At 44.3% G+C, this 144,179-nt stretch overlaps 1 protein-coding gene across 6 annotated transcripts; it reads right to left on the bottom strand.

The window, feature by feature from the left end:
* Positions 1-29,000: 29,000 nt before the first annotated feature.
* FGFR3 (fibroblast growth factor receptor 3) lies at positions 29,001-98,606 on the bottom strand. Of its 6 annotated transcripts, none has more exons than XM_084845016.1 (19): positions 98,250-98,606; positions 97,080-97,336; positions 69,250-69,513; positions 58,853-58,909; positions 56,491-56,660; positions 55,552-55,675; positions 51,022-51,212; positions 47,914-48,058; positions 45,256-45,443; positions 43,891-44,036; positions 43,678-43,799; positions 41,312-41,422; positions 39,636-39,826; positions 37,941-38,063; positions 35,415-35,485; positions 34,883-35,020; positions 33,659-33,764; positions 31,663-31,859; positions 29,002-30,825 (listed from the first exon to the last, which is right to left on the bottom strand). In XM_084845016.1, the coding sequence occupies exons 2-18, from the start codon at positions 97,267-97,269 to the stop codon at positions 31,698-31,700; spliced, it is 2,499 nt and encodes an 832-aa protein (XP_084701142.1). In that variant the 5' UTR covers positions 97,270-97,336; positions 98,250-98,606; the 3' UTR covers positions 29,002-30,825; positions 31,663-31,697. The 6 variants fall into 6 exon arrangements, with proteins under 6 accessions (XP_084701139.1, XP_084701142.1, XP_084701143.1 ...); XM_084845017.1 differs by lacking the exons at positions 47,914-48,058; positions 98,250-98,606 and adding exons at positions 49,261-49,411; positions 93,301-93,410; positions 98,013-98,096 and having other exon boundaries at positions 29,002-31,859; positions 45,256-45,440; XM_084845013.1 differs by lacking the exons at positions 47,914-48,058; positions 98,250-98,606 and adding exons at positions 49,261-49,411; positions 98,013-98,092 and having other exon boundaries at positions 29,001-31,859.
* Between the last annotated feature and the right edge of the window lie 45,573 nt (positions 98,607-144,179).

Genomic DNA, 144,179 nt, shown 5'->3' with positions numbered 1-144,179 from the left:
TACTTTTTCTTTTGACACTTTATAACCCCCCCCCCCGCTAGATGGTTGAGGAGGGAAACCGTCCCACTCAGGCACGCATTCTTGGCCTTGGCTGAAATCAAGAGGTCGTCACAGTACTGGAGGAGATGCACCTCTGAGTGCTGCTGGACCCAGGGTTCGAGATCCTTTTGGAGCTGCTGGCCAAAGACCACCGGTGAGAGATTCAGCCCCTGAGGGATGACTGTCCATGCTAATTGAACTTTTGACCCCCCCCCGGGCTTTCCCATTCAAAGGCGAACAAAGGCCTTGAATCAGGGTGGAGGGGGATGCTGAAAAAGGCGTCTTTTAGGTCTATGACAGTGAACCAGGCGTGCTCTTCCGGAATTCCTACAAGGAGGGTGTGTGGGTTGGGGACCACAGGATGGGGGGCCTCAATTTGCTGATTAATGAGCCGGAGGTCTTGCACTAAGCGAAAGCCCTTGCCCCCCCCCTTTTGACACAGCCAGGATGGGCATGTTATAAGGGGACATTATCTCAATGAGCCGGCCTTCTTCTCGGAGCTTTGTTATTACTGGTTGTAGGCCCTCCTTTCCTTGATGGGAAAGGGGATACTGTTTCACATGAACAGGCCTTGCTCCCTCCTTGAGGGGAATTTTGTATGGTGCTGCCGACTTGGCACGAGAGGCCCCTCCAATCCCGGCCCAAGCTAGAGGGTTGACTCTGTTTTCTATTAGGCTCCAGTCCTCGGTGGCCTCTGGGGTGGATTCTTCTGAAACCTTCAAAAGGGCCATTTGATAGTTACTACTCTGCTGTTTAGGGAGCCGTATCTCCATCCTTCCGTCAGGAGTAAAAGCAATCTCAATTTGGAGTTTAGTCAATAAGTCCCTTCCTAGCAATGCCACCGGACAGGAGGGGGTACAGACAAATGCATGTTCTAGGTGTGTTTTCCCAACCTTGGTGAACAGGGGATGAGAGAGGGGCACTTGGGTTGCCCTTCCCTCGACCCCCATTATGGTGGTGAACCCCCCACCTCCCGTTGGGGGCTCACTGAGGGGGAGGACGGACAGGGCGGCCCCTGTGTCCACAAGGGCTTTGTAGGAGCGGCCCCCAACCTTTATTTTGACCATGGGGTCCCGTCTTGCCTCAGAGACAGCTAAGAGGGGGCCGGGCCCCGGTCTGTCCTAATCTCTTTCTTGTTCATACAGAACTCTCTCTGCTCCTCCCGTATTTTCCCCTCTCTCTTTCTGCTTCAAAGCCTCACAATCACGCTTCCAGTGCCCCATTTTCTTACAGAAGGCACAATGATCTTTCCCCAGGGGAGATCCCTTCCTTCCCCCTTTCCTCCCATTTCTAGCTCCCTCTTTGTCGGGTCTAAGAACCACAGCAAGGAGTTTGGCCTGCCTCTTGTCTTTTTCTTTTCCTTCTTCCTCTTCTCGCCTCTCATAAACCTTTTGAGCTACCTCAACTAAAACTCCTAGGTCAGCTGCCAACCCTCCTTCAACTTTTTGCAACTTCTTTCTGATGTCCTGGCAGCTATTTCCCACGAACTGAGTCGTGGGGATCCTTAAATTATTTGGATCATTCAAGTCAATGTCAGTATATTTAGCGAAGGCTTCCCTCAGCCTTTGGAGGAACACGGCAGGACGTTTGTTTTTGTCTTGCTTTAGAGTCAGGACTTTTTGCAAATTGGGGGCCCTTCTCGCGGCTTGCTTCATGCCTGCTAAAATGAGCCGAAAATAGTCAGCATGTAAGCGTCTATGTGCCGCTGTGGCCACCGCCCAATTGGGTCGCCCTGTGGGCAGAACCTCCGCCGTCTCCTCCTCAGTTGCCTGGGGATTTTCCTCCCTATACTTGGCTCGCGCCCCCGCAAGGATGGTTGGCTTTTGGCTGAGGAAACAGGTGTTCAATAGCATTTGTGTATCGTCCCATGTGGGGTTGTGAGTAAGCCTCACATTCTCCATCAGAGACAGGAGTGGCCCGGGATCCTCTTCAAAGGAGGGGTTAAATTGTTTCCAATTATACAAATCAGATGTCGTGAATGGGACATAAACAAACATCGTCCCTTGAGGATATTGGGCGGTAGGGTCGGGGACTTCTCTGATGGGGAAGGTGAACTTCACTGGTGGTTGGGGGTCCTTTCGCAGGTTATAGTTAGGTCCCCCTTTTGCTTCTCTTTGTAGGACCTCCAATCTTTCCTCTAGGGAATGTAGACGATCTTGGAGAGTGTCCCGGCATTCAACTAGAGGGGTGGGGTCCTCTGGTACTATTTTGTGAGAGGGGTCCTTCTCGGGGGCATCTAACCGCTGGGTGGGCCCCTCAGGAGAAGGTGGTGGTTGCAACGGGCGTGGTTGCCCTGCGACGGCTGTCCCGTAGGGAGGAGGAAGCAATAGGTCCTCCGGTGCCGTGGCCACGACCCTAGGTGGTCCTTCTTTTGGTGGTTTCCTTTTGACCACCATGGGAAGGGCAAGGGACATGCATTCAACAACCCATGGAGCGGGCCTGCCGCCAAGGGGCACACAAGTTGCCCATGAATCAATATAAGGGAACTGGTCCCAACTTCCCCTCTGTGCTACTGTTGTTCACACATCAGATACCAAAGTTGGGTCAAAAGACCCCTCGGGTGGCCATTTGGGTTCTAATATTGGCCATTCCCGGGTGCAAAAAAAGACAAGACGATCCTTTGTCATCTTAGTTCCATAATCCTGCTTAAAATGTGACCAATTGCGCAAACAACACTCCAAGGGCGTATGGGACTTCTTCGCAGACTTAGATTGGGACCCGCCCATGACGGTGGGAATTTCAATCAGCAATTCTTGCGCTTTGCCCTCCTCTGACCCAGCCCGTCTCCGGGGTAGGGAAATGCAGATCAGGGCTCCCCACTCGCTTCGCCCGTAGGCGTCTCACACAATCACAAACACACCACCGTCCCGCATTTATCCCCTAATGTAAGCTGTTTCACTTACCTCAAAAGCCTCTTCTGTCCCGCCCGCAGCTGCGTCCAGCTGCTTATTAATCCACTGCCGGTGCCTAAAAGGAGTGATCACGTCTCCCTCTTCCTCTGGCATTGGTCCCCAAGTGCCTCAGCCGCTGCTGTCGTGAGAAGGCAGTGTAAAACAACCGCCTGTGGCCACTTCTCCTCCGCGGCCCCTCGGGCAGCGCGAAGGGGATGCACCCCGAAGCAGGATCCGAGTCACGGCACCAAATTGTTAGATAAAAAGTTCTTGCTTTCAGTTTAGAAGAAAAGGATGCCAGGCAGGCAGCAGTGGATCCAACACTATTTTATTGAACGTTTTGCAAAACAGGTGCAGAGCAGTCTGGACCCCGAGACACGTGTGCAAAAGCCTTTTATACCATATCACTTCTATTGTTCTTGCCAGTAACCAATGAAACAGTCAGTATCAGCTTACCAAGTCAATAGCCAATAAACAGTTAGTATCAGCTTACCAAGCTGTTAGTCATGAGCGCGTCATTATGGTTCTCCTTTTGGCTTTGCCCACATTTTTCCCACCACTCGGGCTCCTACGTAACTGAGGCGCCAACGGTTATGGAGTCTCTTTTTTTCTAACACCCCCAAGGCAACCAGTTATCGTTTAAACAGTTTTATTCAGCTCTTTACTCTGTCAACCATGCTGCCCCCTCTGGAGGCTATCTCAAACATTTTTAGTAAAATACAACTTCCAGTTTTAGATAAGCAACAACAAAAGTTCCTTGCAGCTCCTCTAACAGACTCTTAGATTAAGATAATAATTAAGAATATGAAAAATGTGAAGGCCTCTGGCCTGATGGGTATCCAGTGGAGCGGTATAAAGCCCTCAGAAGTGAGTTAATGCCTTGCCTGGTCCAGATCGCCCAAACAACATGGGAATCTGGTGCTTTGCCAAGATCAACGTTCGGTTTGAAGCATCAATTTCAGTTCTCGCCAAGCCAGGAAAAGGTCCACTTATCTAGCAGCAGGCCAATATCACTAACATGTGTAAGATGAAAAAATATTGGCAGCAGCGCTCGGAACACATCTTGAACAAACAGTGCCCACGTTGCTTCATCCCAGTCCAGCAGGCTTTGTCTCCAGGGGACAGCCACCTATGGCTCCTGGTTGACAGAACTGCTGGCACTGAACAAAGGCACGCTCCCTCATTGGGCCTTGTCAACGGATGCAGAGAAGGCTTTTGAGAAGGTGGCGTTTTTATATGAAGTAATGCAGTCCTGTGGCAATCCTTCAAATTTTATTAATTGGAATAAAACCCTTTATAAAGAGCCCTGCTCCACAGTACTCACTAACTGGTATTGGTCAGGAAGTTTCCCACTTGCACATGGCACACACCAGGGTTGTCCTCTTTTTCCTCTCCTATTTGGTGTGGCTCTCGAACCCCTGGCGCATATCATTTGGCAAGCAGTGGCTATCAGGGGTGTTTCACTATGGGAGAATGAGTCTGGGTACTGCATTAATTGAGCTAAATCTCAAGTCCTTAACTTAGGAGGGCCTATATCACCTGAAATCTGAAGTCAATGGCCCTTTGATATTGCTGCTAACTCTATTAAATATCTTGGACTCACTATTCCAAGAGAAATCCATTCCTTAGTTCAAGTGACCATGAAATATATTTTAGAACAGCTTTCTCAGGATCTATATAGATGGGCCTCCTTAACTTTGGGTGTGTTTCCATGCTATCAGCTTCACTTAGTTTGCAACTTTGTTGTGATGTTTCCCCAACCACATCTTCTCCTTTTCCAGTTTCCACAGCCCTTAAGGTCCCTGCTTATCATCGCTGTAGCCTGAGGCTCTGTGCTGTTTCCACTGAGCTCTAATTGAATTATTTTCTTGATGGCTGGGTGGAGTCTGAGTGGAGCCTGGGTTGGGTCTGGTTCCCACCTCCTTGGCTGTGTTTCCAGGACAATGGAAGGAGAAGCTAATGGAGGAGTATGGGATTTTTAAAAAGGAATCAGCTTTGCTGTAAAGAGAGGCTCCCCCCCCCCTTTTCTCCTTTCCTCTGAAAGGCCAGATGCACCTGCATTTCAGGAGCAAGCCTCATTGAGTTACTTCCGAGTACACATACACATACTTGTGCTGGGAAAGGTGGGGGGAGAACACAAAGAGGGAAACTTGTTGTTGTTTATTCGTTCAGTCGCTTCTGCCTCTTCGTGACTTCATGGCCCAGCCCACGCCAGAGCTTCCTGTCGGCCGTCGCCACCCCCAGCTCCCCCAAGGTCCAGTCCGTCACCTCCAGAATATCATCCATCCATCTTGCCCTTGGTCAGCCCCTCTTCCTTTTGCCTTCCACTTTCCCTACCATCAGCATCTTCTCCAGGGTATCCTGTCTTCTCATTATGTGGCCAAAGTACTTCAGTTTTGCCTTTAATATCCTTCCCTCAAGTGAGCAGTCTAGCTTTATTTCCTGGAGTATGGACTGGTTTGATCTTCTTGCAGTCCAAGGCACTCTCAGAATTTTCCTCCAACACCAGAGTTCAAACGCATCTATCTTCTTTCACTCAGCCTTCCTTATGGTCCAGCTCTCGCAGCCATAGGTTACTAAGGGGAATACCATTGCTTTAACTATGCGGACCTTTGTTGCCAGTGTGATGTCTCTGCTCTTCACTATTTTATCAAGATTTGTCATTGCTCTCCTCCCAAGAAGTAAACGTCTTCTGATTTCCTGGCTGAGTCAGCGTCTGCAGTAATCTTTGCGCCTAGAAAGACAAAGTCTGTCACTGCCTCCATGTTTTCTCCCTCTACTTGCCAGTTATCAATCCAGCTGGTTGCAATAATCTTGGTTCTTTTGAGGTTTAACTGCAACCCAGCTTTTGCACTTTCTTCTTTCACCTTCGTCATGAGGTTCCTCAGCTCCTCCTCGCTTTCAGCCATCAAAGTGGTATCATCTGCATATCTGAGATTGTTAATGTTTCTTCCAGCGATTTTAACTCCAGCCTTGGCTTCATCAAGCCCAGCACGTCGCATGATGTGTTCTGCGTACAGGTTGAATAGGTAGGGTGCGAGTATACAACCCTGCCGTACTCCTTTCCCAATCTTAAACCAGTCCATTGTTCCGTGGTCTGCTCTTACCATTGCGACTTGGTCATTATACAGACTCCTCAGGAGGCAGACAAGATTATTTGGTATCCCCATACCACCAAGAACTTGCCACAATTTGTTATGATCCACACAGTCAAAGGCTTTAGAATAGTCAATAAAACAGAAATAGATGTTTTTCTGAAACTCCTTGGCTTTCTCCATTATCCAGCGGATATTGGCAATTTGGTCTCTAGTTCCTCTGCCTTTTCTAAACCCAGCTTGTACATCTGGCAATTCTCGTTCCATGAATTGCTGGAGTCAACCTTGCAAGATCTTGAGCATTACCTTACTGGCATGTGAAATGAGTGCCACTGTTTAATAATTTGAACATTCTTTGGTGCTTCCTTTTTTTGGTATGGGGATATAAGTTGTTTTTTTCCAATCTGGTGGCCATTCTTGTGTTTTCCAAATTTGCTGGCATATGGCATGCATCACCTTGACAGCACCATCTTGCAAGATTTTAAACAGTTCAGCTGGGATACCGTTGTCTCCTGCTGCCTTGTTATTAGCAATGCTTCTTAAGGCCCATTCAACCTCACTCTTCAGGATGGCTGGCTCTAACTCTCTGACTACACCATCAAATCTATCCCCGATATTATTATCCTTCCTATACAGATCTTCCATATATTCTTGCCACCTTTTCTTGATGTCTTCTGCTTCTGTTAGGTCCTTGCCATCTTTGTTTTTGATCATACCCATTTTTGCCTGGAATTTACCTCCGATGTTTCTAATTTTCTGAAAGAAGTCTCTTGTCCTTCCTATTCTATTATCTTCTTCCGCTTCCGCGCATTGCTTGTTTAAAAATAATTCCTTATCTCTTCTGGCTAACCTCTGGAATTTTGCATTTAATTGGGCATATCTCCCCCTTTCACTGTTGCCTTTTGCTTTCCTTCTTTCTTGGGCTGCTTTCAGTGTCTCAGCAGACAGCCATCTTGCCTTCTTGGTTTTCTTTTTCTTTGGGACGTTTTTTGTTGCCGCCTCCTGAACAATGTTGCGAACTTCTGTCCATAGTTCTTCCGGGACCCTATCTACTAAATCTAGTCCCTTAAATCTGTTCTTCACCTCCACTGCATATTCATTAGGAATAATAGTGAGCTCATATCTAACTGCTCTGTGGGTCTTCCCTCTTCTCTTTAGTCTGATTCTAAATTGTGCAATAAGAAGTTTGTGATCTGAACTACAGTCAGCTCCAGGTCTTTTTTTTACCGACTGTATAGATGTCCGCCACCTTTGGCTACAAAGGATGTAGTCAATCTGATTTTGGTGTTGACCATCTGGTGAAGTCCATGTATAAAGTCGTCTCTTAGGTTGTTGGAAAAGAGTGTTTGTTATGCACAGTGAGTTGTCTTGGCAAAATTCCATCAGCCTATGTCCCACTTCATTTTGTTCTCTCAGACCATGCTTGCCTGTAATTCCAGGTGTCGTTTGACTACCCACCTTAGCATTCCAGTCTCCTGTAATGAAAATAACATCTCTTTTTGGAGTACTATCCAGTAGGTGCTGCAGATCCTCATAGAACTGATCTACTTCTGCTTCTTCAGCATCTGTGGTTGGGGCGTATATTTGGATCACTGTGATGTTAAATAGCTTACCCTGAATTCAAATTGAGATAATTCGAATTCAGGGTAAGCTATTTAACATCACAGTGATCCAAATCAGAGATCATTCTGTCATTTTTTGGATTGTATCCAAGCACTGCTTTAGCCACTTTATTATTAATTATGAAGGCTACTCCATTTCTTCTGTGGTCCTCTTGTCCACAGTAGTAGATCTGGTGGTCATCTGATGTGAAGTGGCCCATTCCAGTCGATTTCAGTTCACTGACACCCAAAATGTCTATATTTAATCTTGACATCTCCCCAATAACCACATCCAATTTGCCCTGGCTCATAGATCTTACATTCCAGGTTCCTATGGTGTGTTGATCTTTAGAACATTGGATTCGTTGTGCCATTACCTTCCCCAGGGATCGTATTTAGTCTGACCTCTCTGCCATGACCTTCCTGTCTTGGGTGTCCCTTCACGGTTTAGCTCATGGTGTCATTGAGGTGCTCATCCTCCAGCACCACGACAAGGTAGCCATCTCCTTTGCTGGAGAGAGGGAAACTAGCCCCCATTTTAACCCAGAGGACCTCACTGACCAGAGTGGGAGTTATTTCTGACAAGACAGTGATGAGTTTGTTGTGGGAAAGAGAGAGAAACCAGCCCCCATTTTAACACACAGGATCTCTACTTGGAAGCTGTGAATGAGTTATGTCCTAAGGCAATGGACTGAAGCCTCGAGATTGCACTTAATCGCATTTAAGGAATTGGGCTTTGTTATGTGCCATGTCAATTGAGGGGATGCTCTGTTATTTCTGTGGTCATTGAGAGGGCAAGCCTCATTCAGCACAATGGGAGAACCACCACCACCCCAACTCGGGTCATGGGCTGTATTCTAGTGCTTATTTTCAATGATGTTTTAAAGATGGTCCCTTGTCATCCTGCTCCAAAATGGCACTGGAACTTCTGGAAAACAGGGAGGGAAATGGTTGGATCACTGAGGTCAGAGCGACACACCCACAAAGGCTGGGCTACACGCCCCATGGGCAGGACTATGATACTGGACCCAGTGTGATTGTGGAAATAGGTCAGTCATGGAGCCGTGGTAAGCTAGAAAAGTCGGACTATAAGCAGTCTCAGAAGAAGCGGTTGTTCAGTGATAAAATGCGGTGCTGGTGTTGAATGGCCACGATGTCATGGAAACACAGAGACCTCACCGAGCAGCCAGGTCGGAGTAAATTTCTGGAGGAAACTAAGGATATGCAAACTCACCCCCATCTGGGTTCTCTAGCCCCCCGCCCAGCCCGTATCCCCACTTGCTGGTCCCCGGACTGCACTCGAGTCCCTCCCATGCTCAGTGAGCAGCCTGCACTCACCCCAGCAGCCTTGTTGAGCTCCACAGTCACCATCTTAAAAAATAATAAAATGGTGACCGCAAAAATGCGCATGTTTTTGTATGCACAAAAATGTGCATTTTTGCACATGTGCATATTCTCATTTGTGAAATGTGCATTTTTGTGAAGGCACACATTAGTCTATGTGCAAAATATGCATTTTCTGGAGAATGCGTATTTTCACGCGCACACAAATATGTGCATTCAAAAATGCACATTTTGTGCATGCGCAAATTTGCGCATTTTTGCTATTGCCATTTTATTTCTCCAAAAATGGCGACCATGAAGCTTGACGAGGCCACCAGGGTGTGTGCAGGCCATTTGCCAAGTGCAGGCATGGGGTGAGCGGGGGCACGGGTTGGCGAGCAGGGCTTGGGGGTGCAAGCAGGGGCGGGTCTGCCAAATTCCCAGACTGAATCAGGCACCTGCACCATCCCTAGTGGAAACACAGCCACTGACTTTATGGGGTAAAATAACACTCTTAAGATTAATACTGTGTCATGCATCATCTATATTCAGAGAGGGCTCCCAGGGCATATTCCCTAAAGGTTCTTTGCCCAGATTGTCTTTTTGTTTAGAAGATTCATTTGGGGTCCCTCAAGTAGACCCATAATTGCACATAAAAATTTCAGCTATCAGTAGAGCAGGATGTTTTTAAACTTCCTAATCTGTGTCAATACCACCAAGCTTTATGGGAGTACATGCAATTGAAACACTGCTTGACCTCTGTTTTTGGTCCTGAAGCCTTTGCAGCTTCAGCAGTACTAGCACTTTTTTCACTTCTGCAGTCCTCTGAAACTCCCTCCAAATCTGGCATACATTTTTTTAAGAAGCCAAACCAAACTTGACCAAACCTGAGGCTTCTGATCATTCGATGCAGGGTGGGAGGAGCAGTGGAAATGATCCTCCCACCCTGCAAATTTCACTAGATGGGCTTTTTAGCCTGTCTAGCAATGGCACTTCAGAAAGGGAGGGAAGGAGGCTGGAGGAGCCTCAGGGTAAATCATACTGGGAAACCCCCCTTGTTCCCCCCTCTCCGAGGCTGCTTTCCCGACCTCAGAGGGCAGCAATCTCTTCTCCTTCTTCTCCCCTCCTCCTCCTCTCACTTTCCATTTCTCCTTCCCCTCTTTTTTTTCTTAAAAGAAAAACTGTGTGGACTGGTAGTGTTTTATTACTGATGTTGTTATTCTGCTTGGTGGTTGGATGGGTTGGGGAGAGGAGTGCTGTATGGACTTTTGTTTGCTTGTTTTTGTGGTTGTGATGTTTTGTGGTTTTGTTTGGAAAACAATACAAATCTTAATGATAAAAAACATTTCATACAATAGAAACTGAATATACCTATTATAAGCTTTATCTGTATACACCAAACACTAATTACAACAGAGATAAATAGCCTAAATATTCATTCAGCCCAAGTGGAAACAAACTCCTGAGTTGAAAAGCCTGTCGTTAGATGTATTTAGCTTTTTTTTTTATCACCCCAAAGGCAAAATCCTTAGCTGTTTGTGCACATTCCTAAAAATGACCCACTAAAAAATAGGAATGGGGAAGAAATTATTTCGGTTAGCGTTTTGAGTTTGAACCAATACATGAACCAAAACACAGTTATTCTTCAAAATTCACACTTCTCCAAATTTTGTAATTGTGTTCTCCAATAAAAACAAATATGCACACAAAAAGTTGAATATTAGAGAAAAGTAAATACAAAGATATGTATATTAGATGAAATAATGTTCAAAATGCATTATATTAGGAAAACTGCCTGCAAAAATTGTGTATATTAGGCAAAATTGCCTACCGGAATGCATGTATTAAAAGAAATGCGTAAAATTTTTTACGAATATTCATGAGAACTTTTTTTAAAGAAGTTCTCAAAGTTCAGGACAAACTAAACCAAAAACTGGGTAAAAAGAGAGATAAAGTGAAACCCACACTGACAGATTCATCCATCCCTACTAAAGAGGCACCTGTTCTATTATTTGTTTGTTACCAACTGGTAACACAAACTGTGAACATGCTTATGTGAATATTATGTCCGGTGTGAATATAGAGGCCACAATGTAAATCTGAGTAGAAATAAATAATTGTTGGTGGGGTATATATTTTTTTAATTACCCACTAACAAGGTGGAAGTAATGCAGGTTTCTGCTAGCTGCAATTTCTCTAGCCTTTGTTCTGATGTTATGCGCACCCAACCCCTGTGCACTGTATGCTACTTTTTAACTTTTTGAGAACCCCCAGGCAGTTTCATTCTTTAATTGGGCAAAGATTCAAAGGGTGAGGTTCTCTTTTAATGTGGCTGGTTCCACCTTCCCCAACTTATTTTTGATCCCTTAAAATGACTGGGTGTGGACTTTGATATTTCCACAGTGCATGTGTGGCAAGAAACAACATGCCTTTAACAATGTAATATTGATATTACCTGTTGCCAGAACTTCAGAAAGACGCTGACATGGCCACACCCTGCATATATATATACGTATATATATGGGTGAATAATTAAAAAGCAAAGATTCTGGTGATGTGATGTTCATACATGTTGGAATGTAAAAACAAAGTAAAAAATATCCAGGTTTCCATATCAGAGGAAGGGTGCTTTTTAGGCAGTATTTATAATGATTATTCTGGTGCAAATTAAAATAGTAGTAAATAAAATGGAATGCTTAGAATACTTTCCAAAGTATTCCATATTAAGGGACAGACAATACGCAAACACTAGCAGTGAATAAACTGGGGACTGTTACAAACTCTATGTGTAACTTTGCTAACTGGTGGGAAAACAAGGTACAGTTACAACTGGAAGATGATGTCTGGACCTCAACCCCCACCACGGCAAAATTCCGTGAATTACAACAATTACCATGGTATGTTAACCACAAACAACCCATAGTTCACAACCCAACAACAAACCATGGGCTGTCCTTATGGGTTGTTTGTGGTTAACAAACCACGGTTTGTTATTGTTAGAATGGCTGGGTTCAGACAACATGATAACCCACATTTCAACAACAACCCACAGTCAACCCATACTCATCTCCTGAGTGTAAGTTATCGTGTTGTCTGAACCCAGTCTATGTGTTCATCCTACTATGTTTCATCCATGTATCAGTGGGCACGACACAACTCTCTGGGTGGGGAAGGGGAATCAGAAGGTACCTGAGCTGGCATTAAAAAGAAAATAAAATTTAAAAAGTTAAATCAATTACTTAATTTATATTATAACACTTTGTGTGATTGCCCAATTTTTGTAATGACTTGTTTTTTAAAAATAAAAGTGTTCTAGGTGTGTTTTTAGATCAGTGTGTTTGGATACCACTGCTACGCATTGCTAAGATGCCAGTGACTGGAAATGCAGCAGTTTTTAAAAAACTATTTCTTTATCATTAGTGCTAGAATATTCATTTATTTAAGTGCTGTTATGGAAATGTCTTAATATTTTAAAAATATAGATGAAAGAGTGTTTTAGTTCTTATTAATAGATTGATTAACCAATAATTAATGGGGTGATAAAATAACTCCCACTGAAAAGGTAATAGTGAAGATGTACCAAGTGGTGATATATTACCCCACCAGTACATTACTGTGCATGTCAAAACTGCAATGGAAGAGTAGCAGTAAAAATCATCTACATGCAGAGATGGTGCTACTGTTCAATTTTTGAGAAATAACAGTGCAATCCTATGTAAGTCTACTCAGAAGTAAGTTCAATGGAATTTATGCCCTAGTAAGTAGATTTAGGATTGCAGCCACAGTCAGATTTTTTGTGGTTTGAGAAAAGAAGGAAGAAGCTTCAGAAGAACAGAGGCCAATAATTCGATGATGGCATCATGTGGATGCCCTGTAAAAAGTAAGTCAACAAGGCAAGGCAATTCTACACTAATGCCTCATGCAGAAACACCTTTAGATCTAAGTTATTTACAGTAGTGTAATTGCCAGCAACACTATTATGATTATGATTAAACTACTTTTGCAATATTTTCTCTTTCAGAATATGCGAAATATTCTAAAAGTTTTTTTTCTCTTAAACATCCCCAACTTTGTTTGTTGGAAGGGGAGCCCTTTAAACAGAAGCAAAAAATGGAAACCATCTCCAAGAGGATCTCACTCCCGTTCTTGCCATCCCCAACACGCACATCCACCCCCACAGCCTTCACTTCTGTAGCGACTGATAGGCTGTCAGCTATCATGCTAAGACTGATCCACTTTTGGAAAGTTGCAATCCCTCTCCATGGAATTTCAATACAAAATGAGTAAGCCACACTCGGTTTAAAGTTGAGATTTCTCCATGAAGTTGCTTCGTCTTTATGGCTGGAAAATTTCCTCCATCCACCTTCCTTGAAATGCGTAATTCAAGCTATTTTATGCCAAGACAAAGCAAAGCCAGGGTGAAACTGCCATTTTGCTCCCTGCCTTGTAACGTGAAATGCTGTCAGAGAGGATGTATCACACAGAAGAGAAATTTGTTGAAGAGCGCAACCTGTTAGCTGGGCTGGATTTGTGGACATTTCTAGAGTGACAGAAATATGTGTGCCCATTCTCAACATTTTCCTCATGTGTCTTCCAAAGAGTTTAAAACTGACAAACATGTTCATTTATTATAAGCAACCTCTCTCTCTCTCTCTCTCTCTCTCTCTCTCTCACACACACACACACACACACACCCCACCTGTTTATTGATGTGTAAAATTATGTTGAGCAGACCTCTGGTTTGGCTAACATGCTACTGCAAGCTAAAATAATTTCCTCTGAAATGTTTCATGTTCTAGAAGCCAGGCCTGTAAGAGTGCAGAGGAGTTACTTGCTTCTAATCCCCTGGAATTCCATGTTAAACCCGCTACAAGCTGATGTGCAAAGCTGTCTTTTTGTCTTTGCTGCTGTGAAGCCAGGGGGTTGGGGGTGGGGAGGGAGCGAAACTGCTGAGCCATAGTGTATTATTCTATGGATCTTGAAATACACTGGAGTTAGATTTACCTGCTAGACAGCTTTCCTCGTATTGTCACTTGCAAGAGGATTGCATAGCTTAAACCAATAGCTTCCTAAAGGCCTTTTCAGCACCCATTACTGGAATCCCAGAGATTACAGAGTAGAGATGCCCAGGTATTTCCTGCCAATGCAAAGGCTTACACCAAGAGTGGCCAACGGGCACCACTGTGTCCCTGCACAGCTTTCTTGGCCACCACCAAGACCCCTCCCCGCTTTAAAAAAAAAGAAAGATATACTTACCAGCAACTGGGATCACTTCAAAGCAAAGTGAGGGCCTGCCACCTTCATTTCCCACAAATGCCTCCGGGCCACACGTGCGGCTCAGAGGCACAGGAAATGAAGCGGGGGGGGGGGTGCAGGCAGACGCTTTCCTCGCCGGTGTAGCCAGCCACCAAGAAGGAGAAGAGAAAAAAGAAAAGGAAAATCCAGCCACTTCTACTACTTCTGGTGAACTGGGTGGGGCAGAGGCTAAAGAGATCAGCAGGGGGTAAGGGAGAGCAGTGGGGATGTCTAGGAAGAGCAGCAGTACGCCGGCTAGGGGCGGGTGGGGGAGCCAGGGAAGCCAGCAGGGATGTGGGAGGGAGAGTAGCAGGAGCCAGTGGTGGCTGGGAGCAACATGTGGGTTGCGGAGGGTTGTGTGCTTCGGGGGGGGGGGGATGCTGAAAATGAGTGAGTGTGGTTTTTTGTGTGCTTGCAGTGAGAAGAAGGGAGGGACAAATGTGCATGCCTGGATGCATGATGAATACATGGGAATGCTTGTGTGTGAATGGGTGGAGGCTGGCAGCTGGCTGGCTGGGGGCATGTGTGTGTATGAGGGACAGAAAGAACTGAGGGGGGCAGAGAGAGTGCGCACATGTTTGTGGATGATGAGCTGGGGTGAGAGTGTATGGGTGGCGATCCAGACTGTGAGAGAAAAATAGATGGGGGGGAATGAATTGGCTGTCGGGGGAGAGAAAAATAGTTTGCCTTTTGTAAAATACGCATCTTTTGGCACTGAAAACTATGTATTTAGTCTGTTGGGGCTCAGACTCCACCTCTGCCTTGTACTCTGTCTTTTGGGCAAGTGACTTGTCCTTTGTGACTAGCTGTGCCTCCCATGGTAACCATTTTGTTGTGGTGCCCAGGAGAGTTTCTCAAATGACCAAATGTGCCCACACGTCTAAAACGGTTGCCTACTCTTGAATTAAATTACACTGTTATGCTACATACCTGGGAACAATTAGCTGGGATGTTAGGACAATGTGTTCAGAAGGGCTGATGGGATTATGAAGGGCTGATGATGATGAAACAACAGAGGCCCCAATTCACATATGCAACCCATAGCATGGTAATTGGAAATGCAACCCCCCGGAGGCTGCTCTATGTAATACGCTTTTCATTAGTCTTAGGTTCTTATGCAGTTCAGCTTATTTTCCCCAATACCTTCATGAATTGTCTTTTCATTTAGTTGGTCATGATCATGTGATGAAACTCACCCGAACCGCATGGGGAGCGGCTTCAGACCATAGAGAGAAACCTCCAGTTGTATTTCCCGGTTGTTTGCCTGTCTACTGTTGCTTTCAAGATGCATATGCTTCATCCTGTTGTTCAAATGTAAACCAATTACTTTATAGATTTTTGCTTATTATTTCCAAGTGGCATCCCTTCCCCTTCCCAACCGCATGGGTGAATTAGGCTTGAGAATGTGTGCTGAAAAGTGTTGAGTGATGAGAGTGACGATGCTGTTGCAGCTTTTCAGAAAATCTGTTGGCTAATATGGGGTCTGTGAAGCCAACTGTTTCCTGCACTGGCATGCCTGCGGTGTCGATATGTGACTATGCTGATGTAGGATTTGCAGCCAGCAGTGTATACCAATGTCATCCATTAGAGTCCCTGTATAGGAAGACTACTTCGTATATATGTGAACTTATGTCCGACATAACTGAGTGTATACATCTAAATGAAAAGCTATTTTTCTCCAATTACTTTGGGTACGTACAGACATACCAGCAAATGGGAGTCACAGCACATCTCCCCCATCCCACCCGCATGCACACTTCTTCCATCTTCCCAGTGTAAATGACAGATATACTCAGGAGCATTTTAAATGCTAAGTATGTCTGATTTCTGTTAGGTCCCTGAGCCGGACATCCTAGAGAGTGAAGTCAAGTGGGCCTTAGGAAGCATTAGTAACAACAAAGCTAGCGGAGATGACAGTATTCCAGCTGAGCTATTTAAAATCCTAAAAGATGATGCTGTTAAAGTGCTGCATTCAATATGCCAACAAATTTGGAACACTCAACAATGGCCGCAAGACTGGAAAAGGTCAGTTTACATTCCAATTCCAAAGAAGGGCAACGCCAAAGAGTGTTCAAACTACCACACAATTGCACTCATTTCACATGCCAGCAAGGTGATGCTCAAAATCCTACAAGCTAGGCTTCAGCAGTACGCGAACCGAGAACTACCGGAAGTACAAGCTGGGTTTTGAAGAAGCAAAGGAACTAGAGATCAAATTGCCAATGTTCACTGGATCATGGAGAAAGCAAGAGAATTCCAGAAAAACGTCTATTTCTGCTTCATTGACTACGCTAAAGCCTTTGATTGTGTGGATCACAACAAACTGTGGCAAATTCTTAAAGTGATGGGAGTACCAGACCACCTTAGCTGTCTCCTGAGAAACCTGTACGAGGGTCAAGAAGCAACAGTAAGAACCAGACATGGAACAACCGAGTGGTTCAAAATTGGGAAAGGAGTACGACAAGGCTGCATATTGTCACCCTGCTTATTTAACTTATATGCAGAGTACATCATGAGAAACGCCGGGTTGGATGAATCACAGGTCGGAATTGAGATTGCCAGGAGAATTATCAACAACCTCCGATATGCAGATGATACCACCCTAATGGCAGAAAGCGAAAAGGATCTCAAGAGCCTCTTGTTGAGGGTGAAAGAGGAGAGTGCAAAAGCTGGTTTGAAACTCAACATTAAAAAAACAAAGATCATGGCATCTGGCCCCATCACTTCCTGGCATATAGAAGGGGAAGAAATGGAAGCAGTGACAGATTTTACTTTCTTGGGCTCCAAGATCACCGCAGATGGTGACTGTAGCCATGAAATTAAAAGACGCTTGCTCCTTGTGAGGAAAGCTATGGCAAACCTAGACAGCATAGTAAGAAGCAGAGACATCACCTTGCCGACAAAGGCCCGTCTAATCAAAGCTATGGTTTTCCCAGTAGTAATGTATGGCTGTGAGAGCTGGACTATAAGGAAGGCTGAGCGCCGAAAAATTGATGCTTTCGAACTGTGGTGCTGGAGAAGACTCTTACGAGTCCCCTGGACTGCAAGGAGGTCAAATCAGTCCATCCTAAAGGAAATCAACCCTGAGTGCTCATTGGAAGGACAGATACTGAAGCTGAAGCTCAAATATTTTGGCCACCTAATGCGACGAGAAAACTCTCTGGAAAAGACCCTGATGCTGGGAAAGACTGAAGGCAAAAGGAGAAGGAGACGACAGAGGATGAGATGGCTAGATAGCATCACCGATGCAATGAATATGAACTTGAGCACGCTCCGGGAGAGAGCGCAGGACAGGAAGGCCTGGTGTGCTATGGTCCATGGGGTCACGAAGAGTTGGACACAACTGAACGACTGAACAACAAATGTCTGTCTTCCCCCTCCCCTATGGTTCAGATGCCTTTTCTTGCCTCTGACAATTGCTTAAATGACTTGAAAGGTCATTTGGAGCAATAATTATATGAAACATGCATGCACGCACACACACTTTTAAAAAAAGTTAAAAACAGCACTCTGCATAGGCAGCACCTGCTGGAAATTGAAAATGGCTTTTCCTTGCATTCAATCTTGAAGAGAAAATTGTACACTTGTACAAAGCACAGTCAGCTTACTGCCCAAGTTATGGATGTACCCTTTAATGGATGCAGGACAACAGGTTGGGTGGGCAGGGTGCTGCCTCCTCCTGGATTGACTTCTCCAAACCTTTCCACCCGTTGTCTTGAACTTGTTCTCCCTCCCTTCTAAATCTAACAGCACTTACTTTGTTAGTGTTTAGAGAGGGTCACAGCACCATTTAGAGGGGAAGATGTGCTCTCCCAAACCTCAGAATGTCCAAAGAATGAATCAAGGTTGTTATTCTGTACTATTGGAGTGAGAGGTTCTATTGAAGAGCCCCAGCAAGAGCAGCCCCTCCACGGCTGCTTACCGCAAGGCTGCATCTACTCTTGGGTGGCCTATTTGAATTGAGGCCCACCGGTCTGCTGACCTTTGGCAAGATTGCCTGTGCTCTTCTTGGGGGCAGGATTGTGATGGCTGCTGATTGGGCCAGTGAAATCCAGCTGTTTGCCGGCTGACCTGCCACAAGAGTGCACCTTTTGCATGCAGCTTTCCCCCGCTACCTTTGGTGGTGGTTGGCTGCATCAGCAGATCTCCCTCAAGTGGCTTTTGAAGTGGCCCCCGTAAAAATGTTTTCAATATAATACAAACAATTAAAAGCAACCATCAAAAAATCAAAACCACAAAACATGATCTCAGCAGCATTAATCATTTTTGGACAGTTTCTCCAAGGGCAGGATGAAATAAAAATGCCTTGGCCAGTCTTCTGAAACCATGCAAGATCTCACCTAATAAGCCACCTTGCACAAATAATTATAGAATGACGTTGCCAACCCTGCGAAGACCCTGTTCCCTGTAGCTGCATTTTTTATTTCAGCAGGATGAGGATTTAGAGTTGGGCCTCCCCCAATGACTTAAGTCCACAAAAAGGTGTGTTTGCCGCAGTGGTCTCCTGTGTTTGTTTGTTTGTTTGTTTGTTTAAAAAACGTCATGCCTTTCTGTAATAAACACCCAAGGTGTGTTCAATATATGCATGAGACCACTGTGTGAGATCATTTGGAAACATGACATTTGATGCTACCAAGGGTAAAGCTGACACCCATCTTTATCCTTTTCTTCTGGCAAAAGTCCTACAATCATGGTTTTCTCCCAGCATCTGCATAAGGCTGGGGACTGGTTATGGGTGAGCTGACTGAAACTAAATACAGACAAGATGGAGATAATGCTGATGGCAGGCCTTGTTAGGTGGAGGGGATTGGAGTTGTGAAAAACAAGAGATGATTATTCTATTACTTATTATGTGTATTACTTCACTTATAAAGTACTTTAGTATAGGTACAGTACTAGAAAATGTAAAGAGGTGCACAATGCAATAGGCATGGTACAAAAGAAAAAAAGACTGTGGAAGGAAGATGAAAGCTCTGGCTTCGGAGCAGCTCTGCCTGATGGAGCCTCTTCTCTTGCCATGTTCTTCTTCCTGGGGAGCGAAAGGGGTGGAGCCCCCAGTGGGCCCCAGTCTCCTGGCTGGTGGCAGAAGCTAGCTGCAAGTGTGAGGCAGATGTATCCCAAGTCTTGACGAACAAACCGAAAGACATTTCCTGTTCAGAGTTTTCAAGTAGTTAGGAAGTGTGTGACTGTGTGTGTATCCATTTTCAGCTTTCGCTGTGGTGCAGAACCAGTGCCAGCTCCAGGTACCTTAACAATTGTTATACTGCCAATGAGCTAGTGAGACTAAATCATAACTATATAGATATTTAAATAAGGAAGGCCCTAGTCAAAGGGTGGTATCCAGTAGTGGCGTCTGGTGCCCACTGGAGCTGGTGGGGTGGAGAGCAGAATCCCCATAGGCTGGGCCAAGGGGTCACCAGAGGTGGATCAGTCTTTTGAATCCCAGCAGCCAACAACCCATACTAGAGAAAGGAGGAACTGAGGCATATGAAATTTAAGATCATGACTGCAAAACAGGGGGAATCCAAACAGCTGCTCAAAAGCACTTCTTTGGACCCATTTTCTCTATTTCCAGCAAGGTCCTGTTACACACAGAATCAAGTGACTTTAAGATCATGAGTGTGAAATGGGGGGGGGGGGAATCCATTTAGCCACACTAATCATCATCACCACCACCACCACCACCATCACCATCATCATGCTATCCTCAGAGCCAAGAAAAGCAGTCTTTGAAACCTAGCAGCAAGTTCTCAGATTAACAAAACCCACCTCTTTACCACCACCACCACTACTACTATAACCACTTCTACTAGTATAGTAATACAATATACAATAGCACTCCCTTTTAGACAATTTTTTTGTTCCAGCAACAATGTACATTGCTCAGGGAGGAAAGGAATCAAGTGACCTTAAGATTATGAATGCAAAGTGGACCGGGGGGGGGGGGGAGAATTTGCGCACCCACACAAAATTACTTATTTGGACCAACATTCCACCAACAACTCCCAATACACTGAGAATCAAGTGACTTTAAGCTCATGAGTGCAAAACAATGGTGGTAGACATGATGATGATGACATCCTCAGAGCCACATAGAAAAGCAGTCTTTGGAACCCAGCAGCAAGTTCTGAAAGCATCCAAAATCCTCCGCTTTGCATGTTGTGGTCATAATATATATATTTTAATAGTCAAAACAACAATACAGAAATTCAGTCTTTGGAACCGAACAGCAACCCATTGCAAAGGGGATGCTGAAAGAGCACAACAATGACCACAACTTCAGAGCCACACAGAAAAGCATATTTTCCTAAGCATTCCCTCAGCCACCCCTCTCCGTAATTCTGCAGAAATAATACTGGGAACCAGCACAGTACAAAAATTCATCTTACTCCTCTCTACTCACAAGTAAGAAGGACTGGATTATTCAGGAGGAAGCATGGACAGCAAATTATGAGTATCTAAAATCTACTTCCTTGCATAAGCAGGCCTGCAAAAACCAGCCCCTCCATTTCTCCCCCGAAAAGTGAAAAGCAGCACAGTACAAAACTCTACTTTACATATTGCTGCTCACAAATAAGAATGTCTGGTTTACTCAGGAGTAAGCATGGGCAGAAAGTTCTGGGCATTCAAAATCCTCATGAAGAGGTGGCAGCTGCTATCCACTATTAAGGTAAAGTCTATTCAGCTTCTGAGCACAGGCACAGGAAGAATAACAGAAAAATTGAGAGCACTCAACTGATGAGTTCAAAAAGAGGCTTGCAGACATGAGTAAGAAATGCTGGTTGGCTGGGGGTGTTCTCCTTCCTGCCCATTTAGCTGCTTTTCTCCTTGGTCTCCTCCTGACTGCCTAGGTGGGAGATGCCCATATAAGGCATCCAGGGCAGGTTGGTAGTCCCTGACACTTCGCCTGATAAGCATGCACAGTTTGGACCTGGGATGGGAGGAGAAAGAGCGCGACAGCGAGAGAGCAGCGTGGCTGTGAAAGAATAGGAACAGAGGAACAACAGTATTAACTCAGGAAACTATGGCGCTTCCAGTACTGGTATTGACCATCAGAAGAGGAGTGACCCGGCAAGCGTGGCAGTGGGTGAACCATGCTTGAAAAACATACCCAGAATGGAGGGTATTTAGGACAGCCTGAGAGAGATGCTGCCCCTACACCTTCTTTAGCACTGCATCTAGTATCCAATTACTTTCTCCCATGGATGGAACAGCTTCATCAGTTGAATGAGGATGGGTGATTTCCCTCAAAATCTTCCCCAGAATTGGGGGATCCTCAAGTGCAGATTTTCACAGGACTGCAGGAAGTCCCATCACACGTGATGAGACAAGGCTGTCAATGCAAAAGCCAATTGCCATGGGTCAGTCCCAACTTGCAGCAGTAATGCATGTATGAACCAACAACCCTATAGGTGTATGGACCGCACCCTTACTTACAATGCCAGCAGCCATGGGCCCGATGAGGGTACAGGGCTGACATGGAAAGTAACAAAATTATGTTCTCACTCCACCATGGAGGCCAATCAATGGGGAAAGTTTTTTGGGTGACAGCCACACCACATCAATAGAGGTATGACTTTGGGTGACTCTTTAAACTTGACGTACTTTGGGCAAGGAAACAAAATATGCCTGTAGTGAAGGATTAGCTCTTTGCTTTCTTTAGAGATTTGGGGAGAAGGTAATTTCTACCTCTCTGGAAGACAGTATGCTGGGTTGTGGTATATTCTCTAAGATTTGTTACTATGTGGCTAGTAAAAGATTCCAGCAGCAATATCTTGTTCAAGTAGCAATTGGATAAGGCCCCTTTTCTTTATAGGAGAGGCACGACCCCATTCTTTGGATTACTGCAATACGCTGAATGTGGGGCTGCCTTCAAAAATGGTCTGGAAACTTCAGCTGGTCCAAAATAGGGCAGCAAGATTATTAACAGGGACTAGCCAATATTATTATATTACCCCAGTGTTTTATGATCTACACTGGCTGCCCATCCATTTCCAGGCCAAAATCAAAATGCTGGTATTAATTTACAAAGCTCTAAACAGCTTGGGGCCAGGTTACCTACTGCCATATATACCTGCCCAGACCCTAAGATCATCCTCAGGGGCCCTTCTCCAGGTGCCCCTGCCAAATGAGGTGAGGCAGGTGGCTAAGGAGAGGGCCTTTTCAGTAGTGGCATCCAGGTTGTGGAATGACCTTCCCAGAGAGGCTTGCTTGATGCCTACATCGTGGTACCAAGTGAAGACCTTTTTATTTTCCCAGGCTTGCTCTGCTGCTGGCTTTTATCTTGACTGCTACTTTGGTTTTATTTCTTTTTAAACTTACATTTTACTGTTATTGTATTTTATGGTTGTAAGCTTTGTGTTGTAAACTGCCCAGACAGCTTCGGCTAATGGGCAGTATAGAAATGTAATAATAAATTTCTTGAGCACATAACTATATTCCTGTGTGTTATCTGATGGCCCAGTGAAAGTGGATTTTGAGCGCACTCATGGTAGCAAAAAGACTTACATTTCAAAACTGGAAGTCCAAGTCCACACCATCGATTCTTCAATGGACTGAGGACCTTACTGCCCTTACTGTATTTGAACATGCCACTTATTGCAGACAGCAGTCTCCAGACACATATTTGGATATTTGGTCAGCATACACTGAGTATTAATGAGAGCTTATACATGTTTTTGAATGTGTACTAACTTTGGTCCCAACCCTCTTTTATTTGAATTATGTAAAAGAAAAAAGAGAGAAGAACTAACTACAATATTGTTAGAAGTTTTTGAGAACAGAACAGCCAAGTTGCATGAAGTAGGCCATTATTACAGTGATGTAATGTAGTGGCTCCAAGTGTGAAATGTGGGCTAGGACGTTCTGCCATCTCCACACCAGCCTAAAATCCTTCATTTAAAACAGGGCTTTCTGCTCCCATTTTAAATGCAGGATCACAATGACTCTGTTTTTCACCAGCTTCCTTTCCCCCCTCCTTCTCCCCGTATCGGAGTCTTCCATTATCTTTCATTGATCTCGCTCCTCTTCTTCCTGCTTTAACTCTTTTGATGGAGTAAACTCAAGCAGAACACAATGGGGTAATTTGATAGCTCATTTATCTGCGATCTATTTAAAAACGGAACAAAGGGCATTTAGTGCAGGAGACGCCCGGGAGGGTCACGGCAGGGTCATGGTGTCATGTAAAGAGCCTGCGAACTTCTGTGAGGGTGCAATCTCAATCGCAGGATAAAAGCTCCTTGTGAAGAAAGCCCAAGTCTCCCCACACTTACAAATGCAGTGGTAGTCTTAGGCAAACCATTCCCACTCACCTCCAGCTCCCTCCCAATCTGCAATATGGGGTAACAGGACTGACTTAATTTCCTTAAATGGAGGGTGAAGGGATTACAAGACAATAACGAATGTATCCCAGTTTCTAAAGTGCTATACAAAAGCGAATCCGTATCATTATCCAAGAGGCTGTCCTCAGCTGCTATGTAACAGTTGAAAGAAGTAATGCCATGGCAGTGATCATCAACCTCACCTATACTTTTTCAACTATGCAAGCAACTGCAGAAACACAGGGTGGGGAGACTGTGCTTTAGGGAGCTAAGCATACCCGAAGGCTTTGCTACGCATGTAATTGTAAAGCACCATATACTTTAAAGCACTATTCACACTGATTGCGGGTGATACGTATTTCAGGCATAGCACTGCAATGGGAAGCAAAGAGGGTGTCCCAAAGCATGGGCTGAAGGTACATAATGCAACCACCTTGCTGAAGCGAACAGCTGGCTCTGGGTGCTGCCTGGGTGGGAGATTGCAGGGAACCCCATGCAGGCCGCCTTGATTTCTGTTATGGAAGAAGGGTGGGTTACAAATGTAATAAAATAAATCCAGTGGGGTCAGCCTGGGTTGTTGCAAAGCTGTATGATCATGTACAGCATCAAACAAACTCTGCTTTCTAAAACAGCATTAAGTTTTATTTAAGTAAAGTTTATACAGAGCTCTCAGTCTGTGTCCCCTCTCCACTCAGGCCAGAGGAAGCAAGCGTTACTCTCATTTGTTCATTCATAACACTTTTTATACTGCTTAATATATTGAAATCCTTAAGCAGTCCACATTAAAACACAACATAACAATATAGAAACAAGAAACATTGAAACATTAAGAATATTTAAAAACATTATATCATAACAATAAAAGAGGATGGCGACAGAACCCCTCACAAGTCAAGGGAAGCCTGTTTGAATAGGTGTTTTCAAGAGGTGTTTAAAACTTGTAGTTTCTGCCTCTTGAATAACATGTGGGAGAATATTCCAAAGGATGGGTGCCACCACCGAGAAGGCCTGCTTCCATACCAAAGGTGTCATAGGAACATAGGAAGCTGCCTTATACTGAGTCAAACCCTTGGTCCATCTAGCACATTATTGTCAACACTGACTGGCAGCAGCTTTTCAGGCTTTTCAGGCAGGATTCCTCCCTAGCCCTGCCTGGAGATGCCAGGGATTGAACGCGAGACCTTCTGTATGCAAAGCAGGTGCTCTACCACCAAGTTAGGAGCCCTCCACTGGCCGCAGAATGTCTAGTAAAGCCTCCTCAGAAGATCTCAGGGGTCAACTGGGTATCTATAAGGGTAGATAGTTGGCTTGGTATCGTGCTCCCGAGTGCTTTAGGGCTTTGTATGTCAACAACAAAACCTTGAACGTGGCAGCCAGTGCAGTTCTTTTACCACAGGTGTAATATGTGTATTTCTAGGTGCTCCACTGAGTATCCTTGAGGCAGCTTCCAAACTAGGTGCAACGGCAGCCCCACATAGTGTGTTCGTTAGTCTTAATTATGAGGTTACCAGTGCAGATCACAGTGGCTAGGCCGGGGTCCCCAACCTTTTTGGACCAAGGGGCACAGTTGGGATTTGAGAAACTACTGCGGGAACCACCACAAAATGCCTAATCAGTGGATTGCTGCTTTGGCATCTACATCTCGCGTCTATGGATCTTAGGCTGTGTCTTATTCAGCAAAAACATTTGTTTCATGTCTATTAGACACAGTAGTGTCTCTTTAATAAGGGATTGTCCAATTCAGCTAATTGTTGGCAGTGGAATACAGCCAATGCTTCTTTTAAACGTATGTTTTGGCAATGTCCAGTAGTTGCTTCTTTGGGGGAGGAAGTTATTACGCAGATGTGCTGGAACAGCCTTTAATATTCGCTGATGTGCACCGTTTTATTTACCTGCTTCATGGAAATTAATAAATGGACAGTGTAAATGGATTCTCTGCACCCTCTTAACAACTGAAAGGCTGATATTACAGCAACAGAAGGATAAACACTCACCTCCTATAATGCAATGGATTGAGGACCTTACAACTCCTTCAATATTTGAACGAGTGGCATATAGACGCCACCTCCAAATGGACATTTGGATATTTGACTGTGTTTGTTGAAGCCTATGTATAATTGCTAGAAAGTTGTATGCAATTTAATAGAAATCCATGTACGTATATTTAAAAATGGGGAAAAAATAAAATTTAAAAAATTCAGGTGCCCAAAGGCACCACACTGGGGACCCCTGGGCTAGGCTATCCCTAGCCAGGAATGTTAACTACTCTTTTTCCCAAGAAGCGCAATACGCCTAGGATGCAATGAGAAGTGCTTCCGTGTTATTTAGATATTTCTTCCTACGAACGTGGATGAGGGGAGTCATCCTCAGGGAGGAGGGGCTCCCATGGCCCTTACAGAGTATTATTTATTTATTTATTATTAAATTTATTAATCGCCCATCTGGCTGGTCACCCAGCCACTCTGGGCGATGTACAGCATACAATAAAACAGTTTAAAACAATAAAATTCTACAATAAAAACATTTTCTAAAATACCCTAGCTCACCCCAAATGCCTGCCTGAACAACCATTTTTAATGCACGACAGAAGCTCATTAAAGAGGGGGCATGGCGGAGTTCCCTAGGGAGGGAGTTCCACAGAGTGGGGGCCACCACAGAAAAGGCCCTCTCCCTCGTCCCCACCAGTCTAGCTGTCCTGGCTGATGGGACAGAGAGAAGGCCATCCAAGGCTGATCTTGTTAAGCGGCCTGTCTGGTGCTGCTGGAGGCGCTCCTTAAGATAGGCTGGGCCGGAACCATATAGGGTTTTAAAGGTCAAAACCAACACCTTAATTTGGCCCGGAAAACAACTGGAAACCAGTGCAACTCCTTCAGCACTGGAGTGATGTGATCTCGCCGGCGGCTGCCTTTAATCAGGCGAGCCGCCACGTTCTGAACCAGCTGCAGCTTCCGAACCGTCTTCAAGGGTAACCCCACGTAGAGCACATTACAGTAGTCTAAACGAGAGGAGACCAGGGCATGTACTACCGATGGGAGCAGATGGTCGGGAAGGAAGGGGCACAGCTGCCATATCAGATGGAGTTGAGACAGCGTTATCCGGTTCACAGCTGACACCTGAGCCTCCATGGACAGCTGGGAGTCCAAAATGTACCTGGGAGTACCTGCAACTCTCCAGGCTTTATCCTGTGTACTTAAAGGGAGCTGAAATGGTCCTAGTCAATGGGAATAAAGTGACTTCCTGGGTCCACCAATCATGTATTGGCCTAGAGAGAGTGGCAGATACTCCATTAATAGCTGTGCAGTTCTTCTTCTTCCCATGGTTGATGTTCATATGGCTGGATCAGGCCCTGTAACTTTTATTAGACCATCCCTTAACTGTTTTGTTTTCCCATTCTTTTTAGAACACTCAACAGAGAGGGGAAACCTGCTCCTGTATTTTCTAATTAGTCTAGGCAAAGAAAATACTAACTTTGAAATTTGAAAATACTTGGCAAACTCTCAGGAAACAATGTAATAATAGCAGACTAAACCCTTTTTCATCTCCAGTGACATCATCTGTGACTTTGTCAATCACCAGGTCATCATTGCCCACAATGGGCCTTCATCATTTCTGAGACTTGAAACCTCCTTCAGGAAGAGCCATGAAAGGTAGCAGTGGTGAGGGGCTGGGAGTTAGAAATCCATGTCTGAATGGTGCTGCAACTTTTAAAGCATTTAACTTTTAAGTGTTGCATTGGGGGTGGAGAAAGATTTGAGCTCCACTCACCTCTGCATTCCCAAGGGCCAACTCTTCTTTTAGTACACATTCTATGGAAGACAATGCAGTCAGTGTCTGTGGAGTGCTTTGAGAAAGCACACCATTTTAAATTTAGTAGTGGTTTAGACCATGGGTGGGCAGTAGGTAATCTCCAGATGTTTTACACTTTCGTTCCCAGAAGCCTTTGCCAGTAGTGGCCAATGGTGAGGAATGTTGGGAGTCCAAAACACCTGGAGATGTCCACCCCTAGTTTAGATGGCTCACCAGATTGGTAAGGTGTGCTATCCCCACTTTGAAGATCTGTATCTTCTTTACTCCTTTCACTTCATAATGTAGTGCAGCCTTCTCCAACTTGGTGCCCTCTTATGTTGTGGACTACAACTCCCAGCATCCATAACCATTAGCCTTGCTGGCTGGGGCTGATGTGTTATAGTCCAAAACACCTGGAGGGCACCAGATTGGCAACAGCTAACGTAGCTGTTCCAGTGCACCCTCTTAATGTTCCCCTTTTATTAAACAATCAATTTAGTACACAAATTGACTAATGCTGCAGGCAAAGTGTGATGATAAAAATGCAATGCTTATGGGAAAACTGCTGACACTACATCAGATGTTCCCAAGAAAGAACAGGAAAGGATTCTAGTGGCATGTCAGAGCAGGTAAAGTCCTGCCTGGAAGGCAGGTTGCAGGATTTGATGTCAAAGTGATGATAGGTCAACGGAGAAATTAAGGTTTTTAGTATGAATGTGGATGGGGAGCAGTGCCCCCTCCCCGTTAATATTGCAGGCTAGAGATAGGACTGGTTTAGATTTCCAGCCTGCATTTTCCCTCACCTGTTTCAGCTGTTCCACATGCAGGTGCTGCAATTGGGGGGAGGGCTTGGAGTTCGTGCCACAACATCTCCCTAATACTGCAGAGGGGAAGGAAGACTTCTCTGCATAGCCTCTCTTGCCATCATGGAAACAAGGTGGGCAATGTCCCAATTGGAGACCGGCCTACAGTGGGATCTTCTCTCACCGGGCTTCAAACAGACTTCACAGTTCTAAAATGCTGGGAATGCAGCCGATGGAGGAACTGCACCTCCACCAACCACGTGCTGTTCTCTCCCATGGGGAGATGCCAAGGTTCCCTTTTGCATCACCTGCAGACACATGGGGAAATGATGTGAATTACTCTTCTACTCTACCTATTACCACTTCCTTGTAATATGACAAATGCTCATGACTTTAAACACCCCTCTCCTAGGGAGCAATCCTATCTAGATAGGTGGCCGCCTCCAAACTGCTATCCAAAGCAGGGCAGAAGAAACACGGAGGGGATCATTCCCTCCACGCTTCTCCTGCCCTGCTTTTTCAGCTAGATAGCGATTGCGGCTGTCTAGCTGCGGGAGGATGGAGCGGGGGAGGAGGCTGCTATACGACACGTAGGATGTATCGTACAGGCAGTTACACAATCCCCGCCCCGGAACACCCCCGGCCACGCCCCTTTTCGGCCGCTCCGCGCTCCTCTTGCAAGCACGGAAGACGGGGCTGTTCTGCGCTGCCTTTGAGGCAGCACAGAAGTGGGGGGAGATCAGTTCTCCGGGAAAACAACGTATCCTATGGCCTTCTAGCCTCTGTCTAGTGGCCATAGGGTTGCTCCCCTAACGTATTAGTTTTAAATACATCTAGAGACACGAAGTACTATTTCAAAACCCAAGGTTTATTCTTAAAATGACTCTTAAAATTACAGGAGTGAGGTGAGAGGAGAAATTACATTCAACTTTCCTTTTCTGTTATTTTTAGGGCCAGGTAAACAAAAGTAGAAAAGATTTATTTTGTTTCACAACTTTCATCAGCTGCAGCTGCCAAACCAACAAAATACAGAAACTAGAACAACGGGACCAAGAAGCTGCTCATCAAAATCCCAAGGTATGCAAACGTGTAGCTTGCATCAGCGGAAAAAAAAAAGATTTAAAGACATGTGTGAGCTTTGAAAGTTCTGGCTATAAAATTATGTAAGAGCTGAATAAGAAATGTTAAAGAATAAATCATTTTACAACAAATACATCTTTGTAAAAATGCAATAAATTACATATATGCATATATATTTATATAGCTGATGAACTCAGGCACACATTTGTACATTGTTCTGGATTTGACTAGCAACTTTTCAGTTTCTTGGAATGTACAAATCTAGCATACATGGTAAGAAAATATCATAATTCTTTATTTCAATACGTAGTTATCTATATAAATCTATTTTTAAAAAAACTCTTTGAAACTTTAAATCTATAAATTAACTATTTTAATAAAATCCTTGTGTTCACAAAATGAATTCTAACCTGGGATGGTGGCCATCCTGTTACCGTAGTGAAATTACTGATCTACAGAGAGAAGACCTAAGGATTACTATAGGCATCTCTTTGTGGTAGTAAAAGGTCCTTGCAAATGTCTTACTCCATTCTTTATTTTTCTTAGTCAAAGAAAACTTTGACTTTGACAAAGTCTGTCAAAGGACTCTAGATATCTAGCACATACTGCTTTTCAGTCTATAAACTTGGCATTTTCCCAAACAACATGTTAGGCTCAAAGACTATACAATAATCAAAACTTTCCCTACATATAATTTAAATTATCACTTTATTTTGTGCTCATTTCTCTAACATGAAAATGCAAATAGGACTGGTAAGAGAAATTCAGAACACACAACTGTTTGCAGTCAACATTCAGCTCTGCTGCATACTTGTTATTAAATCAACCACAAAGAATACCTTCATTCAAAAAAATAGGGGGGGATGCACTCACACCCCCATAATGTACAGTGGTAAAAGTGATGCCAGATTTCTTGGCTCTTACACAGAAGTAAAAATAATCTCTGTCACCATCTGTTTGGATTTAATACGAATGTATTACAGAGTAATTGTATTTATATGCACTACAATCCAGGAGAAACTTATTGTTTTTTTTTAAAGGAAGAAAATATAGTATTAAAAGCAATTTGTTAAATGACTGTACAGCTATACATTCTTTTTAATATTTCCCATAAAATTAGAAGAAAAATCTTAATTTATTTTCACGTACTTTCAATAAGTTAAAACTTCAAATCTGGTGAAAACTAAATGTATACATTAATGCTAAACTGAACAGATATGTTAATATCTATAAATAATTTTACAAATATACACGATGTTATGATATAATTTTTAAAACAAAAAAGCAGACAAGATAAAGAAAATCTCTCTTGGCCTAGATCAGTATATCCTAGACAGGAAAGCTTCTTATTTGGAGAAGGTCTTTTTCAGTCTTGCTTTCAGTTGCATTAATATTTTAGACTCATATACACACAAATATATATAGATATATACACAATTCTAAGTGAATAGAACTTTTTGATACGTTAAAAGGCGCTTGCCTACAGGTACCCGTAATTATTTTCTCCAAGTATTTGTTGGGAGGAGGAAAACGCTGCTAGATTTCTGGCAGAAGGTTGTAGCAATTCATTGTGAGGACTTTTAGGCTCCAATCTGTAATTTTTACACAGCAGAAAATAAGTAAATAAATACAGAAAATAGCAAGACTTTGGGTTTATGATTTTAAGGTTCTTAAGCAAAGCCCAGGAAGAATTTAGAACAAATTAACCACAGCATGCTCGTACATGAAAAATGACCCCCCTACACACTCAACTTACTACAGCTTGCAATGCCTCTGGTCCTTCGTGTTCTTTCCTGCCTGCCTGCATACATTCATTTATTCCATTCTTGCTACTAGTGCAAGAGGCATTTACTCTCCACTGTGGCAAAACCAAGATAACCTTTTAGAGAACTAATTCTTTTTAAGAGTGACTAACACTTCAGAATGGCTTTAAAATTCCCCTGAAGCCGATGACAAATATATATATTTTAAAAAGGTATTTACATATGTGTATGAATCCCTGCAGGCAATGTGGCTTTTGAGCTCCACCAAAAAGATACATGTACTGATTGTTTTCTGAAAGGAATCTCTACATTCTGTACAGACTTCTCTTATAAAAAGACAGGTAACATTCTCTCTCTTTCTCTCCTCTCCTCTCCCTGCCCCTTCCCCCCCTCCAACCCACCCCAGTATTGCAGGCACAGAAAGGTGACTGTGGCATTTTGACTTAAGGCTGAAGGTTCAGCACCTTCTAGATACAATACTGACTGTTTTGGGTGCTGCTATCTTGCAACAGATTGATTCCTTCAGACCAAACAGTGCTTCTTAACTGTTTGGATTCTTTTTACAAAATGGGGGAATTATGCCATGCGCCCTGGCTTCGCACCGATACTTCTGTGCTACGGAGCCAAACGCCTGTGAGTTTTGTTCTTAACCTCTCCTAAACATACATTCATGAGTCTCTTTTTCGCAGTTCTGTCTCTCATCATGTCCTGATGGTGCCATTTGTTTGCTGCTTTGGAAGACAGGGCTCATCTGAGAGAAGATCATGTGCAAATACAGAGTCATCTCCTGACGAGCAGGCACTCTGGGTATCCTGGCCTGCAGGGGAATATTGCTCAAAAGGCACCAACAGATCAAGATACTCCTGCAAGAAGAACAATTGCATGGGTAATAGAGAAGATATTAGAATTGCATTCTAACAGAGAAGACAACTCATTAATACTTTCATAGCAGTATCTCATTCCTCTTTCTTCTCAGGTCAGATCTGGAAATTCCACATCTAGGTTGTACATCTGTACATGAAGATCTGTGGGGAGGGTCACTGTGTCCCAGAACCAAAGCATCACGACTGAAAAGGCCCTGTCTCCTGTGGACACATACCTCACATCCATAGGTGGAGGCTATGCACCCAAGCATCAGGGTGATGTGGTTTAATCACAGCATGCCAGGACTCAAATAGACCAAAGATCAAAAGTAGGAGTCTCCATGCATTGTGGGGCAGGCTCCACAGCCAGCTGTGGTTAACCTTCACTCATTTATACTCCATTACAAGCACAATGTGTCTCCTATGTCAGGGGTCCCCAACCCCCGAGCCGTGGACCGGTCCCGGTCCGTGGCCTGTTAGGGACCGGGGTGCAGTAGGGGTGTGGGAACCCCCCTTACCATGGATCCACAGGGGAGGAGGTGATCCGTCCCCCCCCCCCACCCTGGAATCCTTGCCAACCCTGGCCGGCTCCGCAGCAAGTCCGCAGAGCTGCCGGCCGGCTCCGGCCCTGTTCTTTGCAGTAATAGTCTATTACTGCAAAGAACAGGGATGCAAATGGCGTCTGCTATGCCGATGCCATTTGCGTCCCAGCGGCCGGACGTCTGCCCCTGGCTGGAGCCGGCTGGCAGCTCCGCCGCAAGTCCAGGGCCGATAAAGATTGGGGGGCGGGGCGGAGGGACGGATCGCCCCCCCCCCATGGACCCAAGGTAAGGGGGGGTTCTCACACCCCTACTGCGGCCCAGTCCCATCCCTCCCCCGGTCCGTGGAAAAACTGTCTTCCACGGACCGGTCCCTGGTCCCAAAAAGGTTGGGGACCATTGTCCTACGTGAACCTGCCCAGTCATTCAGTTCTTCCTCAGAGGCTCTGCTCGGAGAGCCTCTACCTACAGATGTGAGGTGTGGGGCAACAGGAGACAGTGCCTTTTCAGTTGTGATGCCCTGATTCTGGAACACCCTCCCTCTGGCCGTTGGCTCAGCACCTTCTCAAATCGCTTTTAAATAGCAGTTAGACTGCTATTGGGCTAGCTCTTCATCACGCTTACGAACCTTATAGTATATTTTACTGGTGTTAGACATTTTCTTCTTTTCTGATTGTTTTCTTTGCTTGTACTATTTTGTTTTGTGCTTATTGTCTTTATGGTGCTCTCTCTTATTTACTTTAGTTGTCTTTTCCTGGTTGTTGTTTTTTAATTGCATTGACTTTAATTATATTGTAAACTGCCTCAGGAATTAAGGTTGCATAAAAATGTTTCTAACTAACTAACTAACTAACTAACTAACTGCACAAATTATGTTCAGTTTAAATGCTACATTACAACCATGAAAATGTGTTCATTTTCATCCCCACAATCTGTTGTGGGGATGACTGAAGCATGCCTGTTATTCATACTCGGCGCAATGTACCCTCACACAGTCTAGAATACTGCGAAACTCAAGCATCTTAGAACTACTTAGTTTCTAAAATTTTAGATCAAAGGTAGGGATCCTGCGGCCCTCCAAATATTGCTGGAGTACAACTCCCATCATGCCTAACCACTGGTAATGCTGGTTGGGGCTAATGGGAGTTGCAGTCCAACAATAACTGGGGGCCCACAAGTTCCCCACCCCTGTTTTAGGTGTGGGTGTAAATTTCAACTCAACAGAATCAGGGCCCTAGTAAGAAAGGAGAAGACACTCACATCAGTTGAAGTCACTGTTAGGACTCGATCCAGGTCTTCAACGAGCTGCTTAAAAGTTGGTCTCTGTGAAGGTACTGCATGCCAGCATTCTCTCATAATCATGTACCTGGGAGAATGGGGATGAGAAGATATGGAGCTCAGTATTAAATTAAATGTTTTGGAAAGTGCACGGCTATTCACCAGTATATATGAGAAGTGGCTGGGGTTGTGTTTAAAACTGAGAGTTTCTGCATACTTGCACTCAAAAAGAAATGCAAGACTACTGAAGCTGAAGTTAAGTCAGAGAAAAACTAACTTGCTGTGAGTGATAGAAAAATGGGCAGAAGGATTGGAACTGTGGAACTGTGCATGCACACATGTGCACACATACAGCCACAGGTAGGACTATCAAACTATTTGTCAAGGAGTTTGAAATTAAGGGGTAAGAGCTTCAATCCATTATTACTACTCAGCTGCAGAACTGAAGAGGCACACTCTGACTTCTGCCACCAGCCAGGAGACCAAGGGCCGCTGGGAGACTGCATTCCCTGCCTTTCACGAAGACCATAATGGCATGGGGGAGACCAACCTGGCCCCATCCATCAGCCAGTGAGAGGGCAGCTGCTCCAATGCTTGCTTTCCCCTTCCCTCCTTTTTCCTTATGTATAGGTGTCTATTAGACTGAGGGCTTGTGAGCAGGGACTGTCTTATATTTTAATATCTGCACCATGCTTAGAATATGTAAGGTGCTTTATTAAGTGTTCAACAACAACAAGAACACACAAATTACCTTCTAAAAATTGCCTTAATGAAATACTGTAAGCTGAAGAAAATAGGCTATGGAGGGTGTTCTCTTTATTAATTATAAACACTAGTAATGTGAAATGCAAACAATCATTTATTGCACAAGGCATCATTCAGAAACCAACTGACCCCAGGGAGAAATAAGCTCAGATTGGTCACTATGCCATAATTGGTAGTTGGGCTGGACTCCAAGTAGAGTCAAGTCAACCAGGCATGGTATCTGTATGCAATTTTGTCATCATCAGGGTGAATAAGACCATCGAAAGTGGCTAACAGGCACCTCCATTCTGTGTGTGTGCGAGGCAGGGTGTGTATGTGCTTCACAGCAGAAACTGCTGAACAATATTTAACAGAGGCTAAACAAAGAGATGTTTACAGTCACAGAATGTGGAACTGGAGAAAATGAATAAAGAACAATCTTTCCCCACATTGACAACTTACAAATCATGGGTACAGTTTGCTGGCTTGTCCATGCGATGGCCTTCCTTTAGGAGTTTGAAGAGTTCCTCAACTGGAATTCCTGGGTATGGAGACCCTCCCAAAGTAAAGGTCTCCCATAGCAGCACTCCAAAGGACCATCTGGGAACCCAAAGTTTTAAAATTCAATGACATTTGGGGAAAGGAAATGAAGAGGTTTTCTGCTTTTGTTACTGTGCAGCCATATATAGCTAACACATCATCAACAGCATGACTAATGTCCTGGGCCATTTTTCTACTAAGCACTTGCACAACTCTGCTGATCCAGCTCAAAAGAAATCCGAAGCACCAAGTCTGAAATTAGGATGAGCCCATCAATTACTCTCTGCTCTCTGTGAAGTCTTCCACTAGTGCCAGTGAATGGAACAAGTCAAATTATTCATGCACAGATTCACTGGATTGCAGGATCCCTTTTCTGCTGGGCATTACAATTGTTCCTATGACTCTGTGTTTTGCTTTTTCACTTTCATTGTTTAAAACGGGGGGCAATGCTTACACATCACTTTGATGAGTGTAGACCCGGTCAAACAATGCTTCTGGAGCCATCCATTTCACAGGCAGCCGACCCTGTAATTATGGAGATAAAAAGGAAATATCCATCAGCAATTTCACCCAGCCAACTTGGCATCACTTGAACCTTCTACTGAAACATTTCTATTAGTGTCCAGACCAAGCAGATGGGATCACTATGCAGTGAAATAATGATCCTGCATACACCACACTGGCTTTCTTCACACAGAGCTTTTATCCTGCAATTGAGATTGCTCCTTCACAGAAGTTTGCGGGCTCTTTACATGACGCTGTGATCTTCCAGGGCACCTCCTGCACTAAATGCCCTTTGTTCCATTTTTAAATAGATCACAGGTAATGAACTATCAAATTACTCCATTGTGTTCCGCTTCAGTTCCCTCTGTGAAAAGAGGAAAAGCAGCAAGAAGAGGAGCGAGATCAATGAAAGATAATGAAAGACTCAGATACAGGGAGAAGGAGGGGGAAAGGGGAGGGGGGAAAGGAAGAACGTGAAAAGGGGAGTCATCGTGATCTTGCATTTAAAATGGAAGCAGAAAGCTTCATTTTAAATGCAGGATTTTAGGCTGGTGTAGAGATGCTCACTATTAGGTTCCCCAATCCACCATTAATATCTCTGGTGTAAATACCTTCAGTGTAAGGCAACAAGAAACCAACAGTCACAGTTTGGGCAAATACTTATATAACATCCCCCCAATCAGTGAACTATGAGACAACATCCTCCCTCCTTGCTGTCCCTGCTACCCATCTCTCTCTTCTCCACACAATCCTAACCCAATCCCCACACCCCAACTCTTTCCTCCCTCCCTCACACACACACATACATACACTGCAGTGGCAAAAGCTTCACGGCTACAAATGCAGTACAACATGGAAATGCTTGTAGTTTGCAAACTGCATGAGCTTGCCTAGGGTGAAATCACAGACAGATTCAGCAGAATTCAAAACTTGTCCAGCAGGAAATATTTGGCTGCTTGATCCCTCCAAACTCCAAGACAGCACTTCTAACTACAGCTCAAGATAAAAGAAGACAAGCTGTTGATTCTGGTGGGAAGTTTAACAACGACAACAATTCCTTTTCTTAAAATAGACAGCTGTCTTTTAGTATCATTTTAAGGACTTTCTGATTTATGCATAAATTATTTACACATCAAAGTGTGCCGGGTCTGTGAGAAGTAAGCAACATTGGGACAACAAGAAATGATGCTAAGATAAATGCAGAAATGGGGGGAAATTAGTTTCTTACAACTATGGCCATTTTATGCTTCACTAATTGCTTGGAACTCTTTCAATGAACTGGCTAGGGAGCAAGGAAGAGGCGACAAAAGGTGAGCCAGAGCTCCAATTCTGCTGGGGGCACAGCATGAGTGGCACTCGGTCCTTTCCAGCTCCTTTCTTTTCCCATACGGTATAGTCTTACTCAGGAGTAAGCCAACCCCAAATGCATCAAAGCCCTGGACACTGTCACACTTGCTGGGAGTAAGTCCACAGATCCCAGTTGGCCTTGGGATGGAGGGACAAGATCACATCTTCCATCACTCAGCTGAAGACAGCATCACATCATTGACACTCCCACCCCTGTATGATTCAAAGTTATCTGCGTATTTTAACACCAGCCCATTCTCCTATGAAATACTTGCATGCAGATGATTCCCTCCATCTACTTCATGCCTCACAGCCTTCCTGCTAGCAACTTATAAAGCTCATAAGCAAACACCCCCTGATACATATCATAGACTATCACAGCAGAAGCCTGCCTGAGGAGGTGTGGATACCACACAGTGTAAGTTGCCTGTGTGCCCTACTTACTTAAACGCTGCTCTTCTTAGGGGACACTCTCCATCCATTCTTCAAGATATTGTGCAACTAAAACATGAGAACTACAAATTCTCTGTCTGAGGGAGACCTATAGACTGCACAGCCCACACGTCATCTCTGACAAGGAGACACAAAAATGTGAACTGTTTGCACAGTACACCTATACCTACCTTCAGATACAGGTGGGCTTTGCAAGATTCTGCAAACATCTCTAAGTGAGCTGCAGCCCAGGCTGAGAATCCTTCCCAATTACAATGAGTAAATCATGTGGCTTAAGAAGCCTCACTTCAGAATATGTATTTGGATCCCTGTTTGTGATATATTTTAATTTTCAGCTTTTGTTCAGAAATGTTTTTCTGAAAGTTGGAAAGCTAAAGTTATAACAAGACATGTGTCATTTCTTGCCTGTCCCCCTCAAAATGGCTGACTATGAGCTTGAAATGTAGAAGATGCCCTGAATATGTATACCAGGTTTTATTGCACTCTCCCCCTTTCTCCAAGAGTAGCGAAATGAGATCTTGAATTACAAACAGAAAATAACATGCAAGCAAAACCATTACCTCACTTTCACTTGGCACAATATTTAAAAAGAATACAAGAACAAGTGATTTGCTCATGAGATGTCCAACACCTTAAATGGCCAAAATTGCCTCATCTTTGGGAGCTTCTCACTCACATTGGTTGTTTTCTTGTAATAATCAATGTTGTGAACATCTCTGGCAAGGCCAAAATCAGCGATCTTCATCATATTGTCTTCAGTGACCAAGACATTTCTAGCTGCCAAGTCCCGATGGATGCACTGCAAAGGGATGGGAAAATCAAGAAATATGGGTTAATTTAAGATGTTTACGGAGAGTAGTAGTGGCCATTTATAGGTCATGAGCTTCCATATCATTCAAGACCAAAGGCAATGAGGATGTCATTTCATTCCTTGCCCTGTGAGAGATACAGACTGCTTCGCAGCAACACACAACACTGGGGCTCTTGCATCAAGTGCAGATCTTCATTTGCCCTTCATGGTTCCCCATAGGTATGCAAGTCTAGTTGTTGCCACAAATCAATAGGTACTAGAGAGCAAATGTAAGATCACACTCTTACGCTGGATTAATGATACTTGTCATCAAAGTACATATCTAGCATTATCATCCACATATAAACAGGTGCTGAAAAAATCCATCTGTTTAAGCGGGAATTAATCCACATCAAGGAACCTTGAATACACAAATTAGATTTTATTTCCAGCTCTGTTTTAATATGGTTATATGGACCTTAAGCTTCCCTGTAGTGTAATCTATTGGTGAAAGTAGAAAAAAATAGAGAAGATGGTGGCTTTGTTAACTGCGGATTGCTCCACCATGTGGAAGTATTCCTTGATTTGCAGGGAGCAGAAATAAGTCTCCGGATCTCTGTAGAACTGTGCCCTATTTCTAGATGTTATTGGGCAGAAGGAGAGCCCTCCAAGGCATAATACAGTCTTCTGCGAAATTCAGTGTGGGATTGGATAGATTCACAACACTGCTGAGAAGTGACATGTACTTTCTAAAATGTTTCCCAAATAAGCTCTTGGTCCAAGCCAAGTGCTGATTATCTAACTCACTCTCTTCTATTCTTTACCAAAGTGGCATACTAATCAATCTTGTAATATTTTGCAATAAAGCATGTGTCTTTTTATCTAAACCTTGGTTTGGGTCTATTGCCGATTTCCCCTTGGTAACCTCCCCATGGTGCACCATGACTCTAGGTTCAAGATCTTTAAAAGAGTGTTAGCTGAGTCCACATCTGTGTTTACGTGCAGGGCTACATGGTAACCGTGCTAAAACTTACTCTCAAGACTCCCATCCACATTTTCCAACAAACTTGCTTTATGTGCATGAAATGCTCTGAAGTGTAAGAATCTAAAATGTGGTAAGCCACTCAAAGTGATTCTCAATTTTGGCTTCTGCTAATATTAGCTACATGTAGCATATTACTTGTGAATTTAAAAACCTGTCTGTGGCTGCCCTGGGACTGTGTGGCCCAGCCATAGAAAGGAAATTAGTCCTTTTTTGGTCCTCTCAATGCTGCTGGAGCACGGATGCTGCTAACAATAATGTGAAAGATAGATGTTGCTTTCATTCAAGGTCCATTATAGACCATGCTTTTCTAAATTGCATTCAAAGACTGAAAAGTCAGCCTGCAGATGATGTCAGAAGCAACTCACTAGTGGATGTTCTTCCTGACTCCTTAAAACTATCTGCAGATACGACTAAAAGAATTCTAAAGTACTTGTATAATTCTTGCTTCACTTTATCAATATGAAATAGATTTTCTCAGATATCAATACATGGTAACTGTTGGGAGTATATTTCTTGCAAAGTTGTTTGCTACTCACTTTCTGAGATGCCAGGTACTCCATCCCACGAGCCACCTGGTAGGCACAGGAAACTAAGTCCTTAAATGTTAACTGTTCCTCAGGCAGCTTGCAGGTATCAAAGGAGTAATCCATGCCAGGTGGCCGACGAGCTCGAAGGTATTCCCGTAAGTTCCCCTTTGATGCATATTCCACCAGAACATAGAGAGGGCCTGGAATAAGATTATCATTATCCACAATGGACTCTTTCTGATTTGCAAGCTCCCATTCTGATGGCAAGATGACATTTTGTACTCTGGCATGCCCCTCCCCTCAGAATCTAGAAGTTCCAGGATGGATATACCTAAAATACTTATATCATACTGCAAAGAGGAACAAACACCATACCAATGTTATATCATACACCTGACAATGGAGTGAGTTACTTTGCTTATCTCTATGGGAAGAATAGCCCATCTGATAGAAAGAGGGGATTGTTTCCTAGTGACACATGTCAGTATCCAATGGTAGTCCTATCCAGGCTAGGCCCATTCACTTCAATAGGTCTGCTCTGTGTAGGAGTATCATCAGATACTGCCCACATGGACCCTGCATTGTGGCCTGTTAAAATAGGGCATCCTATAGCAATAACCACTCTCTTGCCATTATAGCAAGGTTAACAACTCCAAAGTCCTTCACATACACGCTTTGGAAATCAAGGGAGAAGACGAGGGGGATCACATGTATCCAGTAACATCAGCTTGTTCTTTGAGTGCTGAGAGAATAGAGTGTTTCCTGACAACAAGGTGCAAACTAGAAAAAAAAACACACATTTTGATGCTCCTGAAATGGTTCTACTAGTATTTCACCCGGGCTTCACCCAGCATGTCCCACAGGGAAGGAAACCTTCACCTGGAATGGCCAACAAGCACACTGTTTCTCAAAGCCTTGTCTGCTCAAGGTTTTTAACCAGCCTAATACATCCACCTTCATAAGTATGGCTGCCTTATGCATTACAACCACATGGAAGTTCACTCCATTTTATATTCCCACCTCTGGTTAGCACATTAACTGTCTTTCACATACAAACAAGTCTAGAAGGACAACAAAAGGACACCCCTGCACATAAACCTGGCCTTAGTTTTGCCTGCACAGTTCAAGAAGTTAATCTTGGCCTGTCATAGAAAGAGCAAGAAAATACTACTTTTGCATGCCAACTGTAAACACAGAAAATAGACCAAACTGAAGTTTATATGCAGGGATTTAAGAGAAATCTGCAACAGAATCCAATCAGTTCAGATTTCTATGCATCCGACCTGTGGATTCTGCAGCGGACCAGATTTTCCCAAATTGCATGGATTCTGCAGACTGGTTGTTGTTTTTCTGGAATTTTATGCAAATTTAGTCATAGAAAAATATGTAAAATTAAAACACTCCTGATGAAAATGCACATTTTCCCCACAGGCTAAATCATAAAAATGCATGTTCTGGGGGGTTTGTGCATTTGGGGGAGGATTTGCACATTTGCACAAGTGCAAATTTGCACAAATAAAAATTTGCACAAATTCAGGAAATTGTGAAAATCCAATTTCGTCAATGGAATGAAAGGCACCTGCCAATCCATGAAATGCAGACAGAACAGATTTATACATTCCATATATCCCTATATATGTGACTGATTTCATCAATTTCCACAACCTTGTGTTCTAAGTACATACCGTCCTGTGTGCAGGCACCCAAGAGATTAATGATATTTTTGTGCTTCCCAATCATTTTCATCATTTCCATTTCTGACACTAAATCAGAAAGATCTTTGTCTGTGGCATCATCTATAGAATATACAGAAAAGAATTGGAAAAGCAGCAATCAGGAACAAAAATACTTTTATCATGTGCCATACATGGAATTCATTCAGTACCATAATTCATTTAGTACCATATACACTCTTTTGAACTACCGTACAATTGCGCTCATTTCAGATGCCAGCAAGGTTATGCTCAAAATCCTACAAGCTAGGCTTCAGCAGTATGTGAACCGAGAACTACCGGAAGTACAAGCTGGGTTTCGAAGAGGCAGAGGAACTAGAGATCAAATTGCCAACTTTCGTTGGATCATGGAGAAAGCAAGAGAATTCCAGAAAAATGTCTATTACTGCTTCATTGACTATGCTAAAGCCTTTGATTGTGTGGATCATAACAAACTGTGGTGAATTCTGAAAGAGATGGGGGTACCAGACCACCTTACCTGTCTCCTGAGAAACCTGTACGAGGGTCAAGAAGCAACAGTAAGAACCAGACATGGAACAACCGATTGGTTCCAAATTGGGAAAGGAGTACGACAAGGCTGCATATTGTCGCCCTGCTTATTTAACTTATATGCAGAGTACATCATGAGAAACGCCAGGTTGGATGAATCACAGGTCGGACTTAAGATTGCCGGGAGAATTATCAACAACCTCAGATATGCCGATGATACCACCCTAATGGCAGAAAGCGAAGAGGATCTAAAGAGCCTCTTGTTGAGGGTGAAAGAGGAGAGTGCAAAAGCTGGTTTGAAACTCAACTTTAAAAAAAAGAAGATCATGGCATCTGGCCCCATCACTTCCTGGCATATGGAAGGGGAAGAAATGGAAGCAGTGACAGATTTTATTTTCTTGGGCTCCAAGATCACCGCAGACGGTGACTGTAGCCATGAAATTAAAAGATGCTTGCTCCTTGGGAGGAAAGCTATGGCAAACCTAGACAGCATAGTAAGAAGCAGAGACATCACCTTGCCGACAAAGGCCCGTCTAATCAAAGCTATGGTTTTCCCAGTAGTAACTTATGGCTGTGGGAGCTGGATTATAAGGAAGGCTGAGTGCCGAAGAATTGATGCTTTCGAACTGTGGTGCTGGAGAAGACTCTTACGAGTCCCCTGGACTGCAAGGAGGTCAAATCAGTCAATCCTAAAGGAAATCAACCCTGAGTGCTCATTGGAAGGACAGATACTGAAGCTGAAGCTCAAATATTTTGGCCACCTAATGCGAAGAGAAAACTCTCTGGAAAAGACCCTGATGCTGGGAAAGACTGAAGGCAAAAGGAGAAGGGGATGGCAGAGGATGAGATGGCTAGATAGCATCACTGATGCAATGAATATGGACTTGAGCATGCTCCAGGAGAGAACGCAGGGCAGGAAGGCCTGGCGTGCTATGGTCCATGGGGTCACGAAGAGTCGGACACGACTGAACAACAACAACACTCTTGTGGTCTAGTAGCCTGACTATGCATACTTTGGAGCACATACTTCTAGAGCGTTCCACATGATCTGCTTGCTACTCTGTTGCTCTGCATGGTTACTGGCTGTACATATAATTAGCAGTTCCCTCCCCTCCCCATGATGTGTCTCCTATCCAAGCCAGGAACTCTAAGTTGGTGTAACAAAGGATGCTTCCTGATCTCACAGTCTGCAAGTGATTGGCATTCTAAACCACAGCACTGATTACTAGTCTAACCACACGTTCAGGAAGGGGAAGGGGAGCAATTCACATGGAGAAGCAAAATTATCAGAGCAGGTAGGGCTATTGTTAGTCTTAAACAATTACAAGAATTCAAAGCCCTCACAGCAGGAAGTGCCCCTATAAATGGTACTTTCTGCTTCAAGGATTGGGGGTGGGGGTGGGGGTAGGGGTGGGAGAACTACCTTCTCTTATCACTCCTGTAGTGGCATTTGCAAACAACATGCTTGAACTTGTTCCCTCGGCCCCCCCTCCTTACTGTCTCCTCTCTTTCTATTCAGCAATTTAAAAACAAATACATAATTTGAAGAACATTTGAGAGGTCAAACTGGTGGAAATGTCAACAGTGAAATACAGTGCATACCCCAGTAACCTGGCCTAGGAATATAAAGAACTGGGACAGCTTAGTAAAGGGATGGATAAGCTAAGCAGGACCCAGAAAGCCTGAGAGACAGCACAGCAGGAGGAAGGCCAAAGAGAGGAAACCTGGGAGAAGCCAATGCAGAGGGAACCAGTGCAGGACTGAAATAATAACTACTGACAGCCAAGGCATATGGGAGCCCATCTTCTGCCATTCTGTATTCTCAGTACCTTTCAACATCTTGACAGCTACAGTGATAGGCTTGTTTGGTTTTTCTTTATTGATCCCCATCGCTTCTGCCATCACTACTTGACCAAAACAGCCTTCACCCAACGGTTTTCCTAGAGTCAGGCTGAAATGACAGACACAAGCAAAGACATTAGCACGTGAAGAACTAACAGGCGAACCAGTTCGAAACTACATCCGCAGCATATTTTACTCACCGAGACCTTGCCAATTCCCACTTGGGATCAGCAGGCAGCTCAAGCTCTGAGACATTTGCCAGCATTGGTCCATCACTGGAGGAAAGGCGGGTGATCCTGACCAGTGGAGTATTGGAATTCATGGAAGAGTTAGACTCCAAAGACACCTGCTTGAATAGAGCAAATGAGGTGTTATTGCCAACAGCTTCCCTAACAAGCACACAAAGTCACACCAAGGAACTGTCTAAAGGGCATGAGTTGAAGATTTGGAACTGAATCTTCGTTTCATTCAGTAAGCAGCATTACAGAAACTAGATACATGATTCTTGTTCTCTTACGGTGCAAGTCTCTAGGTCATCTTTTAGTTTAAATCAGCACAGCTCTCAAAGTCAGTGCTGCTATTTAGCCAGCTGAGAGGAAAATGCAAAATTTATCTTTCACTGTAACCTGTCTTAGCTAACTGAAGGTTCTGAACCAAAAACAATGTGCCTGCTAATTCTGCTCAAAGCCTACCAGAACCTATGTCTGCTCCTGCAGGGTTTACCTCTGATGAGGGAGTTTCCACTACTTCCCATCAAGGCCAGTCCCCCCTCCACCCACCGCTGCTCCTGAAATAATGCAAATAATTACATTGCACAGGAAGACCCCCCAGCTCAGCTTTCCTAAGACTCACTTCACTGTTAAAGAGGTCACCACTTTGGACTAAACTAATGCAATGAGTAGACCCCAACAGAGAAGCAGCAGCACATGAGCATTTTAAGACCTTTCATCTCCTTCACCAGGTGAGCCTTGTGCCACTGATACGTGGCCACTGGATCTCCTTGTGCTGCTACACATCATTCTGCTACTACACATGAGAATCCCCATCATGTGGAGTCAGGCCAAGAAACTGGGTTTGTTGCACAACAGCATCAATCTGTTGCCCCCATGCTAACCCTTTCTTCCAGGAGAAAGAAGTCTTAACATGGCATTCAAGTTACATCAGTAGGAGCAGGATCATGTCCACTCATCTCTTCTCCTTATGCCTTACCAGTATAAAACCATGCCATGACCTCTCAGAAGTCTGTTTTCCAACAGTCAGCAGGACTTTTTGACACTTTGTAAATGTCAGGTCTTAGAAGAATCAGATAAAGAAAAGCAGGATCTATAAACTAGAACATTTTAATCCACCAGAAGATTTTAAGGTCATACTTTACACAATTTTTTTTTCCAGGAAAGCAAAGACTAAAAAAGACAAATCCATCTTCTGCACACAGTGCCCAAATATCTTGCTTAGCACTTCTATAGACATAAATAATTAGGACAAGTTTCTGATCTAGAAAGAAGACAACAAAGGGAAGGTAGGGATATAGGGGGAATAGTAATCTTGTATCTACTTTCTGTTACCTGTCTCTTGAGTGGGAACTTGGAAACTTTCTGGACAGTGGTGGTGTTCATAGGTTTTTTGGGTGGTCTTTTAATTCTATAAATCACCACCACCACTGCCACCAATATGAAAAGAACAAAGCCAGTCCCAAAGCTGAGGATGCCCGTATAAAGAGAGTTGGAGTCATCCACGGCAACTCGCTTTTCTGCTGAGGAGTGAGAGAGTCATATGTTAGGAGTTGGACTGGGTGACAGTAGTATCAGACTAGTTTAAATTCAGGTAATTCCTACGAAATCTATACGACACCCCAAAACACTTGGCAAAGTACTAGATATCTTTTCTCCACACATTGCATAAGCATTGCATAGTCGGCAATGTGTGAAATAATGCATATCTCAGAGGCAAAGTGCAAACATCTGGTGTTCCACAGCATATCTGTGACATCCCAAAAGAATCACCATTTTGATCCACTGCTGCACAACAATCCACTGGAATGGGCAAGCGTTTGTGAAGTGTTTCTTGCAAGACTAAGTGACAAAGTCAAAGGTGTTGTGTTAAAATAATGTACTTTGTCAATCTAAGTGTCATTCAGGTTTGTCGTGTTGTAACACATAACTAATGTTAAAATAAACCAGATTGTAAATCTGAAGAATTCCAACTAGATTGTGGATTATAAAAGCACTATAAGTCTTGCATTAGTATTTGGTTCAGTTGTAAGTACCTGTAAGTTATGTCATTTATAATAAAAATGACACTGAATATATAATCACACATAATGTAAAGTTTCTTTCATTTTTATTGTCTTATTTTTAGTGATCATTGCTGATTCCTGCTCACAGAACAGCATCTAATACTTCTTCATGTGTTCCCACATTTCCTAAGACTTACATACAATGCTGGGGCTGATCATGTAATGAAATTTTCATTTGGCCTTGTCTGGTGCTTTGCCTAACTCCAGTCGCCAATGAACAGAATTCTTACGTTTTCCACAAAATACCAGATTGTTGTACTCTGCCTGCAACATACGCAGCTGGGCCTATTATATACAGACTGTATATAAACCACACACACGAGAAAAAGCCTCTACTACTTATACACTTAAAACTCCCGAACACTTTGGGCATAGGAATATTCGAGCTTGCTTAAACAGAAATGCAGGATTGTGCCCCTGGGATACTGCTCTTCCCTATGTGGGACTGAGTTCATATTACTATACAGATGTTGTTATTACTCAGTAACAAAAGAGCAATATAATGAGCCGGATTCTATGAGGTCATCATCACCACTATCTGTAAAACCTAGTAAGATTTTCTAGAAAAGGTGGCTAAAGAATGTTTTTTAACTTAAGAGATAACAAGTATGATCTTCTAGGAGCTTAGCAGCCACTTTCCACCAAGTGTATTGAAGAACTACTAACTACTGAAATAAAATGCAGCGTTAAGAAGTGTATTCAGATTCAGCTGAAGTTTATGGTGATGCCAATTGAAACACAGGTATTAAAAGAAAAATACTGAAATGCAAAATTGGATTTTTGAAACTGAACTGCCTTACGTGCTACAGCTATGCTTGAGAAACCATTTATTGCTGCTGGAATGAAATGGCGCCCAAGAGATTCTACAGAGGTGGAACAGATGAGATTATTTAAGAGAGAATGAATTCACAGATCACACATTCCCAATAGTTGCCGTGATGCCATTCATTTGCATAGAGCATCAACATTCACACCCAACCCTGGGGCATTAGAGGACTTGGTGCTAGGTGGGGTCAGGAAGAAGTGTTTTGCTCCGCCACAAACGGGCTCCAGCAGGCACAGCCTATGGAGAACTGGGTGTCAAAAGTAAAAGCCATGCTACGGCTTCACATCCAAGGCCTTGATGTTTTCCAAAATGGAGTATGGGCACAATCCAGCCAAAGAAGCACTTTTAACTGAGTTCAATGACATAAAAAGCCACCCCGTTCATTCAATCAAGGTTTAGAAATGCCAAATGTTCAAGCAGTACGTGGTTTGAGACTAACACCTCAGAGCATGCCTACTCTGGCACACCTCCTACCACATAAAAAATTGTATTACATCTTAATAGTTAAGTGGCTGCCATTTTGAAATTGTTTTGGCATTACACCCACCCACTTGATTGTGGACCCGGTTCTAGAGCGAGAAACAAATTATTTACTGCCACTTGGACAAGTATCCAATTGTGCCACAGCGCTAGCATTAATGATGTAGCACTAGCATAAGCCAGTGCTTGCACAACGTAACCAGCGCTTCCTAGGACAATGGGAAAAGCGGCGACCTCCTGCCAAATTTTGACAGCGCTGCCAAAATTTGCTTGCTAGGGCAATGATATAAAGTGGCAATCTGCCATCAAATTTCAGCAGCAAATTGCTGCTTTCCTGCATTGTCCTGGCAAGCACTAGTTACATTGTGACAGCATTGCTTTTTGCTAGCTCTATGTTATTAGTGCTAGCACTGGGGCACAGTTGGATCAAATCTTTGGATATTAAGTCGTATATCTCAGAAACCATGAAATGCACTTTTGATGCATGAATACAATCACCTTTGCCTGAACACACACTGGCTGGAAATTAACATTCACCTACTGCTCAAGAATTTGGCATTTCGGAAGTGGGTGCCAAGGCCCCTTTGAAAGGGAAAGGAAAAAGTGACAGAGCAGAAGTACCTGGTAATACTGTCAGCCAAGCAGTATGATGTGTAAACCCAATAGAGTTCCCAGCAAGACAAGTATATTCCCCAGCGTCCTCAAAAGTAACATTGTGCAAGTACAAAATTTCTAGCTCCTTATCCGTTTTGTTAACACCTGCTGTCTAAAGAGGGGGAAAAACACACAGAGATAGAGTAGGAAGGGGAAAAACACACAGGATAAGCCAAATTCCCAGAGAAGGCAACACAGGCATTCAGGCAAATTTCCATAGCAGATTGCAATTTTTGACGTGCCAGTGGCTTATCCTAATTCCCTACCACAACATGTAAAAAGCAGAGCTCCCTTCACCAGGCTCTTACTCTGTCCCACTAATGACGCATGCAAGCAAAAGCATCAGAATGAAAAATTGCCTCCACAATATGACTGTCTCTTGGTTAGTACAGCAGGGGTGGAGATAGTTGGGGGGTGGGGGAAGAAAAGAAAGGAGAATAAGCCAAGGGAAGAGAAGACAAGCAGCAAGGATTAAAGTGCAGCTGATGTAAGTGGTGAGTTAAACGCAGCAAAAAAAGAGGGTTTAATTTTTTAAAGTCTAAAATGCATCAGGAACTAAATTTTTTCTGAAGTGCCACTTTGAATCCAGCAACTTGCTGTTAACTTATGCCACTTCAGTGTATTTACTTGCCAGTTACTGAGAACCAGTGCGGTGTAGTGGCTAGAGTGCTGGACTGGGAGGTGGGAGATCAGGGTTCTAGTCCCCACTCAGCCATGGAAGCTCAGTGGGTGACTTCGGGCCAGTCACAGACTCTCAGCCCAACCTTCCTCACAGGGCTTTTGTTGTGAGGATAAAATGGAGAGGAAGAGGATTATGTATGCCACCTTGGGTTCCTTATGGAGGAACAAAGGCAGGATATAAAGATAATAAAAGAAAATTTAAAAATTATTGAAACATCCTTGATGGAAACTGGGAAAGAGACTCCAGGAGGTTTGACTTTTGTGACTGAGTAAAAGATTTCTCCTCTTTCCCAGATATGAAGAGTGTATCCAATGAATAACGAAATGGGAAAATTGAAAAGAAGTAATTATGAAGGGTCAGGTCAGTATCATGCAACCAAAAGGGGAAAGGGATGGAGTGAGCGAAATTTAACTGACAGTCATCAATGTGGGAATTTTTCATTGCAACTGATTTTTAAAGCATTTAATTAATCTAAAAGTAGTAAAAGAAATAAAAGTAGTAACATCAAGACATACAGTATCAGTCAACAGAACAGAATACAAAATGAATATTAATTTTAATGACTAGCACCTTGAAGTGTTACTGCTCATTCTTGCAGTTGCTAAGCCTCTGGGACAGAGTCAAGGGTTTACCTGGTTTTGATTTGTGAATATGGAGCCAAAATGATTGTTCGGCTCTGCCTACGAAATTGTTGGCTCTACATAGATATTCGCCTTCATCTTGTTCTGTCACATTGAACAGATTTAGGTTAGCATCGGCTTCAGCGTTTTTACTGATCCAAGACTGCAGAATAGACAGAAACCTGAACTTCAGTAAACCAAACAACGTCTCTCCATCACATTTAGACAGACAGCACTGATTATCTGTTACTACACCTTGCCATTTGTAAAAAATTCAGAGGTTACTTCATTCTAGACTGATCGAGCAAAAACCGTAACAGTATGAGCAAAAGGATTTTACTGAAGAATTGCGCGTCCCATCCTTTTCTCATCTCTTTTTAAAAAAGCAGCCTCTGGTACAGATTGTTTGAAAAGCTGTCCTTAGTTAATTTGAAGGTTCTCGTGCGTTTTAAAATTGGGACCCTGACTCCTCTTCAAATTGTTGCATTTTTCTGAAGTTACTTGCACCTGATCAGACAGCAAGTGTTGCTACCGAAACCTCCTTTCAAGTTTAGTTGGGGGATCAGACTTATGGTGGGCAAGCAGGCCTTCCTAGAAAGCTCTGAAGGGTAATCTTCATTCTAATATGACTCATCATCTAAACCAGGCTTTCCCAACCTACCCCCCCATTGTTTTGGATTTCAGCCCCCATCACAACCAGCCAGCATGTCCAATGGTCAGTAATCCTGGGAGTTGTCGTCCAAAACATCTGGAGAGCACCAGGTTGGGGCAGGCTGACCTACATGTTTCCTTCCTTCCCAGTTTGCATCAACCAATTTGGTCAGGAGCTTGGTTGTGTCACACAGACTACAGAGAAGACTTAAAATGAATCATTCCAGGGGTCTATGGCTTTGGTCTGTGTCTTGAAGATTCAGCAATTTCCTGGGATTCACTGGGGACATGCCTGGGGCTTGGCCCCATTTGTCCACTCCCATATAGCCAAGGCCAGGCTGCTAACTAATCTGCCCAGGTGCTGGTGTTGGGCTTGCATAAAGGTCATGAGGTATTTAGATTTTGTCATACTTAGTGCAAGAGGATGATGTGTGCTAGGATGTCCCAGCAACATGTCAGAACCACAGTTTGATAACAGCTGGACACAAACATCAAAGAAAGCTGAGGCAAGTTCCCAACTGTATGCGGATGGAGCCATGAATACTTGTAAAAATTAAACCAGCTCCTGCATATTTTTGGGAGCACCATCTCCCAGTCTTTTTGGTGGTCTTAGTCTGGTGCTGGCAGACTGTTGCCTCACCCTCTGGATACTTGCTTAAGGGGCACTGCAAGAATCCTTACAACAACCCCGTAAAGCAAGTGAGCACTATAAGCCCACATATTGTAGCTGAAGGAAACTGCAGCGTGAGGGGTTGACTTGCCTAAGGTTGCCTAGTGAGTTCATGGCAAAGGTGACATTCAAACTGGGGATTTCCCAGTTTGTAGCTCTGTGTCTTAGCCACTATGCAAGCACCAGCTCATCACAGGTTAGGTAGGACTAGAGATCAGATTTCCCAGCACGCCTCTCTTCAAATATATCTGCCAACTAGGCAGGTGGAATGTTATATAATATGACTTCCTGTAGATATTGCCTGGTTTTAAGGTACACACCTTTAGTGTCAATAATGCCCATATCAAGAAGCTTCAGAAATATCCATAGCTGTCAAGTAGTGCCTCAACAGTACAACGGTCCCAGTTCTAGTGTGTAAGAGATTTAGCTGAGATGTATAGCTATGTACAAACCTTTAGGACAGTGACATAGGGAGTCCCATCTGGTCCATATTTGCTTCCATTGACTTCCACATGTTTCAGCCACTGGATGTGAGGCTGGGCATCACTGTACACTTTACAGTAGAATCTGACATCACTCCCAACTACTACAGTCTGGTTAGCAGGCAGTCCTGCCTGGAGGATCGGACGGTGGGGTGATCTTTCTGTATAAGAGAAGGGAGAGTTTATTCTTCTCTGGTAATTAATTAGGAAGGTGCTTTACACAGAGTTTTCTCAGCATACTAACTGGTGCAGAACCAGCCTTCATCGCCCTTCTTCAGGAGAGGGACTTGGAATGCGACCTTGTTGCTCTTACTCCCATCTCTCAGCGGTTTTTGATACCATTGACCATGATATCCTCCTGGATCATCTTTGCATGCTGGGTGTTGGAGGCACCGTTCTATGGTGGTTCCACTCATACTTGCAGGGCCGGTAACAGAGTATAGTATTGGGTGACTCTGTGTTGGCAAGCTGGCAGTTATGCTGTCGGCACAGGATACTATTTTGTCACCGATGTTATCTAGCATCTATATGAAGCCAGTGGGAGTGGGCATTAGGAGATTTGGGGCACCAGCATGCTGATGACACTCGACTCTATGTCACTGTTATGTCTGAGTCAGGGGAGGCCATGCTCGTGCTGAACCAGGTCTGGATGCACTGGTGGGCTAAATAAGGTCTAATAACCTGAAACAGAATCCTAAGAAGCCAGAGACCTTGCAGGTGAGTGGTTCTCAGACCTGGGATGTGGAGAGTTTACCTGCCCTGGATGTGGTTGCACTCTCTCTGAAGAAACAGGTACACAGTCTGTGGGTGCTCCTAGATCCATCATTATCTATGGAGTCTCAAGTAACCTCTGAGGCAAGGAGCACCTAATACCAGCTTTGGTTGGTATACCAACTGCACTCTTTCCTGGACAAGGATACCTTGTCTACTACGACTCATATGCTGGTAACCTCTCGATTGGGCTACTATTTTTTGGGTGCCCCTGCATCTGGTATGGAAGCTGCAGCTGGTGCAGAATGCTGAGGCCCAGATGGTAATTGGGATGCCTTATTGGGTGAATATTGTGCCTGTACTGTGTGAACTGCACTGGCTGCATATTAGATATGGAATACATTGTAAAATAGGGAAAGTGTGTTAGTATTGGCTTATTTATCCCCTGCCTCCTAGTCAAGATATTGGAAAATCTGGAAGGTGGATTTTATTTTTTGGCAAGGGGATGTATGAAAGCAAATATATATGTATTGGGGATTACAGCAGTTGGCTACAGGAGCAAGAATTATGATACAGCCACCAGTGGGGAAGGGTAAGAAACTAACTGTATTTGGTATAGAACCACCACCCTCCAATCTGCTTTTGGGATCTGACCAGGCATTGCCCATACTCATTCAGGCTGTTCTCTATATTCATAACAAGAAGGGATTCTCTCTCTCTCTCTCTCTTATACACACATAAATGGGATGTACTTCTGCCTGTCCATCTATTCGCCAGTGCCATAGTGCCAAAACAATGAAAACTAGACACCTGAAACTTGGCATGCATACTAAAGGGACCCTAGGGGTGTGCATCTCAGGGCTGTTTTTAAAATGCATTAATTAATGTAATTAAATGTTTCCATGTAGTTGAAGCCTTCAGCCACTAGGGGCAGACTGCCCTAACCAGCACATAGCTTCGCAGTAGGGTTGGCGGAGAATTTCTCCCCGAAACTTCGGGGGGGCCGAGCGCCAACGTGTTCGGCCCCCCGAACAAGTTTCGGGGAGAAATCCTCCGACCCCCCCCCCCGGGACGGGACTTACCTTTGCCAAATGTCCCTCCCGGTGGCTGGTCCGGCCGGCGGTTCGGCGGGTGTTCGAGCGGGGCGGGAGTGGCAGCCGGTCTTTCCACCGGCTGCCGCCGCCGCCATTGCAATGAAAGAAAAAAAAAAAACGCCCCCTGATAGGCTACGTGACGATTCACGTAGCCTATCACGGCTAGATTTGCAAAGTCAGCCGTGATAGGCTACGTCAATCGTCATGTAGCCTATCACGGGTGACTTAAAAAAAAAAAAAGCGCGTACGGATAATGGCGGCCCCCATAGGGAGCCGCCATTCCCGTTCCTTATTTGGTCGCTGTAGTCTACGTAAACATTTACGTAGACTACAGCGACTAAATAAGGAATGCGAATGGCGGCTCCCTATGGGGGCCGCCATTCGCGTACGCGCTTTTTTTTTTTAAAGTCACCCGTGATAGGCTACGTGACGATTGACGTAGCCTATCACGGCTGACTTTGCAGATCTAGCCATGATAGGCTACGTGAATCGTCACGTAGCCTATCAGGGGGCGTCTTTTTTTTTAAAAAAAAAACTTTCGCGTTCGTGTCCGGGCGAGGCGGGAAGCCTCCCCCCGGACGGGGTGAGGCGGGAAGCCTCCCCCCCGGCCTGAATTTTGGCCGGGCCGAGGCGGGAAGCCTCCCCCCCCGGACGGAACTTCGCAGGGGGACCAGCGAAGCGCCTCCCCCCCACCGCGAACGTCCTTCGAGGAAAGGTAAGGGACTTTCGTCCACCCCTACTTCGCAGTCAATACAGTTTGAAGTCAGGGGAGAATAGTAGCCCTCCATCTCCCTTGCCATGGGGCAGCCCCCCTTAAGGGGAATGGAGTGGACAGACCCCTCCCTCAAGGGGCTATGGGGTACACCATGGCAGAGGCCATGCCTAGGGGTTCCAGTGGACATGGCTTCACTCAGACCGGGTGGGCACAATGCATCCAACTCTCACAGCTCAGTAAGTTTGCTTGCAGGCTTCACTTTATCGAACTAAGGGCTATTCCAACCTGTGAGAAACTGGGTACGTTCGTGTGTGTGTGTGTGTGTGTGTGCGCGCGCACAGAGAGAGAGAGAGAGAGATGAAAAGCAGCACAACAGCAAAGCAACAAGGAGGGTCTGGATGCAGTCAGTCTTAAGGTAAATGTATAAGGAAGATTAACAACAGAAGAATTACAAAATGTATGTAGTGCTAATCATTTTCGCTTCCACCCTCATCAGTAGCTGTGATTTTATTTATTTATTGCATTTATACCCCGCCTTTTTTCCTCTTGCAAGGAACCCAAGGCGGCTTACATTATCCTCCTCCTCTCCATTTTATCTTCACAACAACAACCCTGTGAGGTGGGTTGGGCTGAGAGTCTGTGACTGGCCCAAAGTCACCCAGTGAGCTTCCATGGCTGAGTGGGGACTAGAACCATGAATACCAACAGTCACAGTTTGGAAAGCTGGAAGACGAAAACTCCTAAGAAAAGAAAAGCCAAGATGAGAGTGGTTGAAAGCTTATGAACTTTCCTCCAGGTTACTGCCATATGGACTAAGAGTTCTGAGTCTGTAGATCCAGAAGTTTTCATTCATTCATTCATTCATTCATTCATTCATTCATTCACACACACACATGTGTGTGTGTGTGTGTGTGTGTGCGTGTATGTGTGTATATTATACATACCCTATCCCATTAAAAAGCCAAGTTCATTCCAGGTACCACACATAATACTTACATGGTAAACCTGAAGAGCTTGGGTGTCAGGGTTCCCTTGCCCCCCTGCCTTTCCTCCAGCACTCACAACACACAGAGACGCTTCAGTCTCCCGCCTTTAATTCATTATTCTCAGGTTCATTACAGATGCAAATACTCAAAAGACTCTCTGGCTACAAAGGAATGCCTCCAGGGGATTCAAATGGGAATAAACGAGAGTTCCCCCAGTTTGAAAGGGCGGCTGTCTGACTAGGCGAACTTAGAGAGGGATGTTCCGCCCCTTGCCTGCTGCTCCCCTGCGCAGCCTCTCATGCATTGCTAACCAATTTGAACATCTAAGCTCCGCCCCTGATGTTTTCCTCTTAGCTCTGCGTCTCCGCCTGGCATCCCCTAGGTCACAGACCGCAAGCTCCTCCTCCTCCTGCTCGCTGTTTCTCACAGAGGGGGGTGAGGATGAGGTTTCATGCCCGGCCATCTGGGAGCTGGTAATCTGAGAAGCACGCCTAACCATATCTGAACTGGCCTGTGAAAACACCTCCCCCAGTTCTGGCTGCTCCTCTTCTGAATCTGAGCTCCTAACTATCCCCCTGCGCTCAGAATCAATCCTGACACTGGGTAAAGATGCTGTGGGTTTTTCAAAAGGGAACTTTATGATATGCTGGTTAGATTCAAATATTTGCAGATGGGTTGGTAATGTTATTTCCACTAAGACACATATTTTATGAGCATTTTTCTCTAATATTCAAATTTTTGTATGTTTTTTTTTTAATTGGAAACCTGCCCTGCAAAATTCGGAGACGTATCAATGCTGAAGGAGAACAGTGAAGTTTTGGTTTCTATATTGGTTTGAAAGTGCAACATTAGGTACATCCGCATTAAAATACAAACTGAACAAATTTCTCCCCCGTCCCTAGAATAAAGGTCCAGTGGAAGGATCTGAATCAGCCCTACCTCACACCAGCAAGCCACCTTATGAATACTACAATCAGGCTGAAAGGACACTTACCAAGAACATCGAGCTGGTAAGTATGCCAAATTACCCCATACTTGTTCCGTACAACACAGGTGTAGTTGCCTCTGTCTGATGGAACCACACTCTCCATGACAAGGCTCCACTGCTGATGCCGTAGCTGCAGAGGGAAATAAAGAGTTGGGAACCCCGTGTTTTCCTCCTAAAGCCATAAACCACTGACAGACTACTCTTCACTAGGCCTTTGAAAAACTTTATTTAATATTAATATTTTCTGAAATTTGCTGCTTAAAAGCTCCAGCAAGATTCTCTACTACCTTGTATTACATGGGGCAAACAAACATTTTACTCCTTGAGGAATGGTTAATCAATTTACATCACAAAAATATGAATCATGGCAAATATACTAATGAAAAGCCAACAGCATTCTGCGGGAAGCATGCTATGTCTTTTTGAAGTGGCAGGCATGCTTTCTTGAAAATTACAACCACCTGGATGCAAATAAATACTAGAATTTAGCTGGATTTATGCTGGGATATGCCATGCAACAGTAAACTTGGTATGTTTTTGATACGCATTAGAAATTGTCACAATGATCAGTAGAAATTTGGGAAAGGGAAGCAACTTGTTAATATATATAAGAATTTACCAACTTTATTGAAAAAATATGCTTATTTATTCTATTGCTCTTGTACATCAACATACATCAACAATATAATAATTGTATGTCATTTATGAAGTCATTCAAATCACGTTTTTCATTTAAAAAATAATGCCCAAGTAGATAGTCAGTATATCAGTTTGAATTTTAAAAGGTATAAACTGGAAGGGAAAGTCACATGAAAATAGTGGATCACATACCCAATTATCACTTCAAGACAGTTCAGTGAGCAAAAGCTCAGATGTGCCAGTCTTGGAGATTAACAAAGCTGGAGATTAATGAGCAGACCAAAGATTATCCCACTGATGCCTTACTTTGATGCCCCCAATACGGTGCTCTCCTTTAAATTCTTTCCCATTTTTCAGCCAGTGTATGGAAGGAGAGGGATTGCCAGCAGCTGGGCAGCGAAAGCGAACGGTGTTTGCAGCAGGCACAGCCAGAAGCTTCCTTTCCATTCTCTCACGACGGGTCCAGTAAGGAGCAACTGTAGAAATGAAACAGAGCAATTTTAGAAATACACCATGTCAGCGAGCAAGCGTGAGATGTGATCCAACATGTGGAATTTCAGCTGAACAGCGAAGGTGAGTTTCAGCAAAACCATTATCAGATCAAATGATTTCCACAGGTAAAACAAGTTAGTTGCATGCGATTCTTAGCAGAGACCGTGAATGAGACCCAATTCTTAACAGAACTGATATGACTCCAAAGTAACCTCAGGGAAATTAGATAGAATGGTTACTCCAGGTTGGCATCAGACTGTCTGATTGCTCCTGCCCTACCTCCATTTTCAGCATGAAGCTGAGCTCAGCGGCTAAGAACCACGGAAAACACAAAGATGTCAGAACAGAAGAGATAACCCAGTGGGCAATCAACAACAAGCACTAAAAGCTTTTGTGTCTAAGGGTGTTCCAAAGAGGTCCTCCAGCGACCAGAATGTCAACAAAGGAATTACCTCAAAGAAGACTGTACTTCCTACTCTGCAAGAAGGTGCGTGGGTAGCTGGTTCAGAGCTATCATCACTGTGCCATATATGCACTGATATTACCTCAAAGAAGAGGTACTTCCTACTCTGCAAGAAGGTGCATGGGTAGCTGGTTCAGAGCTATCATCGCTGTGCCATGTATACACTGATGCTCATCTAGATTGGCAACAATTAGCATGGAGACCAGCAAAGTTATGTTAATAATCAGTGTGCTAATTCATCATGCCTGATGCTTGCAAAGCACTCCCTCTGAATCGCACCAAGTAACCATTGTCCATATATGGGAAACCCAACTGGGCTTTTATGTTTACATTCTTAAATTATTAAAAATGTCTTTTTAAAATGTTCATGCTACCTTTGAACACAGTTAAGTTTGAAATACCAATGTTTGTGTAAGGTAGTTTTCCATAATTTTCCGCAAGTAGACAGCTGTTCTTGATGCTGTTACAAATATTTAGTGTTACAAGAAGAGCCTATCCTCCCCCCGGGCTTGCACTATCCAACAGTGATCAGGAAAAGCATTAAGGACGCTCTTCAGAAATGCTGTTTCTTTAAAAGGCTCATGACTTCTGCCTACTTACTTTCTCTTTTCTTGTGGAGAGGGCGTACCTGAATGTGCATTTGCCATGGCTGCAGAGGGCAGAAAGACACAGCAGGGGGTGATTAGCTGATTAGGTAGAGACTGGTGGTTGGGAACCCTTTGCATGGCTTGGTGTGAATTTTCCATCTGGGCTTGGTGGAGTTAGCAAGAAGCCCCTTGTTCAGCCAGGAACTGCCACCCCCCACCCTCCAAAATAGCTGGCTCCAAATAGCCACCTGCAAGTCTTTGTTCAGCCTAATTCAAGGACCTATGGCCAGAACATTTGCATGGGAAGGGCCCAGCCTGCCCTATTGTTTCTGCCCTTTCAGGGATGGGAAAACAAGGTTGCTTTGTTTTCGCCTTCACTTATGCAACTAAGGGGCTATTTTTTATTTTTGTTTTTTAAGGCAGCAGCCCTAGTACACTTTTTAGGAAGTAAACTCCATTGCACTGAATGGATGTACGTTCTCTTGCTGTAAGGCTGAACTTTTGTCTCATGGGGACAAGCGTTACAGCAGGGATGGGAAACACATAGCCCCCCAGAAGTTGTTGGACTGCAACTCCCACCAGCCCTCACCATTGGCTGTGCTGGCTATTGCGGATGGGAGGTGCCGTCCAACAACATCCCCAGCCCTGCATTACAGGATGACAACTATGCTATTGCACTGTATTAAGTGCAGTGTGGAGCCACAATTATAACTGCGCTTCCCGCTGATCATGGAAGAACAAGGCTTCAGCAATGCCAATGTGGGACCTCCCTAAGGCTTGGCCTCAGAAAAGTGGAAGAAAGAATTTAACACAGAGAAGAACATTGCTTTCATACTCTTCCTGGAGTAGTTCCAAGAGTGCTCAAAATAAGTCAAAAAAGGGGGGGATTTTTCCCCAACACCAACAGAACTCAGAGGTACAGAAAATGTTTATGAAATACTGAGAGGTTTTGGCTCAGCTTTAGATATTATAAAAGCAATAAAAGCAAAGTGTTAAAAGCAACAAGCTGAAATCACTGACGCATACACATCAGTCCTTTTTATTTGCGCCAGCTCAAGCTCCATTGGTTCCAACCAAGTTTCACTGCTGAGAATTAGACTTTGTGCCCCAAACCCAAGGTATTTACCTCCATTTTCAGATTCATCATCATCATCATCTTCATCATCACCTGATGATGGAGAGTCTTGAAACAGAAAAGGAGCAGGAAAATAAAAATTACACTTTCTGGAAGTAAAGTTTTGAACTCATTCTTGCAATGGTTTTCCGTAATCAGAATATATTGACTGGCTTGCATTCAACAAATGTTCTAATATTCTGCATTCAGCTGTTATTTCTGCACCTTGCATACAACAGTGCATTCACTGACACTGCCTCAGAGGGCTAGATCAACTAGGTCCAGAGTCTCCAACTATGGCTACTGATCATCAGAAAAAAGGGATGAAAAGCCACATATATTATGTGACCAACTGTAGTCCAGGTAGTGGACAGGCAACCTCACCATGCCTCGCTTTGAGGAAGGGCCCCACAAAGTGCGGCATTCAGGCCTGTTCGCCTCTCCAGAGAGGCCGCCCACCGATTCTCTTGTTCAGAGGGCAGCAGGAGCAGGCATCCTCCCATCTCAGGCAGCGGGTCATCTTCCATCACCACTGCAAGCAGGGGTTGTGAGCCCCTGCCCCAGCAAGTGAAGGCTCATTCCTGTATACTGGCCAATGCTGAAGCATATTGTTTGGTGGTAAGTGAGAAATGCACAGGTGTAACCATTGACTGGGATCAGTTTTTGAGCTTTAAGAGGGAGATGGGGAGTTGTTCTGACTCCCTCTATTTTTCTGTAAGGTTACAGCATCTCTGCTGTTGGTAGTTCTTTTACCATGCCCTCTCTGCCCAGTTAGGCCCCAGTGATGTCTGAATAAAGATATCCTCCTTTAAAATATAGGGAGCATATTATTCCATGAGTTTATGTAATCCTTTGCAAACTCTAAAAGTGGTGGCCAATTCATGAATGGTTTCTGGACTTGTTTGCCTACCACATGGGCAGCTGAGGAAAGTTAATTGCTCTGTTTGGTGTTGCTTTGCTTTTGAGCATTTAAACCATATTTTTATTTTATTTTTTGCTACTGTACACCATCCAACTTCAATGGTTATTGGTATCTACTACATTCCATTAAAAAGGTGTTGGCTGTTTTACAGCATGAGGTACTTTAAAAGTAATGAAAAGTGCAACTTCTAGCTGGTTAGTCTTTATCTCAATAGTTTCCCTATTCCTTATTTATTTATCACATTTATATCCTGCCTTTTCCCATCCTTAAGGAACCCAAGGTGGCATACATAATTCTCCTCCTCTCCATTCTATCCTCACAACAATAACCCTGTGGGGTAGGCTGGGCTGAGAGTCTGTGACTGGCCCAAAGTCACCCACTGAGCTTCCATGGCCGAGTGGGGACTAGAACCCAGATCTCCCAACTCTCAGTCCAGCACTCTAGCCACTACACCACACCGGCTCTCAATGTATGTAGCTATTATATAGCTCTAATGTGCATAAAGACACACCATTTTCTTCTTAACATGGGTTTTGTATAGAAGGTATGCAAAAACAGTTCTCTTCACCATCAACTTCCAAACTTCCTTATCTAAATAGCCACAGCATGTTGAAACTGATATTACCCCTTCAATTTTATGCTAAAAGGTAAGCCAAACCTAACAAAACCAACTATCATATAAAATATAAAACACAGAAGAGGCTTTTGGTGGGGCATATTTTCCATGATGGGGGGAGGATGGTCAGAAGCCCTTTATTTTAAAAGTCTTTCGATGTTTCATGAGGTCAAGATAGAGGATAAGAACAGAGCAGGTGCATGAATCTGCCTGAAGAAGGGCCTGATGGAATGGCAGTCTTACAGGTGTCCACATAAGAAAAAGTGAAGCAACTGACAGGATGACATTTTTACTCCGACTGAGACAATAGCAAAAAAGACCTTTCGGAAGTTCACTTTACAATTTGTACCTTCAGAATGAACACCCTCAAAAGCTCTGCAGGAAAAGCACATCACAACTACACGGCATGATTACAACAGAGATTTAAAACACACACACACACACACACACACACACACAGTAAAAAGACCTGTTTTATTTATTACATTTATATCATGCTTATTACCACAATGGCCAACCAATCACAAAGCCACTCCCTATTCAGAAAGAGTTCTTAATGTAAATAAGAGCCCTAATGGGCTGGCTTAAATAAATGCTGCATAAATATTTAAATATCTAAACATGCTAGAAAAAAGTTAACAAAAGCAAAACAACAAGAAACAAAAAAATCCTGCAGGTATCAGAATGGACTGGATCCTGTGGGGAGGGATATCTGTCTCCAGCCACAAACACTTTACATAACAGCCACTGCTCTTAATTAAAGGCCAGCAAATGCAAACCCCTTTAATGGTTTTAATTACCACGGTCTAATCATTTCAATTTCCCCAATTTTGAAGCCAAGCTAGTTTTAAGCAGGTTACTTGTCAACACCCCACACAAAAGTAGTTTTACTGCAGAAATCAGCACCGCCCTACTTGGCAGGATCATATACGTTTTTAGAATCCGTTCCCGAGAGCCGGGCACGTTATGCTTCAGCAGGACTGCAAATGAAAATACAAGCAAAATCATGTTTATTGCCCCAGTACAGCTACCTGGACTCAATATTTTCGTCTCTTGTTGTAACATGAAAATGTCTATAAATATTTTTTTCAGTTCTGTGTCTGAATGTTTTTTTCTTCTCTTATGAGGTTCTTAAATTCAGATTTCTTTAGAAACGGTAACTGAATACAACATTCCAGATGAGAACATGGCAATGAAGACATAGAATATACAGCAATATATTACTTTCAGGACTCATCTTCTCTTCTTTCCATTACACTACATAATATAACTGTCACTGCACAGAGAGAAAAGTTTTCCATTGAGTTGTTTTTAATTAAGTGTTAACATTTCAATATGACTTGGAAGTTGAGGGAATGGTGATTCAATCTTAACTTTCAAAAGGCACACATACAGCCACATCCCACTTTTTGTACTAGTGCAACTACAGCAGCATCCTTGGTAAGCCACACATGACAGTTCTATTCTTGGGTGCTGCTAGTCAGTTACAATCCCTTTACATGTGTGTGTCTTCTGTGGGGTGTGGCTGGCTGAGGCTTGTATATGTGTATCTTCTGTGTGGGGCAGCTGGGAGTGAATGGGGTTTGTAGATGTGTCTTTAGTTGGGGGTGTAAATGGGGGGGGGGTTCGTGCACCCACGTGTATCACCGGAATGAATGTGGAGCGTGGGTGCATGATTTTCTGACTCGAGGGATTGTGGGGTGCATTGATTCCCCCCCCCCCCAGTTTTGCACTCATTAGCTTAAAGTCACTTGATTCAGTTTCCTTCTCTATGCAACATGGGTTATTCCTGGGACAAAAAAATGTGGCTCCAAATCAGTGTGTACACTTCTGTGTGGCTGGGTGGAAAAATAATACTAATAGTAGTAGTAGTAAGGATTACTACTGCTGCTACATGCAAAGGGGTAGATTTTGGATGATTTCAACTTGTTGCCAATGCTTACTTTTGAGTAATCTAGTCCTTCTTACTTCAGAGCAGAGCTGCATAAGCTGCATTTTTGTACTGTGCTGCTTCTCACTGTTACTGCAGAGAGGTGGTGTGGGGGATGCTTTGTGGTGGAAATGCAAAGGGGTGGATTTGGGTGCTCTCAGAACTTGCTGCTGGGTTCAAAAGACTTATTTTCTGTGTGACTCCAACAGACTTGCAGGCATGTTCTCTCACTGTCTCTTTTGCAATGGATTGTTGTTGCTGTTGATGATTATGGTTTTCTGTAGGTGTGTGGCTTTCCCTATTCCGTTTTGTTTTGCACTCATGATCTTAAAGTCACTTGATTCTCTGTGCAATGGGAGTTGGTGCTGCAACTGGGTCAGCTTTGCAACTGTGATTCAGTTTTCTCTTTCTGTGCAAGTGATCGAGAGTTTGCATACACACATATCCACCATAGCACTACATGTATGTTTCTCCAGCAAGAAAAGGAGAAAAGAACCATCTTGGCTGCCTCTCCCATCTTAAAAAAGCCAAAAGAAGCACCTGGAGTAGCGGGCTGGGGTAGGGGGAGAGGAGACTGCTGCAGGTGGAGGTAGCATAAGTGTACCACTCAGCTACTTGCCCAGGGGCAATTGCTATTCACCCCAGACATACATAATTGCTGGAATTACAACTTTATGATGCAAGAACTCCACCCCTCAGATTATATTGTCACTTTAACATATAGCAATGAACAACGAGAAATTTATTATCTCTCTTTCAGCCAAGCATTCAAACTGGCTTAAAACTGATCCACACTAAAACATAACCAAATCAAATTAAAAACCCAGGCTTGCAAATAATCACTCTGTTGGGGCAAATACAAAATTGCCCTTCAGTGATAAGGTGCTAATCCTGAGTGCAGTTCATCTCCAGTATGAATCTGGCCCTTTATTTGTTAAAGATGTCCAAGATACATGCTCATTCCAGCGTGGAGTGAACTTTCAGCACCCATCCATGAATCATTAAGCTGGTACTTTTGTGCCTCGCATGGGCTGCCTTCATACTGTCTTTCTTGCCTAACTAAGACCCTGTAACCATTCTATTCAGCTTGATTACCTGTGTTTGCTTAGTGCACTGTGCTTATCTTCCCATTCTGTTTACCTTCTCCTACATACCCTGAGGCTGAGTCATTTGGATACTTGGCATTTCAATTAACTTTTTCCAGAGGGTAGCCCTTAGCCTGTTGCAGCAAAAGCAACCCCTTAGTCTTTAACACATTTGTTCTGGCATAAGCTTTCACAGACACTGTCCACTTCATCAGATGCATGATTTGTTCATTGTTAAAGTGCCACAAAACTCTTTGTTGAATTCCTTTTTGGGATCTAAATTAACTGTCCTAGAAGAACAAACGGACTGGAAAATACTTTTTGGATGCAAATTATTCCCATGCTCCTTGTTGCTAGATGCGTATGGACTGGTTATGGCTGGGGCAGGAAACTTTTTCCAGCCTGAGGGCCACATTCCCCCATCAGAAAATTTTCAGGCTGCCACACACCCTGCTGGTAGTGGTGGGGGGCTGGGCCATTTGTTGGACATTTAAATTTTACAACAGTGCTGTGTGATTAGCCCATAGGAAAAAAATCTCATGTCACTGCTGTGTTGTAGAAGGGCACTGGAGACTGATTTCAATATGTTTAGGATTGTACCCTAAGTGTCAGTATGAGCAAAAAGGGGATTGTTTTGCATTTGGCCTTTTGGGAAGGGAAACCAAGGTGGTTTCCCTGAAGTTACCTCAAGGCAGAAATGCTAAATACTTCCTCTCCCCATTGGTTTCATTTTCTCTCAGGTTGGAACTTGACACTTCCAACCTACATCAGCTCCTCTTTTCTCCCTCATAATATCTAGTAGTTAAAAATGTAAGATGTGACATCATCACATTCTGGGTTTCCTGTCCAACTTCACTGGCTGCAGTTTGTGGGGTTGGGAAACTGAGCATGACAAATTAGGTCACACATTTTATATTACTAGACATTATTAGGGAGAGGGGAATAATACTCTTAGGCTTGCTGTATTTATTTATTTACTTACTTACAATATTTATATACCACTCCACATCAGAAGATTTCGGAGCGGTGAACAACATAGTAAAAGAATAAAGGAAAGGAAAGGAAAGGAAAGGTTCCTCCTGTGCAAGCACCGAGTCAATACTGACCCCTAGAGGGACGCCGCTTGCGCTGGCGTTTTCATGGCAGACTATAGCGGGGTGGTTTGCCATTGCCTTCCCCAGTCGTGACCTTTCCCCCAACAAGCTGGGTACTCATTTTACCCACCTTGGAAGGATGGAAGGCTGAGTCGACCTCAGCCGGCTACCTGGGACCCAGCTTCCGCTGGGATCGAACTCAGGTCATGGGGAGAGTTAAAATGTTTTTTAAAAGACAAACCCCAATAAAATGGAATTTAACAAACCACGGTTGGTCATGCAAGGAAGGCCTCTTGAAATAACGTCTTCAGGAAGCGCCGGAAGGAACACAATGTTGGTGCCTGCCTGACCTCTAAAGGCAGGGAATTCCACAGGAAGGGGGCCACCACACTGAAGGCTCCATGTGGACCCACCAGGAACATGCCCTCTGATGACCTCAGTGACCGGGCAGGTTGGTAAAGAAGGAGGCGCTCCCTCAGGTATCCTGGTCCCAAGTTGTTTAGGGATTTGTACACTAGTACTAAAACCTTAAACCTGGCCTGGTAGTGAATAGGCAGCCAGTGCAGTTCCCTCAGCAGAGGAGTTACACGCTGAAAAGGGGCAGCTCCCCACAACAGCTGAGCTGCTGCATTCTACACTAGCTCCAGCTTCCAGGCCAGCCTTAAGGGCAGTCCCACATAGAGTGCATTGCAGTAATCCAGTCCTGAGGTTACTAATGCTTGTACCACTATGGTCAAGCTATCCCTGTCCAGGAGCGGCCATAGCTGGAGAACCAGCTGAAGCTGGTTAAAGGCACTCCGAGCCACAGCAGCCACTTGGGCCTCCAGCAACAATGATGGATCAAGGAGTACCCCCAGACTATGGACCTGATCTTTCAGAAGGAGTGCAACCCCATCCAGAACAGGCAATGAGCCTATCTCCCGGACCTGGGAACCACTCACCCACAGGGCTTCCGTCTTGTCAGGATTCAACTTCAGTTTACTGGCCCTCATCCAGCCCATTACTGAGTCTAGGCATTGATTCAGGACTTGCACAGCCTCTCCTGATTCAGATGTCACAGGGAGATAGAGCTGCGTGTCATCAGCCTACTGATGGCATCTAGCTCCAAATCCCCTAATGACCACTCCCAGCGGCTTCATATAGATATTAAACAACATTGGGGACAGGATGGTGCCCTGCAGCACCCCATAGCTCAAATGCCAAGGGGCCGATGAATAGTTACCTGATGTTACTCTCTGAAATCGGCCCCGTAGGTAGGACCAAAACCACTGTAACACAGTGCCTCCAATACCCATCCCACGGAGTTGATCCAGGAGGATAATATGGTCAATGGCATCTAACGCCGATGAGAGATCGAGCAGAATTAACAGGGTTGCACTCCCTCTGTCCCTCTCTCAATAAAGGTTAGCCATCAGAGGGACCAAGGCTGATTCAGTCCGGTAACCAGGACGAAACCTAGACTGAAATGGGTCTAGATAATCAGTATCCTCCAAGAGTGCCTGCAGTTGGTCCGCCATGACCCTCTCAAGTACCTTCCCTAGAAAAGGGGTATTTTTTACTGGGCGGTAGTTGTCTAATACTGTTGGGTCCAGAGTGAGCTTCTTCAGGAGTGGGCTTCTTCAGGCCTCATTACTGCCTCCTTAAGGACAGCAGGGACCACCCCTTCCCGTAGGGAAGCATTTATCACTCCCTGGACCCACCCAGTCATACCCCCTCGGCTAGTTTTTATTAGCCAGGAGGGACAGGGATCAAGAGGGCACGTGGTCAGTCGCATTACTGCAAGCATCTTGTCCACATCATCAGGCCATAACAACTGGAACTGATCCCACAAAATCGGGCAGATAGTGGCATTAGACACCTCGACTGGTACTGCACTAACAACAGCATCAAGTTTGCTGCAGAGACAAGCGATTTTGTCCTCAAAGTGCGATGCAAAAAGGTCACAGTGGGTCTTTGATGGGGCCAGGACCCCATTTACTGGGGAAGATGTTAACAACATTTACTGGGGAAGATGTTAACAATGGTTTTTCAGACCATTCAGGTCCTAATCCTCTACTCCAGGGTTAAGAAACCTTTTTGGCCCCAAGAGCTCCATTCAGTGTGGGTGGGGGAACCACACACACCTCAACACAAAACGCATGGGAAGTTTAAACTTCCCCTCTCTGCCTGTCTGCTGAGATGCCTTTCCCCCCCCCCCAGTGACACCTGTCAGGATTGCTGTTTCCCCACCACTATTAGCTGCAGGGAAACAGTGGTCTCTCCTGCATCAGGAGAGGTTAAAGACTCTCCCCAATCCCAGTGACCCCAACTGGGATAGTTGTCCTAGAAGAGCAACCTTTCCCTGCAGCCCAGCTGATCAGCAAAAAATGGAAGGTCTCTCTGATTATCCATGTCTTCTTGACAACACACGAGAGGAACAAAATTCAAAGCTGCAGTAGGGTGTCAGTTGAGATCCAGGCTGCAATCTTGCCCTCGGGTTATTACAATCAGTAACACTGGATTTAAAAGTACAATACTGAGAAAAGCCTTAACAAATAACTTCAGACCTATCGGATACTGCACTTCAGATTGCAAAACAGTCGCCCTCATCTAATTCCACACTGTCCCATGAACTTGAAAGAAAACAAACAGATAAGATATTATGGGCCAAGAGCGGTTCCATATAATAAAAGAATACCCAGGGGTCACTTTCTCTTTCACATCTAGGTTTCCCCCACTAGTAAGCAGTGCTACCGAAATGAGTAATTACAGTTGCCAACTGACTATTTTTCTCCTCCTACCAGTAACAAACACAGCTTTTGGTCACCCCAAATCATTCACCCTCACTTCCAAGACAGTGTCCTTTATGACATGATGCGGTTCTATGACATCTCATAGAGTATGCTCTCTTGGAGATGTGGGTGTATGATTTGGGGTGGCACAAAGCTTACTTTAGGGTGCATGCATCCAGTTCCTTATTCATTTATAGATATTTTATCAATTATTAGCATGGGCCCACTCACTTGATATTGTCTTGTGTCCAAAGCTTTGGGCTAGATGGGATTCTGTGCCGCTGTCTTGGAGATGAAGGTGTATGATTTGGGGTTGCCCAAAGCGAAGTTTAAGCTGTACTTCCCCAGGTGCCTTATTTGCATTTGACATCTGGCGTTGTCATGCATTACACAGCATTCCAATTAAAACCATTGTTTTTGAGCAGAGAACTGTTGTGAATCTTCGAGATTCACAACAGTTCTTTGCACAATATACAGAAACTATAGTCAAGATTTCACATCTGCTGCACCTATTTTAATGTTAGTATTTCAACCACTGTTTTAAATTTTGGCATTTTAATGTTGTATTGAATAGATTTGCTGTAACTTGCCTTGTGTGGGGTATATACCCAAAAGGTGAGCCAGAAATCCATTAAATGACAACAGTGCTTATTTGGGGGTGCAGGGACATATAAACTTCAGCTCCTTATTAAATCTACTGATTGAGTTCTGTTTCACACTTTTGTGTGAGGAAGGAACTGGGAACCATGTCAACCTTATCCAGCCCCAACAATAGCTGATCTCACACTATATTGTTGTACAAGCACTGCAGAAAGCTGCCAGAATTTCAGATAGCTTCCCACAACGTAGCTATGCAAGACCTACCCAGTACCAGGGTATCTCCAATATATAATCTCCACCAGCCTAAACAACCCCACAATACAGATCCCAATTTCCTTCTGCTGGTCTTTCCCCTCTCTTCCTTTGGTTTTATTTATTTTGAAACATACAAAGTGCCTTTCTGCCCAAAGCTCCCCTAAAGAAACTAACAAATAAAGATATAATCAGTAGCTATTGTATTGTTCGCCCCACAAGAAAAAAACCTTGCAATCTATGCCTGGATGGCTAACCTCCACCTTTAACAGGAAATACTCCTACTAAGCACTATAGCAACTGCTGGGTGCAAAGAAATCATGAAGCCCTTCAGGCTTAAGATATTTACCATATCTGGACTTGGGAAGGGAATCATTCAGACCTCCTTCACATATTAATAGGTAAGACAGGTTCCTGCATTTCCACACTTGGTCAAGATTTCTAGTTGTGTGTTGTCTATACATGCAACTCCCCTTCAAACATTACAAAAGAGACATGACTAATATGCTGTAGAAACATTCTGGGGTGAAAGTGGATTTAATGTGTGAGGAAATCCTGGATCTTTCCTAAGAAGATGTATATGTATGAGCAAAACTCCACACACAACAGTGACAATTATGTCTCTAGTTGTGGCAAACTTTCATCAAGGGTGCGGGGTAAGAAGTGAAAATGAAGATTTGTATGGGGAAGATTTGTGTGCAGGTGGGGAGAAATGCTTTTCTGATTCAACTGGGCTGCAAGTGATGCACAAGAATAGAACAATCACTCACATATCTATCCAACTGCCTTGAATCCTGTAAGGCTCCACGGCTGTCTTATTGTTCTACAGGGGTCATTCCAGAATTGGGTGAATTCTACTGCCTCTAGCTTCTCTTTAACTTATGTTTTTCAATTCGGGCAGGAAGGTGTAACCTAGATAGACTAAACAGAGTTACAAACTTTACTTGACAATTTGGAGGAAAGAAATACACTAACCCCCAAATCCTTGATCAAGACAGACACTGGCCAAAGTGACAGGATTTCCAAGTTGGACTTCGAGGCAAAACTCTTAAACTGCATTTTGATTTGGGGAAAAGAGGCATGTGTGAATAGTTATGAGAAAAGTTAGGAGACACTACAATGAACATCATTCCACTCACCTGTCACTCGTACTGTAAAGTTCTTGAGCATTTCAATGGAGTGTCTTGGTTTACAACTGTACAGGCCAGAGTCATCATAGGACACATTGATAATCCTCAACAATTTTTGGGCAATTTGAGTTCGGTTAGTAGGTGAAATCCCAGTGCCATCTTTATACCAGAAGACAGGCACAGAAGAGCCCAGTGTATTACACAGAAGTTCAAGGGTATCGCCACTTCCAACCACCAATTCTTCAAGGAAAGCAGTTTTACTCCTCAAATAATCTATGAGAAAGAAGCATATTGAAAAGATGTCAGCAAGTTCTTGATCATTCAGAATTATATCCAACGAACAGCAAGAATAAAATATGGTCCTATCATGGGCCAGGGATTGCAGCCCCTCTCTCTTGCCCATTCCCAGTGGATTTCTACAAACTTCCTTTCCTTTCGTTCCTGGGTTTTCCATCCCACCTTCCCTCGCCTCTATCCATAATCTCAATTGTCCTGTTCCCTCATCTCCTGCTGTGTCCACCTCCTTTCTCTTTGTCTCCTGCTCCTTCCATTCATAGGCATCAAAGCTGTACTGGTCCAACTTCCTTGCCCTTCAGTCCTCCAAATCTACTTTCGAAGACTACCTACTTCCTCGACATCTCCTTCCCTTATTCCTCCTGCAAACTACCCACTTTTTTCTCTACCAGGAATCTGTTTCCAGTGCTGAATGGTGGAATATGTGCACTCATTTCACATGCCAGCAAGGTTATGCTCAAAATCCTACAAGCTAGGCTTCAGCAGTATGTGAACCGAGAACTACCGGAAGTACAAGCTGGGTTTCGAAGAGGCAGAGGAACTAGAGATCAAATCGCCAACATTCGCTGGATCATGGAGAAAGCAAGAGAATTCCAGAAAAACATCTATTTCTGCTTCATTGACTACGCTAAAGCCTTTGATTGTGTGGATCACAACAAACTCTGGCAAATCGTTAAAGAGATGGGAGTACCAGACCACCTTATCTGTCTCCTGAGAAACCTGTACGAGGGTCAAGAAGCAACAGTCAGAACCAGACATGGAACAACCGATTGGTTCAAAATTGGGAAAGGAGTACGACAAGGCTGCATATTGTCGCCCTGCTTATTTAACTTATATGCAAAGTATATCATGAGAAACGCCGGGTTGGATGAATCAGAGGTTGGAATTAAGATTGCCGGGAGAATTATCAACAACCTCAGATACGCAGACGATACCACCCTAATGGCAGAAAGTGAAGAGGATCTAAAGAGCCTCTTGTTGAGGGTGAAAGTGGAGAATGCAAAAGCTGGTTTGAAACTCAACATTAACAAAACTAAGATCATGGCATCTGGCCCTATCACTTCCTGGAATATGGAAGGGGAAGAAATGGAAGCAGTGACAGATTTTATTTTCTTGGGCTCCAAGATCACCGCAGATGGTGACTGTAGCCATGAAATTAAAAGACGCTTGCTCCTTGGAAGGAAAGCTATGGCAAACCTAGACAGCATAGTAAGAAGCAGAGACATCACCTTGCCGACAAAGGTCCGTCTAATCAAAGCTATGGTTTTCCCAGTAGCAACGTATGGCTGTGAGAGCTGGACTATAAGGAAGGCTGAGTGCCGAAGAATTGATGCTTTCGAACTGTGGTGCTGGAGAAGACTCTTATGAGTCCCCTGGACTGCAAGGAGGTCCAATCAGTCAATCCTAAAGGAAATCAACCCTGAGTGCTCATTGGAAGGACAGATACTGAAGCTGAAGCTCAAATATTTTGGCCACCTAATGCGAAGAGAAAACTCTCTGGAAAAGACCCTGATGCTGGGAAAGATTGAAGGCAAAAGGAGAAGGGGCCGGCAGAGGATGAGATGGCTAGATAGCATCACGGATGCAATGAATATGAACTTGAGCACGCTCCGGGAGAGAGCGCAGGACAGGAAGGCCTGGCGTGCTATGGTCCATGGGGTCACGAAGAGTCGGACACGACTCAACGACTGAACTACAAAAAGATGACTTTTGACCATATGGAGCCTGATTTCCCTCGTAATTAGGGAACAGTAGCCTATTCCCACACATCTAGGATTAAGGAGCACTGCAGTACATCCCTGATGAATGGCTTATTTCCCAAGCAAGGTCAAGTCCTGGTATTTCTCCTGTTTATAATTACAACAATGGCTGACCAGAATCAGTGAAAAGCTGCTTCCCTGCCGCCTGGTTGAGAAATGAGCTTTCTTCAAAATGAAATTCCAATAAGAGCTGCTCCTAGTTCCTTCTCGTTTGGAATTTAGGGAAGGAAGCGGCTGGAAAAACGAAGCTCCTTGGAATATTCCACCCTCACCACATGCAGAAATGGTAACTGCTGGCTCTGGTGGTCGCTCAGTCTGTACTTGTTCCTTCCCTGTCCCAGTCAAGTGCTGCTGTAACCTGCACTGGATTGCCTTGGCTCACTCCTTCCCACCTGGTGGCCAGGGAAATTTCCAAGATAGTGCTGGTACTCTGGAGTAGTTGGGGCCCTAGCATAAAAGTATCGACTGCAATGGGGCACTAGCACCATTTTGAAGACTTTTATTTTTTCACGAGAGAGAGTGGGCAACACCAGGATGCAGCTTCTATGCGGGAGGCAATGACTGCTGACTTGGGAAGCGACTAGTTCCAAGTGATTTCTGGTGCCTCATTTGTTGCACAGGAAAGGGTCCACAGCTTAGTGGTAGAGTGTATGTTTTCCAGGGCATCTCCACTTTAAAGGATCTCATCAGGTAGCAGGGCTGGGAATGGTTTCTGCCTGCGATCCTGGACAGCTGATGTCAGTCAGAGAAGACAGCACTCAGCTAAATGAGAACATAAGAAGAGCCATGCTGGATCAGACGGAGGATCCATCTGGTTGAGCATTCTGTTCACAAGGTGGCCAGTTTTCGATGGGAGACCCACAACCAAGACATGCGTGCAACAGCACCCTCCTACTCATGTTTCCCAGCAACTGGTGTACATAGGCATACTGCCTCTGATACTGGAAGGAGCACAGAGCCATCAGAATTAGCAGCCATTGGTAGCCTTCTCCAGGAATTTATCTAACCCCCTTTTAAAGCCGTCCAAATTGATGGCCACCACAACATCCTGTGGTAGTGAACTCCATAGTTTAACTATGTGCTGTGTGAAGAAGTACTTCCTTTTATTTGTCCTGAATCAATCTGCTTCACGGGATGACCCTGGGTCACAATGGTCTCAGTCAGAATAAGGCAGCTTCATATGTTTTCTCCAATTCTGATTAGATACATAACTTTAAGAACTGGTGCCTCAGTTTACTTGTTTTCCCTCTTCCCTCCCTATCATTTTTTCCTTTTGTATCATGCCTTTTAGACTGTAGCCTGCAGGCGGAGACTTGTTTATTATTGATCTTGTTTATTATTATTGAACTTATGTAAGCCCTTCTGGAAGCCTTTTCAGCTGAAAAGTGGGGCAAACATGTTTTAAATAAACATGGTCAGGGCAGAGGACAATTTCCTGTCTCTGTCTGCCACTAGGGAGGACTGATGTAAATCTAATTTCCCACTCTGAAATTCCTATATTTCCTGAACAAGCATACATACTAACTGGTTGCTTTAAAAGTGAATACGTAGTAGTTTGCAACTAAATAGAGCCTTTATGCAACCTAGGAGCATACCCCCAAACCTCTACAGAATTATGTCTGCTTAGATACAAATTTCTAGTTGGCTGTATTTGTACACATGCACAGATATTAAGTAAGATCATTTATCTGAAGGCTACAGCAGCAATCCTATGCACAGTTACTTCTAAATAAGTCCCACTGAACAAAGTAATGAAATGAAAGTAGGACTTGCCCAAGTATAGTACAGAACAGCCTTCTGCAACCTGGTGCCCTCTAGATGTTTTGGACTACAATTCCTGGTCACTGACCATGCTGGCTTGGGTTGATGGGAGTTGTAGTCAAAATCATCTGGAGGGCATCAGTTCGCACAGAATTTTGCGACAGTAAGTGTTTGGAATTTTCTAGAACCAAGGGCTGGTTGTCACTGGACAGTGACTGTTGTTTGATTGGTAATAATAAATATTCATAATTTGGGAAGTAAACACTGTACAGCTCAGGTTGTTGAAGGGCATAAAACAGGAATACAAGATCATCCACATGGCCTCAGTGGATAATCCTAGTGATATACATGATGGTATCCCTTAGATTTTATTGCATGTGATACCTTGCCTTGATAGTCCCTAGGGCCCTGTAAAAAGGAAGTCCATAATAACTAATACAATTCATGATTTATTGTGTCATTTATACAGCTTAAACTCAGGAGCTAAGACTGGTATCTCTCTCCTCCCGTGTCCTCTCTTACATAGAAAAGCAGCCTTGAATGTGGTGTCCTATAGAAGATCATAAATCAGTTTTAAAAGGCTATAAGTGTAGGTTTTATTATTTATTTTAAATTAAATTCAGATTTCCTTTTAAACCAAGCTGTATTTTGTTGTTATGAGATGCTTACTATAATTGTTTTTTTAAAAAATAATCTATTTTCTAAAATAATCAATTTTACCCACCCTGGCTCTAGTGTGCTGAGGAACCTTGGTTCTTTTCCTTTTTCTGAGTGACACTGCACCCTGTGGAAGAGGCCATTTCACTTACTGCAGGAGTTGCTTCCCAAAGAACTGCCTTCAAGCGGGAGGCACACTCACTCCTGGCTTTCTTTGCTAAATGCTGGCAAATTGGGCACCTACCGACATTCTGCCCCTTCACCCAGATGACTGGCACAATGGATGTCAAAAGGTGACATTTCTACCATTCTGGTTACAGTTTGTGTAGAGGCCTATTTCTCTCAATGGCTCAAGGGTAAACCAAGGAGAGCAATACACGTCCCACTCATCTTATGGCACTGAAGCAGCCTCTTTCTTTCTTTCTTTTCTTTCTTTCTTTGCATTATCTGAACTGCAGAGACCATACCTGTCATTTTTTTAAAATCATCTATGGCTAATAGCAGCTTTGGCAGATGCAGGAAGAAAGGAGGTTTAGATTAGGGAAATGGTGCTGCAGGAAAGGGCTAGAACTTCCTCTCCTAGAATGTCACTTTCCCATCTTCAAAGAAGCTGCACAGGGTTGCTAAATAAATCAAAACAGAAAACAAAAACAACAAAACTTAAAAAAATATAGATAACCATAAGATCTGCCACATCATTGAATCAGAGTTGGAGTGGGACTCAGAGGTCGTCTAGTGCAACCTCCTGCTCTGTGCAGGAAATCCAGAGTTAAAGCATCTCCAATAGATGGCTGTCCAGCCTCGACGTCAGACAGAGATACACAACCTGGTGCCCTCCACTGGCTGGGGCTGATGGAAGTTCTAGTCCAAAACATCTGGAGGGAACCAAACTGGGGAAGGCTGTGCTAGCTGAAGACCTCCAGGGAGGGACAACCACCCACCTACCCTGCTAACTGGTTCCATTGCCAAATTGCTCTTGCCAAAGAAGCTTTTCCTAAGGTTCAATTGAAATCTACCCTCCTGTAACTTTAACCCATTAGATCTAGTCTTATCCTCTGGGGCTGCAGAGAACAAGCCTTTGCAACACTCCCTCAGGTATTTGAAGAGTGCCATGTCTACTTTGGACTTAATCCACACTGCTGGTTCAGGGCATGGTCTGAAGGCATACGAGGCAGCCACCTAAAGCTAAGCAGGTCTGGTCAATGTTTGGAGGGGAGACCACCTGAAAACCACATGTAGCCACCTTGAGTTCCATGATGGAAGAAAGGTGGGATATAAATGTAATAAATAAATAAAAATAAACAGCTAATCCTTAAAAATGGAACAATTTTAAATTAGTCTGATTCATAACTTTAACCATTAATGCCCCTGTAGTGCCTAATAGCTCTAGGAGCTCTGTTCACATTGGAAGGAAGGATGGAAATTCAACATAAATTAGCCTCAACATTTTATGAGTTCTCTATTTTGGGCAACAAAGCCTTCTGCGTGGGGGATGGCATTGAATGTCTATTTGTTCAGACTCCCACCCCCAATCCGTGTAACTGGTGTTTAGGCAGCCACCCCCTGTGTTTCTTTTTGACATTTTGCATATTTCAATTCACACGGCTCACTTTGGTTCCACGCTGATGTAGCACTCCCTTTTTTCTGATCTCTGGACTGGACCTTTTTTTTTTTTAGTTCCCCCAAGCCATTTGGACAATGCTAAACTCCCCAGGTTTACGGCATTTTAATTTTTTTCTGGTACACTGTAGTACTACTTAAAGAAGAATTGCTTCCTCTATAACTTTAGATAATCAATTATATTTTTGAAATCTAAGGAAGCTTTACAAATGTTTTGGGAACTTAGATTATAAGTCCCATTGCATTCAGTGGGGCTTACTCCCAGGAAAAGTGGTTATGGGACTGCGGCCTAACTGCTTTAAGGCATCAGTATTTAACTGGTGGGTCATGGCTCCAACTGGAATGCATCCTCTCCTGAGATTGGACTGAGCAAATTGTCAATCCATCGTTATTTAGCACCATCATCATTTACTTTTTCTAAATCATGTTTTAAATGGGCTGGGGGGGGGGAATGCAAAATAGTTGGTAAAAAAAAAAATTGGGTTCCAATTTTGCTGTTTGGGTTTAAAGAAGGAACTGGTCTAAAATGGTTGACAGTTATTCTATTAAGCTATCAGTAAGCACCACTGGAAAGAGAAGCTAAGGGGTTCCCCAATCCAGCAATTTATCTACTTATCCACAGCAGCAATAATCACAGAATTAGCAAGAGACCTCTCTAATGGGGCTGCTTTGGCTATGCATATTGTTACCATAGTCACCTTATGGTGAATATGTTCAGAGAATACCTTCAACCATTTAAAACTGCACGTCCCAAAGACCAACAAAGGGAAAACAAAAAGAATACCCCGTGTGACCAAAATACAGTCCATGCCACATCCACTGTTTTCACTCGTTTCCCTTTTTTAGGCAAAAGTTTGTGCATTATTAAAAATGCATATCATTTTGCATATCAGGTCATGACAGAAGCCACATTTTTTAACTTCTTGCCCATACTATATTTGCACTCAATTTGGATAGCCAAGAACAGACTCCATCTTATCTCCTATTAAATAAGGATGGAAAAATTATAACAGATGATAAGGAAAAGGCAGAAGTGCTCAATTCCTACCTTGGCTCAGTCTTCTCTCGAAAGAGGGTTTATGAGCCCCCTGGCAAAGGTGAAGTACAGGCTGAAGGGGCAGGATTGCAGCTGGAGATCGATAGGCATATAGTCAAGGAACACCTAATTACTTTGAATGAGTTCAAATCTCCAGGACCAGATGAACTGCATCCTAGGGTAATAAAGGAACTGGCAGAAGAACTCGCAGAACCACTGTCTATTATCTTTAAGAAATCATGGAGGACGGGTAAAGTGCCAGAGGAGGGCTAATGGTGTCCCTATCTTCAAAAAGGGTAAAAAGGAGGAACCTGGGAACTACAGACCAGTCAGTCTGACATCAATCCCTGGGAAAATTCTGGAGCAGATTATAAAGCAATCCATCTGGAAGCACCTTGACAACAATGCGGTGATTACTTGAAGCCAACATGGATTTGTCAAGAACAAATCCTGCCAGACGGATCTGGTCTCATTTTTTGATCAGGTCACCTCCCTTGTGGACTGTGGGAATGCTGTGGACATAAAATACCTTGACTTCAGCAAAGCTTTTGACAAAGTGCCCCATGATATCCTGATGAGCAAACTAGCTCAAAGTGGGCTAGATGAAACAACTATCAGGTGGATCCACAGTTGGCTACAGAATTGGACTCAAAGAGTGCTTATCAATGGGATCTTCTCAAACTGGGAAGAGGTAATAAGCAGAGTACCGCAGGGCTCAGGCCTGGGCCCAGTGCTCTTCAACATTTGTATGAATGACTTGGAGGAGGAGGTGAAGGGAATGCTGATCAAATTTGCAGATGACACAAAATTGGGCGGGATAGCTAATACCCTGGAAGACTGAAAGAGAATTCAAAGTGATCTGGATAGACTGGAGCACTGGGCAGAAAACAACAGAACGCAATTTAGTAGGGACAAATGCCAAGTTCTGCACCTAGGAAAAAGAAAACAAATGCACAGTTACAAGATCGGGGATACTTGGCTCAACAATACTACAAGAGAGAAGGATCTTGGAATTGTTGTAGATCGCAAGCTGAATATGAGCCAACAATGTGATGTGGCTGCAAAAAAGGCAAATGCTCTTTTGGGCTGCATTCATAGAAGCATAGCTTCCAAATCCCGGGAAGTACTAGTTCCCCTCTACTCAGCACTGGTTAGGCCTCATCTGGAGTACTGTGTCCAGTTCTGGGCACCACATTTTAAGAAGGATGCAGACAAACTGGAGAGGGTTCAGAGGAGGGCAATGACAATGATCAGGGGACTGGAAACAAAGCCCTATGAAGAGAGACTGAAAGAACTGGGCATGTTTAGCCTTGAGAAGAGAAGACTGAGGGGAGATAGGATAGCGCTCTTCAAGTACTTGAAAGGTTGTTACAGAGAGGAAGCCAGGATCTGTTCTCGATCATCCCAGAGTGCAGGACACGGAATCATGGGCTCAAGTGACAGGAAGCCAGATTCCGGCTGAACATCAGAAAAAACTTCCTGTCTGTTAGAGCAATATGACAGTGGAACCAATTACCTAGGGAGGTAGTGGGCTCTCCCACACTGGAGGCATTCAAGACAAGGCTGGACAGGCATCTGTCGGGGATGCTCTGACTTGGATTCCTGCATTGCGCAGGGAGTTGGACTCAATGGCCTTGTAGGCCCCTTCCAGCCCTACTATTGATTCTATGATTCCTGCTTGGCCCCCCAATCCACCCAATGCCTGGATAGCAGCAGACATCTGTGCCAGAAAAAGAGCCTATGCTAGGTAAGGGGCTGGCCCAGGGGAAAGTAACATTGCCAGAGGCTGTCCCAAGCAAAAGAAAAAAGTCAGTACTAAAAAGCTGAAAAACTAAAAGGAGAGAGTGAAGCCTCACACTTACAGTATGCTGAGATATGAACATTTACTATAACATGGGATATGTCTGACACACCTTTAAAACATTCAGAGCCACAAGGGATGAGAAACGTGAATCACACAGAACATTCTCAAAACCCCTCTTCAGAGGTTACCAGGGCTGGTCCATGCATTCAGTGAGCCTGCATATAGCAGGGGCAGCGCAGGGGGATGCATCACCGCCCCCTTATACACATTCCCTTGCATGTCTGCAATGTACATGGAGATGTTACAGACATGCAAAGGAACATGCATTCAGCAAGGGTGGAGTCTGTTGTCGCAATGCCCACCCAATGCACATTAACTGACCTTGTGGAGGAGCCCCAAACGTCTGAACAGGGCTGAAGTGAAATGTCTGAGCTGTTGCTGTTAGAATCAAAACTTTTATCCCAAATATCATTTTCAAAACATGTCAGGTGTATCAAATATAATAAAATACTTGCCGAGCACCAGTTCAAGGCTTTGCCTCTCCTGCTTTTTTGACGGAGTGGCCTGCTCCTCTAATGAGTAAATGGGCACTAGTCAGGAATTCTAAGGCAGCAAGCGCTTGCCTTTGTGACCATGGCTTCAGCCACATTAAAAAGACACAACTGTCATAAAGCAACATTTTTCCAGAAGCAAACGTTGCAATACTTAAAGACTGTTCGAGACAAGTTTTCAATGTTTGTCATCTGTCCCCACAGCCCAGCCCAGCCCAGCCCAGCCCAGCCCAATTTTTCAATACTCATAGCCTTCAAACCCTGATTAGCATTTTTGTAGGCTGCATGCCACTTTTCTCAGTAGTACTGTTGTAATAAACTGACTGCTTGACATTACTGACTAAAGTGCCGTACATCAGCAGCAGCCATGGGGAGGAAGGAGAGTGAGATGCACACTTTTGGAAGCACACAGTCATGCACCTTCTACAATGCCTTACACGGCCCAGCTAACTCTTCCAGCTAGCAGTTCTGCAGGTACAAGTTCTCGATTCCTCTGGATTTCCCTGACCATTTTTATATGGAACCTGTCAAGAATGAGGGTACTAGAAGCCATGATGGCCGATCTGGTTGTCACGTTCAAAGTAGCCACCTGGAAGCTGATTGTTATTTGGCCATTTCTCAGCCCAGCAGCTCAAGGCCACACTCTGTTCCTGTTAATTGGGAAAGTGATAACAGCCGTGTCTGGTGGGAAGATCCAGCCCTCTTGGAGGGTGGAGTGGGATGTCCTGGGACTGGGCTATGACTGGGTGTTTCAAATCTGCCTTGAGTTGCTAGGGCTGGGCAATAAATAGGGGGGCAAAGAAGGGGCAGGCGTCTCTTTTTTTGCCCTGACGGTACCAGAGTGTGTTGCTGCTTGATGGCTATCCTGAGAGGCCCACGCTTTGGTATGAATAGAATAGCTAGATTTATTGTTTTGCTCCTGGGAGTGTGTGTCCAGGTGATTGGTGTTTCTGGCTTTTGGGTATTGTAATCTTGCTTGTAATTTCCTGTACAACCTACCACTTTCCCCCTTTTCCTTCCTCTTTGTTCCTTTCCCCTAATAAACTTTTATCCAAGTTCCAGTTGGTGTGGTGTGTCCTATGTAACTTCAGTGCTAAATACAGTGCCTATTGGCCTAGGAGGGAAGCTACTGGGTAATCTTGGGGGAACCTGTGGCTGAGTTGGGCCTGTCCTACCTTGCAGGGTTGTTGGGGTGACTCCAACAATCCTTCACAGACCCCACGCCTCTCAGATGAAATGTTCATTTAGACAGCTACCAGCCAATACCTCAAGAGTGAAGTGCAAGATACTAGAATCCTGAAAGTTTCTGCTTTATGATGAAAAAACACCTAATGACAACAACCTGAAGGGACCCAATGAACTGAGTTTTGCCTGGTTGACAAATTAAAAATGGAAGCCACCACACTCCAGAGCCAATACATAGGACCAAATCAGAAAAGTGCGGGGGGGGGGGAGAGAAGGAAAGAAAACCCAGAGTACTTATTCTCACTCCTAAACCAGCTTCCACTGGAATTATGTTCACAGCACATTAATTGTCATTCCAACTACAACAATCCTAGTTTTGGTGCATTCATAGTCTGATTTTTCTTACCCAATAGAAATCTTTCTTAAAAAAACATCTCAAAATCCTGGTTCAACTTCTTCCAGCATTCCTTCATTAGAAAATCATAACTTCTGTTCATGAGATTGGTAAACGTACATTAAAAAAAAAAACTACAACACTTACAGCACAAACATAACATAGCACCTCAGAAGTAAGTCCCATTCAATTCAAAGATACTTCCAAGTATGTATGTATAGGATGGCAGCCTACAAAATGGATGAAAGGGGTTTTTTTATGTGAAAAAAGAAATATTAATTCTGGTGTATATTTACAGTGTCCAAAGTTATAATTTATTTGTTTCATTTTTAAACTACCCAATAACCAAAGTTCTCTGGGTGGTGCATAAACTAAAACCATAAAATACAAGGTAACAACAATTCAATGACAATAAAACAGGTCAGATAAAAACAAGGTAAAACTAGCAGCAGCATATAATAAAAGCCTGGAGACAGACTGGCGGCCACTGCAAATGGACTGACACAATATGATTGTATTGGCCATTCCCAGTCAACAGTCTAACTGTCTCATTTTGGATTAACCGAAATTTCCAAGCCATAATCAAAAGGAGCCCCAGGGATAACACATTGCGATGATCCAAACGGGAGGTTACCATTCCTCTGTCCAGGGAGTGTCATCATTGGTATATCGGCCTGAGCTGATAAAAGGTGTCCCAAGCCACTGAGACTACCAGTTCTTCTAGTGACAACGCGGGACCCAAGAGCACCCCCAACCCATACATTTGATCCTTTAAAGCAGGAGCAGGCAACTTGTGGCCCTCCAGATGTTTTGGCCTACAACTCCCAGCATCCCTCATGACTGACTATGCTGGATAGGACTGATGAAAATAGTAGGCCAAAACATCTGGAGTAGGAGTTGGAGTAGGCCAAAACATCTGAAGTTGCCCACCCCTGCATTAGATAAAATGCACCCACACAAAAACAGGGTAAACATCAGTCAGGAAGATGAACCACCCACAAACATTTCCTCCATCTTGTTTGGGTTGAGCCTCACTTTATTGGCCCTCAGCCAGTCCATTATCTTGCCCAAGAAAGGTTCAGAACATCAGCTCTCTCATCTTCCATTTCGCTGCCAGTTCTATGAGCAAAGCTACCAATCTAACATTTGAACAATGTCATCTCTTTTGCAGCAGCTTTGCTAGAAACTGAACTATACTGGAGTTCTTGTTTCAACTGTTTTATTACTGATTAATGTTCAGTAGTTTCCCCAGAGGTAAAACACAATGTAGGAAATCTGATAATTAATTAATAAATCTCCTTGCACCTATTGGCTCTGCCTTGACTCCATTCTATTGGTCTGACCTTCCGTCACTGCAAACACAGAGGCTGGGTTTGCACGATCAGAGGGTGTAAAGAAGCCATGGTACCTTCTTCCCCCACCCCCACACATGGCGTTTGTGTGCCCACCATTTCCCTAATTACCCACACTGCGGGTTGCCATGTCATCCAAACCCAGAGCGCAGCAGGGGTGACTTCTTACCCACCCCACAGCCCCTACTACAAGCCATGGGTTGTAGGGTGGGTAAGAAGCCACCCTCCACATGCTGGGTTTGGATGACACGGTAATCTGTGATGCGGCACAGGCAATTAGGGAAATGGCAGGTGAGGGAGCATGGGAAGAAGCTATGATGTCTTCTTTACCCCTGCTGATTGTGCAAACCCACCCAGGATAACCCAAATAGTGAAACTAAGCAAATGTGTATGGCCAGCAGGTGTTAGGATTCCTCAAACAAGGCTACGTTCCACAATAAGTCTGAAATAGGACCGCAAATTTCATTCTACTTCCCTTGAGAATAAAACAGGCCATGGGATCATCTTTCCCATTCCCAAATGTTTCTTTTCCTCTCAACTCCCTTGCTCTTTGCAAGCTAAGCTACAAGTCTGCCAATGGCAACAATGAAGTGCTAGTCATCATTTGCCAGGAAGATTAACATTTTTAAATAATTGTTTTTTCAAGATATGTGAGGCACATAAATAAAATACAGTTGGGCAATTTTTGAAAAAGTAAACACCAGGTTTAAGGAGAAGAAAAGGCCAAAACTCTTGCCTTCATCCCCATAGCTTTGCTTGTTTTCTAAGAAAGTTTTGTGAATTCTCCTCTGAGAGTACGTAATGTACCAGGATTTCTCCTTTGTATGTTGTAGCTGAAGGCACACAGACTGCTACCACATTCACTAGAATGCCACAGCCTTCTATTTCTATGCAAATTGCAACAGCATTTTCAAACTCCAAGTATGGCTCAACTGGCCTCTTTCCTCCAAGCATGGGGACTGCCAAGGAAGAGGCTCAGCTTGGACTTAATTATACCCCCTGAGGTAGAATAGCAACACTTTCTCTGCTATATTATTCAACCCTCAAACTGGAGTACCAAGTGTTAATACTGTGTGACACCGATAGGATGGAAATGCCCAACATGAGAAAACTGCTAATGAGACAGTGACTGATACTCTCCCCCATGCACAGGACTCAGGCTAACTCAAGCACGCAAGTCAAAACACTCTCTCATCACTGTTGCTTTTGCAGTCCAAACACAGAAATCTAGATGGTTGATCATGTGGCATCTACAGTTAAGTTCTGAACAAGAATCACAAATCAAGTGAAGCCAATGATTAAACAATCTTTTTTCAATATTCAATAGTATTTAAGCCTGGGGAAATATACTATGAACATCTTTAAAAACTAATTTAAAAAGCCAACCGAAAGTTTGCCTTGGCTGTGTAAAACTTTTAGAGTTGTGGATTTTTCCAAAGAGTAATCAGCTAACTGATATTGCCAAACTATTGCTACATCAAACCTATTCCTTCTGGTGTCAACTGGAAATTGTGCTCTGTACGCAGCAGGACTAGAAGCCACCAATGAGTAAAGCTTTGAAAAGGAGTCAAACATTATGTTTGAGAGGTTTCACATTTTCAACACTACTTGGTATGCAAAAGGAGACTGAACAGTACTCTGTTTATGGAGAGCCAACCGATGGCATTCTTCCTAGGAACTTGTTGATCTTAGGAAGGGTACCCAAGGGTATTGTATCACCAATGTTTCCTATAGTGGCCTGAAACGGTTCAGAGCATGCAGTGCTGAAGCGGAACTCCTGGCAATGATTCAGGGACTTAAACTAACATTCTATAGTCACCCCCTGATGCCCACCCATTACTTACTTCAGAGTAACTAACCACCAAGTTTAGGATTTCTTATCCTGGAAGTTAAACTGAGACCACCTGGATTGCATGAATAAGCCAAAATATCTGGAGGTGGTGGTAGTAGTGGTGAGATCTCTCCTTGTATGAGCAAACGGATCTGACAGTTTTCTCTGCTTTGGAATTCTCGCTCCCCTCTCACTTTCTACAAGCTAAAACAGGCCAACACTTCCATCCATATGAATCTTCAGCACAGGTTCAGACCATATTAATTTTCTGTACTTTCTCTGATGCTATGTGGCAAACCCATCCCCACGACTTTTTTAGAACTTTTATTTCAGCCATTCTCTAAAGCTGGAAGCAAAATAAAATTGCCTTCAACATAACTAGATTGAAATGTTTAATTTATGTCAAAACTGGAGGAAGTCTTTATCACATATCTTTTTTATTTCTGCTTCTGTATTTTGCAGAATGATTAGTGGCACAACTATATTGTTAAGAATGTGCATTAATGTGCAAAGACAGGGCATTACTCATCTGTTTATTTCCCCATAATAAGAAGTTGCAGTGACATTTTAGCACTTGAACTAATCCAGGTCCCAGGATTTTGTAGGCTCTCTGGTCTTCCTAACTCAGAAACAATGGAGCATGCAAACTAAACTCTCTCCACCCACACACACACACTCACTCTCTCTCTTTCTCTCTCTCTCTCTCTCTCACACACACACACACACACACACAGAACGAACCTTTATTTATTACATCTATAGTGCCCAATAGCCAAAGCTCTCTAGGCAGTTCACAAAAGTTGTTCTTGGGTGCTCTGGGCAAAATGACAATGGTACTGCTGTTCATCAAATAGACACTGCTCAGCCTCACCACCCTCTTTTAAAGGCAGCAAAAGCCAAGCCAAACCTTATATCTCTATTGCAGGGGTAGGCAACCTGGTGCCCTCCAGAAGTTTTGGACAAATCCAATAATCTCTGGCCATTGGTCATGCTAGCTGGGGCTTATGGGAGTTGTGGTCTAAAACATCTGGAGGATGCCAGTTTGTCTACCCCTGCACTACCTGATGACGTCTTATTGAAGATCCAGTCATGGGAAGGGTTTACACCATGGAAATCTTCTGTTTAGCCAGAGCACTGATTTTTACTCCTTCTGGAATAGTCTGCTGCTTCTCTCCATAGATATATTTCCGCCTGCAAAAAGGAGCAGTGGAATCTCCAACCTTCCTATCCAGATTATCTGTAACAGACCTTCAACTGAATGCAGAATGGCTGACTAGGAATGGCTCAGGTTCAGATAGCAAATTTAAGGTCTCACTGCTTGCAGATCTATTCATGAGACCTAGCCTTGGGTGTTTACTCATGAGTAGATCCATGTAGAGAGATTTCGTAATGACTGCTGTTGCTGTTTATTCGTTCAGTCGCTTCCGACTCTTCTTGACTTCATGGACCAGCCCACGCCAGAGCTTCCTGTCACCCCCAGCTCCCCCAAGGTCGCCTCCCCCAGCTCCCCCAAGGTCGAGTCCGTCACCTCCAGAATATCATCCACCCATCTTGCCCTTGATCAGCCCCTCTTCCTTTTGCCTTCCACTTTCCCTAGCATCAGCATCTTCTGCAGGGTATCCTGTCTTCTCATTGTGTGGCCAAAGTACTTCAGTTTTGCCTTTAATATCATTCCCTCAAGTGACCAGTCTGGCTTTATTTCCTGGAGTATGACAGGCTACAGTTTTTCCCAGTTTATCTACCCCAGGAAAGCACTGATGGTTTTGAAAGAAGAATTCCATGAATACCAAACAGATGGAGTTGAAGGAGGAAGGGAAAGGGAAAGTGAGAGGAGCTTTGGTGAGCAAGGCTGTGAGTGTGTGTGTGTGTGTGGGGGGGGACAGATCTGACAAGTAGGTTTTTGAGCAACAACACTGTTGTGGGGTTACCAGCTACCAGTGCAGTGAATCACTGCAGGAGTGTTTCATCAGGTGGAGAACTACCACTGAGTAGGATTCCAGGCTGCTTCTTTCAAAACACAGGCTGGCACTATTCCTTCCTGTGGATCTACTCATCAGTAATCTTGAAATGGAGCTTTCCCTGGCCGGCCGGCCTGTTGCTCTGGATTAGCTAGTTCAGTATGAAGCAACTTGCAGGAGCATTCCCACCCACAGACTTGTTCTTGAGCACTAACCCAGCAGATTCAGACATTGTGAGGAAGTGAAGTTCCTCCATTGCCCAAACACTAGCCAGCAACGTCTCCTAGGACTGGCTAGGAGAACAAATCCCAGGAAAATAAGAGGGTGCATACCCATGCTCATTTTCATGCTAATGCAAATGAAGCTCGTTCAAATGACAGGATTCCAAGATAAGAAAGCAGAAAGAAACAGGCTTTGGCTCTGGATTCTGAGGGGGCCTTTTGGACACATTACACAGCAAAGCAAAACACTACCAAGCTAGTCTCACCACACATACACACCCTGCCCCCACTATGAAAAAAACAGGGAAGGTTTAATCAGATTACCTTTAACTACCAAGTTTACCTAAGGCTTTGCTCTTCTCGTATCTCAAACTTCTTGTTTGCTTTTGCTATCGCAAAGCCTTCCTGGTGACTAAAGACAAAGGTTATGAGGGCCACTTATAATGAATATCAAATTCAATGCATAAAGCCTTCCTTGTCTCAGACAACTGCACCTCCCTATGGTCTCCATAGCACTATAAACCAAAGAGTACATCTTACAGAAAGGGAGTAATAAAACACAACTCAAATAATATTATATACAGAGATTAAAAAAGAAGAAACGCTAGGTGTATACAACAACAGATGGCTACAATAAAGTGATATGGGCGTTAAAGCAACGCAATGTGTCTAAGTTCTCAACCTACGCTTCTTCCTCCGGGAGAAATCCCACAATGGAATTGTGAAGCCTCTAGCTGTATAAGGGACTGCAGGAATTTTTTAATTCAAGGAGAGATGCTGTACAGTGAAATGAAACTTAAAAATGATCGGCCGTGATCAGGGTTGTGTTTATGCTTATTAAAAATACATGGCTAGGCAATCCAAATTCTGCACCAAGAAAAGCTGAACCTGTATAAAATCAAGCAGATTAAGCAAATCTGCACATTTCTCTTACTTTGATTAATTTATTCTGGTCCTGTTAGTCATGGGAAAGGGCAATGGCTATGCAGAACACGCAACCCAACCCCACAACCACTGGAAATTTTATCCAGTTACACCTTTGATTCTGAAGATGCTTTCTTAATGTTTGAACATTCGTTGAAGCATATTCTCTCAACCACGAGGACTAAAACTTGGGAGGCTTTTAAAAAAAAGAAAGCCAAGAAACTCAACCAAACATTCTGCACTTCCTCCCTGCATTTATACTTGAATCACAGCAAAGTATCTACAACATTTGTGCTGAGCTTTTACATAAAACAAGCCTGGTTCTTGTCCATTTGAATATTTACAGGCCAAGGGTCTTGGCTTGTAAATGGTTTGCCCAAATGCTCCCAAGTAATCTATAACTAGTGTCAAACTAGTTTACTACAGTAAAACTACACTGAATTCTACTGTTGGTATTGAGAAGAACCCAGCATTTCCAAACAGTATGTGTTTTCCAAACAGGATCTCTTAGTCCATCCTTCCAAACTACATACCATGCTTCCAACAGCACAGAGCCCTAATAAATGGCTTGTAGCAGTTTAGGTTCCAGGATTAGATTATCACCCCATCTCCTTATTTCAAGATAAATTAAATACATCTTTTCACACACGAGGCCTTAAGGGAAGCTCCAATGAAGTTGGCCTTTTCAGAAGGTAAATGTTGAAAGAGCAGGCAGACAGGTATTAAAGGAAGGGGTGTACTCAAGTCACAGTAGCAGGAAAACATGTTAGAATGTTCTTTAAAATGGAATCTCCTTCTGTAGTAGAGTTTATCCTTACATTTTGTGTAACTAAAGATTCCAGTTCTTTAAAATGGAATCTCCTTCTGTAGTAGAGTTTATCCTTACATTTTGTGTAACTAAATGTTGTTTGTTTATTTAAAAGAAAATGATTAATGCCATTTCTATTCAGTCTTTATAACCTTATATTAATAATATAGTAAAGCCTTCCCTTACACCCCCTTCCTTTTCCAAGTCATCTCCTTCTCCCCTTTCCAGCTCCCATGGGGCTATACTGGCATGGGAATGGTGTGGCTAGTGCTTGTATTCCTGCTACCCCTCACATGCTCATTTGAAGTAAGCACCTCTTCTGTCTTCCTTGCAAAACATGGTATACCATATACCTGAAGTAATTCAGCCCCCAATTTGCTTGTTACATCTTTAAAAGGTTTTCATGAAATATTTCATGAAAATATTCATAATCGAATTGCAATTTGAAGTTGCAGTTTTTAAGATGATGTTGAAAAAGCACAGGATCATTACTTATCACTGTTAAACTATAGGATATCTCTACTAGAGCATGGGAAAACTCCTGCTGAACTTTTTATTTGGAAGGGTTATTTGAACAAAGCTGACCTGATTATTAGAAGGTGAAAGAGTTGGGCAGTCAGTCTGTCTGCAGAACGAATATATGATACACAACAAAATGGCTATTATGACAAGGTATGACAAGGTATCAAGGTACCATTGCAGGCAAGTAACCAGCTGCGCATCTATAATGGCTCAGCATGCACACCATTAGCTAGAGTCTCCACGATCCTACATGGCAACTTCTGATGGACAATCATGTAGAACACATCTTTCATTAATTCCAAGAGCACGAAGGAGTTCAAATCCAAGGACTTGCAGCCTGAACAGAATACTAAACCTGTACAGTCTGAACTAAGCAGTGACCAGCTGAAGTGAAAGCCAGCACCAGGCAAAGGATACGAGTCCTATGAAGATCTGTAAGACTACATAAAGCACCAAAGAATATGACTGAGAACAGGAGCCATTTATCTTGGGCTTTTGGGTGCAGATTTATGCTGTTGATTATGCCTCTCTCTCTCCCTCTAGCATTATACTGCAATCCTACCCACACTTCCCTGGTAGCAAGTCCCATCACTGTCATGCCTTGACTAGGCCCAGGCCAGGAAGTCTCCTCCCCTGATGAAGATTTCAAGTCCGAACACCCCAACACCCATCTCTGGCATTCCTGTAGGCACCCCTCACACCCCCAAAGAGGCTACACTAAGCCTTTCAGCACCAGTGGTCCTTGAAGGGGCTCCTGACGTACTTACCTCACATGTGGAGTCAGAGAAGGAGGCCAAGTGACCACCCAGTCCTAGAAAGCATCAGCACTAAAAGGTGCAAGCAGCCTTCCACTGGCAAAACAGATGCATGGGGGCCCAAAGAGGCCAGACTCCTCATGGGTAAGGGGGCTCCTCGGAAGGAGGAGGATTCCTCAGGAGCAGGAAGCCTGGCGGACTGGGCTGTTTGCAGCAGGACTCTGAAGTTCAGGCTACATAAGCCTTCAGGGATAGTCTATCCACTGTTGGAACCACACTGTTCCCATGCTCTGTATAACCCAGTTGCTTGGTAAGCCCCCTATGTTTCTGACTCCTTGCTACTAGATTTACCTTGTATCTGGAACTGCACTTGTCCCTTGGCTTTCTACTCTGTGTTTGACCTTGGCTCTGACCAATGACCCTGCTAACGAGTTGTGCTCTCTGTCCGACTGCCCTTGCAGGTTTGATCTCATGCTGTTTGGAACTCTGTATTTCAGCTGGCCCTGCGACCTCCAGTGCCTGACCAGCCTGCACTTTATTCTGGGTTTGGCTTCTGTGCTGCATTTGGGTTGGGGGCTTGGACCAAGCTCAAACAGGACAACTGGGCCTGGGGCAGCTCCCTAAAACCAGGAGCTGGGCCTGAGTCCCACTGAAGTCAGTAGGACTTAGTTCTGAGTAGACATATATCAATTACATTTTTGTAACCACGTATTACTATTCTATATAATGGGATAGGGGTGCTGTAATAGGTGAGAGATGCATGTTGGAAGGAACCTTACCCTCACAACATCTTAAAGGGACAACCTTTATTGGTTGTATACTGTATCAATATACTGATGAAACCCGGTTCTATATTTTGATGTTTAAATATCCATCCAGGGGCTGCTGCTGTGGTGGGTGGGAGAAGGGCCCTCAAAAACTACAACCTAATTTGGGGGGAGGGAGATTATTGGGAGCAGCTTTTTCTCTTTTTTAAAACTTTTGTTAGTGGATTTCACGGCACCTTTTCACTTTCCTTTTAGTTTGGTTGCCTAGTTATTTGTCTCTTTCACTTGTTTTTACTGTATTTCATTTATTCAAGAAAACTATCTTGCTTTTCCTCAGAACAGCTAATTGATATAAACTAGAAAGAATCCATACATAACCTGTTTTAGTCAGACATTTTAAGCTGCGGAAAGACATCTAAAATGTTTAAAATTAAATAAGAGCAGCCCTGCTGGATAGTGGCCAACTAGTCCACCACCCTGTTGCCAACAGCCAGATGCTTCCAGGAAGCCCAGAAGCGGGGCGTAAAGGGAAGAGCCCCCCCACTTTGCCGCTATACCCACGCTTGCAACTGGTGTTCAGAGGCATACTGCTTCTCAACTTGGAGGTTCTATTGCCTCAGGGATGTGGAATGTGTAGTCCTCCTGATGTTGCTGGACTGCAACTCCCATCAGCCCTAGCTAACATAGCCAATGGTGGAGAATGAAAGGAAAAGTCCCAACATCTGGAGGGCCACACATTCCCAATCCCTGTATTAACTCTTAATAAACCTATCCTCCGTGAATGGAAGCGATGTGGCCAAGAAACAAGAGCAGCGGAACCCTATTTATTGTTCCCTCCACAAAAAGAGAGAGATTGTACCCAAGCATTCAGCAGAAGGCTTTACATGCAGGCAACTGAATGTGAGTAGCTCCACCTTCTCCACAGAATCAGGACCCCTGTTTGTGCAAGATTTCCTGACTGTGTGTAGAAACTCTTTTCACACCTTGATGAACATGAAGTATTTGTGATCCTGCTCTTCCCCCCGCCTGTTCACTGTGAAGGAAACAAGTGCATAGAACTCTGGAATACTCTCTTGAACAAAAACAAAATTTCCATCTGTAGCCTAAAATAGTTAGCAGACAATCTCCTGCATTCTTCATAGCATTCAGAATATCACACCTGATACTTAGGACCCTTTCCTTAATAGTGCCAGCCTGAGGCAGACTGGAAAATGTAGCATTATCACCACCCCAAGATAGCTCACTTCAATAATGTATTTATTTAAAGCATTTTTACCCTGCCCTTCAGCCAAAAAGGCCGCTAGAGTGGCTTACATAAGATCAATAAAAACCAAGGCAGTTCCTGCCCATAGACTTACAATCTAAAAGGACATGATCCAAAAGGAAAAAGGGATGAGGAAAAAGAGGGAAACAGATTCCATGAGGATGAGACCAATACATTTATGTACAGCAGCTCAAAATTAAGCAGGTAAATATTGGCCATCCTCTATCTTAAAACAACAATGTTATCAACACCTTCTTAAGTTTTACTCCAATAACACTGGAAGCTTGCACTCAAATAACTGGCTGGTTAGTTCAAACCAGTATGTGAAATTAGTATGTGAAATACTGGTTAGTTCAAACAAGTATGTAAAATTCAGTGTCTAGAATTCCAGTACTGCTTGGCCATCAGAGCTGTGATGGCATAATTACTTCGGCTGTTGCTTCTGCCTTCTATACAATCCTCTTGGAAGACCCCTCAGGGTCTAGAACTGGTACCCATAAACCTTCTTGCTCCCTACTCCAGTCCCCAAAGCTTCTGACTCCCCTATCTGCCCTTCCATCAGGCACCTTTATTTCACTCCACTACTTGCTCTGACCCTTTCCTTCAGCCACTTTGCCTCGGAGTCTCTTTGCCAATTAGGTTCACTACCTTCTGGGGCCTCCTCTTAATCAGCTTTCCAGTCCCTCATCTGACCCCCACAGATCCTTCTTCCAGAGGCCCGTATGAGGCATGGATCCCAGACACACTGACAACTATCCCTTCTCACAGAAGTCAATCTGTGAACTTGGGACAGCTTTGTTTCTCAAATAACTGGAATGTTCCAGGCCATCATACCAGCTCAGCCAATCAGTGCCACTGATCATGCTAGCTGGGAATGGAGGGAGTTGTATCCAACACAGCTGGAGCACACTAGGTTGGGGAAAACTGATATTGTCTTTCAACAAACAAAAAATGTAATTAGATGTGGGTTTTTTAAAAAGTGCTCTAAAAAGATTAAAGCAGCAAGATTACAAATCTTGTTCACACCACACAACAGCATATTACAAAACTGTCGGGTTCCAATTATAGCGTCAAAATGATCCTATTTTAAATAAGTGATTTATAGCATCTTTAAAGCATGCCCGTCTAATGAGCAGATGCAAAAACTAAACTTACTACAGAAATTCAGTAGTAATTTCAATTCTTAAGATTTGCATGCCATATTTTAACTTTTCTTTTTACAGAAAATGCACAGAATCCCATAACAGAAAATGTAATTGTGGTCATTAATAAAAAAACAAGCTCAAGAATAAGTCTTCTCACAATATAAAATTCTGGATGAGACCTTTCACTTTCCCAAGTGCTGCTCCTGCTGCTGCATGACCACCATGGACCTTAAGTGGGCTCACCCGGGCCTCTGCACAATCTCAACTGAAATGAACAGAAGACAGCCAAAACCCATGGTTTGAAGCTGGCTTGTTTCAAACAAACTATAGTTACATTTAACCACTGTCTGCCAGACTTCAGACCTAGCAGAAGCTGTGGTTAATCAAAAACAGAAGGGAATGCTTCCAATTCCCTCCTAACAGCCACTGCAGCTAATTCCTGTCAGGATAAACCATGGTTTATTGCAGCCTTCCCCAACCTGGCACCCTCAAGATGTATTCACTGGCTGGGGCTTATAGGAATTGTAGTCCAACACATCTGAAGGGTGTCAGATTGGGGAAAGCTGGGTTATTGTGGCCTCCAAACCACATGGGAGCATTGAGGGTCCCCTGACCAATTCTGCCATTGCAACAAGAGGAAAAAGGAGCTGTTCCTGTTTCTCCAACATCCAGAGCATTCCAGGAGTTCCAAGGTCTTGCCATCCATAAGGCCCCTCCTCCACTTTGTACATTAAAGATGAAGTGCAAGCTACCTGCACTTTCCTTTCCCCAACTTGTTTTAGCATCCAAATCAGTTCTAGTTTAATTCACGCAGGGATTTCCACCCCTCCCCCACCACCTTTTTTTGCACTTTGGGGGACTGTGCTTTTAATCCTAGTACAACGCTGATATTTTAAAATATTAATTTGTGCTAGTCTAAAAAAAATAGGTATAATTTTATTGCTTTTTAAACTACTGTAAGCTGTTGAAAGCCCATGGCATGAAGGCTGAGGTACAACTATTTCAAAAAAACCAAACATATGGTTCAGATGGTTTCCTCATCTTCTCCCACAAGTGTTTGTTGTTCTTTACACATTACAGATGCTTATAGCTGCAAACTAACAAATTCCATCTCAAGTACAGGTCCAGAACACTTATTATATAGGGTGAGAAAACTTTCCTTCATTACAGGGCAATGGGTTCTTTCTATACAAGAGTTTTAAAAGTAGGTGCTTGGAGGTCGCCGTGTGATTGGAGCAGAACACCTCATGGACATCTTAAAATGGGCCACTGGTATTTCTGTCTGTTGTCTAACAACACAGTTAGCGCTACTTGACATTCACCAATCGTACCAAGTAATATCTTTATTTGAATACGAATGCAAATTGCAAGAGCTTTTTTATCCCAACATCTATTCTGTAGCTGCTGAATAGAGTGACCACATGTTCAAGGCTGCAAAAGAGTTCACTGACCTCCCTAATCATCTCTGCCATTGCTAGTGAATGACATACACGGTCAATTCTGTCTTGCCTCTCCACTTTCATTCATAAAAAAAATTGACATTGTTCTTCTTGCAGCAGTCCTGAGAAAAAGAAAAGGAGAGAAATTCAGCCCAGATGAGGCCCCCAGCATTTTCAGTTTGGATTCTATTCAGCAACAACCCCACCATCTGCCTTCTTCCTGCTAACAGCAGAACACCTCCCTGTAGAGATGTTAGAATTTGCGCCACCTCCACTAATAGCTAGTATTCATATTAGCAAACATACACATTCCTTCAGAATGCCTCCTTTCAATGTGTGTTTTATGTAGCTGAGCAGAAGCACAAGGCAGTAGCTGTTACAACCTTCACAGCCCCGTGTGGAGAATTAGATCACTAGGGAAAAATGCTTCCAAGCCCCTTTATGGAAAATAAGGTCTTGGACTGTTAAATGCAAAAGCTGCTGAACAACAAGCCTCAGTAATGAACCAATACCCCATGGTCCATTTGACCAGGAGAAAGTGTTTGCTAGTGACTGTGCAATTTACAGATTTAAAAGTAAACTTGTGTATTATGCTTGGCACTGGATCTCTGTCTTCTTTATACAAGTCATTCAATACAACCTTTTCTCAAAGATAACTTCTATATCTTTACTTCATTCAAAAATTGGGAATGGGCAGTTAAACACTGCAAGCTAGCTTTTAAAAAGTCTGCTAGCCATCCTTCTGTGCCAAAACACATATACACCAAAATGCTTTAATAGCCTTACCAGCAGAGAGAAATCCTGCCTGTGTTGCTAAGTGTTATAAACAACTGGAACCAATGTGAATTCTATTTAGGAATTTTTTCTCTGCAAAGACTGAATTCATTTGTTGCTATTTATTCCGGTGGGGCTATACCAGCTTACATCCCAAATCTTAGGCAAATTTCTTGGAGAGAAATTACTTCCAGCAAATCTCATCCCCAAATGAGTACACATAGGATAGGGGAGTAATAGTTGTACTCAGGTGGGGCTATTTTACATATTACACAGGGGCAAATTCAGGTTTCCCACCTTGCATATAGCTGGCAATGAACCACAGCCAATCCCTCATCATGGTGTATTTGTACTATACATATGTTTGTTGCATTTACATTTAAGTGTACACTTAAAAAAAAACCCCACATATTGTGTGAAGAGCCCCTGGGAATCCATAAAGCCATGAGATCTTTGGCCCGGAGTTCATAAAAGCACACAGCTCTCTTCTCTAGGAATGGAAAGATATTAAAGGTATTATTGCCAGCAGCGTCTCTGTAAGTTCTATAGATTTAATTCAAGACATCTCCATTGGCCCTCCTATCTTAACATGCTGAAAAACGGTACACCATTCAACTGGCTATTCCTTAACAACAGAGGTCAATGTGAGTGATGCCCTATTTCCAACAGTAGCAGCAATATGAGAGAGCAGGTCACATGTAGCCCTGTAGTGCAAAAACCTTAGTAAATGATACAACTTTGTTAAAAAGATTACAGATTTCAGTAGATCTAGTCTAAACCTGAGCAATTCCAAACAACTAGCAGAGAGGAATATGATGTTATACCATACTTTAAAAATCTAATTATACTAGTAAACACCTGGTATGTTCCACTACACAAGCTACTAGTTTCACTTTTATATACACAATTCATCTACGCTGATGAAGCTGCTGAGATGTTGCTTCATAATTCAACTAATTTGATTATGGGAAAATGAGCCAGATGATTTTCATCAAGAATCTAGCATTTTATTTGGTGTTTTTTTAAATAACAGAACCACATATCTGAGTGTACTATAGAAATAATCTCCCACTTCAAGTTGCTATGAAGCACATTTATCTCATTTTTTTGGCAATTTCAACAGGTTTATGATGTTTCAATCCCAAACAATTAAAACTTGATGTAGATAGAAGTTTTGTGAAAGAAAAAGGTTCTACCTTCCATTACTGGTCTTTTTTGTTTTTCAAATAAATGGGTAGCATTGCACAATGAATCTCTGTTCAGTAAGTAGGTTTTCCTGTGTTCAATAGGGCTTGCTTCAAGGGAAGTGTGCTCAGGATTCCGCAGACACAAAGTGAGGAATATCAGAGCAAAATCAGTTTTCTATAATGTCCTTTTTCTCCTTCAAATACCCTTGTGTGCAAACAGGAAACATTAACTCTTCTTCTGATTATTAGTGTTTACCAATGAAGGGAAAAAAGAAAGATCCTAATGATCGTTCTCCCAGTATTTTCACAATTTAAGCAACTTTCTACAATGAGTTTGCAACTTTAAATGGAAGCAGTTGAATATTTAAAAGATTTATCATCAATATCCATGTCTCCCCTAGTTCAATTTCTAGCTTCCCAGAGACCAAACACAACCTTATCTCCCCCACTGCTTTCAATACTGGCTCAGACTGAAAGATACCACACCACAAAACACAGCATCCACCTTGCACATGAGATCAGAAAATGGGCTCGAATTAAGGGAAGGTCTTGTTTCTTCCAAGTCAGGATTTTAAAGTTTCAAAAGTAGATCACATTTTAAGTAGATATTTTTGTGTTGCCTGAACATCCACTATCTTCAGAATGGAAGACAAGTTACATTATTAAGCAACTGTACGTGTTCGCACTAGTATTTGCCATTTGTTTACTGCTGCAATGACAACTGGAGGCGCTCCTGTTTACTGGAGGGTTTGACTTTGGCCAGTGGCAGTCTGGTGTTGAAATACTTCTGATGGATAGTTTGCAAGCGTCACAGAGAAAGCATAACCTGAAGTTAGTGCAAAAGAGGAACTAACTATTCTGTCCTTTAGAGCAGAAATAGTTGGGATGAACACTTTTTGAGAACAAATTCCACAGAAATAGCTGTGTTAGTATTTAATAACAAAAAACAACAGAGACCTGTGGCACTGTAAGAACTAACAGTTATTGTGGTATGACCTTTCATAGGCAATAGTCTGTTTTTCAGAGGCTGCATCCTCAAGTACTTTATACCATGCAAAAGAATATAGGAACAGCCACCACATTTTCCCCTCAGCATAAGGGCAGAGCAGAGGTGAACAGCAGCAGTTTTATCTCCACTGAAGAAGCAGGAGGAAAAGCATACACAATAATAATGCTGACATACATTGTGGGGGTGGGGGGAGACAACTGCTGCCATTTGAAAGGGAAGTGCAAAGGCCTCCAACTAACTTGAGCAGCAAAGTTACCAGCTCAAGCCCAAATCTTCTATTTCAGGCAAACACCCAAAGCCTGTACCCATATGATGTGGTTACGCATCATTTAGTATATACTAACTAAAAATCTATTGACAACATTCATTCACTGCAAAGTCATGGTGTCTCATCACCACATAGTTATACCTATAAGCAATTCCATTAGGACTTAATCAACTCCAAATGTAACACAAGTTTCCCCCCATGGAAACAGGTATAATATGATGGCAGGACACGAAGAAAGCAAATGGTATCAGCAGCTAAAATTGTTTAATTGTTATGAACTGCCCGGAGAGCTTCAGCTATTGGACAGTATAGGAATGTAATAAATAAATAAATAAATAAATAAATATGGTAGATTAGCCACTGCACAGGGGAAGTTTTCCCGGCCACCTTTTGCTCTAACAGCGTGTTTGCCTGGTAGAGCACCAGGCAGGGCCCTGGGCATTTCCTAAGGTTGCCAGCCAGTGAACCCAAGTTGGCAACAGAACACAGGGTCCACAACAGACCTGACCCATGGCATTACAGAAGACGCCCTCCTGTCCACAAATTTCCTTACCTGATGGCTCTCTCGTAAACCTGTTGTCAGCGTCTGAAATAGGCAACCTGGTTGCTGGAAGACTGCTGACAGTCGCCACCAGGAAAAAGCAGACCAATGTTCCCCACACAGCATTCATTCCTCTGCTCTCACTTCGAGAAAGCCAACATTGGATAGTGGTTGTAGCGCTGTCTTGGCCAGCATCAGCCATCCTCCAGATGCATGGTGCCCCTTGAGCTGGAGTCGCTTGCTTCTGCCCCACAAAGTGGTGCTGTGCCCTGCAACGGGGTCAAGAAATAGGACAGATGCACACCTGTTGAGTGTTGCCACAAGGACTGCAAAGGAAGCCACACAGAGAGCTCCAATTCCTTTACGAGCCCAGACAACATGGTGGTTTGAAAGCTAAGCATGCCTCACCACCCTCCACTTTTTAAGGTTAAAAGAGATGTGTTTCATAACTAATGCTCCCCTCCCATTATTATTATTATCATTATCATTATTACGTTTAAGAGCCAAGCAAGGTTTCTTTTCTATTTTATTTTTATCCTCCTTCGAAGTAAGTTTTGGGGGGCACCTTCCCTTCCTTGCTCGATTTGCTCTCGCTGCAACCCAGCGAGGTAGGTCAGGCATCGTTCCCGGGTTGCTAGAGAGGCGGAGAGCGCGAGAGCCCGCGCGGCAAGTCCAGGGACAGCCGAGGAGCCCGTGCGTTTAGCCCTCTCCCCCAGCTGACGCGTCCATCACCCCGGACCACGAAGGTCCCGCGGGCTTCTCCTCCTCCGCGGGACGAAGAGCTGCCACGACCCCTCCCGGGGCGTTCGGAGCGACTCCAGCCAGGGTCACGAAAGGGTGAGAGCGGCCCCGGTGAGCTCGGACACCCGCCGGGGAGGAGAGGGGAGGGGAGCCTCTACTCCAGCACCAGCGAGCGGAGCAGCCCGCCCCGCCCGCTGCACCTACCTGCAGCCGCGCTGCTGCTCGGTGCCGCTGCTGGAGCCCTTCTGGGCAAAGGCTGCGGCTGCCTCGCTCGCCAGCCTGCCGGCCCCGCCTTACTCGAGGGGTGGGCGGGCAAGCTCCCCAGCGGCGAAGGGGCGGTCCGTCCTCTCGCCCGGGGCACGCGGCAGGCAAAGCAGGGGCCGGCGCTGGGGCCTTTCCCCTCCCCTCGGCGAGGGCGAGGCTCGTCCCGGGGGAGCCTACCTGGGGAGCAGCGAAGGGGAAGCCCGCCTTCCCGGGCGCCCCTCCGGGGCTTTCCTGGACGGCGGGCAGTCCCGCGGCCAGACCGAGCAGCCGCGTTATTCCCCCTCTCTTGTGCCGCGGGCGGGCGGGCGGGCAGACTTGGGCAGAAGGGTCCGGGCACGAAATCCAGCCCAGCTTGAAAGCCGCCTCCTTCGCAAGCTTTCCAGACGAGACCGTTTTCTCGCGGGAGGGGGGGCGGGTTGGCGGCCGCCCAAATTTGGCTGAGTAAGAAATCTCACACACAAACAAGCACACAGTCGGGCCGGGCGGGGCCGCGCTCGCTCGCCCGCCGCCTGCCCTGAGCACGTGGTCTGGCGCTCTGTCGCCGGAACCGTCGCCCGCTGGCTGCCTGTGCGGAATCAGCTGGTGTCTCCTCCGGGGCTGCGGCACCTCTGGGCTGGCTCTTCTCCCCCGGGCCGGGACACGCCCTGAGCCGGGTGATGTGGACGTTGTCGTCTGGAGACTCCTGCCCGAGAGAGCAGAGCAGGGGCTGGGCTCGGCTGGCAAGCGGGTTGGCGCCCCCCCCGCTCCACCCGACGCGCTTCTCTGAACGCATTTCTGAAGTGCCAAGTTCCGAACTGGCTGTCAACACGCGACTTTGCACAACAACTGAAACACCGATGCTCCCAGAACGGCGAAGTGCAAACCTCAGCAGGCACTCCACTGGAAATAAATGGCTGCATCTTGGGAACAGGGAGTTCTGTGGGAGATTTCTCGTTCTAAGAGACGTGTGAGGGCTACTAACGCAAAAAGTAATTTCAGTAATAATTACTTTACTAGGCTAACATTTATTTTATTTGGAAATGAAGTGAATTTGAAAGAAATAATTCAGAGTTATATAAACTTCCCATTGCAATGAGAAAAAGCTACAAAAATGTTGACCCTGAGCATCATGTGTGTTTATTGGTGCTGTTATAATTCTGTTCTTGTGCCGAGACTTGACTCTGCATCTAATACTATGATGGTGCTGAACCCACTACATGAAATCAGTGGATCATATGTCTAAGTAGAACCTTTGCTACTGAATGATTCTACTGTTTTCACTGAGTGCTTTTAAAAACTTCATTATCGGTGAGCTAAAATGTTACAAAGATAACTGTGATGGCACCAGGCTCTTTGTGACACATACACATCCGCATCAGGATACATCTTTTGAAGCTAAGATGTAATTTCTTCCACAATTTATATAATCCCCTGCTCTGCTTGACTCACACAATTCATTGGCAGCAGTATCCTATCCTAAGTAAGTCCCATTGAGTTCTGTAAGATGCCCAATAGAATGTCCTAACTTAATAAATGAAGGAGGACAAGAAGAACCAGCCTGACCAGGATTAGGAAAATGTTGTTTATTAAATTTATGTGTCACTTCCCACCTCAGAAAGCAGTCTCAAAGCCACTTACAGACGCACACGTGCGCACAGAAATAAATACAACAGAGGGAGCAATCCTATGGCCACTAGACAGCAGCTAGATGGCTATGGGATATCTGGTTTTATGGGAAACAACCTCAGAGCCCGCACCCCGAGGTCAGTTCCCAGAGAACTGACCTCCCCACACTTGTGCACTGCCTCGGAGGCAGTGCGGAACAGCCCCATCCTCCATGCTTGTAAGAGGAGCGTGGAGCAGTCAGAAAGGGGCATTCTGGGGGTTGTTCTGGGGCGGGGAGGGCAGGAATGCCTGTACGGCATATCCAATGTGTTGTACAGCAGCCTCCTCCCCTGCTCTGCCCTCCCGCGGCTAGACAGTCGAAATTGGCTGTCTAGCCAAAAATGCAGGACAAGAGAAGCACAGAGGGAACGATCCACTCCGTGCTTCTCCTGCCCTGCATTGGATAGGCAGTCGCCTATCTGAATAGGATTGCGCCCTCATTTAACAAAAAAACCAAAATCCATATAAGCCATAATCAGCACAATAATAAAAATATAAACCACGATGTTCCAGATTCCTAAGCTACAGTGGGCAATGCATTCCTTTTGGTACCTTATTCCCACACCTGCACAGCTGCCAGGTGTGTTGCCTGATTGTTCACTGTGATCTTCCCTGTGGCAAACAGGTTGTTTTCCCCCCTCCCTCAGACCTAGCAAAATGGACAGGACAGCATCTGTGGGAGTTAGTGGTCAGCTGACTGCTAGTGGCCCTTGTTAAGGCTGCAGGTGGGCACCCAGTGGGCACACCAACTGTTTCTCTAGGGTTCCTCCTAAATAAGTAAGAATCCTTAGGCTTCTCTTATGCCTGGATAGAAAGCAGGATATGGCTTGGACACATCCATGGAGGGTGCAATGCTATCGGGATAGGCAGCTGCCTCTGAACCCAGAGGCGACCGCCCGCCTATCCAATGCAAGGCAGGAGCAGCACGGAGGGGATCGCCCCCACTGTGCTTCAGCCACCCTGCATTCACGGCTGGACAGCTGATTTCGGCTGTCTAGCCACAGGAAGTCGGAACTGGGTGTGTGTCAGACACCAGATAACGCATAGGAAGCATCGGAAAGGCACTTCCCCCCGCTCCCAGGATCGCCCCATTTTTGCTGCTCCGTGCTCCTCTTATGAGCATGGGGCCGATCCGCGCTGCCTATGAGGCAGCTTGGGAGCGGATGGATGTCAGTTCTCAGGGAACCAACCTTGGAGCACGGGCTCTATCCTATTGCCATCTAGCTGCTGACTAGCGGCCATAGGATTGCACCCTAATTTGCTTAAAAAATAATAGGCACGAGCTGTTTTCAATTCATCATTTTAAGATAATGTAAATAAGCAGATCAGAGAAATCTGTGATTGGATCTTATCATATATAAATTAAGAGAGCAATCCTATGTTCCCTAGAAAGCATCTGTGGGACATAGGATTTTTGGTTTCTGGGCTCTGACCTCAGATCCAAGAAATTGCACTCCCTGCTAGGGATGTATGAAAGTCACTTACCTTTTAACGAAATGTGATTCGAGGTGGGGGGGAGGCGCTCCGTCCCTCCCCCCGAAATTCTGGCCGGGGGGGGAGGTGCTCCGTCCCTCCCCCCCGAATCCTGGCCGGCCGGGTCCGCAAATGGTGGCGGCCGTAGCCGCCGCCGTTTGTGTCCCTGCAGTCAGCCATGATAGGCTACGTAAATGTTTACGTAGTGTATCACGGCTGAGTAAAAAAAAAACCCGCGGGTACGCAAATGGCGGCACCCATGGGCGCCGCCATTTGCGTACGCGCGGTTTTTTTTTTTACTCAGCCGTGATAGGCTACGTAAACATTTACGTAGCCTATCACGGTATTTTTTTAAAATCTAGCCATGATAGGCTATGTAAATCTTTACGTAGCCTATCACATTTTTTTTTTTTTTACTGGAAATGGCGGCGGCAGCAGCCGGTCGAAAGACCGGCCGCTGCAGCCGCCGCCGAACCGCCGCCACTGCCAGGAAGATTCGCCCAAGGTAAGTCCCGTCCCGGGGGGGGGCGGGGGGGCAGACCGTTTCGCCACTGATTTCGGGGGGCCGAATGCACTGGCATTCGGCCTCCCCGAGATTCGTGGCGAAATTCTCTAACATCCCTACTCCCTGTCCCTTGTAGCCAGTGCAGTTTTCTCTGTGCCAGCTATGTCTTCGCACTCAGAAAAGTGTAGCCCTAGGGTGGTCCTAGGGGAGGGGAGGAGACAGTGGAAGCTGTGTTACACAGCTTCCTATGCCCCACGTGGCCTCCCACTCTCCTGCTCCAAAGCTCCCTGGTTAGACAGGCAAAATTGCCTGTCTAAGCAAAAACGCAGGGTAGACGGTGCACAGAAGTGAGGATCGTACCCATCCTCCAGCTGCCCTGCATTGGATAGTTGTCAGCCTCCAAGTTCGGAGGCTGATCACTTATCTCCATAATATTGTGCCCTAAAAAACTTAAACACAGCTACTGGGGGATCTGGATCAATCGCAACAGCGGCCTGTTACAGCATATTGCTAGTAATGCTGGGTGCAACTCCACCTCCTTTTATACCTTAATGTACTTTTACTGAGATGCCAGACTTGGTTATGTTGTCCATTTCAATCAGTGATTGGTCACTGCCTTGATTTTATCTGTGCCTATTCTCACCTCTCCATACCTTCAACGTCAGTTGTTTTATTCACCACCGTCATGGAACCGCTGTTTTCCACCAGTGTTCTTACCACACCATCTGTTACGTTCTCGGCGTGCGCCTCGGCGTCGCGCCAAGTGCGACGCTAAGTGCGCACTTAGCGTCGCACTTGGAGTCGCGTGGGACCTGAAGACCTACCCACCTGCTTCTCCAGAGACACCAGCAGCCACAATACCAGCAGCAAATAGCGGCAGCAGAGGGCAGCAGCTTTAAAGACAAGGGGAAAGGTGCAAACGTGGACTTTATCTGCTCCTTCTTAGCTGCTGTTCTCTTTTATCTCTTTTATCTTTTATATTCTTTTAAACTGTTGTGCTATTTATATCTTAACATTTTAATATGTGCCTGGGAGGACTATTGGGCAACTCAGGGAGTCAGAGAGGTGCCACCATAACTGTGGTCACGGGCAGGGGGAGGTATGGAATTGGGGGATTAACAGGCCAGCTGAGGAGAAGAGGGGCTAGACACCTTACAGCTGTCCCCTCTTCTGGTTCTTCCCCCAACCTGATGGTTCCTGGCAGCCTTACCAGTCTGCCCTCGGGTCTGGTGGTGCTGCTGCTGAATGCCAGGTCGGCCCAAAATAAAATCTCCCTCATCCATGACTTGACTGTGGATGAGGGGGCTGACCTGGCATGTATTACTGAGACCTGGGTGGGGGAACTGGGAGAGGTCACTCTCTCCCAGCTGTGCCCTCCTGGGTACTTGGTGCAGCACCAACACCGACTTGAGGGTCGGGGAGGGGGGGTTGCTGTGGTCTATAGGAATTCAGTCTCCCTCTCCAGGCTTCCTGTTCATTCGAGTGCAGATCTTGAGTGTTTGTACCTTGTGTTGGGTACCCGGGACAGATTGGGGATTCTGTTGGTGTACCACCCACCCCGCTGCCCATCAGACTCCCTGCCTGAGCTGACAGAGGTGGTCTCGGACTTGGTGTTGAAGACCCCTAGGATGATGGTCCTGGGGGATCTCAACTTCCATGCCGAGGCCGCTGTATCCGGGGCAGCTCAGGACTTCATGGCCGCTATGACAACCATGGGGCTGTCCCAACATGTCATCGGCCCAACGCATACAAAAGGACACACGCTTGATCTGGTTTTCTCGACTGGGCAGGAGGATGGTGATCTGAAAGTGGAGGAATTAACATCTGTCCCTTTGCCATGGTCAGATCACTTCCTGCTGAGGTTTAGACTCCTGGCGGCCTTTCCCCTCTGCAAGGGTGGGGGACCTATTAAAATGGTCCACCCCCGGAGATTAATGGATTCCAGAGGGCTCTGGGGGATTTTCCTGCTGGTATGGCTGGTGCTCCTGTCGAAGCCCAGGTCGCTCTGTGGAATGCAGAGATGACTCGGGCGGTTGACACGATCGCGCCCAAGCGCCCTCTCCCTCTGAGCAGAGCCCGGCCAGCTCCTTGGTATACACCTGAGCTGAGGGCAATGAAGCAAGAGGGGAGATGGCTAGAACGCAGGTGGAGGAAAACTTGTGCTGAGTCTGACCGAACACAGGTAAGAGCCCACTATCGAGCCTACTCTGTGGCGGTGAGGGTGGCAAAGAGACAGTTCTTTTCCACCAGCATTGCATCTTCTCAGTGCCGTCCAGCGGAGCTTTTCCAAGTGGTTCGCGGCCTGTTACATTCTGGGCCAGGGAGAGAGACGGTGGAACCCTCGGTAACACGCTGTGACGAGTTTGCACGGCACTTTGAGGATAAAGTCGCTCAGATTCGTCATGAATTGGACACCACCATTAATGCAGTTCCATTAGTAGAGGCGTTCAGAGCACCGTCTGGTCCAGTTTTATTGGATGAGTTTCAGTTACTGAGGCCTGAGGATGCGGACAAGGTGCTTGGCCAAGTCCGATCGACCACTTGTGTGCTTGACCCTTGCCCTTCATGGCTTATTAAATCAAACAAGGAGGGGTTGTCCGGCTGGGTCCAGGAGGTTGTAAATTCCTCCTTGAGAGAGGGAGTGGTGCCTGCCGCTTTAAAAGAGGCAGTAATTAGACCACTCCTGAAAAAACCTAACCTGGACCCAGAGGATGTTAACAATTATAGGCCAGTGGCCAACATCCCCTTCCTGGGCAAGGTGCTTGAGCGGGTGGTTGTAGGACAGCTCCAGGCACTCTTGAATGAAACTGATTATCTAGATCCATTTCAATCGGGCTTCAGGCCTGGTTTTGGAACGGAAACTGCCTTGGTCGCCCTGTGGGATGACCTCTGCCGGGAGAGGGACAGGGGGAGTGCGACCCTGTTGATTCTCCTGGACCTCTCAGCAGCTTTCGATACCATCGACCATGGTATCCTTCTGGATAGGTTGTCTAGGTTGGGAGTAGGAGGCACTGTACTACAGTGGTTCCGCTCCTACTTGGATGGCCGATTCCAGAAGGTGGTGCTGGGGGATTACTGCTCTGTGCCATGGCAATTGTGCCATGGGGTTCCACAGGGCTCTATTTTATCCCCCATGCTGTTTAACATCTACACGAAACCGCTGGGGGAGGTTATCCGGAGGTGTGGGCTGACGTGCCATCAATATGCAGATGACACCCAGCTCTACCTCTCTTTTACATCAAAACCAGGTGAGGCAGTGACTGTTCTGAATCAGTGCCTGGGCACGGTAATGGGATGGATGAGGGCTGATAAACTGATACTCAATCCAGACAAGACGGAGGTACTGTTAGTGGGTGGTTCATCTGCCCGGCTAGGTGATATTCAACCTGTTCTGGAGGGGGTTGCACTCCCCCTAAAGGATCAGGTTCGTAGTTTGGGGGTGCTCTTGGATCCAGAACTGTCAGTTGAGGCACAGGTGAACTCAGTGGCACAGAGCAGTTTTTATCAGCTTAGGCTGGTATACCAACTACGCCCTTATCTGGACAGAGATAGCCTTGCTACAGTTATCCATGCTCTGATAACTTCTCGTCTGGATTACTGCAATGCGTTACACGTGGGGCTGCCTTTGAAAACAGTCCGGAAACTTCAGCTGGTCCAAAACAGGGCAGCAAGATTGTTAACAGGGACTGGCCTGCGAGCTCATATTACGCCAGTACTTTTCCAGCTGCACTGGCTGCCAGTCCATTTCCGGGCCCGATTCAAAGTGCTGGTGTTAACATTCAAAGCCCTTAATGGCTTGGGGCCAGGTTACCTGAAGTATCGCCTCCTCCCATATGTGCCTGCCCGGACCTTAAGATCATCATCAGCGGCCCTTCTCCGTGAGCCCCTGCCAAAGGAAGTGAGGCGGGTGGCTACTCAGAGGAGGGCTTTTTCTGCTGTGGCACCCCGGCTCTGGAATGAGCTCCCTAGTGAGGTTCGCCTGGCGCCTACATTGTATTCCTTTCAGCGCCAGGTGAAGACCTTTTTATTTTCCCAGACATTTTAGCATTTTAGCTTTCTAAATTTTTATCTTTGCTGTTTTAAATCTGTATTTTAAACTCCTGTACTGCTGCTAGGTTTTATTGTGGTTGTATTGTTATATTGTGGTTTTAATGTTCTGTATATTTTAAATTGTTTTATTGTGTGTTGTTTGGATTTAATTTTTGTGAACCGCCCAGAGAGCTTCGGCTATTGGGCGGTATAGAAATGAAATGAAATGAAATGAATAAATGAATGAATGAATGAATAAATAAATAAATAAATAAATAAAATTCTTGTACCCTGTCCTGTCTAAGGCTCTCTTCACACCTTGGTTTTTTAGCAGGATCGGTCTTCTTTAATCACTGATTTTCACGGGAGCTTTAGATGATGCCACTGCTCTCCTGCTGCTATCTCACAACTTCCCCTCCCTCTTTCCGTGTTATCTGAGAATGGGGAAAACCCAGCATTTTCTGTGCTTGCGATTGAAATCGCCATTTCCCACCTGTGTATTTCCCCTTTAGCACTTTGTCCCACTTTGTGTGGGTGTGTGCTAGGGGGTGTTGCTGGGCGGTGTTGAATAACATTGTCATGGCAACAAATCGGTGGGAGGGTGCGGGTTTCCGTGAATCAGGCCCGGAAATGGCCTGGCAGCCAGTGCAGCTGGAAAAGTACTGGCGTAATGTGACCTCATTGGCCAGTCTCTGTTAACAATCTTGCTGCCCTATTTTGGACTAGCTGAAGTTTCCGGACCGTTTTCAAAGGCAGCCCCTCATACATTGCAGTAATTCAGACAAGAGGTTATCAGAGCATGGATACCTGTAGCTAGGCTATCTCTGTCCAGATAAGTGTGTAGTTGGTATATCAGCCTAAGCTGATAAAAGGTGCTCCGTGCCACTGCGTTCACCTGTGCCTCAAGTGACAGTTCTGGATCCATGAGCACCCCAAACTACAAACCTGATCCTTTAGGGGGAGTCCAACCCCCTCTATAACAGGCTGAACATCACCTATAGGGATGTGTGAAAGTCACTCACCTTTTCAAAGGGGGTGATTCGCGGTGGGGGGGAGGCGCTCCACACCTCCCCCCGAAATCCTAACCTGGCCGGCTCTGCTCCACGGCAACTCCACAGAGCTGCTGGCCAGGTGCATTCACAGGTGTGCAGAGCCTGCAGGCGCAAATGGCGGCGGCTACCATTTGCATTCCTGTTTTTTTGCCGTGATAGGCTACGTAAATATTTACATAGTCTATCACGGCAAAAAAACGGGTGCAAATGGCGGCAGCTATGACAGCCGCCATTTGCATTCCCTTTTTTTGCCGTGATAGGCTACGTAAATATTTACGTAGCCTATCATGGCCATCTATCATGGCCTCCGTCCCTGCGTTATCCGTGATAGGCTACGTAAGTATTTACGTAGCCTATCATGGCAAAAATGGGGAAGCGAATGCCTTCAACTCCAAGCGAATGCAAAGCAGCGCAAACAGCACCAGGTAAGTGCTCTGTTTCACGCACCTTTTGCCGGGGTGGTGGGGCGGGGGGGCTTCATTCTGCCACGGATTTCGGGGGGCCGAATGCACTGGCATTCGGCCTCACTGAGATCCGTGGCGGAATTCTCTGACATCCCTAATCACCTAGCCAGGCAGATGAACCACTAACAGTACCTCCATCTTGTCTGGATTGCGCTTCAGTTTATTGGCCCTCATCCAGTCCATTACTGTGCCCAGGCACTGATTCAGAACAGCCACTGCCTCACCTGGGCTTGATGAAAAAGAGAGGTAGAGCTGGGTGTCATCCGCATGTTGATGTTGAACACCATAAGGGATAAAATAGAGCCCCGTGGAATCCCATGGCATAACTGCCAAGGCACAGAGCAATAATCCCCCAGCACCACCTTCTGCAATCGGCCATCCAAGTAGGAGCGGAACCACTGCAGTGCCGTGCCTCCAACTCCCAACCCAGACAACCTATCCAGAAGGATACCATGGTCGATGGTATCAAAAGCCGCTGAGAGGTCCAGGAGAATCAACAGGGTTGCACTCCCCCTGTCCCTCTCCCAGCAGAGGTCATCCCACAGGGCGACCGAGGCAGTTTATGTTCCAAAACCAGGCCTGAAGCCAGATTGAAACAGATCTAGATAATCCATTTCATTCAAGAGTGCCTGCCTGGAGTTGTCCTGCAACCACCCACTCAAGCACCTTGCCCAGGAAGGGGATGTTGGCCACCAGCTAATATAGTTATTAACATCCTCTGGGTCCAGGTTAAGCTTTTTCAGGAGTGGCCTGATTACCGCCTCTTTTAAAGAGGCCAACGCCACTCCCTCTCTCAAGGAGGAATTTACAAATAAATTTACAGATTTATAAATGCATGTTATCTGTGCATGTATAGATCTGGTACTCCATCACTGTGAATAGATTGATCTGGTGTTTAAAAGAATGGTTCTTAAGAGGCCACCCTCAGATACCAGAAGTGTGCTGCTGCTTGGTTTATGAATTCAAGATGTCAGTAATTTTTTTGAATGCAGAAATCTATTTTCTACTCCAGAGTCAAAAGAGGGATCGGCTTTGGTAATGAACAGCAGCTGAGAAGCCTCCATGGATTTGCATATGTATACCAAATTGAACACAAATATCTATGGTGCTGCTTGTGGCAAGTTTGGGAAGCAGGTTTTGCAGATAATCTACTCCTTGACTATCTTGGTATAGATTTATTCTTCACATAAGTCCGATGTCTCCCAAATATAAACATTGAAATATGTGTTCTGGGACAAGAAAAGGAAGGAAAATAAATTGGGCCATGAGAATGAAACCAAAGTCTAGTCAGCACATCATGTTTAAGAAACAGAAATGGTATTTAGAGATAATATACAACTGAAAGACATACCCTTGAAATTAAAACATACAGAATTCAAATAAAATCTAAATTACAATGATAGCTCTGAAAGGCCAGAAGAGGTCAGAGGTCATTCAAATGAATCCATCTGTTTTAATTCTGGAAACCTTAATTTAAAAGTGCCTTGTCCTACGTATTATTAGGGCTGGCAAGGAATTAAAAATATTTAATTAATAATCAAAATTTTAGCTAAATTTAAATAAATGTACTGTTACTAAAGCTACTGAACATACTGAAGGAAATAATAACTTAATAAACAAACATTGATAAAAGGAAAGAAGATCTATAATATTTTATTTTTCATACCCCTTTAGGGTAATACACCAGAAACAAAGTAGCTTCAAAAATAAAAAGGTGACAAAGCAATCCTAACCCCCAGATCTGCTGGCTGGAAGGGATTAGGATGGGGCAGAAGTTCCCCTCCACTGGAGGAGGAGAACTCTGTAAGTGGGAGACACACACACCCCTGGTAGCCCTTGTCACCCCCCCCCATGGCCCCTGTCACGCACGCACGCGCACGCACGCATACGCACACCCTCATACTCCCATGGGAAGTTCAGCAGCATGGATCTACTCCCAACAGTGTTTCTGGTGGCAGCAGGCCCCAAATGGGGCTCCCCAGGAGTGGGGCAGAGGCAGCCGGAGAGGCCAGAGGACCAGGCTCCACACCAATGCAAGCCTGAAGTTATTTTCTCTCATTGAAACCAACAGGCGAGAAATTAAAAAAATAGAAACTGCTGTGAGCCAGCAGGGCTTTGGTGGATGATCTGCCCCTTCACTACCTCACCTATCTAGGATGGTTTTGCTGCCGTTAAACTGCAAATCCACCAATTAAAAATTTCCCCCACTAATTAATCGACTAACAGCTCAGTCCTATCAGCCTGCCATGGCAGCAGCTAGTTTATGCTGGCATAAAGTCAGCGTAGCTTAGCTGTCACCCTAGGCACTTCAGGCAGAATGGCTGGGAAGAAAATGACAGTATACCAAGTAACAGAGAACACAGCATCTCTGATAGACACTCCTCCAGCATCCGTGGCAACACCACTGACTCCCACCTATCACAGAGTGGCACAGAAAGTAGCAGGCATGCCAGTCCATGCATGGTGGTGGGGAACCTGAGTGGGCCAGCACAAGCCGTCCAAGGCAATTGATACCATCTGCCCAGGTGAGGAGAAGTTCCAGTCCCTCTTGGATGCTAACGTCTTGGGTTACTCAGGTTTGGTGCTTGGTGGTAACATACTTCCTGGGCAGGGGGATAAGTTCTCTGTGGCCACTGTGAGTCTAGTGAGGGAATAGGAACAATAGGGTTGAGGAGAGGCATCTTCACATCACTATTCTCCCAAACATCTCAGATACCTTCTACACTGAGAGAGATTCCATTAGCTAGATGTTGCTGCTACCATTTGCCCAATTAAGTCTATTAGATTCAAAGAAGAGTGCTTATGAAACACTTGTGAAAACTTCAGAAGAATGTTTTTAGTAGTTTTTAATTGCTGTCCAGGTTTACTATCTAAACCACTTTGATAACTTTTTGTTGAAAGGTGGTATGTAAGTACTCTAAATTTAAAATATAGTAAGGACAGCCTGGGAACATTAGGTCCTCATGGAGAGGGGCCTAACTATGACTGTAGCCCAGCTGTGAGCCTAATGGAAAAGTTGATCTTTGGATATGGGGATGGTGCAAATTTGCAGAGCAAGCCCGTGAACGTTTACTTAGAAATAAAACCTACTGTGTTCAGTGGGGTTTATTCCAAAGCAAGTGCGCAGGACTGCAGCCTCTGGCAGACTATCCTACCTGGGACAATGGAGGGACTAGACATGACAACTCCTAATGATTATTTGGAAAGGAAGTAACATTAAAACTGCTTGTGATTTTTGTGCAGGTTATATCCAGCTATTCTAGAAAATGGCTTTTGACAATGGCTTGGTGTATATGTCACAATCTCAGAGCAATAAACCATGAGGAATGCACATAGTCTGGGAATGGGGCTTGCCACCATGATCCATATTCCCACCTATGAGTGTTCACTATGGGTGTGTGAAAAAGCATTATGGGGTGCTTCCAGATAGAGGGCTCCTAGTACTACCAGTCAAAAGACATTGTCTGTCTATTCCATCTTTTTCTCCTTAATGGATTTTTTGTGGAAAGAAAAAAGATGGAAGAAGTGGTGGGAGGGTTACAAGCTGAAGATGATGTTGTCTGAACCCCCCATAAAATGCCATGAATAGGGCAGGGTGATTACCTTCTGAAAACCTAGGAATGGTAGTTCTTGAAGCCCTTGCTTGAAAATGTAATTGTGTGTGGTTTCATCCAAATCCCAAAAGGCATTGATTCAATAATGCCTAGATGAATTCATTCCCATGTTAAGCTGCCTTGCCCTCTCTGCTATGCAACAAATCCTTCACCCACTGAGGTCTGCAGAGGAGTCCCTCAGGTATGTTTGTATGAGAATTTCATTTCAGTTTGCAAATCATCTGAACTTGGTCCATTTGCAATCCTGAACATAAATGGGAGTTCTTTTCTTTTTTTTGTAAAAAGCACATTCCCAAACTTGTCATCACGTTAGAAAAATGCATTTTTTTTTTTTTGGAAAATGCACACTTTGAAATGCACATTAAAAAAACACACACATGCATTTTCATGCTTTAGTCAATGGGGAAAGTGTGCGCTTTTGAAAAATGCACACAGAAGTGCACACTTTTCCCATTTGAAATGAATACTTTTCCCCATTCAAATGAACCAAAAAGCATGTCACAAACAAACACAGGAGTGAGCTGAACCAAGCTTCAAAGTTAAGTTTGGAGAATTTCGATGAATTCAAACATCCCTGGTTCTCCCATCCCTAGCCCTGCTTGAGATTCCATCGTGGCATGGTGTTAAGCTGTGGGAGGGAACACAGCAAGGTTTCCTCTAAGGGAGTCCTCAGTCACATGGTGGGACTCCCTGCCAAAGAAGGTCTGCCAGGCCCCAGGTCCCCAGCAGGAAGCATGGCAGTGGTCAAATTCATGGGGGAAATGTAGAAAGGCTGTTAACAAAATCCAGAAATCCTTAAGTTCTCTCCTCACCCCTCCTCTCCTCATGTGCCTCTGCTCCCCCCGCCTCTACCCACACACATACCCACACACACACACACCGTGCTACATATGCAAAAGCTGTTTAAGACGAATGGAAGGACAATGTGATAAAGGATATTTTAAATACTGTGTACATTTAACCCAGTGACACACTGTAAGAATGGTTAGAAGGTATGTTAACCACTTGATGCTGGATATTTCTACTCTGTAAGCATTACCAATGCTTTGAAAAATCAATGGAATGTTGGGTGGCATGGTTACTGAAGCATTCAGCATCAAACCGTTTGCAATTACCTCAGGGAAATTTCAGAGCTGCACCTTTGTCTGTGCACAATTTTTAGTGTTTATCTACCATCGCTTTGGACTGGTATGATTTATCCTTTGAAAACATACAAGGCCTGATTCTCCTCTGCCTTGCACCATATTTTTTTAATCTTATATGTAGGTTGTTACCTCTCTGAGTAAAGAAATCAGATTTGGTTTGTATGTAAAAACTATAAATAATTAGACAAGGTCACAAAGCAAGGGGTCTTTAGGACTAAAACACTTCTTTCATTTCATAAAGCAGCCCTTGTATTTCCTTGCTAACGTTCAGAGAAACTATTTAGATTTCCGTAACTTAGACCAAATTATTTATCTTGATTCCCACCCTAGGACCTTTTTGTTATTTCTGGATTAATTCATGTCGCTATACAGTTTAGTCACTAGAGCCCTATTCAGTCATTAATAGCTCACACAACTATCATCACATGAGGGGGAGAGCAGGGTTGTGCTCACTGGCCCAGCCCCCTGCATTGCATCCCTGTTGGCCCAGCCCCACCACAGTCCACGTATTGGCTTCTGGCACAACATCGACATGAAAGCCGTATCTCATCTGTGCACCAGCTTAAATGGGTTCCAAACAGGATTAGCTATCAGAGCTTTCCCCAAAGAAACCTGGGAATAGTAGTTATGTGAGAGGGCTGGAACGGGGAATGATCGACAAGTTCACAAAATGCCAGTTCCTAGAGCTCCTTCTGAATGTCAATGTCAAGGGCAATGCACCTTGTAAAATACATGTTTGTATGATGATATATGTCAATCTACATGCTGGTAGCACATTGTTTTCTTTGCAGCAGTACTTGCCAGATTGAAATGAGTGACTCATGAGGTTTCTTTAGGTTATTGGAGGGGAGCCATTGGAGGCATTAAAGAGAGGGAGGCAGAGAGATACACGGGGTGGGCAAACACCCTCGAGTCTACACCCTGATTTACCAGATATCCTCTGGACATCCAGAAATAATCTAATAGGCAGTGCTGGCACAAGCTCTCCCACCACCTGAGGTGGAAAAGTATGCCTGTGCTGCCTCCACCTTTGTGTGCCCACCACCTCCTGGCATTGTGGTTGTGCCACCCCCACCCACCCGTGCTCATTGTCATTGCTGCCGCAGGCCCAAATGCCCGGCTCTGAGGGGGTCCTTCCTCGGAGCCAAGCATTGCTGTGAGCTGCAGGCAATCTCTCGGGATGCCTCTCCTTTGGAGCAGCCACCTATCCTCTGTTGGCTCTTGGATCAGCTGCTAGTGATGGCGGTGGGTCCTCCAATCAGGGACCAGGGGAGTGCGCAATTTGCCACTTTTCCTACTCTGTCCCTGATGCGGGGGATTCAGCCTGCCTCATGGGAGTGCCGGCCCTGCTAGTAGCTGCAGGTACATTTTGAAGCACGGTCCCCATGCTAGGACTGAACAGAAATAATCTGTTGTCATTGACCTCCATTGGCATGAAAAGCCCCAGCCTGGGCTTACGCAGGGCTACTTGGTATGGCCTGGGCCTGGCACCTTCCTCCTTCTTGGGGCTGTCATGACTGGCTTTGCTAGGTCTTGGCTGAAGTCTGACATGCTGACACAGCTCAGTGATGTCGTAAGGTGGCTGCCTTCATCACTAAGTCAGAGCTGTGACAGAAGAATGTTAATGTTCCTTAATGACTGGATGTTTCCTAAATGCCTGGGCCATTCACCTGGGGTGGGGCGTGGGGATGGGGAGAGAAAGCAGTACAGAGACTGATGCCCAGGAGAGGATTGTCTTATGTGAGAAGTTGCAGATTTGCAGTTAGAGTAAGGAGACAGTTAGCTGAAATGAAGTGTGCAGCTTTGAGGTGTGTGTGCATAAGTTGCTCTCTTCTGTTCACAGTAGGAGTGCCCATTTGCCTCCTGTTATGCTTGTACATTTATAAACAAAGCAAGTTTTACAAAGATACCATAAATCTCCAGTGCTGTTTCCTGGGTAATGGAAACTAAATCACCTACTGCTGCCCCTTGAACTTCTCACTGTTCAGGAAAGCAGGACGTGTGTAATATTATGAGCTAATGTCAGCAGAGGTGGGCCTTTCAAGACCTGTTCCAGGTTCCTCAGCAAGCTTCTCAGGAATGCAGAAAATATCAGCTCCATCCATATACCAGAACCCAAGTCTGGAACCATTTAATTTCGGAACCTTGCAGGATTAATTCACAGAACACAGCTATTTTTATTTCTAAAAAAAAACTTGTCCAGATATTGCACCAAACTGACCCAACTGAGACTACTATATTTTATGACATGGTGTATGTAGCAGCTTTCTATTCCTATTATGGAAATAGGGGTTTTTATGGCTCATATTTGTTTTCAGCACGTTCAGATTATTTGGCGGGGGGTGAGAGCACCAAAATAGTTGAACATTTTGCAACAGTTAAAAGACAAAAGGGGTGAAATAAATGCCTCCTCTGAGAACTGCCACGGGAACGTCCCTTATATACCAGGGGAAGCTAATTAAAGAATTTAAGGAAAGGTATTTTGAAGCTGCACTGGCCGAGATATTCCAGAAATGCTGATATCTGAAACGGTCATAATCAGTAGTGTAGTGGCAAATTCAGACGTGCAGGATCCCTTCGTGACAGTCACAGCCATGCCCCCTCACAGCCACGCCCCCTTCTAAGATTATACAACCTTGTAAGATATGCAGCTTTCAACTGGGATCCAAAAACAGTGCAGCTGAGAGTAAGGCAGTGGCATTTCAATTGGAGAAAAAAATGCAGGGGTCTTAACCTTTTTCACCCACTTATTCACTCCCTCACTCAAACACAAACATTTTAGGTTTTCAAAATACAATACTCTATGGAAGCTTCACCCTCTCAACTCAGCCCTCATGGACAGATCCCTTCTCACTTAAGCAGCCCCCTTGCACGCTCCCTTAGCGCCCCAACATTACCCATTAGCCTTTCCTAAGTGCCTTCATTATATCTCTCCCATCCTGCAACAGAAACGCCCACACACCCAGCTGGATTGAAACACACACACACACACACACACACACACCTTATTTCTCCTCTCCCCCCAACTGGTTTTTTTCTGTTTCCCTTCCCTCCACCAGGGTATATTTGCCCAGATACATGCCAACCATGTACCAAAAAGTGTAGCTGACAGAGCAGGTTGCATTTGGCAATTCTGCTTACTGTAGAAATTAACATTCAAGAATTAACAGTGCAATCCGATGAGTCTTTATTTCGAATTAAATTTACAGAGATCTTGGGAAGGCAGCTAAGGCTGCAGTCCTACGCACACTTACCTGGGAGAAAGCCCAATTGGCCATTGAACATAGTGGGACTGACTTCTGAGTAAACATGCATAGGATTGAGTGAGAAATCCTAAAAACTGGCACAAACCAGCCACCTGCCCTGCCCCATAAGTAAATAATGATGGCAGCACCCCCGCCCCTCTCCTGCTGCTGCTGTGGCCAGCAGCAGCAGCAGCCCTGAACGGGTGGCTGGAGTTGCAGGAGACAAGGGCAGCGCTGGGTGCGCAGGCACAGAGCAGGGACAGGCGGAGAGGCCAAGAGCTGAGGAGGAGAAGGGGGGGCGAGAGGAGGCTGCAGAGCTCCCTCTCTCGCTCCCTTTGTCTGGCCAGCAGCCAAGAGGCAGCCGCCTGCACTTCCGCTGCTCCCTCCTCCTTCCTGAGCAGACTGTGACCCAGCTGGGGGCTGGCTTCAAAAAAAGTGCCGGAGCGACACCCCGGCATGACCCTCCACCACTACACCGCTGGTCATGATATTTTAATCTTAAAATGTAATCCTCTATCCCTTGGAAAAACTCATTAGAATAATTTTAACAGGAAAAAGAAAAACACTTTTTTTGGGTAAAGAAAGGTGCAAAGCAACATTTCCAGCAGGAGTGGTTCACCACACTGTGAAGAAATAGCAGAGATCAAAAAAAGACAAATATGTCTAGGGCTCCCAACAGGTCATTTTTATCTTCAGCTCTGCTACTATTTAAAGAATGAATAAGTGAATGGAATTTATTGATCAAGTCAACAGACCTCACAATAAAACTTATACATCAATTAATGTACAGGATTTTTTTTTTTAATCAGTCAGCTTACAGGAGTAAAGTCCAAAACCAGATCAAATACAGAAAACCCAAATTACTCTAATTAGATGATATTTTAGCTTGTATCCTCATTGCTCTCAGAAAAAATATAGCTACAGTTTCTGTAACGGGGTGATCAAGATAGGGGATTTACATTGGTCCTACTGTGCCTCATTCATGGGCATGACACATGATATTTCCCCCTCTCCACAGCAACTGTGGATTTTCATGCCGTAAAACTCGCATTTTTGCAAAGTTGTTTTGTGACGGATTGTCACAATCCATCACTGTGGCTTCAGTGCGGTTCAGGAGTCTGTGTGACCTCAACTAGTGATAATGGCTTCACTGCCAGCTGGGGAGAGCAGTGCTGAGAGGAGGAAGGGAAAGTTGTGTCATCAAACGGTGGACATGAGGAGAGGAGTTGGCTTCACCTTCCATTGATCATGTTTTGTTTTTTCCCAAATGAGCCTTACTCCCGCCCAAGAAAGTTAGCATGTTTCTTTGGGATGACTTTTCTTTTTTTAAAATCTCCACTTGTGCACAGCCTGATAAATATGTCTACTCAGAAGTAAATCACATTGTTTTCAATTGCACTTACTCAGCACAGGAGGAGAGAGAGGGGTGGGGCATTGGGAATTGCTTTGCCTTTTGTTTTAAATCTGCGCTTATCCAGTGGAACAGACTTGTGCATAAGGGTAATTACTTCTTCTTTTTTTAAGGAAGCTTGTTGATGCCATGAGACTCGACCCATATATGCCTGAACAAATGCGGTTTCTTGTGCAGTCTGCCATCTGAAAGCAATTCTTTTTTTTTCTTTTTCTTTTTGTGTATGCCAGTTTAATCGGCTGCGTGTGCCGTGGGAGCAGCAAATCCAAACTGATGAAAATGTGGTTTTAAACTGAATCACATTGGAAAGCGTCTCCATGTAGAATGCCCCATAGACTCTTTTGTATCAAAAAGGAAAAGAACATAATATTCAGATGATCGTCCAGGATACAAAGTGATCAATTAATTGATTAACTCAGTATGGAGATCTTGATTAAAATTACAAGAAAAAATGGCCTACTGTTTCACTTTCAATTACAAGGGCATAACCTGTTGGAATAAGGTATCCCCCTAAATCTCCCATCCAAGATTGCTGAAGAATCACATTGAAACATGGAAGAGTGACTGCCCACCTATTCTTAGCAATACTTTGTTTCTCCAAGTATTTGTCTTGAAAATTAACAGAAACTGGATCAATACCAAATGACAAAGACGACAAGTCTTATTTGGTGCTGAGAGTGAATTTTGAAAGTCCATATCTTTAATATGTTGGATACAATATTTAGTCTTATCAGGGCCATATGAAAGAAGCAATGATGGAGAAAATACTAAAGTATATATCATAATTTAATTTAACATCTTCATCCCTAAGCTTACATATGGATCTGAATAAACTCATGATAAATAACCAAATTAGAGAACAGGGAAGATTAAACAAAGCCAGAGTTTCAGAACTAGAGACCAAGCCCTGGCTTCTACAGAATGCAAGCGTGCCTCTAGTCTCAAAAACGCAGCTCCCATACTTTTGGGGTCCTTAAAAAACCAAACTGAACTTTTTAAACATTTGAATTATAACTCAGAATACAAATTTCAACACCGTATGGAAGCTGTGCAAGTGATTTAGAAGTAAAAATGTACCATATTGATGGGACATAACAGCCCTCTTTAGAACAGAAAAAGTGCTATGTGCATTATCAATAGCATAATTTTTATGAAGTGTCCAAGATAAAGAAGAATGAAACAAAATTCCTAAATATTTATATATTGAGACTTCATCAAGTGGATGTCCATCTAAATACTAATTATATTTGTATTACTTTTGAAAATACTAAATGGTGGTCTTATAATAATTAATTGAAAGAACTTCATTCTTATAATAGTTAGAAAATTACTTTAGAACACAATCCCACTGAATTGATACACTCTAGACGTCCTCCACCCATTCAAAGCCTTGCCAGCAAAAGCCAGGCAGGGTGAGTGGAATGATGGAAGCATTTGCACTTCCTGTTGCACCTTAAAAATAATTTTCAGTAGACAGGCCTCTCAGCTCATCTAGCTGACTTATCTTGTAGTGGGATGGATGGGCAATGGAGAAGCTTGAGGATTTAGCAGATCTCTGTCTCTCCTCTTCCCTCCCTCTCTGCCTACCATCACACCCTGTTTCTATGACCATTCACACTCATAACCCTCTTCCAAGGTCACAACAGTGATCTTGGAAGAAGAGCCACCATGCTTTCCATGGTGGCTGGGGAAGGGAGGAAACCTTCAGTGTAGTGGTAGTGGTGAGAGCCAGTGTAGTGTAGTGGTGAGAGTGACGGACTGGGAGCCGGGAGATCCGGGTTCTAGTCCCCACTTGGCCATGGAAGCTCACTGGGTGACTTTGGGCCAGTCAGACTCTCAGCCCAACCTACCTCACAGGGTTGTTGTTGTGAGGATACAACGGTGAGGAGGAGGATAATGTAAGCCGCCTTGAGTTCCTTGCGAGAGGGAGAAAGGCAGGGTATAAATGCAATAAATAAATAAATAAAATAAATAAACCTTAGGATCTCTCTGCCCATAAACAGTTAAACCTACTTGAATTTGAGAAAGGAGAACTGCATCAGCATAAAGTAGTAGAGGCGCCCTTATTTCTGCAAATTTCAACATATGAAATTCAGGGGAATTAAGACAAGAGAGCAAGATCATAGATTTAGAACACAATCTTATGCATATTTAGACAGAAAAATATCCTACAACTCCCCAGCCAGCATGCTAGAAGTTGTAGGGTTTTTTCTGTCTAAACTTGCATAGGATTGCACTTTTAGAGATCTTAAAAAAAAAACACCAGGCAGGAGCTAGAATACAGCCATATCTAGCTTCTCTACATGATCTTATAGAATTTGAAATATAGCCTCTTTCACCATATCAGATTTGTATGGAAGTTTCCGAATATAATTGTTTTGTGAGATAAAGCAATCTTTTATCGATTGATATAATCTTTAACTTATACCACAGCTGCTCTCTAGGCATCAGATTGAAGGCCAATTTAAGATCTACAAAGGCTACTGGCAGAAACAGAATATTTTCCCACCGGAATAAAACAACGATCTATGGTAGAATAGCCTTTTCTAAATCCTACTTGTTCATCACACAACATGTTTTCTGTCTCAGGCTGATTCTCATATTTAGTATAAAGAAAGATAGCAGATGATTTTTCCAGTGACACATAGCAGGTTTATTGGTCTATAATTAGAAGGGTCAAATTTACACATTTTTGTTTAGTAAATTGGAATGATTATCACCTTATGCCAGACCTGAGGCACAAGCCCAGTTTTGTTAATGAAAGTAAACAGAGCAGACTAAAGTGGGGCCCACCAACCAACATTGGCTTTAAGTAACAGGGCTGGGGCGGGTGAACCCATTCTGGGCCCTCTCTTTTTCCACTCTTCAGTTGATTAAGAAAGTGTTTGTTTCATTAAAAATCTTACAGAAATATTGTTTTGAGAGAAAAAACATTCATTAAAAGATGTGATGATTGCCACTAGTTTGGGCAGCTTTAAAAGGGAGTTAGACAAATTCATGCAGAATAAGGCTACCAATGGCTATGAATGATGATGGGTATATATTAGTTACTATTAGTATAACCTACATTATAGGGTTGTTGTGAAGATAAAATGGGGGGGACGGACGGACACATATACACTGCCTGGAGATCCCTGGAGGAAAGGTTGGGTATAAATATAATAAAGCATTTTTGCATGTCTCCATATATTCTAAAGTAGTAGTGTGAGCCTATATTATCTTCATCTCTCTAAAAGAACAAATTACAGTATATTGCTGAAGCATCAAAACAAAGTGGTTAGGCAGCTGTTTTCCTTTGGAAATATGTACCTGGAAGATAATTTGAGTTTCTCATTAAGCAAAAGTGTACAGTTTTACTTGGTGACAAAAACACCATTCACACAACAATCGTGCATACAGTGAACACAAATGTGTGGATTGTGGTGGCAAACTATGTACATTCACTCAACTGTTTCTGTGGTGCCTGTGTATGTACACACTGTACATGTAAGCACTTTTTACATGGCTGGAGACCCTACTTTTTGACTGTCCCATACAGTACTGCGTGTCCAGTGGCTAAGCATATACAATCGGTATGAGTGAAGGGACTGTACAGAAAGTTGAGTGAACACACATCGGTCAGCAGTGAGCTATGTTCACTGTATGCACTATGACTTTGTTGTTGTTTATTCGGTCAGTCGCTTCCGACTCTTCATGACGTCATGGACCAGCCCACGCCAGAGCTTCCTGTCGGCCGTCGCCACCCCCAGCTCCCCCAAGGTCGAGTCCATCACCTCCAGAATATCATCCATGCACTATGACTATGTGCCTCCAAATTGCATTCTGAACATTTGGCCACTAATATATTTTGTGCAGGACAATTGCCTTCTGAAAATCTAGGAATTGTAGGTTTTTTAAGTCATTGTGTCGGGTTTCACCCAGATCCTGAAATACGTTGATGTAGCAGTACAAAGATGAATTTATTATCATGTTAAGCAAGCTTGCGCCCTCTGCCATGCAACAAATCCCTGGGGTCTGCCAAAGAGACTCCATCTCGGCACTGGGTAAAATCTGTAGAGAAAAACACAGCAAGATTTCCTATGAGGTTGTTCCTGTCATGAAAAACCCCAGTTGCCTCAACTATGGAATGTTTGTATGAGGGTACCATCTGCCTTCCCAGATGAGAAATATCTGTCTGTCATTGGTCCAGAGGTTTAACCTCTGCTCTGGTATATAACAGATCTGGAAGATGTAAAATAGGCAAGATTACAGAAAGGCTGGGTGGTTTGTGTTCTTTTACTTAAGTGTATTGCTGTACAATCTGAACTCATTTTTCCTTTTGTGTATATTCACCACTTGAATCTCTTTAAAGCCAGTTAAGCTTTCGTCACTTTAACTTGCTTCCCTATGCTTAAGCTTGCACTCCCCGTGTGCAGGGTGGGAGGTGTGTCAAAGCCAGTGTGTAAGAGGCAAAGGTTAGGTGGAAGGGCAACAGGATGGCAGTAGCAGTGTACGTTGTTGCAGTACTGGCCTGGAGGGAGCTTTTGTTACAGTCCCAACATGACGGGACTCCCTGCCCACGGAAGCGTGCTTCCCAGGACTAAGAATGGCGGTACTCAAATTATGGGGGGCAATGGTAGAAATCCACAGGCGCTGCACCCTGAGTCCCCCCTCCATGTACCCTTCTAAAAACAGCAGCTGTGTGAGAGCTGCTTCTCTCTGGCGCTACATGATGCGTGAATTAAACCACCATGTGGGCAGAACCAATTGCATGGGTTCCTGACACTTAGAAAACACTGCAAAGTGTCCCTTTTTTTAACCAAGACATTTACTTGCCATTTGTTGCTTTTTGAGAATTGGCTTTATAGGTTTTGTAGTGGAGGTATTTATATTGTATTGTTGACTGTTTATTAACTTTGGCCCAGTTCAGATGTTCACATTTTTGATGTAGCTGCCATTAAAATTATATTCATGCGGTAGTAGGTTGATGGGGCTGTGAGAACATGTCATTTAAAGCCCCTTCCCTCATGGGTCTGTGGACTGGGTGGGACATGCCATCTGCTGCTGTTGCTCCTTCCAGGGCTTCTTCCGCAACATTGGCCAGCACATACCATAAATTATTTTGCAACAAACACTACAGAAAACAGAACCACCCCCACCCACCCCGCCAAAGCATCTTCTTGAAGTGTTTTGGGCCTAATGAACCAGTGTGCGTTGGAGGCTTCCTCTTTTGTTGTTTTTGCATTGGTCCCTTCCTTCCTCAGAGTGCTCTCAGAGGAGGGTTTTATCATGCCACTGTCCTGCCTTATTCATGAGTTTTTATGGGGGATCCGGACATTGTCATCTTCCAGTCATAGGCATAGCCCTTCTGTGTTTCCCCACTGCTTCGTCTGTCTTTTTCCTTACCAAGGACATTCTATTAAGGAACCGAAGAGAGAAGTTTTGGTCAGTGACTTCTGATTGGTTGCACTAACCTCCACCTAGAAGCACCCCTAGAATCATCTCTCATGCAATGTGCTGGACTTGCAAGATAATAATTGAAATGTTCTTGCATCCACGTTGTAACCTCTCCATGTGGATGTGATTTTGATGACAGCCATGTCTCCCATGGCATGTTTCAAGCAGGGCTTTGTTGTAAACTAAGATGAACTGATATAGAATGAATGTGGTATAAAATGTAACAAACTTTTCACAGGCAGAGCAGGTACATTCACAGGTTAACTCATTTTCAGTGCATAATTCAGCTAGTCATAGTGACTATTTTAAAGTGCAGGTCAAAAGTTGACGGCTTGAATAAATGAATCACCCTTTGAGAGAGAGAAAAATCCTGTATTTATCCTTGAAGACATGCACCTATTCCAGACAACATTTTCCAATGAAAGGCGATGTTTAATAATAAGTTATATTGGGAACAAAAGTTTGAAAAGCAAATAATATCTGACTGGAGCATGTTTATACAAGCAAGTAAGTTTCCCAACAAACTGTCGAAGGTGGGCTGCATTATGAAGCTATTAGCAAAGAGCAAAGCTGTAAACAACTCTTCTTGCCCCGGCATTATTTCCACTGAAATCAGTCAATAACTTATTCTTTGGAATACAAACCAAGCTGTTATGTGTTTATTGACACATTTGCCTAAAAGAGACCCACAATGTGGAGTAAAACCAGAGTACATTACTCACTATGGTTGCCACCTTTTAATTTTTTTCTTAATAGCTCCACTCCTATGTGTTTAACAGCAGTTGGAAACACAAATAATAAGCATGTGAAGCTTTCTGCATCAATTTATCAGCATTCCAGGGAAAGCTTCTCCTGCTCAAGTTCTGTGTCTCTGTTAGTTGCATTTCTGAAAGCTTTGAAGAAAACCTGTAATACATATACAATTTCCTCTATGCCTTTTGTTGTTCTAGTAAATCTATAGAGAGCAGCTGTTCCTAACCCCTGCTTCCCTCCCCACTTTTTTCTTTGCAGTGTGGTGGCCTATACACTTCCCCTTCCTCTACCAGCCAAAGCAATATTTTAGAGGAAGGGAAGCCAAAGAAATAATTAAGTGAGGAGAAATAATTTTTGGAGAGGGGAATCTTGAGAGAAATAAACCCTGGAGAGGAAAATTAATTTTTGAAAGGTGTATTCTTTGGAGTCGGGGGGGGGGGGGGAATCTGGGAGAGAAATTAATGTGTACAGAGGAAAACGTTTTCAGTGCCTATAGGGCAGAAGAGCAATAACTGGATTTAGTTGTTACATAAGAACATTAAGAAGACCCTTCTAGGTTATCAGAACAAGGGGCCTGTTTTCATGGGTGATTTGCTGTGGATTTGGACCATCTGGAGGTCCGTTGTGGCACATGATGTCGTGCCCAGTCCGCAGCCACCCTGGAGTTTACCTGTGGGGAAGCTGTATTTTTGCAGAGTACTTTTACTCTGTTCTTTCTTTTCTTTAATTCAGCTCCCCTGTAGTTCAGCTGCTGTGTGCCCATCCTTCCACTTTACATTAGGTATGATTGGGCATTCTTTCACCTGTTTGTGACCTCGGTAACCGAGGTAATTAGAGTAACTAGCCTGCCTTTCCAACTCATCAAAGTGCTAGAGCGCTCTTCCATGCCTTCAGAATTGCGCTGTACTCTTTGCCAGTGGGAGTAACTAGCCTCCATTTCCCAGGCCATTCCCCTTGAGAGGCTTCTCTGATGCTCGCGTAACTTTGCTTCTCTGATGCTTGTGTTACTTCGCTGCTTCTCTGCACAGAGGGAAAGGGCTGGCTGGGGTTGCCTCCCTCTGGTAGTGCTGCTGCTGCCGTCTCTGCTGGCCGCCGCCTCTCCTTCCTCTCCTGCATTCTTTAGTTTTCATTGTATGGCCATATTGATACCGCGAAATACCGAGGCTGCAGGCTCCCACTCTTGGCCAGCTCCTCTCACTAGATAGCTAGTACTTGAAACAGCACCCCTCCTATTTTCTCCATGGGAAAAAAAATGCTACAGGTTCTCAATGGGGGAAAAGCAGGCAACAGAGGCTGCAGGCTGAGAATGGGTGAAGCAGCCAGCTCGCTGTATTTACTCTCTGGAAGTGCACAACTGTGGTTTTATGACTGGGCAACACAGGCTGCAGACTGTCAGTGGGTGAAGTGACTAGATCCCTGTATTTACTCCCTGGAAAAGGAGAAAGGGGGTGGGAGCTCTAACGCCCTCACTGTTGGCTAGAATGGGGCAAAATTGCACTGATGGGGTGCCCTCATGGGAAGCCTTCAGATGCAGCCAGGGATAATAACGTGGTAGCTGGGGGGAGCCTGGACAGGGGCGGGAAACAAGCCTCTTTCATTGGTTGAGCAGCACCTGCCAGGCTGATAATGTTCAGTTCTACTCCCCCCACCTATGTTGCTTTCAAACATTGTGTGACCTGTGAAAAGTGCGTTTTTAAAGAACAATGCACTCAGCTTTTCTTGCTTTGCGCGTCCCTGACAGACAAAAGCTGATTCCATGAAAATCCAGATAATACTCCAACGCATTTCTCATTCTGTTGTTGTGAAGATCCCTGCAAGGTCTATCTAGCCCAGTGTTCTGTTTCCAACGAAGGCCAGCATATGCCTATGGAAACTCACAGGCAGAGCATGAAGGCAATGGCCATCCCTTATTGTTTGACCCTGACAGCTAGAGGTATATAGCCTCTGTTCATGGAGGTTCCATTTAGCTATCACGGGTAATGACTCTGAAAGACTTTTATCCTTTGTCTATGAATTTATCTAAAATAGTGTCCATTACTGCATCTTGCGGCAGTGATTGCCTCAAGTTAATTATGCATTATATGAAGAATAATGCATGCAGCATTGTTTTGTGTGGCTGCCTGGATTTGTTCTTCTTTTCTTCAAAGTAGATGGGGTTGGGGGAGAGCAATTCAGTGCACGGCTTACCATGGCATTGCAGGAAATACTGGGTCAAAATAATAGTAAGGAGACGTGCGTGAGGTTCTGGCCCCACCGCTGCCTGGGCAAGTCATTTCTCTCTCAGCCTGATTAGTTTGCCCTTTGTAAAATGGATACTGCAGTAAGGTTTAATGCATGCATCTCCCTCCCTCAGGTGTGAATGTAGTTTGTCCCTTTGGGAAAATATTTCGTCTACATCTAGTCCAGCACTCTGCTTTCAACAACAGCCAGCCAAATTCCTCTGGAGAGCTACCAAGCAGGGGCATGAGGGCAACAGCACCCCCCTGTTGTTTGCCCACAGCATTTGGTACAGAGACAGACAGACATTTCAGCCTTCAGTCCCAGGCCACAGTAATCACATGTGCCAACAATAAATGAAATGGCACCATAGGATATAGTTCTCTTGGGCTCAAAGTGGGGAGGGAAGAATGTTGCTGGGATGCTGCCTCAGAGAACATGGCTGCCGGAACAGAAGGAAACAAACTTGCCATGGCTTCATTGTATTTTAAGAAAACTAGTTCTTCTAAGAGCAGGAATTCATTCTGAATGAAGGCATTGTGCTGGTTCGTGCCATCAGCACAATCCACTGTGGCTTATTTCAGTTAAACAGCCCTCAAATAACCCATAGTCTGTTGTAGGGTTATTTGAGGGTTGTTAACCCTCAAATGACCCCTGCCACCCAGCTTTGGACAACACAACAAACCAAGGCAACCCCCAATTTTGAATATTCAAAATGACCACCGGCATGCAATGCAACCCGCCATGGCTTAAATAAGCCATGGTGGGCAGCAGTGATCACGCAAACCCAATCACAGTGACAGCCCAAGCTGACCAAAGAGATATTTCCATCAATAGGCTGCATTTATTTCTGCCCCTTGACGTTTATGCAGGAGGTGCTGAGTTTGAAAATAAGTAATTTCAAGTGTATTAAAGAGCAAGTCACTTGAGCAAACAGCTCAGATCACATCTTAATTAAGCTTAGGGGTGGGATTGCGGGTGGGGAAGGTATGGTTGGTGTGCCTGAAACTACAACTCAAACAGCACAGCCTAAAACATGTGCTTTGATAAACATACAGGGGCCTACATTCCATTGTGCTGGGGTGATCCCAGTCTACAGAGGTGACAGCTGAGCCAATCATGCTTCTAATTAGTATGCACCGCAAATGGGAATTCTATTTTCTCAGGACTGGACAGATGGTCTCAACCACTCAAACAACTCCCCACTCCTAATCCCCCCCCCCTCCTGTTTGCTGTGTTGGCTGCAGATATTTGCATTTACTCAACAATAGCTGATTAAAACAAACCAGGTTGTGTCCATCCAGGAGAACACTGCAGGCGTGTGAATCTCAGCATGAGGGAACTAGCATAGCCACAGGGAAATAGCATTGACATCCCAGGTGCCTCGATATTCCTAGATACGTGTGGCATTAATTGTGTATCCTGGTCATACAGACATCTTTCAAAGTGGAGAAGATATGACTTGATCATCTTCTCATTAGCTCCAGTGACCAAGGATAGGAATGTTTGCTTACTTTTAAACCCTGGCTTTCCTGCTGGTCATAGTGATTTGAGGCTGAGAGGCAGACTATTGTGTACTCTATTCTAAGCCATTAGAAAGTGAACTAAAAAAAGAAAGGTTTGAACATGGAAGACCCAAATTCAAATTTCTGTTCACCCACGAAGCACATTGTGTGGTTGACTGACCTCATTCAGCCTTGTGGTACCTTAAAGAGAAACAGATTTATTGTTGCATAAGCCTTGGACTGGAGCCCACTTTGTAAGATGCGTGAAGTGTTATCTCGGTTGACTTGATACGCAGAAGGGGGGGGGAGGTAAAGACTACAGTGGGGCCAAGTGGTCATGAAACACAAGAGGTGCTGGCGTCACAATTCTATGTAACACTTGACTGTATAGAACAGCCTGATCTTTCCCCAACCCATGTGTTGGACTACAACTCCCATCATCCACAGCCAGCATGACCCAAGTGCTAGGAGATGGTGGGAGCTGTAGTCTGGAGGGTAATGGGTTGGGGAGGCTGGTACAGAAGGCAAGGGGGGGCTGCCCTTTGCCCCTGATGTGCCCAGCAGCCATGCTGTCTACACTTTCAGTGCTCTATGTAGCTCTGTTCAGGTGTTAATCACACTAATAAACTCCCATCTTCAGTGGGAGTGGGTGCTGCAGCAGTGGCTTTTTGAGCCCGGCATCTAATCCATCAATAGAGATTGTCAGTGTTCAGCAAGTGCTGATGTCTTAGCCTGGGAGGCTGTTCTCCAGTCCCCAGGCAAGGCAAACCAACTTTCATCCCTGCTTTGGTCCTCCAGCCCAGAGAGTTCCCAGGCTAGTTGTGCTGGTGGCAGCAGCCAGAGTCAAGCCACCTGGCAGAGGTGTGGGAGGACAAAGGGAGGGGCATGCACTGGGCAGGGGGGTAAGAGAGCCTCCTTCTTCCCCACCCTTTCATCCGCTGTGATTTCTTAGACAGCCCCACTTGTGAGATAAATTCCTTCTAAATCAGGGCGCACAACCTTTTTGCTTTTCGGCCCCAAGGGTGACATTCAGTGATGCGTGGGGTGGGGTTGTGTCCAGGGGCGCCACATGCACACACGCACTGGGAGAGGTGCACACACACAAACACAACGTTGCAGGGGGGGAGGTGCATGCATGCAAACAGTTCTCCGATCACTGCTTCTGTGTCACGACTGGCCATGTGAAACCATCAGTGCCTGTGAGGTCAGCAGGAGGGGGAGAAGGCTCCCTCCCCACCGCACTACTACAATGAGCTTTTGAGCCACCAGTACGGGCACTGGTGCTTTTGTACCATAACCAGTGTGTGAAGCAGCAACCTTCCTCCCTGCCCCAGTGTCCCAATCACTTTACAGCCACCATTAGCAGCAGTAAAACAGCCACCTGGGCAACTTCAGTGCCACTGGGGGTGGGAGGAAGTTTCAGCCACCTCCTTTCCCCAGTAACCTTGACCTGGGGGCCATCTGCATCAGACTGCATGGCACCACTTTCAACATTCTTTCCGTCATAACTGCGCAGCATTGCAGCTGTGAATTAGCTTCCGCTGAGGTACAGATGTGATTTACTGAGAACGGAAAAATCCGCTGTACCGTGACACATGGTTTTTACTTTGTTAAAGTGAAGTAAACTGCGGCAATCGCGCTGCTCTCTTTTTTTACCATTATATTTAAATGCGCAGCTGCACAGGCACGTGAGGGTGGGGGTGTGACACTTCGGGTTTTAGTGGCTGTTTTGTATTTTAGGGGTTCTTTTGTGTCTGTCCGTTCTTTGGTAAGATGTGGGTAGTCTGCTCCTTTGTTACCATGCCAACTGTCTGTACACAATCACAGCAGTGGTCCTCCAGCCCCACACTCTCGCGATGCCTACCCATCATCCCAAAATGGTTTCCTCTGACCTTTGGGTGTACCTCCCTGTTACTGCGCAGCTGCAACAGAACAGGGAGGAATGGGAGGAGTGAAAAGGTGTCACAGAGTGATGCAATCACAAAGCACGCCTACCCCACACCCACTGCAAACTGCGAAGTCAGTTTGAGGAAGGGACAGACAGCTCAGCAGCTGCGGCAAGCAAGCAAAAAAATCGCAGCAAAACACCTCTGCAGAAATCCGCATTTTCCCTGTGAAAATCATGGTTTGGCTGTGAAGTGGCCACTGCGTCATATGTCCCGAAGATCTTTGGAATACAGCAGCCCTGGAGTAAATGGCTCATGTAGATGGGGCCCTGATCACTGCTGCCATTAGCAGCATTAAGGCAACAATCCAGGCCATTTTTTTCTGTGGTGGTTTTTATGGCAATTGCTTGCAGTCTTAGGGGGCCGTCAAAAAAGGCTTGGGGGCCACCTGTGCACCCCTGAAGTAATAAGCAAAAGCTCCAGGAATTAAAAAGTGCCATCAAAACGTTCATCAACCACTCCACTCCCCCTGCCCCGGCCTAAAGCAGCCCACATAAGTGTTTGTTTGAGTTCATTCCCTGCCCTATTGTTAGAGATTTGTGCAAGACAATAAAGCAACTCCTCCATTGGCTTCAAAGTTGAAACCCCACTGCCAACTAGTCTGACAGGTGGCAATATTTGAAAACCAAAACAAAGCAGAGTGGTTCTTTAGAACTCATTCCAGAAGTCCATGTATAAGGACTAGTTATGCAATGTGAAGTCCCAGAATACATTTGCACTGATTGCCCATTTCGTGGTGGGAAAGGCACCAACATGGAGATCTTCTTGCACTAAGCCCAGTAGGGGCTGTTCAGTTTGTGTGAATCGAACTTTATTGTTTCAGCTCAGAAAAGTTTCAGGTCATCACAAACATCCCAGGTGCCAGCGGATTCTCAGGACTACAAAAGGTTGAGAGCAGGGCAAGTGCCAGAGAAGCGAAGACAGGGAACATTTACATGTAACAGCCAGTGACAGCTTTATTGCCCAGAAAACAATGGTTAGAGAGACTCCCCTGAAGGGTCTAATGTAGGCCGCTCCAGCACCCGCCTGCCCCCCGCCACCCCCCAGTGCTTCAGCTTTACAGAACAAATCAGCAGATCCCTCACAAAGGTCCCAGTCGAGGGACACACCTTTGTGATGCGCACCGAAGAAAAGCTGCTACTTAGCAAAACAAAAGGCATTTTATAATCTACTTATTGTGCCTCATTAGGAGCGAAGGCGGGCTCCGTGGCCTAATAGGGAGGCGGGCCGTGCACTCCAACGTTTCTATTGGTTATAATAAAGACATTTTACTGTTCATGTCCAAGCATGACAAGACATACCAGTCTTTTTTAAAGGACATTCTGACATCTTCATTGTCTTTCTTGGAGGTTGATTTATTCTAGGATTAAAACCATAGCAAAACACTAAACATATCTATTTTACTGTGAACAAATTTAGTCTGTTTTGAAAGAGCAAAAGTTGGGAAAAGAAATTCACATGGTTATCTGTTTGAATGGTCTTAGTACGTTTTCAAAAGATGGAGAGATGCCATGGGAGGGATTTTGTACCAAAAAGGTTCTACACTGGCTTAGAGAATATGGTGCCACAGCTTTCAGGTGCCCCACATTTGTATAGACTGATACATCCCAGGTCTTAGATACATCCTCTGGTACACTTAATTGAGCCCAGCCTTTGATGCCAGAATCCATTTGGACATTCCTATCACTATTTCCAAGGGCAATTTATGAAAAGAGATGATTTAAGATAACACATCTGCTCTTTTGTCCTTGAAGGGAGGGAGGGAGTGGGAAAGAAAAATCCTTCAAATGTAAAACAAAGTAATGATGAACAAGTGCCTTTAAAAAGTGATTCATGCTATATATTAAATTATATTAAGGCTGCAATCCTATACCCACCCACCTGGGAGGAAGCCACATTGAACTCAATGGAACGTACGTCTGAGTAGACACATATGGGATTGTCACGAATCCTGGATGTAGGCTAGAATACATTGTTACGAATATTTTGGCTGCCCTTTAAAATTTCAAGCACAAATATAAAGTATTCAGTCGTAATGGCCTAGCTTTTAACCAGTCAATTACATTTTTAGAAGAAATTATATTTTTGATATTATAAATGTTTGTATTACATTGGGAATGTGGAATGTAAGTGGGGATCGACAAGGAATTGCAGGGGGAAGTAAGGAAGGAAGGAAGGAAGGAAGGAAGGGAGGAGGAGGTGGGAGTGTTCCGCCATTCCCTTCCACGCCCTGTGCTGCTTCGCGTGCCCTCTTTCGACATGTTCCTGCTTGCTCTCTCTTTCCTCTCCTCTCAGGTTTCTTCCTCTACCCCCACTTTCCACCCACTTGCCTTCCTCCCACCCAGTTCCTTCTACCCCCACCTCCGGCATTTTCAGCTATGGGGTAAAAAACCTCACCCAACATTTTTTAATGGCTGGCCACAGCGATGGGCAGGTCTGTGTCACATTTGCATGTTCATATTTGTTCCATCCTGTTTCCACATCAATCTGCAAATATTTTTGTTTAAATCCACAGGGACATTTGCATTTAACTATGTATTTAAATATGTATTTTTAAACATATTTTTTCCTCCTCAAAATGGTTTTCTAAAGATATTTTCTCACAAAATACACATATCTAATTGTATTTCCATACTTTTTTTGAGCTGAGAACTGTGTTGGAACATTTTTGAAGTGCAAAAGCCAGTGGATAATTAATTTCTAATCTGCACATTAAATGGAAAAAGAGGTACCTGTATCAGTATTTAGACCGGAATTCAGAAATACAAGTTCATCTCAAATAAGTGTTAAAACCCCATTCCTATATCCTTTGGAGAATGTGGACATAGAGGTAATAACCTGGCCCTCATTGGTTAACACAGTTAATTTACAGCAGAAGGTAATTTGGGATTCATTTGCAGAACATCTTAAGCAATCATGTACTAGATATATGATCAATACAATTAATATTAAAATGAAACAGGACAATAACTGCTAAATTAAAGCATTAAGAATGTCTGTACATGAAAAGCTGAACATGGTCAAGTCATCCAACTGATTTTACCAATGTGTACATTAGTGTGGATTAGGGGATGATGCACTACTATAGTAAATTACTCCTCTTTCAAGTAAGGAAGAAGCAGAGTTGTTGCAATCCTTCATGGGGCTACTGTTAGAACCATTCAGCCTCAGCACTGGGGTTCTTGATACAGTTAACAGGAAACACTACAGCTATTCAGGTGCACGTGGAGAGCCTCCACAGACACAGGGGGCTCTCCTCTTGAGAAAGTCGCCCTTCCTGAGTAGAGGGTGATGAATGTGATGACAAAGGGGGCAGGGCTAGCGCACATCCTCTCCTTGTGTGTTCATTAGCTCCAGATAAAGAATGCTGGAATCAGTAGTGTAGTGGCAAATTCAGAAGTGCGGGGTCCCTTCATGATAGTCACAGCCACACCCCCTCACAGCCAGGCCCCCTTCTAAAATCATACAACCTTGTAAGATTATACAATACAAATGAGCTTTCAGTCACTTTGTTTGGAGTATCTGGTCACTCTAATTCAGAATTATTAAAAAGTCATTTTGAAAAGAAAACACCCACACACAAAGTCATGTCCAGCAACTTGCTAGAAAATATTATTTGGTTAATCATAGAATAGTAGGGTTGGAAGGGGCCCATAAGACCATCGAGTCCAACCCCCTGCTCAATGCAGGAATCTAAGTCAAAGCATCCCTAACAGATGGCAGGCCAGCTTCATCTTGAATGCCTCCAGTGAGGACTAAAAAGGTTAGTCCTTTCTAATTCAAGAAACATGTAGTAGTAGTAGTAGTAGTAGTAATATAATCATAGTATATTATTATTAATTATTATTATGAAGAGCCACTGCAACCAGGTGTGACGCAATGCCCCATTAGGATAAATGGAATTTAGTCTGTGGTGATCCACAACTCCTTTAAGGCTGCAATCCTATACACACTTATTTGGGAGTAAATCCCATTGAACATAATGGTACTTACTTCTGAATGGACAAGTAGGATTGCCCGACAAGGCTGAATGCATAACTACACACACTAGGGGAGTAAATTAAAGTCAGAATCAGCCTCCCACCCCAGCCCCAGTCAGTAGCCACAGATGTAGACAAAACACACTCCAGTGGTGGGCTAGGAACAGACTTTTACTGGAGATACAACAAACCTACATCTCAAGGTAAGCTGGCTGAGGTCAGCATCACTTGCGGGAGGAAGAAAGAAGAAGATAGGAAAGTAGATGGAGGAGACAAAGAAAAGGCAGGATGACCTCTCAGAGATCCCCTCCCACCTTACTCATATTAACCCTTCACGGTCAGGTAAAGTGACTCGTGGCCCTAGTCCCTCCAACATAAACTCCACTGAACACATCGGGACTTACTTCTGAGTAAACAAACCTAGGATCCTACTGTCAACCAGAGGGGTTGGATCCACCCCGAGGAAGGGACGTACGAAAGTCACTTACCTTTTCGACAGGGTGATTTGCGGTGGGGGGGAGGCGCTCCGCACCTCCCCCCGAAAACCTAACCCAGCTGGCTCCGCTCCGCGACAGCTCCGCAGAGCCGCCGGCCAGGTGCATTCGCAGGCGCTGTGTGGAGCCTGCGGACGCAAATGGCAGTGGCTATGGCGGCCGCCATTTGCGTTCCTGTTTTTTGGCCGTGATAGGCTACGTAAATATTTACATAGCCTATCACAGCAAAAAAAGGGGCGCAAATGGCATAGCGGCCGGTTTTTCCCCGCCGTTTTAGCCTACGTAAATATTTACGTAAGCTATTACAGCGAGAAAAAAAAGGAATGCAAATAGCACCCACTCCGCTATTTGAGTTCCCCTTTTTTTCGCGGTAATAGCTTACGTAAATATTTACATAGGCTAAAACAGCAAAAAAAAAGGGAACGCAAATAGCGGCCGTCGTAGCCACTGCCATTTGCGTACGCTGTTTTGTTTTGTTTTTTAGCTTGCCATGATAGGCTACGTAATTATTTACATAGCCTATCACAGCTATGATGAGGAAGCAAATGGCGGCTGCAGTGCAGCCGCCATTCGCAAGTAAGCACAGACGGCAGCAGGTAAGTGCTCCGTTTCGCGCGCCTTTCTTGGGGTGGGGGGTGTGGGGGCTTCGTTCCGCCATGGATTTCGGGGGGCCGAATGCACTGGCATTAGGCCTCACCGAGATCCGTGGCGGAATTCTCTGACATCCCTAGGAACGGAGCTGGACGGGCAGCAGGGTGGGAAAAGGGTCAGGAAGCCAAGGGGCTGGCTGGGGATGGTCGAGCTGCAAGGCTTGGTGGCTGCTCAGGGCGTGAAAGGCGGAGAAGCTGAGAGCTGAGGAGGAGAATAGGGGGTGCCGAGATGAGGCTGCAGGGCTCCCTCAGGCTCCCTCTCTCGCCCCCTTTGGCTGGCCAGCTCTGCGTGGTAAGCAAGAGGCAGCCACCCACACTCCCCTCCTCTGCTCCCTCCTCCTCCCCCCACCCGTCTGCCCCACAGCAGCAGGAGCAGCGGACTGTGACCTGGCTGGGAGCCGGCTCCAATAAAAGTGCAGGAGCAAAATGCCGGTGCGGCCCCAGAGCACTACACTGCTGGCTGGAATAGGGCTTAAGTGTGTTTGTCAGTTGCTTATGACTATTCAGGACAGATGTATCCTCCTACTGCCGCCCATCACACGTTAGGAGGAATGACTCATTCTCCACCTGCAGGTATGTTTTTAATTGAGAGATTAATACATTACAGTTCGTTCTCTTCGTCCACCCCAAGTCTATTTACATGGCACATTGTTTTATGCAGTGCAAGACTTTCAAGGTATATGGGTTTATATATGCAGTTCAAAACTGCTCAGCCACTCTGAGACCTCAGGGGATGGATAGACGGATGGACACACACACACACACACGGAATATATGAGCTCAGCAAAAATAAGAACGTTTGGCATTTGGTGAGTCCTGAATAACATGTGGCCATTTGGAACTTATATCTGCACTAGACATGCATGAAGCCTGATGGAGGAGCTATGCTTTAAAAAAAAAAGTGCCATTTTGTGTAACAAGTTTTCACAGAAATCCAAATGTCTTTTTTAATGTTGGATGATTCCCATTGCACAACAATTCATTCAATATTATCCTCAGTTTATTTCACATTGATTGATTGATTAAATGTTTATCCTGACCTTCCTCCAAAGAGTCAAAGGTGTCCACTTGGTCCATCCCAACAGAGCAGAGAGGCAGACAAAGAGGACTGGTTCAGCAGCAACTCAGCTGCCACAGGGCTGGGTTCACAGACGAGAAGGAAATGGGTGGTCATCAGCCCCCTTTGATCCAAGTCTGGGGCTCCATGAAGAGAAGAGAAAGGGAAGTGCCAGAGAGCAGCAGCAGCCCCGCAATGTCCTAAGCCCTTACAGCACACTAAGAATGAAGTTGGCTAAAGTTAAATTTTAATTGGCTGTCTTAAACCAGGGCTGGCTACCCTGCCATTAAGCAGAATGGGGCGGATGCAGGTTTGTGGGTGTCATGAAAGGGCAACAAATTATTTGTTATTTACTTTGTTGTTATTGCATTTTTTCTGCCAGGATGGGGAGAGGTGCTTGTGGGATTTTCTGCTTCATGTCCCAAAATATCTTAACTTGGGGGGGGGGGATAGGAGGGGTACCTTTTGCTGCTCTGCCTCAAGGCAAGCAGCAAAATGTCTTACGCTGGCCCTGCCCTGAGCGCATGTGGTAAGGCAAGTTATACATATAATAAACAAGGGGAGAGAAGTTTGTTTCTCTTGTGTTGTTTGGGAATATGGAAAATTCTAGAATTTAGAAAATTCTAAATTCTAAGCATCATATTAGTGGTGTAATAAAGTTTTAAAAATAAAACTTTAACTGGGATTTTAAAATAGGTTAGGCAATACAAGACGGCTGCCCATTCCAAATTTTCTATCAGTGTGTAAACTGGCTTTAAAATAAAATACACACCTTCCTATTTGCCTTTTGAGTCAAATGTTTTAGGGATCAAATCACTTTCTTGTTAGACTATGAGGTCTAGAAACATATTTTCCTGCTATAAGCATAGCATAAGTAAAAAAAAAAAAAAGAAGAGAGAAAAGTATCAGGTACCTTCTCAGACCCAAAATCGTTGGTTTAACCTTTGAGTATGTATTTTGTATTTCCACAAGTGAAACCTTTCAGTGAACTATTAAATCCATTCTCCTTAGACATTTCTGCATGCCTTTTAAAGTTGCATATAAGAATTAAATGGAATAGCTGACATTCTCTTTTTCTTTTAAATTAAGTTTGTTATACTTAATCAGAAGCTGACATTAAATTGACTTTCCCTCAGAGCCGTACTGATCCTGCATGGTACCAAAGTCATGTGGAAAAGCATGACTGAAGTCCTCAGTAAGCTGCGCACAGCTTCACGTGATCTGTATCTGTGGAGGAATTTTGCTTTACCAAAGGCTCACGCAATGCTTTTTTTGCACATTAGGATTTTTCTTTTGTTTGGATCCAGTTCTCTTTAGTAGGTGTTAAGGAGGGCTGAAGGTCTTTTACTACACTCTGGCTGTTAATCCCGCCACTAAAGGAGAAAGGCCAGAATCCTGTGCAGAAGCTGCTGAAGTCTCGTTGAAGTCAATGGGATTTAAGTAGACTAACTGTGAGCAGGATTGTAACTAAGATCAGCCTTTTCTGCTTTAGGTCCTTGTGACGTCCTTTGAAAGATTATTGGGAATGTCTCATAGCAGAAATCTGCACAATAGTGGAGCATTACTTGATTAGGAATAAATACCTTATAGAGAGCTAATTTTCTGTGCAGACTTTACTAGTTGTTGCTCCCCCCCAACTTAAATGTCATGTTTGCAGACTTTCAATAGGACTATTATATACTTCTGTTATCACTATGCAGTTATGTTATCTCTGTACAAGAGTACTACGTTATTATTCTGCAATTGTGTCATTATCAGTTACTAGTGTTGTGAATTGTCACTGTTCTTTTCTTGTACACCTTTGAGAGTTGCACAGAAAAGACACAGGCCTTTTGTATCTCTTGCATATTTCATGACCTCGTGACCCTCACCGTTTTGTTTAATCTCTGTACCCATTTATGTATGTATATGTATAGATCACACTTCATGCATTTGATGAAGTGGTCGCTAGTCTACAAAAGCTTATGCAACAAAAATCTGTTAGTCTTTAAAATGACACAAGACTCTTTGTTGTTTTAGCTGGAATAGATTGACACAACTACCCCTCTGGGATTTGTACAGATTTGTTATGAGATCTGTAGATGAGAGTGTGCTGTCCAGTGCAGCTTTTGAAAGCTGCTTCAACACTGTGACACAATAAGCTGCACTGGGTGAGATCCCCTCTTCTATAAAACAATTGAAAGAATGGATCCTAATGTGGAAAAGCTGCACAGTACTTTCTTTTTTTAAAAATTAACATAATCTAAGTCGGTTCCATTCCATCTCTTCCGCCTGAACATCTACCTTGCTTACAACTCACACACAGGGTCAGGCTGTCAGATGCTTCCCCCCCAGTTCTATATACAGGACTTGACTGGATTGGCAGTTGACTCATACTTCAATGCTGGTAACAGGACAGCGTCCTGCACTGCACCTGAGAGCAGCAGGTTAATGTAGGGACGCCAGACAGGCCAGGCGGTACATACACCTCTGTCCTCCCAACACCACACCGCTGCCTCGTGCCTGCTTGCTGCGTGCTCACCCAAATGCTGCAATGCAGCAGCAGCAGCATGAGACACATGAGCAGAGCAATGCATGCTTACTTGTGGCACCTGCTGGAGCATGTGACCTGGGCTGCCTGCCTCTCTGCCCACTTGCTTGATTAGGGGCCTTTCCCCAATAGCACTGTCTGTGTTGTACTGGAAGAAGGCAACTAGGTGAGACAGCTAGCCAGCCAAGGTCAGCTAAAAGCAAGCAAGGCTGCCACCAGGGCACCTGCTTAGGAGGATGGGAATCAACTCAGGAAGAACAGCCAGGGAGGCTGAAGGTGCCACCCTCCAGCATCTGCTACCTGAAGCGGCTGCGTAACTCTGCCCAATAATAATGGGCCTGGACACTTATCTAAACAACCTGTGACAAACCCCTTTATTTGGGGGAGGTGCCATAGCTCAGTGTGATAGATCAAATGCTTGGCATCCAGAAAGTCCCAAGTTTGATCCCCGGCTTCTCCAGGTAAGCAAGGAAATAATCCTGCCTGAAACTCTGGAGAGCCGCTGTTAGTCAGTGTTAACAAAACTGGGCTAGATGGGCCAATGCTCTGACTCAGTATAGGTCAGCTTCCTATGTTCCTATTCTGATGAAGTTCAACAGTACCCCGTAGAGTGTCCAGTAAGTTGGCGCTATGCTGCAGTAAGAGATACACATGTCTCACATTCTTGTTCTCCAATGCGCATCCAAAAACTTAAGGTGTTTTTAGAACAGGCAAACTCATTCAAACTGGCTCTCCTCTTTGGGAAGTACATTCAGAGCCATTAGGAAGATGGGTTCATCCGCTAAATAATTTTCTGATTTTCTGTCTAGACCACTGGCATCAGAAATGGAAGCTATCACATTACTGGACAGAAGAAAGATCAGTCTCCGCTAAGGGGCTGGCTTTTACTGAACTCAGATTCCCATAAAAGTAAGAGTTTGCTTTTTCTCAACATCTAATTGGAAGCCTAGATGCCCTCTTTCAGACCATTCTCTCTGCAATGAACTCTGTATTGAGTAAAATGTAACTAGATAAACTAGTTTTGATTATATTTCAAATTATTTGTGTGTGTGATTGTTGCTTCTCTTGTTTTTCCTGCCTTTTTCCTTCCCCCTTCCCCCAATAAACCTTTTATATTTGGACAGTTGGTTGCATGGTTTTAAAAGAAACTTTTTCCCCCACAGGAAGGACCACATGGTTACAAAGCTACCACTTGCATTCTCAGGATATTTTTTGTTTTACAAGGTTTTGCTTAGTTCTGTGTTTCTGGGCTTTGGGTAAGAAAATCCTTTATTTTTATTCCCCTCCCACCCCGAGCTGGGATGAAGGGAAGCACCTTGGTAACAGAGCTCAGAAACTCTCAAACAGTAGGATAGACTAGAACATGTCAGGAGGTTCATCCTAACTGGTGGCAGCCTATTAGGAATTCTTTTTTGAGGGAACCCTTTTAAAGAGGAGGCCCACTAGTAGGAAAGTCATCCACTCCAACCCCCATCCATAACATTAAAGGTAAAGGTAAAGGTGTCCCCAACCAGTCGTGTCCGACTCTAGGGTGCGGTGCTCATCCCCGTTTCTAAGCCGAAGAGCCAGCGCTGTCCGAAGATGCTTCCATGGTCATGTGGCCGGCATGGCTGAACACCGAGGTGCACGGAACGCTGTTACCTTTCCCGAGGCGGTACCTGTTTATCTACTTGCAATTCCTTGCTTTCGAACTGCTAGGTTGGCAGGAGCTGGGACTGAAGACGGGCGCTCACTCCGTCACGCGGCACTTGGGTCTCGAACTGCTGTGTCCTTCCAGTCTGCAGTTCAGCGTCTTAACCACTAAGCCACCGCGGCCCATCCATAACATTAGCATAACATATTATTGCCATATTGGCAGTCTCATGATATTCTAACCCTTTTGCACAAATGCACCTATATTCTTAGAACATCTTTTCAATCTGAATTAGATATTTTGATTATTTTAGCATGAGAACTAGTTGTGTGTGTGGGTGTGGTGTTCACACCCAGTTCTAATTTCACTTGTAGCCTGTATAGGTTTAAATGGGGTAGGTGTCTCATCCTATAGTTCCTTCCAAATACTTGTGTTTAGGACTGCAATCTAAAATCAGCAGAATTATAGTAGTTAAAAGCCGAGGTAATGGGGAGGAGATTTAGATCAGGTATGTTCAGTACCATTTTTACTGAGTCATCACAGGTGGCTTATGTTACAGTACTTCCCTTAAGATAATGCTCTTATCTTGACATTCTGGTTTTTCAGGTATGCATCCAAGTATTTTTACAATCACGAACACTCCAGTTGCTGTGTCTGTTTAATAAAAACAAAGAAACGTAGAGTAAATAGGTAGCAGTGAAACAATAGAGGTCTAGATAGAGAGTGATGCCTGTAAGTGGGCCTAAAATATTTCAAGCCTTGTGGCTTCAAGGAATTATTCACACTGCTACATTCCTCTGTGCAGTTGTGAATATGGAAAAATGATCACATAGAGAAAGGTTAGCATGAATTGGTCTGTACTTGTGATGAACCAGCATTCACCCCAAAAAGTGTAGCCAAGATCACAGTAGCGATGCGGGTTTTTCAGAAAATTTTGCATTGCAAATTAGGGTAACTTGCATCGGAAAACAATCAGGTTGCATCAAAAAAATCTTGATGCCCTACAGAGTGATTGAATTTAGCATGTTTAACTTGTATTTAGCAAACAAACTAAAAAAGCATGTACCCCATGTTAATGTTTTCATTCCAATACACCACAAGTATTTGATCTGAAGTATTTGATAGAGAAAATTAAAGCACACTTAGGGCGCAATCCTATGGCCACTAGTCAGTGGCTAGATGGCCATAGGATAGGTCAGTTCCTGGGAACCGACCTCAGAGCCCTACCCTCTGCTCTCGTAAGAGGAGCGCAGAGCAGCGAAAATGGGGCGTTCCTAGGGGCGGGGCTGGAGGAAGTGCCGTTCGGACACTTCCTATCATCATCCGGTGACCCCCCCCTCCCGGCCCGCTCCAAATTCCCACGGCTAAACAGCTGAAATCAGCTGTCTAGCCATGAATGCCGGGGGGCTGAAGTGCGGAGGGGAAGATCCCCTCCATGCTGCTCCTGCTCTGTATTGGATAGGAGGCCACCTATCCCAATAGGCTTGCACCCTTAATATGATTTAAATGTTATATTATGTAGACTTTTTATTTTAATACTTAAAAAAAATTAAATATCATGTACTTCCCTTACCTTGTTTAAATTTAGGGGGGAAACCCAAAGGCAGTGAAAACTGTTGACACATTAATTAATTCTAGCAACTCAAAGAACTGTGAATGATATGCTGACGACTCATCTATTCTACTAGGGATGTCGGAGAACTCTGCTGCAGACTCAAATGAGGCCGGATTCTTTGGAATCCAGCCTCCGAAATATGCAGCGGAACAGCACAACTTACCTCCAGCTCTGGAGGATTTCCAGCAGAATGGCACTCTGGCTCCGTAGCGCAGGCGATACGGTAATGGCGGCTGCCATTACCATATTGCTGGGAGAAATACAGCTGCAAATGGCATAGTGGACACTACTTGCGGCTGTAAAGCGCTGCTTTTTACCTAAATAGAGCCATAAACGGCTGCAATTAAGTTAAATTCAGGGCTTTACAGCCACAAGTGGCGTCCACTACGCCATTTGCAGCTGTGTTTTCCCTTGCGATAGGCTAGTGTATCGTGGGAAAAAACACATCCCCCCTGCGGAGAAACACGGAATGGACGGTAGGGAATTCGTCCATCCTTAATTTCAACAGAGTTCAACTCTCTTCCACTGAGGTTGTTGGGGCATCTTCAGTTTCACTGTCACTACTAATTTGTTTTATTTCACACTGAGATACATACGTAGTTCAATGACAGATATGTATTCTCTCATACATTTGCTACTAGGGATAATCACCTGAAAAATATTAATCACAACTCTGAAATTGCCACACTTGCTTAATATTTTAAAACAGCAGAATTACACATTAAAAGATAAGGACAAGTAACCTACCCAAAGCCAATTTCATGAAAATCCGCATTAAACATGAAAGCGCTTCACATTTGTTGCCATGTAAATCTGGCCTTGGCTAAAAGCACAATTCTATGCATGTTTAGACAGAAAAAGTTGCTACACTTCCCAGCATAACCCATGCTGGGAGTTGTAGGATTTTTTCTGTCTGAACATGCATTGGATTGTGCCGTGAGAGACTCAGTAATGTCCCCAGTTTGAATCCGGCCTGTTTTATGAGCTCACTAGATGGCCTTAGGCAAGCTCCTCCCTTTCAGCTTCAGTCCTTCCACCTGCAATATGGGGGATAGTAATACTGACTTACCTTACAGTTCCATATATTGAATGTAATGTCCATTTGGGATCAGGCTGCAACATTTGACCAGTTATTTCAGAGATTTTATTGAAAACTTGCTTCCAAAAGTGCACAACCACTACATGTGAAATAAAGAGCAATGGGTGAGACCAGTCCACAGATATAGTGAAGAAACACTAGAGCGAGATGCCATTTGTGAACTAATTTAAGTGTAGATTTCCATATTGTTGCTGCAACTGTTCAGTTTGATCTACTGGTTGTTGTTTGATCCAGATGGACATCCACTGAGTCTCTGTTATGCGGACTCCCAAGTCTATCTTCTTGAAATGCATAGGTTTTCAGTGAATCCATATAACACAGAAATAAGTAATTTGTATAGAGTACATACTACACCTACAAATGTGATATACAGGTGTTTTTTTTTTGAAAGACAGTCAATGACCTGAAGGCCTGATGCTCAACAGATGGTTTGGGGGCAACTGATTTGGCGGCGGGGGAGGGGGGAATATTCATGACAACGGAATGGGAAGTGCATTGGGGTATTATCTGGATTTTCATGAAATCGGCTTTGGTCCGTCGGTGACACACGAAGCAAGAAAAGCTGAGTATGCAGTACTGAAAACCTGGCTTTTCTTGCTTTGTGTGCCACTGATGTGCTAAAGCCAATTTCATGAAAAACGTCACTGTTGTATTAGTAGTAGGAATGACTTCAGGAATCAGTGGGCCTCAAACACAACTGTTCTTTATTCAGCACACACAGAAGTAAGGGCTTAGCGGAAACTCCACCCACTGTTTCTGCTCCAGATTCTACAGGAGCTGGCAGGGTTCAAAAACAATAACTAACCCACAGTACCCCCTAGAATACATAACATTTCTTCCCCCTTAGCTATCATAGTCTTTCAACCAACAAGAAGGAACCTTTTCACGGCACAGTCTCTGCAGTCAACTAGTAGGTGTAGATTGGCTTACTTGAGGTACAACAAAATCTGGAAATTGCAGTGGTGCCCGACTCAATCCGGCAGCATTAGCTATTGTCTTCCCTGGTTCGTAGACAAGTGTATCATCATAAGCATGGAGCAGAATGCTCCAACGCTGCATGTGGGGTGATAGTATGCAGGGAGTAAGCTTACCAGGAGAGAAAATGTCTAGAAGAGGCTTGTGGGCAGTGCGTATTTCAAAAGCATGGCCATAGAGATAGTTGTTACACTAGAGGTTCCAAGTTCACATTTCCCCTTTTTAACATGAATGTCGGGTATGTCAAAATGATGTAGGACTTCTTCATGGCCAATCCGCAGCCAACCAGCTGCATCCCTCTTGAAAAGCTGCATTTTCCTAAAGTCCTTTTACTCTGTATGCTCCCAGGCAGTTCCCCTGCTCAGGGAAGTTTACTGGGAGCCCTGAAGTAAGCCCCTGTCATTTACCCCACACGTCTCCCCTCTCATCTAGCATTGGGGTGAATCCCCGTCCTGTATCTGGAGAAAAAGCAAACCTCGCAGCATAATCTCCATGAAAGCTTACTTGAAAGTAAGTCCCATTGAACCCAGTGGGGCTTACTCCCCTGCTTGAGACTGCATGGGAGTGAGAGTTACTTCTTACTGGGGAGTGAAACTTATTTCCGAGTAAACATGCACACAAGGGGTGTGTGTGTGTGTGTGTGTGTGTGTGACTCTTAGGATTGCTCCCTAAATAAATTTTACTCATGAGTGTGTGTGAGGGTAGATCTGATAATTAATATAAATTTAGAAGACCTTGACAAATCCTAAAATAAAAAACCCTATGTTTTATTGATATATTTTTTTAAATGAGTATTTTCACACTTAATTTTGGTAATTTGCTCTTCAATTATTTTAATTAAGATTATATCTTTAAATTTTATTCACCTTTATCTGACTATCTGGGAAAGTGTAATACAAATCTTTAAAAGATGCTTAAACTATTCACCAATATCAGTTTCTAATCCCAAATGAATAAAAGTAGAATTTTCCCAACGCTAGCTTTACAATATTTGTTCTGCTTCCTGTTATAGATTACAGGGACAAAATCCAAATATTCCCAGAATGGCCGATAAGAGTATATCCAGTCTCCTGCACCCTAAATTTCATGGTGGTGAGATGTTATTCAGGCATGAATATCAATTTGGGGCTGGGGATCTGATTGCATCAGATGATTTAACAGCCACGGCCAACCTTTCTTCAAATCATTACCATTCATTTAGCCACAAAAGGCAAACTTGATGAGAGAATGAGAACCAAGCAGAGTCCCAGGCTAAGCATACAACGAGATTGCTATAAATGAGCCTTTCAACCATAAATTACATGTGGACAGTAATCCCTCCACATTTTGCTTTTCCCCACTGCAAGTCTCAGGACAAAGGGTTGCCTCTCTGAAAGATGCCTTTCTGGAGGATTAAGCAGCTTTTGTTGACAAAATACAAATCACAACTCCTTTACTGAGTGTCCCGCCTTCTCAGCTGGGGCCTGGTCCCTTGGGGACAGGCATGATTATCTCTGCCTGGGTGAAGAGTCCACAATGGGCAGATGTAATTATTAACACCATTCCACGGGGTGTCCTTCTGAGCTATCAATTAAAAACCTCTACTGTTTTCCTTGCACTAAATGTTGCCTTCTGATGCCACTTAATCTCTTGACA

This window comes from Heloderma suspectum, chromosome 3, assembly GCF_057233095.1.
Source record: "Heloderma suspectum isolate Gila_16-S chromosome 3, 16-S_ref, whole genome shotgun sequence".
Taxonomy (NCBI): domain Eukaryota; kingdom Metazoa; phylum Chordata; class Lepidosauria; order Squamata; family Helodermatidae; genus Heloderma; species Heloderma suspectum.
This window is presented reverse-complemented; position numbering and strand designations above follow the sequence as displayed.

Excerpts from the sequence above, each read along its gene's own strand:
- FGFR3 (XM_084845012.1), bottom strand. The coding sequence starts at position 97,269 with ATGGCTGATGCTGGCCAAGACAGCGCTACAACCACTATCCAATGTTGG. Across the intron at positions 49,412-51,021 it reads CCTATGTCACTGTCCTAAAG|TCTTGGATCAGTAAAAACGC; the intron begins GTTTGTACATAG and ends TCTATTCTGCAG. Across the intron at positions 38,064-39,635 it reads AGTACCTGGCATCTCAGAAA|TGCATCCATCGGGACTTGGC; the intron begins GTGAGTAGCAAA and ends ATCCCTTTGCAG.